Genomic DNA, 144,179 nt, shown 5'->3' with positions numbered 1-144,179 from the left:
TTACAGCTTTGTGAATAGATTCACAACCTTCTTGTTTGGGTTGCTGACTCAGGAAATTGACATTCTTCTGTTGTGCTTTTAAAAGTATTTGCTGTGACTTCATTTTTCTCCCCTCTGACAGTTGAAGCAGAAAGGTGGATTAACTTTCTTGATTCCAATTATCTTTCCTGTAGTCTATTGCTGATACGTGCCTGTGTCAGGTAAGTTATGTGAAGAAGAAGAAAATGTTGTCTGGCAAATGTGACAGTGTTTGAAGGAAGGTGTGAAAAGTATTTCTTGTCACTGGTAACTCTCCAAGAACTTTTCTAAAAAGGTAAGTAGAATTCTTTTGAAATATTTTAACTGGATGGCTTTATTTTTTTCTGCCAAATTTACTGAAAGATTCCCATGCAAATGCCAACTTTTGTTTTTAGAAAAGATGTCAATTGAAGAAGAAGGGTGTTTGACTTGACTTCTTTCTACCTTTGAGAGTTTTTATGGAAGGTGTTCTGCATAGCTTGATAAGTCTTCTCTTTTGTGTATTTGTGGTTTCAATTTTTCAGAGAGTAACTCTTGTCTTGGGAATCTAAGGTCCTCACTGCTGAAGGAGGACAGGAAGTAAAGCAATGCTATGAAAATGTCTCATAAACATTGGAGCTTATATTCCCAGGTGTACCCAGCCTTTTAATTAAACACAACTGCTTGGGTTTCTTGGCTAGCTTATGAAGTTAAGTTTTGTTTTCTTCAATTTTATTTTTGTTTAATAATCATTCAGAATTATTTGTATGTGTTCCACTCTTCCATTGCCCTACTAAATTATCTATATGTTTTAATTAACATTAAGCAAGTTAAGATACATTAAAAATTATATCTTTTTAAAATTACTGTTTGAAAATTTCAAAGATGCATTAGCCGATGATGGCTATCCTTGTTTTTGAGGAATGGCACACACCATGAACTTTGAGGATGGGAGAAGGAACTGCTTCAAGAGGTGGGATTAAAAAGGAAATTTGAATACTCTTTGTATAAACTAGACAGAAAGTGGCAGCTAGAAGTTAGGTTTGAGTTCTCTGACTTGAAAATTACATCACCCTGTCTTTGGATGGTGTTGCAGTATATCAGGAAAAGAAAACTACCTTAAAAAGTTCTCTTGTTGGATGTTGGACTCTCTTAATTTCTCCACAAGGGAAATGAAAGTCATTATCTCATGAGTCTCATAGGGATCACAACTATCCCAGGAAGATGGAAGACTGCTTGTTAACAACTGCAGTCAAAAATAAAAATTTTAAGCAGTATACTGGTTATTTTTTACCTCTTTACTTGGCAGAAGAATTCTTGTAAATTTAAATAATGCTTGATGCCAAGTATCCGTGTGCTGATGGCCAGCATTTCAGTGTAAATGCCACAATCTCAGTGAGAGTTCCTGCCTTCCCTTCCTCTTGGTGTTTATTTGGTCTATAACAATTAAATAGAGATGAATCAGCTCCTTTGGTTCTCAATTTCCTCCAACTTAGTAATTGAGCATTGCCAGAATAAGAGAGCAACTCTAATCATTCTCAAGATGTCTTCCCATTCGCCACCCAATCTCCTCCGCCTAATGAGCAATCAACAGAACATTTAGTGGCCATGCTGAGGCTACATAGTAATTTTATTGCTCTAGGCTTAGTGAAAGAGAAAAAAAAATCATGTCAGATGAGTGAAAACAGGAAAAAGGGGCAGAACTTCCTTTAATTTTAGAAAAAGTAATGAGAGGACATCGTATGGATTAAAAGAAAAAGGAAGGAACACTTGCAGAAAGAGTTGCAACAGGAAGGCTTTTCTACCTATAGTTGTCATGGGCATTGCCCTGGAGTACACACTTCTATGTCTCTCACACTTTGGCATTCTTAAGTAACCAAGCTTGATCTGCAAGATGAACTAAGAGAAAGTCAGAGAGGCACAGATACAGATGTTCAGGGAGATGAATGACACCTCAAACTTGTAAATCCATGGCTTCTTCTGAGGGTCAAGTCCTTGGCTAACAGGACTTGACAATTCCTCAGTTTTCCTTTCAGAAAATCCAAATGTCCCGAAATGTGACTCGAACCAGATTGGAAACAGGTAAAGGAGGAAGGAAAATGGAAGTATGGCCCTCATTGGAAATATTTTTTTTTTTAATGTGCATTATGGAGCAGAAGATACAGTGCCTCAATGCATTGAGTCTCCACAGAAATTTTGATAAGAATTGTGTGATGGTTCGGAAGGATAGGCTACAGGCTGCAGATATGTCTCTGCAGTTAACAGCATTTGCAACACAACACCTGGGAAACATTTTGGACACAAGCACCAATGTCATGAGGCCCACAAGCACCTATAACTCCTGCTCAAAAGGATCTGATGCTGCCTTCTTCTGACCTCAACAGGTACCTCCTCACGCATGTGCACACGTGCTCACACAGGCACATAAGCATATGTTTTATGTAAAAAAAAAAAAAAGATTTTGAAAAAGGCAAATGAATCTCAGACTTTATGGGATCTAAGTAAATGACTCAGCTTTTATAGAACCCAGTACAATCATCAAATAGAAGTTCTTGCTGCTTCTGAAATTGCCCTTGTAATGTTTGTATTTCCTTAGTAAAAGTGAGAGTCATAGAGCTGGAAAGATGGCTCAGTGGTTTTGAGAGACATGCTTCCCTTATGAAGGTTCTAGTTTCTTCTTTTATTAATGGATATTTTATTTATTTACATTTCAAATGTTAGCCCCTTTCCTGATTCCCCTCCCCCCAAAAGCCCCTATGTGTGCCCCCACCCTCCTACCCACTCCCACCTTCCTGCCTTGGCATTCACCTACACTGAGCACTAAGCCTTCACAGGACCAAGGATCCCTCCTCCAACTGATGTCCAACAAGGCCATCCTCTGCCACATATACAACCAGAGTCATGGGTCCCTCCATGTGTACTCTTTGGTTGGTGGAGCTCTGAGGGTCTGGCCAGTTGACATGTTGCTCCCAGTTTCTATTTCCAGCATCCAAATGGTAACTCACAGCTATCTGTAATTCCAGTTCCAGATCTAATAACCTTTTTTTAAAAACCTCTGAGGCACTAAGCACATATGGTATAACATAGGCAAAGCATGTATACTCATAAAATGAAAAATTAAAATTTTAAAAAGTGAAACTCAGAGGGCTTTTATTCTTTATTCATCATTTCCTCTGTATTTATTAATACACAGGATGATGTATACAGATGTATAGATGATGTGTGCCAGTCCATTATATCCATTAATTTTATGTAAATCTTTTTTATTTTATTTTTATTTTTATTTTTTTGAGATAGGGCTTCTGTGTGTAGCCTTGGCTGTTCTGGAATTCACTCTGTAGACCTTTGCTGGCCTTGAACTCAGGGATCTGAATTATATTTAATAAGGAGAAAATAGTTTTCAAGATTTCTTGTTGCATTATTTCTAGGCTTTATCAAAGTACAGATTATAATAAAATACATTTGGCACCAACATATAAATTCTGTACTCATATACTATACAATCTACTAAAAAAATGAAAAATGGGGACTGGAGTGATAGGAGGTCATCTTTCTGTGCCTGAGGACCTGTTCTCTACAACGTGAATATGAGGTAGAGGTATCACGAGGACCTTGAGATGTCACCGTATCTGCTTTTGGTCCTATGTAATCTGTGGCTTCAGAAAAGGATAAATATCCCTTGGATCAGAGAGGGACAACTTGCTTGCTTGAGTAGCCTTTCAGGTGACTGAATCATATTCAAGGGGCTCTCGAGCCTCCTCCTCACCCAGGAAAAGCAATCCAGGTAAATGTGCATAGAGTTCCTCCGAAATCCATTCTGAAGTGTGTACTTTTTATCTCTCAAAAAGCCTTCATAAATATAAATGATTTAAAAGCACACTTCAAAGCCACATCAAGGACCATACTTGCTAGCAATAGCTCATTTACAACCCGAAGAAAACTGTCTGAAATAAAACCTAGGAGTGTAGTTTTTAAGATACCTTAGCAGTTGAAAAGTGATAGGATTGATGCTAAAATGTTCTGGCATTAGTGATATTTACCACAGTAGTCCAACATGAAAGCATAGGGGTCACCTCCTGGTCTCCCTTTACTGTGTTGCTCTCCAAACGTGTAAATATGATTGACTGTGTGGAATCCTGGTAGTCTCGTCATAAATCCCGAGTGATGAATGACTTGCAGATAGTCCTGAGCATCCACCAGTGGCCTCTAATACTACTGAAGAAAATTTTTATTATGAATACAAATCATCTCTAAAGCTCACAATACATCATGCTGAGTAATATCACAATAAGAGTGAGAAAAAATTCAACCTCTAAATAGGCACATGCTTTTATGTACTCTGACAAGAATTTTTATTTTCTTTCTAATCTCTCCATCAATCTCATAATAAATATTATTGTGGAAAATGAAAAATATATCTGAAGCACTTACTTGAAAACTTGATTTTCTTTAAAACAATAAAACCATGTATAACCTCTGTTATCTTGTTAGATTAATTAGATATTAGTGATAAAATTCTTATTTAGATCTAGAATAATGATAATCTTCCACCTGGTCTGATTTGAAAAGAACTCCTTATGAGTACTCTCATTTGAACTTTATAACAATTTCTAGTAATAAATATTTATACATGGGAAGAAGAACCATGACATTAGAATTGTGTTTCATTAGTTCAAATGTTATGAATGATTAAAATCACAGAACTTTTATTGTTTAGGAATCATACATTAGCCTTACAACTATTCATCTACATAAAATTTGGGCCACTGTTCTGATGAAAAGTACTGTATGAAAATGGACCTTAAACTTAAAAGCTCTTGGTGTTCTTTGCTTCATGACTTCCTCAATCAAGAATATTGGGTGTCCCTGGTTAGATGAGTCTCCCTGGGGTCTTTTATGCCATTGGATCCAGATTTTGAGAAAATTTGTACTTGACTGAAGGGCCGGATGGCCTGGCTGCATGGCAGCATCACATGGTTGCAGTGGAGAGGCACTGCAGTCTCAGAGCTCAGCTAGGCTCTACTCTGGAGTCCTTCCTCCATTATTGTTGTAGACAATAATCTCTACTCAAAGCAACCTGGAGGCTGCAGCACATTTTCCTCACTATGTGCCCCAATGTACTGGGTTCCCAAATGAAATAAACACACACACATACACACACACATGCATACATAAATACACATACACACACACACACACATACACACATACAGAGAGAGAGAGAGAGAGAGAGAAAGTCTATATTTTAACATGGCTTAAACAGCTCAATGGGGTTGGGCTACTTCCAAACCTCCAGGTCTGATGTATTTTCCAATAAACCCAACTCATCACTTACTGAAACCTATATTCCATCTTTATTGCCTCACACCCAGACCTGCAGCCCTCCTGGGCCACAGTTTCTGACTCTGACATGACTGCTAATGCTCTCTTCTGCACCTCTCAGGCCTAGTCTTTTACCAACATGGCAGCTCTATCTTCTTCCTTCTCCCTCGATCCCTTTCCTGGAAATCCTTAAGTCCCACCTCTGTCTAACTGCCCAGCCTTGGCCACTGGAAATGTATTTACCAAATGAAACCAACTGGGAGCAGAGACCCTCAGCTTCTTACATGTGGACTCTCTATGCACTTTGGGGGATCCAATTAACATAATACGAGCATTAGACCAAATTCCTTTTCACCCATTCAAATGGCCTTTTCTCTCAGAGATACAATAAACATAGTTACAACAGTTAGGTGAACTATATATAAGGTATGATATACACTAATAACATCCAGTTCATCATTTTTGTCTATAAGGTATGATATACACTAATAACATCCAGTTATCAATTTTTGTGCATTACTCTAACATCAATCCTAACTTAATGAGTTTACAACTCTATACTTGAATTATGTTTTGATTTTAACTTGTATTACCATCTGAATACCATCCTTTCAAATATATATCATCTTCTTTAATGCTAAACAGCTCAGGTTTGATTATGAGACTATAACTATCAGAAATTTTATAATTGATAAATATTACCTGAATATATAGGAAGCACAAAAACATAGCTTCTAAAATGTAAAGAATTTGTAGCCCCAGCTGAATTCCTGGAGAGTCCTCTATTTCTCAAAACTTTGGAGCATCTGTCTTTAGTCTTCTGGCCCAGAACCATCTGACAGACTTTAAGTGATGCAGGAATTATGAAGGACTAGCTTACTCTGTCTTGGCTCTCCTAGATCATGTGTCCTGCTTTTATCCTTCCCTTTCCTTCCTTCCTTCCTTCCTTCCTTCCTTCCTTCCTTCCTTCCTTCCTTCCTTCCTTCCTTCCTTCCTTCCTTCCTCCCTCCCTCCCTTTCTCCCTCCTTCCCTTCCTCCTTCCCTCACTTCTCTCTCTCTCTCTCTCTCTCTCTCTCTCTCTCTCTCTCTCTCTCTCTCTCTCTCTCTCTCTCTCTCTTTCTCTTTTTGTCTGATAATGATTAGGGGAATTCTTGTCCAGTGGCTACTTTGTCATACTTGAAGCAACTCTAATTGGAGGTTATGATGTTCAATATCTTCTTTCAACTATGAAGGATGTACTGTCAGGAGTACTGTCCTAGTACTCCTAGTACTGTCCTAGATCTATCAAACGATCTATTAATAATGAAATAATTTTAAATGTCACATTTTGTGGATTTTTGATTTCTTTGTTTAAATAAGATTGCTTCAAAGAATGTCTCAGAAAGGCACAACCTGGAATGGTCTAGTTTGTAGAATTGCATGTTGTTTCACGCTTTATACTCAGATAAGTCACCCCCAAGCTCATTGTGATGTTGCAATTGTCAAATAGGTGTGCCTCTTCATTTTTAAGCATACTGCATATGAAGGACACTTGTCCTCTTTTATTTCATTTCAACCTAATATAACATTTATTGATATTGAACCCAAGTTGAGTTTTTGTAACAAAAGTCAAAAGAATGCTAAACCATTTGATTCTGCTAGAGGCAAGATAAATTCTATGTAATTCCATCAAGTAACCAGGAGATAAGAAGTGCAATTAATTTTCTTCTCTGTTCAAACAAAATAATTTTGACTAAAGAAATGACATCCTAGTATCAGCTGTGTTCACACTACATAACAATAGAGGAAAAGAATGATTCTAAACAGAGGTGAAAATATGATCCCATTGTTTGCTGAAGAGAATCACCCTGATACTTTCTGTAAGAGGAACCTGATTCTTCCTGTATAAGTCACAAAAATAATAGGATAAACTTCTGAAAAGCCTACGAATTTTGTCTTTCTGGCACTTCAGTAGCTCTTTCTCAAAGTGAGAAGAGAAAGCATGATGCACTGGAATTTAAAATGTCTTTAAATGTACTACAGAGTCAAGTACAGTATTAGCTGCCCTATATGTCCTATGTTCTATAAGCAGAAAGGCATGTGTATACAGTATGGTATTTCATATATTAACCATCTCTTTATTCTATTTCCTCAATTCCACTTGCTCTGTGTGTGTGTGTGTGTGTTTGTGTCTGTCTGTCTCTCTTTCTGTCCGACTGTCTGTCTGTCTGTCTCTGTGTGGCTGTATGTACTTGAATTCAAAGGTGCACAGAGACCAGAAGAGATCACTGAATCTCTTGGAGCTAGAATTACAGGTTGTTATAAGATACCTGACATGAGAACTGGGAACCAATTTTGGGTTTTCTAGAAGGCAATAGATGCCCTTAACCAGTGAACATTCTTTCTGGTCCCTTAATTATCTCTGGCTACTTAGACACAATAGATGTGAAAGCCTAAATGCAATTAAATTTAAGATATACAACTTGGTTCTTTATGATGGCATTTTCTGTATAAAAGTTGGAGGGTTTCCTACGTTAGGTTCTTTTGATCCTCACATCAACTCTATGAAGTGGACATACTCAGTATTTGTACCTTGTATTTTATGATAATGCAATGATGTTCAAAAAGGCTGCATGGCATCACTACAAAGTGAGCAGAGAGGTTAGAATCAGGGCCTTAATCACACAATGATCACACATCATGTTCAAACCAAGGAAAGACCAATAAAACAATACAAACAAGAATTAGGTTTGGTTGTTTGGCAGGAGTAGGTTTGATCTCTTAAAAATCCAGGTGATTTGAAGAATCAAAGGTGTTCTTTAACAAGAGCACAGAGATTGAGGGAGCACATAAACTGACCAGAGGATGCTTTTACTGCCTCAGAAGCACTTATAATATAACTAACATACCACAGCCAGAGCTCTCTTTACACTGTGCCCTGCTTTTCTGTGAATCTATTTAATTAACAAATGTTCTCTTCCTGTTCATGCTATTTGCTACACCAAGGTTTTGAGAAAGAAATCAGTTGATCCTCAAGTATGGTTGTGATTGTGTGAGAAGTCCACAAGTGAAAGAGAACATGTAAAGAAAGGGATGTGACAGGCATAGCCCTTGGGAGGGATTTTTTGTTTGTTTGTTTTTATAATGTTGTTAACGTAGCATATTTTCAGTTTTTATTGAATATTTTATGTATTTACATTTTAAATGTTATCCCCTTCTCCAGTTTCCCCTCTGGAACTTCCCGATCCCATTCCCCCTCCTCCTGCTTCTATGAGGGTGCTCCCCCTCCTGCCCACCCACTCCCACCTCACCGCACTGGCATTCCCCTACAATGGAGAATCAAGCCTTCACAGGACCAAGGGCCTCTCCTCCTATTGATGCCAGACAATGCCGTCCTCTGCTACATATATGGCTGGAGGCATGGGTCCTTCCATGTATTCTCTTTGGTTAGAGAAAGGACTGAAGAAGCTGAAGGGGTTTGCATAACTTCAGTTTTAAAATAAACTTGAATTCTCTTAATTAATTAATTAATTAATTAAACAAATTAATTTTGAATAACATGAAGATATATTTGCCATGGGGGCAATGATGTTAGACTAACTTATGCTCCCCCTTAGATGACTACTTTTCAGTTTTACTATACTTCATTGTGGGTGTCACTATGTACCCATTTACAAGCAGGTGATGAGAAAACACACTTTGTATTGCTCTAAATTACATTTGCATTAAGTCAGAGCCCACAACTCTGATGTACTAAGGAATCCTATTTACTTAAAATAAAAGCCATGCTATGCTTCAAGACCCATTCTAACTGTTCAGTGGGAAATTTCACCTTAGTCTGTTGAGGGTCTAACATTTCAGAGCCCTTAAAGTTCCATGTGCTTTAAAAGAACCTTCCAGAGCTGAACATGAGGGAATAGTCACCACACTCACTAGTTTACCTATATCCCTCAAAGGTATTTGGGTCCCAGATCTACTTTCTTTCCTGGTATTTAACTCTGTCCCTTCTGTGCCACTCAGAGCTTCTAGCAGTGTGGACGGCTCCATCAGTAAAGTCCTGTCTCTGTCAGTCCTTGCGTAACCTATCCTTCTAGGGCATCATGTTCTCAGACACTGGGCAGACACTTGTCTCTCTTCCTTTTGCTGTGGCATTTATCTTGCAAGATGCCCAGGATTTGAAAACAACGTTCAGGAGGAGTGGTTTAGGACGGATTTTGCTTGTTCTCTCACCTACACAAAGGGTTGCAAAGGCTTGGCTATCTGGCCAAGATTTAAATCCACTATAAAGGAACAAAAAGACGTAAAATCTGTATCAACAAGTAATGTGGCAAGAATGTGCTTCATGCCTCAGCTCTCCCAAAACTCACGTATGAAACCCCCACAAAAAGAATGCTAAATACTCTCTGGGTTCATTTCTAACTGATTTTAGATGGAAATTATCTATGAAGCAATCTACTTGCATTCACTTGGGTAGATAAATATTCTAATCAGATTAATGGTTTCCATCATTCTTGAAAGTATTTCAGGAAAATAAATAAGTGGATCACAGATAAACCTTGCACATACAGAAACAAAGATAGAGAGGGTACTATACAGTTAATACTGTCAACTTGAAAGAGTCTAGAATCAGTTAGGAAGTAAATATACAGGAATATCTACAAGGGATTTTCAAGGTTGGGTTAACTGAGGAAGAAACTCCATCCCAAGTATTAGCAACATTGTTCCACCTGCTGGACTAATATGGAAAGGCCAGCTAAACATGTGCATACTTCTCTTTCTGCTTTGTAAGTATGGAAGCAATATGACCTGCTTCCTTAAGCTTCTATAGCCCTGTCATCCTCACCATGATAGACTGTATTTTTTAACTATGAGCCAAACTAGGCTGTTCCTTCCTTAACTTGCTTTTAGTAAGCATATTATTGCTGTAGTGAGAAAAGTTATGAATGCATGTACAGACAGATGGACTAGTAGTGGACAAATGGGAAGGCTACAAATAGCAACCAATTAAAAGGCCTTGTACCTTTTCTTCTTCTGATACACAGCCTCTCCTGTTTAGACTGTCATGTTCTAGATTTGTGTTTCTCCACAGTTTTCCTATAACAGGGTTCCTGGAGTATTTCTGTGTGTCCTGGATCTTCTAATCTGTGACTAGACCTAACTCCAGTCCCGTGGTTTCATATTCATGATCCATTATCCACTGAGCCTTCATTGTACTGCTGAGGGTCTTGCTGACCTTACGTTATAATGTCTATCTACTCAGCAGGCTTATTTCCAGTCTTCTGCATATATTCCCAGAGAAACTTCTTCTATGTATATTGGCTTCTGTGCCACTGCAGACCTTATACTACTTTCAGGTCTCACTAATATCCTTAGTGTTGTATGAAAATGGTCAGGTGACTCTAGCACTTCCCAATGCCTTCTTTTTATGAATCCCTATAATATCTCTGGTAATATGTTTTTGATAATTTTCTTTGCTTTAGTGAAGTTTCATTAAAAGAGTCTATATTGAAATTTTTCATAACCCCTCCAAGGTTGTATTTAGACAAAGTGAAAAAATGTTTACTACAGATAGGTAATGCATTTCAATACACCTTCAAAACCACTCTAGATGCTGTCCATCAAGTTATTCAAACAGATCACAGGAGTGGCCTGAGAGCAGAGGGAAAATAAACTAAAACTGCACATCTCCTTCTTTGTGCTTCGCTCCATGTCCGCAGGCAGCACTTTGTAGATAAAGGTCTGGTGTCCTAGACATCTTCAACGACCTCTTCTCTTCTCTTGTCCTCATTCTCATCAGCCGGGAGTGTTCATGGAAGGCACCTTTATCGTAATGAAGGTTACTATAGTCTATTGTTCTAAAGGTAAGTTTTATATATGTTATGATAAATTATCTCAAACTAAGAAGCATATGCCCAATTTCTGATTCTAAATATTTGTACATTTATTTCATAATGACATGGCCTGCTTTTTTAGAACCTGTGACAGAGAGAATACAATATTAACCCTAGGTTTCAGGTAGAAGATAATAAAGGCTCCAGATGGAGAGGAAGAAAGACATTTTTAATATACCTGAACTTGCAGCTAGTGAATTCACATTAATAACAAAAGAGTTATTAATATAGCTCTATATACAAAGGAGCTATATATAATGGGACGAATGGCAGACTTACAAATGTTTGGACCTGTAATAACAGAACTATGAATGTCATGATTTCTATGCTTGGTACAACTGTAGCACAGCACTATGAGGGAGATATATAGAAGTGTCCATTTCACTTAAGAACAATTTTCACCATGGGAAAAAATCTAAAACCTTCAAAGCTCTTAGAGGTAGCAAGAGCTAAGAATTGGGTCCTAGCCCACATTTGTCTGCATTTCTTTCTTTATAGCCTACTTTTCTGACCAGCAACACTCACTGTCTTTCATCTACATTTTACAAGAGTTCTGCTGTTTCCAGTTTCATCTTTAGCTTTCACATCATCCTTTCAGAAGGTCTGAGATAATTTTCCCAAGCATAGCTTTCTGTTCTGAAACAATTGTGAGATCTCCATTGCCTGCAGTTCCTATACAGCATGGCAGATGGGAAGCATTTCAAAGGGAGGACAAGTACAAGAAAGGATCATTAAGAGTGTAGCATGAGACTCACTGAAATAGGACTCTGGAAAAGGGCAGGCTATGAAGAGATATGACAGAGCCAGTAATGATGGAAGGAAAGGAAATGAGTGAGGAAAATGGTATGGGCTTGAAAGGGTGATTCATGGGAAAATTTTATGGTCTAAAAGGAGCAACAGTTTAATGGGGTGGATATAAAACTAGAGAACCCCACTCTCTGAACTGATGAGTATAAAAACTATAAATTACTTCAGGCTGGACATGGATGTACTTGTAGATAATAGTCTTATATAATACTATGTGGGATAGTTCTCTACTATTTGAAAGATACCATAATTCTTTTGAGAGTAATATGTTGAGCACAGTTATTCTTTCTTTTGTGAAAGTAGACTCAGAGAGGGGGTCATAGACAATCAATCATAAGATGATTAAGAATCTCACTCCAAGAGAAATGATGACACTTATTCTATGAATCTCCCACTTATTAGCTTGCCCAATACACATATTCTTTCTAAGCCCAAAGTTGATGTCTCTAAAATGGGAGATGTGATAACTCACATCTGGGATGTGATATTGAGAAAGATATGTTTTTATACAGCTGTATTGAGACATGGTACTTGAAAAAATGTTACAAATACATGAGCCTTCCCCATTATTTTGAAATAAGGAAGCCATGCAAGGGAGCAGAAGCTGGGTAAGGGAAGTTAATAAAAACATCAGGGCAATATAAACCCCCTCTTGTTAAGTCCTGGAGATTTGAGGATTTGCACCTGGAACAACTGACAGTAGAAAAATTAAGAAAAAGAGGGCACACACATTCACTAATATTAAAGCATGTAGAGTTATACAAAGTGAAACCTCAAGAAAGGGTCAAATTCATTGTATCTTAAATATTCTTTTCACACAAGTGATTGTGGAGTCAAGGCTCTTTAAGAGAAATGTAAATGAGTTATAGACGCTGTGCATGGGTTTAAGAAAAGATGATAAAAACAACAACAACAACAAAAAAACCCAAAACACAAACAAACAGATGATCGTAGTCTGAGACAGAGTTCAACTGATCTCTGAGCCTGGTGTTCACCATGCTTTTTCTATTTGCAAATTAATTTTCTGGATAATTCTCTCTCTCTCTCTCTCTCTCTCTCTCTCTCTCTCTCTCTCTCTCTCTCTCTCTCTCTTTCTCTCTCCATCTCCCTCTCTCTCTCCCTCTCCTTCTCTCTCTAAGAGAGAAAAATATACTGAATTATCTAGAATATATATATATATATGTGTATACACACATATATATGTATATATGTATATATATTTCAAAGATATATAAAATTCAAGTATATATAAAAACCTTAAATGGCCCTTCACAACATGGGGAGAAAATATCACATACTGATAATTGAAAAAAAAAATGTGTTTGAATTACTAATAACTAAGAGCAGCAATGAAAAACAAGAACATAGTGATATTTTAAATACACAAACCCAGATACTATCAAGTCAGCTAAGTCTGACCTTTCACTCCATGTCCAAAAGCGTCTTGAGAGTTAATTCGGCTCACTTTAAAGGGAAGCCCTCAGTGCTTCATGGTCAATAAGGCTACAAAGCTGTTCCCTGTGGCAACTTGAAAGACAGCTATGGATGGAAGACCAGTAAAGCTTGAGACATTTATTTCCAGGCATTTCTTTTGCCTGCCTGAAACTCCTCCTCATGTCATCAATCTCTTGATATACTCTTAGAAAATCATTATCCTCCTCTTCTCACCTGGAGGAAGTCTCTTCTCTTTCAAACCCGAAGCAGCAGTCACTCTTTGATGTTATATCAGTCTTGACAGTAGCTCGAAAAGACAATGGATATGAAAGAAGACTAATACCCCTGACTCCTACCTTAAGTTCCACCGTTCTACTGATGTTTTTGGTATAGTTTTATCACTGAAACTAGTTTTATCAAACAAGTTAGTGACTAATGCATTGTGACACATAATAGGATACATGGCTTTTCCACATCTGCTCTCCTAGTGTTATTAGTCATCTGATATTCTTAATGTCTTATTTTAGAGAATAAATGAATGCTCACATGTGAAAATGTTATCATAAGAAATAGGTTATCCTTAAAGGTGTTTAATGATTTTTCACAGGCTAAGAAATCATAAACAGAAGCTTTATTTTTATAATAGTGTTAACCTCTGTTTATGACCTAGTTTTTACTGGCAACTTGTTATTTACATAGAACAGTGATATAACGTGAAGCAAGAAGTTTAACTTTGTCCAGATGATGCTATGGTATCCCACTTTGTAAATCCAGAGCTTAGCAAAGTGTTGTGTATTTAGATGAAATTTAATAAACTGCAAACTCTCATCTCTTTTTTATGCTCATTAGCAAATAAATATTTTTTTCTTCCTGTATAACATGTTTTTGTACTAATCAATAATAATTGTAAAGACTAAATAGAATGTATCCTCAATAAACCAAATGGCTTCGAGGAAAAATGCTAAGTTCAAGAAACATTTTTAAATGCAGCCATTGTTACAAGTAAGAGACAATTATGTAATTCAGTATTTACAATCTCTTGATTGTTTTTCTTTCTTTTTACATACCCCTTTTCCTTTCCTTCATTCCTTCCTTCTTTCTTTGTATGGGGGCAGGACAGTGCTTGAAACAGAGTCTGAAGGAGCCTTAAACTCATTATGTACAGAACACCTTTAATTTTCTGGCCTGTCTGCCTCACCTTCCAAATGCTGATATTATAAGTACCTCAGTTATGTGCCACCATGTCTACCTTTTATTGGAAAGATTTGTTTTTGTTTTTTTAATTTTCAGTATCATATTTGTATTTGCGCTATTACAACCTCTCTCTTACATGTACATAGTAAGCACTTAATTTACAGCTACAAAATGTGCAAATGTATTTTATTCTACCTACTAATTTATTTATAATTTCAAGTAGTAATCATATACATTTTTTAACCATTGTTGTACCTTTTTTAAGCTTTTTTTTTTTTAGTCCAGTTGTTATCCCCTTCCTCATCTGTCCTCCCACAGTTCCTCATACCATTCCTCCATGCTCCCCTGTCTCCAAGAGGATATCCCCACCTTCCACCCCACTCCACCCCAGTTTGGCCTTCCAATGCCCTGGGGCCTCAAGACTCTTGAGGTTTAGGCATCTTCATCCACTGATGTCAAACCAGGCAGTCTTGTGCTGTATATGTGACAGGTCTGAGACCAGCTAGTGGATGCTGCCTTGTTGGTGGCTCAGTGTCTGAGAGATCTCAGGGATAGTTAAGACTGCTGCTCTTCTTTCTCACCTTCTTCCAGCCTTTCCCTAATTCAGTCATAGGGGTCCCCAACATCAGATCTACCCAAAGAGCCAGCTATACCACTCTTGGGCATATAAGCAAAAGATGGCCCACCATATCACAGGGGCATGTGCTCTACTATGTACATAGAGGCCTTATCTGTGATAGCCAGAAATTGGAAACAACCCAAATGTTCCATGACAGAAGAATCGATACAGAGAATGTATTCCATTTGCACAATAGAATACTATTCAGCTATTAAAAATTAGGACATCATACAGGCAAAAATGGATAGAACTAGAAAATATCATCCTGAGAGAGGTAACTCAGACCCAAAAGGACATGTATGGTATGTACTCACTAATAAGTGGATATTAGCCAAAATAAAAGTACAGAATACCTAAGATACAATCTACAGAACTCAAGAATGTTAACAAGCAGAAGGGACCAAGTGAGGATGCTTCCTATTTGGGAGGAAAACAAAAGTAATCTTGATAGACAAAGAGAGGCGGGATCTGGGTGGGAGATGGGAGGGGGACAGGAAAAGGGGAACACGATCAGGTATGGGGTGGGAAATAGGAGAGAAGCCCTGAGGGCCAGAAAAATGAGTGGAAATATGCAACCTTGGGAGGAGGGAGGTGGGGTTCCCTCTAGAAAAATACCAAAGACCTGGGATGTGAGAGACTCGCAGGACTCAAAGGGAGGGACCTTAAATGAAATGCCCCACAGTGGGGAGAAGGAACTTGTAGAGTCTACCTCCAGTAAAAGACAGGGCATCAAATGGATGGATGGGGTTGTCAGCTCACAGTCAAAAACTCTGACCCAGAATTGTTCCTGTCTAAAAGAACTGCAGGGAGAAAAATGGAGAAGAACCTGAAAAAAAAAAAAAAAAAAAAAAAAAGAGTGGTGCGGTGACCAACCTAACTTAGGATCCATCCTAAGGGAAGGCTCCAAGGCCTGATACTATTATTGATGCTATGGTGTGCTTACAGACAGATGCAGATACTTACAAGGACTGAAGATTTTTATTTGTATTGGTTTTTTTTTCATAGAAAACAACGAAATTCTCTTTCTGAGCTCCCCAATTAAATTGCACCATTTAGCTGAAGTTTATTGACCTTTAACTTCTGTTCCGTCTTCACTTAAAGGAGGAAAATATTCCAATGGCTGAAAGAATCACAGGTAAGTGTTCTTCCCATATCCAAGAACCTCAGAAACATTAGAAGGACAAAACAAAAAGAGAGGAGGACAGAAGCCTAGAAACAGACCCAACATAGAGAGACCTTACCAATGCCTATCCACTTTTCTAATAATGCTAGAAATGCCAATAGAGCTTTTCACAAAACACTGATGCCTAGGGTGGACGCTGGTGGTCCACATCTGTAATCCCAGTTGTCAGGACAGTAAGGACAGAGGATAGGAAGTTGGAGGCCAGCCATCCCTATACAAGAAAATAGTGTTTTAAATGATAACTGCCATCAGTAGAAGTCTTACTTGCATCTTACTTTCAATGGGTCTGATTTAATTGATTTGGCTTTAGTTATCATTTACAAATGATCTCAATATGGTTTGATTATAATACAGGGTTAGGTATCCCCAGTGCCAGGCTAACAATTCAAGTGTGATTTTTGGGGCTTTGGGTGGGGTTGGGGAGTGGAAAGACACTGGAAAGAGTGTCATATTGTTCATGAATTCAAAATTCAGTACACAATTAAAGTGAGGTTCATTTGATTCTTCCCTGTGTTGATATTTGCAATAATGGTGGGAAAAAAGAAAAAAACCAACTAAATTGTAGTGCCTTAACAAAAATCACGACTGTGGCACCAAATGGGACTTGCCAGCATGTACTTTTCATAAGAACATAAATTGATGATAGAACAAAAAGAAAGTGTGCTTCTCTCGAAAAGTCAGTGTGTAAAGTGATGAACAGGATTCATTTTAAATATCAACTCTTGACTGTCTATCTTATTAATATCCTATGGAAAAAAACTGGAATTATCCACAAAGTACATCTGCTGTCTCCTAAAGTATAATGTCTTGAGGAAAAACATTTGTGGTGATTGCAAGCTAAAATTAGCCTGTGTTTTCACAAAGCAACAATCTAATTTCAAACAGTACAAACTGCTGTTATATAGATTTGTGTGTTTGGCAGATATTTTATTGAAAATGATTGAAGTAAACCTGATACTTCGAGGAAGTTGCCATCTGTATTCTAAATAGTATGATTTGAATTTTCATGTGATAATTAAATTTCTTGAAAACTTAACATCCGTAACTGTGAGATTTACCAGTTTCCTGACTCAAAGGCTTTTGTTATAAGATCATTATTTATAATGATAAATATAATTTTTATAATGTACCAAGCAATTGTCACTTTTTCTTTATTTGTGTTGCTTGTGTGTAGGGTCTCTCTCTCTCTCTGTCTCTGACTCTCTGTCTCTCTCTGTTTCACTCTGTCTCTCTCTGTTTCACTCTGTCTCTCTCTGTTTCACTCTGTCTCTCTCTGTCTCTCTGTCTCTCTCTCTCTCTCTCTCTCTCTCTCTCTCTCTCTCTGTGTGTGTGTGTGTGTGTGTGTATGTGTGTATGTGTAGCCTACAGAACAATCTCAGGTAATAACCTCGAGAATACATACCATTCACCCATTTGAGACTGGGCCCCTCACTGATCTAAAGCTTATCAGTTAGGTTAGAATTACTAGCCAGTGAGCACCAAATATTCTTCTATCTCTGCCTTTCCAGCTCTGAGGTTACAGGCAAGTACCACCACTTCGTACATGAATGGGGATTGAACTCCGACCCTCACATTTACAGGGTAAAGGCAAAAAGAACTGAGAATAAATATTGATTTTCTGCACAGTGGAGAGAGCTATAATGTCCCAGACCTGAATCTACAGTGGTCTAACTAGATGTTTGAGACTCCTCTGTTGAAAGAAGATGCAAAAATGCCAGCTGTTTTAAATTATTCTGATTTTGAAGTTGAGTCAGATTTTGTCCTTGACTGACTACCTCTGAAAACATAAAACGGCTGTTTAAAAGAGTTTTGGAGAATGCTAAATGGTGAGGTGGAGATGGGAAAATTAAACCTTGCTTTGTTCTATGTAGTGTTTACCTTCCCCCAAATTCTTCTCAGTAGTTTAGCTGATTATTGTCGGTGAAGTATCTGAGAGGGTGACTGAGAGTCTCTGATAAATGGCTTGACTTCTGTTTATCCTTATGACCTTGGATACATCTCAAAATATGGATTTCCATAACTGACCACTAAAACAGAAGGTTAAACTTGACAAGTTTCCAATGCGTAGTCAGAATTCAGAAGAACAATAAAGTGGTACCTTCTGAGAAGTGACGATGTCTTAGAGGTCCCTGTGTGATCACTGTCATTTAAAGGAAGCTGAAGAGAGCTCAATGCCATTCCTCTTCCTTAGGACAGACTAACACATGCTGCCTTGTATGCTGAGTTCCGGCTCTTAGCAGATACTAAACCTACTGGCTGACTCGACCTCTAACTTCACAACATGCAGAACTATAATCAGTGTGTGTGTTTCCGATTTTCATAAATTACTCTAAGACATGTTTTGTCAGAGAAGCAGAAATATCCTGAGATACTGTCTTTATTAGCCTTAATTCTCAATTTGGCAAGGCTTTGATTCATCTGAGGGGGAAAAATACCTAAGTTGGGGAACTGCATAGATCAGGTCGATCTGTGAGCATGTCTGTGAGGGACCATCAACATTATTAACTGATGTAGGAGGGCTATACCCACTGTGGGTTGTACCATTCCTAAGGCAGGTGGTCTTAACACACAAAAGAGCTTACAAATATGAGCTAAAGAGGTAGCCAGAGAGTGAACCCGCAAGCAGAACGCCCCCAGTGTATCTTCTTTGAATTCCTGCTCCAACATCCTTTAGAGATGTACTGGATGTAACCTGGACGCTCAAGCATGCCCAGTCTTCCAGTATGTTGCTTCTTCTCATATTTTTTTGCCACAGATGCTGACCATGAGTCTCTACAGTGGAGCTTGAAACCTTGGAATAAGGAGTTTCTCCTCAGGGTGTCTAAAGTTCAAGAAAAAGAGGAGATTTGAATATAAAGGATAAATAGTATTGAAAAGATTTTTTGTTTTAGGTGCATTTATCCCTTTACGTGTATGTGCACACACTAGTCATGGTATATACATATACATGTGGAAATAAGGGGACAATTTGTGAGAATCAGCTCTCTTCTTCTACCATGTGGTTCTCAGGGTTCAAACTCCAATCTATGGGCTCGGTGGCAAGTCCAAGCCACTGAGCCATCTCGCCAGTCTGGAGAAGAAGTTTCCAATCTTTTGGGATACAATCTGTTTCTGAAAGAGTTAGGACTGTTATTTTAGTCTGTGATCCTTAAGTAGGTTTGATATAATACATTTACAAGCGCTGACTGTGGCATGCTGCTCTTGCTTAGCCACGCTTCCTATGAAGTGCTACTTGAAAATCAAATTGCCACATTGCATTTACATCACATCTTATGCCTGGAGTATTGTCCTTTGAAATAGATTGGTCAGGGTACGCTATTCACAGAAGAGCAATAAGCTACCAGCTTGATATTGCCACTGAATCTTTGCTCTCGTGGAGAGAATGCCAAAGTAAGTTATCACATCGTACACTTGAAAAATAAAGAGCCCCTTTAGACCAAGCCGAGTATGTAAAGGGGAAAAGAGAAAAAGTGTCTTTCTGTAACCAAGCACGTCTTCATTCAACGACAGTGTTTTCCAATGCCGGGCACTGTTATAAGGTTGTGTGTCAGTCAGCCTCTCCCTCAGCCTCCCCCTAACTACACACTTTAACTTCACTTTTACTTTAACTTCACTTCAAACCCCTTTGTCCATCACATTTCTCCATCATGGCCATATGTGCAGTCACAGGTCAGTGAATGTATATAGATTTTCACTAACAGCTCTATGGGGAAGGTACATATTCATCAGGGGTGAATATAAAAGGCCAGTTTTTAAACAATTTATTTATGATACTGCATTCTTAATATAAGATTAATTCTAAACAATGCTTGGGAGAAAAAAAGTTTGAAGCATCCTTTAAATACATGCATCCCTAATGTCATGTTGGAAATATATCAGGATCATCTAGGTCCTGTAATCATTACTTACTTTTCAAAGAAAGGTCAGGCTGCAGCCCAGTATAAACCTAGAAGCCACTAAAACCTTAACTTGAATATGACATGATGTTTACCTAATTAATATTTTAATACTACATATATGGTGATAATATATAATGTGGTGATGCAATATTCTGAAAGTATCTCTTACATTATAAGAGACCAGAACTATATGATCTTCACAGTTTTTGTTGTAATAATGAATACACTATTTCACCAGAGGCAAAGTCAATTCTCTTTGAAATGCATATTCAATATATTTAATAATGATGTCAATAAAGTACTCTTAGTATGTTTTGGTCTTTTGTAAGTTTGTTGTTGAGCAGTAACTTGTTTGTTTTTCAGGAGATTATGTTTACATCGCATTATAATATCCTCATTCTGTTATGAATACATTTCTCAGGGTACCACCACTGTGTACAGCATCTGGACCTTACACCCAAAGTCTATATAATGATACATTCGCATGACAGATCACAGCTGTAATATAACAGATTGTAACCTGTAACTCCAATTCTAGGGTATCTGACACCCACACACATTCAGGTAAGCAAAATACTCACGCATGTGAAATACAGTAAATATTTTTTAAGTTGAATAATAGAAAAAATGTAAATAAAATATAGATTTTAGAGTTTATCGAAAGATATTTGACATGACCATGAAAAGAAAAATCCCTGAGGAAGAAGGGGGAGAGTAGGGAGGGGTGAGGAATGTAAGCAAAATGAGAGAGGAGAATCCATCAAAACAAAGGCTAGAGGAAGATGTCAAAAGGAAACTTGCTACTTTGTATTTCCTAGAAAATAAAAATTAAACGTGAGGCTGAAGGGATGGGTCAGTAGTTAAGAGTACTTGCTGCTCTTTTGGAGGAGCTGTGTTAGTGTTTTCCACACCCAGTGGTTTACAATTACAACGCTGGTTCCAGGAGCTCTGATGTCCTCTTCTGGCTTGTGCAGGCTCCGCATGAATGTGATTCACAGGCATTCAGACAATACCTACTTATAAAACAAAAATCTCTTTTAAAAATTTAAATATTTTAGAAGCTGATGGACTAAAGAAATAGTTTGTCATTGCTATAGGACATTAAGAACCCACTTGATGGCCAATTATAAAAGTTGAGGTTTGATACCTACTGCACGATTCTGAGTTCTTCCCTGATCGATTTAGATTCACAGCAGATTGATTTAATCACTTTGTGATGGGGTTAAGAAAGAATGACGAATGAGAAAGATCAGCATGAGAAGCTAACAATGAGCAGATTAGCAGGAGAGGAAAAAATAGTAAGTTAGGTTAGTTTTAGGCCTCGGATGATTAGAAATCTTGTCCATGTTGAGGAATCAGATCGAGGAATCTGGATAGTGAGAAAATCAGAATTTTCTTACCATGCCGCTCGCCCTTAGCTTTTCTTAAGATCTACACTGTCTCTTTTCCTGTCCCTGTGATAAAGTACCTGCCATAAACAGCTGAAGCGGAGGATTGTAGTTTCATTCATGATTGCAGAGGTTGGTTTCTGTCATCATCCCTGACTCCAGTAGCCTTTGACCTGTTCCCAGGCAGAATACTGTGAAGCCTGGAGCATGTAGTAGATTTTACTATCTCATAATAGACATGGAGTAAAGAAAGACGAGCTGAGGAGTGACCAGAAACAAGCCCAAAGCTTTGGCCCAGTGACCTACATACCTACTTAGTCCCCTCCTCTCCTTTTAAAGTTTCTACCATCTCTTAAAATAGCATGACCAACAAAAGACCAAAGGTAGAGTGTCTGAACCTGTAAAAGACATTTCCCATTCAAGTCATACCGAGTAGAAGAGTAGCTATCCAGTGTGTCCATTAATCCCTTCCTTTCCTTGAATATTCACTGTGATGAAAAAGTTTTGCTTTAATTCTAGATGTGTAAAGTGATTGGACACATTTAAAACTTAAATTCATCTGGAGGTTATTTCAGTATGTAGAACAGGTGCTGCACTTTCTTATGCAAATGAGTAAGTTCTCCTCAAGTTTCGTCCTTGCAATTCGAAGATGCCCTGTATGTTATGAGTCTTGCATTCACTTAGGTAGGTTATTAAAAGGTTTCACTCTCCAGAAATTTTAATGATTTTTTTGTATTAATGGACATTTTGTAGTATGTTTATTGAGAAAGAACTGACACATTTATAATCTGAAGATTCTCTTTGCAAAAAGGAAGAAGCCCATGCCTTGTAGCCACATTGATTTTAATTTTTGGCTCGTAGTTATATTCACAAGTGCTTAGGGGTAATATTGGCCAGCCGAACAGTGGATGTAGTATATACCTCTATTCTCTTTTCTCAGCATATAATATGTTTGTACTAGTGAGGGTTCTTTAGAGGAACTGAACTAATAGACTGACGATGAATTACAAATCATATTTATTAGACTGGCTTACAGAACACAGGCTGGGTAGTTCAAAAAATACTTTTCTCTTTTTTTAATTAGGTATTTTCTTCATTTACATTTCCAATGCTATTCCAAAAGTCCCCCATGCCCTCCCCCGCACTCTCCCTCCCCCACTCGAATTTCTTGGCCCTGGCGTTCCCCTGTACTTAGGCATATAAAGTTTGCAAGACCAATGGGCCTCTCTTTCCACTGATGGCCAACGAGGCCATCTTCTGATATATATGCAGCTAGAGACCAGAGCTCTAGGGGTACTGATTAGTTCATCATGTTGTTCCACCTATAGGGTTGCAGACCCCTTTAGTTGCTTGGGTACTTCCTCTAGTTCCTCCATTGGGGGCCTTGTGATCCATACAATAGCTGACTGGGAGCATCCACTTCTGTGTTTGCTAGGCCCAAGAATAGCCTCATAATAGACAGCTATATCAGGGTCCTTTCAGCAAAATCTTGCTAGTGTATGCAATGGTGTCAGCGTTTGGAGGCTGATTATGGGATGGATCCTCAGGTATGGCAGTCTCTAGATGGTTCATCCTTTCGTCTCAGCTCCAAACTTTGTCTCTGTAACTCCCTCCATGGGTGTTTTGTTCCCAATTCTAAGAAGGGGCAAAGTGTCCACACTTTGGACTTCGTTCTTCTTGAGTTTAATGTGTTTTACAAATTGTATCTTATATCTTGGGTATTCTAAGTTTCTGGGATAATATCCACTTATCATTGAGTACATATCATGTGAGTTATTTTGTGATTGGGTTACCTCACTCAGGATGATGCCCTCCACGTCCATCCATTTGCCTAGGAATTTCATAAATTCATTCTTTTTAATATCTGAGTAGTACTCCATTGTGTAAATGTACCACATTTTCTGTATCCATTCCTCTGTTGAGGGGCATCTGGGTTCTTTCTATCTTCTGGCTATTATAAATAAGGCTGCTATGAACATAGTGGAGCATGTGTCCTTTTTACCGGTTGGAACATCTTCTAGATATATGCCGAGGAGAGGTATTGCAGGATCCTCCGGTCCAACTCAATTCTTCAACGAATTAGAAAGAGCAATCTGCAATTTCGTGTGGAATAACAAAAAACCTAGGATAACAAAAACTCTTCTCAAGGATAAAAGAACCTCTGTTGGAATCACCATGCCTGACCTAAAGCTGTACTAGAGCAATTGTGATAAAAACTGCATGGTACTGGTATAGCAAGCAGACAAGTAGACCAATGGAATAGAATTGAAGACCCAGAAATGAACCCACACACCTATGGTCATTTGATCTTTGACAAGGGAGCTAAAACCATCCAGTGGAAAAATGACAGCATTTTCAACAAATAGTGCTGGCATAACTGGCGATTTTCATGTAGAAGAATGCGAATCGATCCATTCCTATCTCCTTGTAGTAAGGTCAAATCTAAGTGGATCAAGGAGCTCCACATAAAACCAGAGACAGTGAAACTTATAGAGGAGAAAGTGGGGGAAAGCCTCGAAGGTATGGGCACAGGGGAAAAATTCCTGAATAGAACAGCAATGGTTTGTGCTGTAAGATCGAGAATCAACAAATGGGACCTCATAAAATTGCAAAGCTCTGTAAGGCAAAAGACAATAGGACAAGAAGGCCACCAACAGACTGGGAAAGGATCTTTACCTATCCTAAATCAGATAGGGGACTAATATCAAATATATATAAAGAACTCAAGAGGGTGGACTCCAGAAAATCAAATAACCTCAATAAAAAATGGGGTCAGAACTGAACAAAGAATTCTCACCTGAGGAATACCGAATGGCAGAGAAACACCTGAAAAAATGTTCAGCATCCTTAATCATCAGGGAAATGCAAATCAAAACAATCCTGAAATTCTACCTCACACCAGTCAGAATGGCTAAGATCAAAAATTCAGGTGACAGCAGATGCTGGCGAGGATGTGGGGAAAGAAGAACAAAAAATACTTTTCTGCATGCTGGAGAGGCTGCAAAAGCAGAAGCTCCTTGGCAAATGAGGCTGGAAGTCTCAGCAGTCCAGGACGGGTGCTCCATGCCAGGAAGATTTCCTGGAGAGCTGCTGGTCCTCAGTCCACATGGAGATGCTAAAGAGGCAAGGCTCCCAATCAGTACAGGACAGCAACTGGCTAGACACAGTTCCCAGGAAGGAGTGGTGGTAAGCCTCACTGCTTTTCCTTGGACTTTTGTATCTAGGTTTCCATTGAAATGTTCTGCGGAGGGGGGTCTCCCATATCAGTTAACGCTTCCTCTCATACCCGAACAAAACTTTCCAGATGTGTGTCTCTAACTCGATTCCACATCCCTTCAGGGTTAGTTAACCATCACCACATCCTCTAGATCTCCCAGAGCAATAGTTTAAGCAGCCTATAGTCAACTCAGAACTCAACTGTTAATTTTTGTTTCCTAGTGATAAAGAGCCTTCCTTTCCTCCCTCCTGTCTAGGTACTGGGAATTTTGTCTAAGGCCTAGTGCTCGTTATGAGATCTTCTGCTATGGATGTAAATCCTCAGCCCCCACAGCATCTGACTCAACTGGATGCGAGCATAAGTAGCACGGAGAAGCCAACACAATACAGTGAAGAGCGCTTGGGCTGGGAGTCTCCCTGCTTCATAATTTCACATAATTTCAAGGAATGCAAAAACAAGATCCTTCTGCAGCCAGCTGCATTCCACACATTCATAAGTTACAAGTTTAATTACACTGAGCAGTGTACACAGACTAGATATGCTCAGCTAAAATATTTTCTTTCACATATAACTAACTGGTCTATTGCGGTCCCCCAAAGACTCTCATTCATGTGTACATGCAGTTATAAGTTCATCTTTTTTATTTATATATTGACTCAATGAAAATATAAGTAAAGATCTTGTTTATAAAAGAAACAAAAATTCATGCTACAAGAGTACACATGGAGGGACCCAGTACTCTAGCTATATCTGTAGCAAAGGATGGCCTTGTCTGGCATCAATGGGAGGGGAGCCCCTTGGACCTGTGGAGGCTCAGTGACCCAGAGTAAGGGAATGCTAGGGCACAGAGGCAGGAGTGGGTGGGCAGGTGGGGGAGCATCCTCATAGAGGCAGGGGGTTTATGGAGGGGAAACTGTGAAGAGGGATACAATTTGAAATGTAAATAAATAAGATAACCAATAAAAATTTGAAAAACTTTGTGCTGCAGAATGCCATATTTAAAATTATATACCTAGACAATACGTGGGGTATGAAAGACTAAAAACAAAAGAAACTTTATGTCAGTAGTATAATTCAAGTTGATAAAATTGTTCTCTATGGGGGTAAATGTTTATAGAGATTTTGATATTTCTACAGATATCTACTCAATCTCAATTTAACAATCAATTAAAATGGAGGCAGTTAACCATATTTCTGAATGTTAGCATAAAGATTTATATAAAAGCCTAGAAGGATTCATGTACTTATAGATTCTAGATTTAGACATTAGTATGAATTCATGTTTATTTTAATATTGATAGATAGACATTTATAAATAGTTGGGTGTACATTAGTGTTTTCATTTATATTTTCTTCCTCTCTCTGTTGAGAGAGATAAGGTTCACTAATTACCCATAAATGCTAAGGCTGAAGATCTGAATTTTTAAGACCACAGTCCAGTAGACAAAGCCAGAATTCTTGGGAGAAACAAAAATTCTAGGACTAAACAGGAAACAAAAAGTACAAGCTTGGAGCATCTTATAGTAAAACACCATCAAATACACACACACAAACACACACACACACACACACACACACACACACGGGAGGGGGAACACAGGCAGGCTGACAAGTGGCAAAAAGGAGGATAAGTGACCAATTGAAAATGTTCTAGTAACTGGGCATAGTGACACACAACTTTAATCTTAGCACTCAGGAGGCAGAGGCAGACAGATCTCGGTGGGTTTGAGGCCACCCTGACTTACATAGCAAGTTTCAGGCCAGTTCTAGGACTACATAGTAAGATCTATCCAAAAATTTATGTAAATGATGTTCCCAGCAGCCAAAACTGGAATAGTCTGAGCAAAAACAAGCCATGTGGTAATGAGATGTCTCAGTGGGTAAAGACACTTGCCACCAAGCTTGAGGTAGCCAGCTAGATCAAGGAGTCCTCTGACCTGCAAGCATGTCTCCCCCGCCCCCGTATGTGTGTGTGTATCTGTGTGTCTATGTGTCTGTCTGCCTCTCTCTCTCTCTCTCTCTCTCTCTCTCTCTCTCTCTCTCTCTCTCTCTCTCTCTTTCTCTCTCTCTAATGCCTGGTGCCCAGGGAGGTCAGAAGAGGGTGTCAGGTCCTCTCTAACTGGAGTTACAAACATTTGTCAGCTGTCCTTGTGGATGCAAACTCAAGTCGTCTGGAAGAATAGCTAGTATTCTTAACTACTGAGCCCTCTGCAACTGCAATAAATAATTGAATTTTAAACACAGAAAATACATAAAAATATACAACATTTGGGGTCAAGCAATATAAAGAGTTGTCGTTTGCCCTGTACCCAATCTTCCCTACTAGTAATAACTTCCACACTTGTATGGCATATGTGTTACCATTCATGAACCAATATCAACACACTACTATTGAATGCAGATTTCATCAAAAAGTTTCTCAGAGCTTTTTTTGTTTTTCTTTCCTTAGATGTCTTAAGTGGTCCAGTGTGCCTTCTGCTCACCAACACACTCTTAGTTGTCATACCTCCTGAGGTGCCTCTGCGATGTGATAACAGATTCTTTCATTTCTTAAGAAGTTCTATAACCATCATACTTCTGAGACTCACTGGTCAGTGCTTTTGATGAATGTCCCTCAGCTGAGATCTCAGTAATGTTTTAGGAGAAAGGAATTCTGTATGTTGGGGAAAGAGGGTCACAACAGTTGCCTGCCTGAAGTCATATAATCCACTGCCAGTGTTGACCATGACTGCCTGACAGAAAGTATGTGCTTGCTTTTTTCAATGTAAAGTCAACACCCCCTTGCAATCCATAAACAAGTTATTATGGGCGGACTAAACCTGAATCACTGCTTATAGGGAGGGATATTTACATGAGATGAATTTGCCTTTTTCAATTTCAAGTACTCTGGTTTTATTTAATCTACAGATACCCATTTTCCTTAAGTATTTCCCATGAAATATTTCTCTTTTTCAGGAATATCTGCAACATTTTGTAGTTCTAACAAATAAAAAGGTACTTAATTTCCATTGTGTTTCTATGAAATTCATTCAATAGTATCATTCGGTTACTTAAACTGCAAGGTTAATATTCTCAAGTTCCAACTGCTTGACTATTTATCAGAAGACAGCAAGTGCAATAATTTCCAGTTTTATAATTAATGAGAAGATCTGGAAAAGTAATTCTAGCTGGTACAGCAAGTGTGGGCAATGCGTTCTTAAATTTCCATCTCAGTCCTTAAATATAATTCCTGTTCTTATGAACATACTTTAATTAGAAACGTTAGATACAGTATGCTGATTAAAGGCTGAGTCATATACATTTAAATAGTTGGGTGAGCCACCAGTAATAAAGTGATTCTCAGGCTGGACCGTATGTGTACAAGTATGTATACAAGCACAAGTTTATTTCTGCATTTTTTAAAGAAAGATTTATTTATTTTACATATGAGTACTCTGTCGTTTTCTTCAGACACACCAGAGAAGGATATTGGATCCCCTTACAGATGGTTGTGAGCCACCATGTGGTTGCTGGGAATTGAACTCAGGACTCCTGGGAAGCAGTCAGTGCTCTTAACCACTGAGCCACCTCTCCAGCACCTCTGCATTCGTTTTTGTTGTATAATTTCTTAAATATTTTTTAGATTCGATGTTTTGGTTCTTTCACAAGTGAAAACTAGCACGACTTTGAACATCCAGTTGGAATCCGGATTATCATCATTTAAAAATTATAATGCTAGCAAACCTATGCTAAGTAGCCCCTTTCCATCCTTTGGTTTACATTTGCTTTGTCCTTGAGCTTTATATCATCAGTTCCTTGTGCATCCTCTGTAGGCAGTCGTCTACTTTCCAGTCATATTAGAGACCAATGTGGTTTGTTTATTTTTCCCTTCTTCTTTTTATTTATTTATTGTTAAATTTTCTGTTATTTCCAAGGTCCCAAACAACTACTCTTGACTTGAGTTTGGCATTTCCTTCTCTCCCTTTTCTTCTGCAACCCCCTCTCAGCCGTTTCTAACAAATGCTCTTACCTAAATCTTACTGCACCTAGATTCTTGTCTATATCATAATCATTTCAATGTCGATATCAATTGCTACTTCCCTCTCATTTATGCCTTTCTTAAATCTTTAATTTTAGAGTTTCTTAAAACCATGAATTCCGCCCCCTTTGTGTTGTCTTTCCGGTTTTCAAAGCTTTATCATTATATTTCTGGGTTTTCTGTGGTGATTGATGGCTGCATCACTGCCCCTACCCCACACTACCTTCTAACTCTTTGTCCGCAACTCTCTGAGTTCACTCTTTATGCTCTTTAAGCCTTCTCACTCCGTTACCTTGAAATCATCTCATCTTGAAAATCAATCACAATAAAGTCCTTAATTTTCAATGTGTTTATTTTGTGAAATTTATCATCATGAATATCACCCAATAGATACCAACTGAATTGTAGATCATGGAGAACATGTAGAGAAACGTGTTTGAGGCTAAATGGAAAAGGACAGGCTGTACCGAGGTCCTTACCCTTAGGTTTACTGGCTTATTAATGTTTCTGACTACTCTGTGCTATATCAAAGGAATGAATTTGAAACTCTGTGAGATTTTTTAAAAACAACAAAATCCACACATTTTTTATTCTTGATCACACTGATTTTATTTACTGTATGTTTGTTTTATTTTGTAATTTTTTTCTATCACTATGGGTACCAGTGAGCAAACTCTCTGCTTCTTTGTTTTTCCTTTCTTTGTGTGCAAGGGCATACAGTGAGTGCGTAAGTACATGCCTGCATCTGTGTGCTGACCAGAGGTGAGTCTGGCCCTCTTCCTCTACCACTGTCCATCTTGGTTTCCAGGACATGTTCTCTTGTTGATTCTTATTCACCTAGGCTGTCTGACTAGCAAGCTCAAAAATACTCCTGTCCCTGCCCCTAGCCCTAGGAATACAGGTGTGTGCCCTACACTTAGGAACTTTTACTTGGGTTCTGTGGATACAAACTCAAATCCTCATTCCTACAAAACAAACACTTACACCAGCTGAGCCATCTCCCCAGTCACCCTTTTTTTCTTTCTTTTTTTAATCTTCTGAAGTCTAATAAATTCGAGAATAGTGGTGTCTTTAAAACAGACTGCAAAATCTAAGCTTTGTATCAGCTATTCATCTTTAGGTTCACTGGCACTCTTTGAAAAATAAGTCAAAAAAGTGCAAAAGACCTATATGTGATCTCATCGGGTGCTTATTATGTTTGTGTTATAGTCTTCTGTTTATATTACACTGTTTGATCCACGGTGTCAAACACAGATGTTATTGAATCAATTACTGAAGTCTCTTAAGGTATAAGAAAATTTCATTCAATCTCTGAGGTATAAGCACCAAGGCCATTCACTTAGATGAATAAAACTTGAAGCCTTTTAGGAATGATTAAACAATACATCAGAAAAGCTATTTTTGAAATTAAAAAAAAAAGTTGCAATCTATTCCTTGTAGAATAGTTTACTTTGTATATCAATAGATTATATTTCCTATAGGTACATAATTAAAATGGAGATGTGTTTAGTATATATTTACCTTTGTAAAATGCACTTGCCTTGTAGTTTTCATCTTGGAAGCAATTAGATGTAGTTCTAGCAACAGAGCAAATGATGAACCTGTCTTTGGAAATGGGAAAGATAGGAACTCTGGGTGATGAGGACTCTAATGCTTTTGCATAATTTCAGAGCATGCAGTGGTGTGATGCTGGCACGCTGATTATCTCCAGAGTGCTTCAATTAGGTGGAGTCGTCACACACTTGAGTCTTTGGGGAAAACAAAACCAAATAAGTATTTTAGATGATGCTAGCTGGAGTACGCTGGAGCAGACAGACATAAGATAGTTGGTTGCAATAATTACCAAGAAGAAACCTTTCACTGTTTATCCAGAGTCTCTGTGAAATGACACAAACACATGCCCTCAACCCTTCTCACTTTTCTGCTGACCAGAAACAATAAATGTAATGAGTCCAAACCCCCCCCCACACACACACACACAACTTTAGTGTTTCTCTGCATCTCTCTCTCTGCAACTTTGGAGCTGGGTTCAGGAAGGGTAGAGGGAGAGGGATGTAGAGCTACCAACTGACTCCAATTCACTTGGGAAAAATCTGCTCAGAAACTAAGTTGTGTTTGCTTTTAATGTGTGATATTGAGCAGCCAATTTTTGTCATTATTTTTTACTGTGTTTCTGCCTACCCTGCTTTTTCTGATACATTGCAGACATTGACATAAGCTTACATTCCAGGCCTCTGATGAAAAATTTACGAAAAGCTTCTTAGTCTTTGTTAGAGTTCCACATGAATCACTTTCTACCACCAATCTTGAGATGAGGAACAGACAGTAGGAAAGGAAAAGAGTGGATATAATTTGCTCTTCCTATAAAACTCACTAGCTACTTGCCAGGTCTCATTAGCATATCGGAGGGAAGAAATGTCACCCCAGAAGGTTGAGATAAAGTCACCCTCCCAAAATAAAGTCAGAAAAATTCAAATGTAATGGGTGAGATTAGCTATCTGTAGAAACGCCTTTCCCTAAGGAATAGCCAAAAGGATTATGTGGAGAAATTTAGGAAGACCCCCGAGGAATCTGACAATAGCAGAAGCTTGATTGTGTCCATATATTTCCAGCAACAATCTAATCACAGTAAATGGATGAAGCTGTAACACAATCAGGCAGTAACTTAATCAGTTATAGTGAATAGATTAAGTGCTCTGATCACAATCAATTGCAATGTAACCCAACAGAAGAAAGAATGTGCTATCAGAAGAGGGTGACTACAAGGAAGTGGGGACACCAAAAAGCCAGCCTTTGTCTGTGACTGCAGCTCCCTCCAGTGTAAGGTGTATGGCCACCACCCTGTTTAAACAGGCAGGTAGAACCAAGGACTCTTTCCATAGTAATTTGGATTTCCATGGCTTATCAACAAAGCAGCAGGTCCTTAGCAGCATCAAGTCCAAAGGAATGCATTTCCAGAATTACAGAAACAGCCAAAGTATAGTTAGTAAAAGTAATTAGTGAATAGGAAACATATTCATTCAACAACCATTCATGCAATGGCTTCAGTAATACGTTAGCCACTGGCCTAGGAGCCAGAGACTCAGTATTGAATAAGAAATCTATATAAGTTCTTGAAGAATGTTCTTTCTGAAAAGGAAGATAGATGCTAATCCTTTTATGTTATGTTATGTTATTACCATGGTGATTATTTCTAGGAAAAATATATGAGAACTGAAATAAAAATCACAGGAACCCTAAGCCGATCGGAGACTTAAGAGGAAGTTCATTTTAGTTGACCTACTTACACTTGTTAAAACAAAGAGACTGAGAACAGGAATAAATATAAGTCGAACTAAAATTAGGCTAATACTGTGAATAAAGTAAGTGACAATAAGTTCCTCAAAATGATCTGTGACAAACACAATAATTTGCATAGAGACTATTTAGAAATGCAGTGGCTAATGTCCCCTTAAGAATAGCACAGAGAGAGGTTTATGTGTTAGTCCACATTCCATACACGAACTATTTAGGGAAGAACTGGTTCTGATGCTTTCCAGATAACAGATTTGAAGATTTTACACCTTTGGAGTTGACCAGGGACCAAAATTATCTATGGGTGTTTCTCAAACAAAATGAGGATGCTGGAAATATGTTACAGTTCCAACCCCATTGTAATGCACTAGCCAATCAGCTACAGCAGATGACACCAATTTGAGCATGCAAGATAGTAAGGCATAAAGGTACAAAGATTACAAAGTGATGCTGAAATAGAGCATTCTCCTATAATTTCCTATCCAAGGCAGAGAGAAGTGTTATTGAAAAGTTTTAGAGCAACCAGGCACATACTCTCAGTGGGTCTCAAGGGCACTCAGGCAGAAACTGCATTGCCCAAGAATGTTAGAAGTTGGCATGCCAGGACATTAAATATGGAGTGCTAAAACACCAAACAGTGTAAGATACAAGGAAAGTACAGGCATATGTTAGCTCCCTAGTCACAGATCATAACAGCAAAGAGCAGGGTCTAATGAAACAGCCAAGAGGTCCATTGCGAAAGCATACGTACCTCCTGGCAAAAATCCCCCCCCCAAAAAAACAGCTCCAGTGTTGCAATGAGCTTCCACTAATTGACAATATCCAAGATTATACAATACCACGTTTTTATTCTCTACATATATTTCTTATATCTATTAAATTGTTTTGAGTATTATGGTAAATGTAATGGGGTGAATAATTTATGTCTTGTATGTAGTTTTCACATGCAAAATCTGGTGAGACATCAATTCAACAGAAACTGTGTAAAAGCAAATGGTAAAAACGACAGGAATGAGAAGAGAGGAGGAAAAAAGAAAAGTTTAATGCCCTGTGTACAAATAGAAAGATTTTTCCCCATACCCGTAGCTTCTCTAATCTTCCCTCCTCAGCTTCACTTCAGTGAAACATTTCCCTTTTTATTACTTCTCTGGTTCTGTGAATTGTTCAATCAGCATTCAAGACAGGGTGCTTCATACACTGAGATGAGTGCTATTCCATTCTGTTTTCTTCGAAAACTCTCTGGGAAGGATTTAATCATGAGGTCTTCATGGGAGTTACTATTCATAGCGAGAGAATATCTCATTCTAAACAATGGTGCTTATGAACATTTGACCCCAGAGTGGGAAGGAAGAGGAAAAATTTGTTTTAACTTCCATCGATAAGAAACACAATATATAGAACAAACCATGCTGAAGAGTTAGACACAAAAGGCTGACAGTCAAAGGTAATCCAAATTGAGACTGTGAACCACACATTAATTCTGCAAATAATTATTTTAATAAAATCTACTGAGAATACAATATACCTACCTGGGGAGAGGTATTAGAGCTATTCTCATCCAATTTCCTAGTTTAGAACTAAGGGCTCTGGAGTGGGAGAAGTCCAGTGTCAGACAGAGTTATATATGGCAGCTATTACTAATTTTACTGATACTTGATAACAGAGCTGGAGTCAGACATTGGATCACCTGATTGGAATCACTCACTGTTACTACTCAATCAAAAATTCCTATGTCAGCCTAAGTATTAGAGCAATAATTCATCTAATTATTTCACTATTTCTGGAAGTGTTACATAGGTACTCTCCTACGATGTATTAAGCGGCTGTCCAGAGTACGTGCAAGGATTTTGCTGTAGAAGAGTGGTGGTCACCTTGCACAGGGTCCTAAGCTTCTGCAAGGATTAGCTAGGAGCTCAGTGAAGTAAATATTCCTTGTCCTTAATGATAGAGTCTCTAGTGTTTTCTAAATGCTGATTTTGTTGGTCCATACTGTTAGCACTCCTAATATAATATAGCATGACTCTAGAAAACAAATAAAAGTTATTGTAAGCCCAAACAGTTCTTCTGGTACATTGCGAGAGATCAATTGATTTGCAAAGAATGAAACATACACAAATTTATGACCTTCAGGGCTTGCTGCCTTATGCTTCAGTTATCTTTTAGAAATTCTTTCCCTTTCCTATAGTCTCCTTCTAAATTCTGCTTGCAGCTGGCAAACTCCCCAAATGCCCAATATTATCACTTGTCCAAGGGTGCCCAGCATCCTCCAGGTTGCAATGAATTTCTTTTTGCATTTGATCTTTGTAGTGGCTATTCCTAGTTGACAACTTGACTATATCTGGAATAAACTACAATCCAGAATTGGAAGGTTCACCAGTGATCCTAATCTGGAGGCTGGGAGATACAAGTTTCTGACCTGGATATGGTATGGAGATCTTGAGGCATAGTGGCTATGAATTCCAGAAGATTAAGAAATTGAGATTTCCGAGTTCAAGGTCATCTGGGATTAAAGGCGTGGTGGAACACACCTTTAATCTAGGCTACACCTTTTGCTGGAGACCTATATAAGGACATTGGAAGAAGGAAGTCTCTCTCTCTCTCTCCTTTGCTTGCTTGCCATGTGGGACTGAGCAACTGCTAGATCCTAAGGCTTCCATTCACAGCTGCTACTGACCATTGTTGGGAGTTGAACTGCAGACTGTAAGCCATCAATAAATTCCTTTACTATATAGAGACTACCCATAATTTCTGTGACTCTAGAGAACCCTGACTAATATAATCTTCTTCAGCTGTATCTCAACACTACAGTTCTGGCCATTCTGAACTATGATGGCTGCTTTGCATGCTCATTCGCTTCAAAAACATTAGACTTTATGGTCTTATACTTAAGCTGCCTTAGTACCTAGCACATCCCCAGTTACATTAAAATGTATTCACTTGATTTCATAAAAAATTAAGATAATTGGCCTAGGCCAATGTGGTACATGCCTTTGATTACAGCATTTGATTTGCAGAAGTAGACTGATCTCTGCGTTTGAGGCCAACCTGGTCTGAAGAATGAGTTCCAGAATAGTCAGGGCTACAAACAAAAACCTGTCTCAAAAAAACTAAAATAGATGATAGGTAGGTAGGTAGGTAGATAGATAGATAGATAGATAGATAGATAGATAAATAAATAGATGGATGGATGATAGGAAAGATGAAGATACCTGAAGAGAAAACAAACACAAAGTACTTTTAATAGAAATAATTATCTATTAGCAGAATTTAAGACTCAATTTTATCTACCTAGTTTACATATTATGATATAGATTTATTATCCAATCATATCTATCATGTGTCTATTATATAGATATATAATCATCTATCCATCTCATTTTAATAAAACTATATGAAAATGAAAATTAATATTATATGAAGAAAATGAAAACACAAATTAAATAAAAATTCTTTATTGAAAAATTTTCATGCAAGATTTGTTAACTTACCTTCAAAACTGCAACACCTCATAAAAGAAATTACATTCCTTTATGAGAGTTATTTCATAAGATCATAAAATGGAAAGAAAGTTTGTTAGAAACCAAGGTCCCTTCTAACCATATCCACCATAGCCATACGACTAATGTGGAATCTTTGATGATATCACAGTGTACTCATTTCAGTTTTAAGAGTGATAACTTGGTTGAGCCAGGTGGCACCATCCCAGCTATCCAACCTATTAAGAAAGGAAAGCAATAGGATCATAAATTGAAGGTCAATATGGACAACTAAATGATATATTTGTCTCAAAATAAAATATAGAGGGAGGTTAGCTAAGTGACATAGTATTTGCCAAGCATGCATGAGGTCTTGTCTAAGTTCAATCTAAAATAATAGAAGAAATACATTTGTGTCTTTCAGTTCTGTTTTTCTGAATAACTACAATACTTTCTTTTTCTATATATATGTATTTCAACTGTTTCAATATAGTTGTATTGCTTTTCTTAGAATATTTTTATAAGTGAAAATAAGGTAGAAAAGAGAAATTTTAAGTAAAAATATGTTATATATACACACACATACACACATACATAAAAATATGTTATATATACACATACATACACACAACCTTGGTGCATTAATAAGGTCATTAAGGGAGATTGCCAGGGAATGTACAAACCAGTATGAATTTACAATAAAAAGTATGACTGAAACACACATATCACAGAAAAGAAACATTACTATTTCATCCCTGCTCATTGTTCTGGTTTTAATTTTCAATTTCATGATGTTTTTTTAGTCATAGATAATGCATTTATTTCAATAATTTCAATTGAAAATCTATAGTTACAGATCATCTCAAGGAAGTCTTAAATGGCAATGTGAAATCAAACACTGGACTCTGTCCACAATATTGTCTCCTAATGACACTCCCACCAAGTTCAAGACACGGCTAATAACTCTCCTTCCCACTTGAAGTCTCCATGTCTGATAAAAAATGGAATAGTTGAGTTCATGCAGCTGTTCACAAGCTAATTATCTGCAATCATTTCTGATTACTTAATAGGCCATGGTAGGATGTGTGTTTGCTGCTATGTTGAGTTTACACATTAGGCTTTAATGTGCTGATATGGTTAATTGTTGTGCTCACTGCTGCCTGCTAATAGACCATTCCTGAAAATGAGACCATATCTCAATGGAATTTGCTTGTTTATTTTAAATAAGTAATAACTACAAACTCGGGCCCTGGATCCAGTCTTTACCATTTTAAGAATGAACTTTCTAAATGCTGTATCATTTCTAAAGCATTTGAATTATTCGTTTGCAAAACCAAGTTATTAAACTAACCTGAGTCAATAACCTACTCAAATCCATAGATTTAACACATTTCTTACCCTGATCAGCTTTCTAAACTTTTTCTGCCATTGATAGCAAAATACATTCTTTTAAATGACACCAAACAAGCTAACTAAGATAACATAATGGTGAGAAAATTAAAGGGACATAAAAACTGACAAGCATTTATTAATATGCAGTCAACATGCCTGTGTTACCATTTGGCAGCAATACAGACCTGTTAATATGGAAAGTAGACATGGAGTTGTTGTCATGAGACTATTGATTTGCTTTGCAGTGTTGCCTTTTGTGATAGCATTTAGTGTGAAAGGTTTGCACATGGTGGAAATATTTAGAAGGCAGGTTTTGTGGTTGTTGACTTTACATATCTGATCTCTGTTATTAACATGGCCATAAGGCAGACGTATAGATGTTTTAGGGGTTTCCCTTCATCCTTACTAGCTCTAAGCTCCATTCTGTGTCCTGTTATCATCTTTCATTGCTACATCTATTTTAAGGATTGTGTATGTTCTTCTCCAGTGTCCTTTTATTAGCTAAGCCAGTTGATGTCAATAAACAGATATTTTGATCCAAATACCCTTACTTTGGTCTCTGAAACTTCTAAGAAAAACCAACTCTTCCATTTTCTGCCATTCCTAGGCCAGGGCCTGCTCTGTCTTCTGTAGCATTGGACTCACACCATTTACCAGATTTCAGTGAACAGGCTTCTGGTATTTAATTTATGCCATCACTGACTGAGAGATGATGTATTCTAATCCTACAAACTTACTCTTTCAGAAACGTTATATACTGTATTTCTTGAGTTTTAAGGCCATAGCAGGAAAGAAATGGAAAAACAATAGGGTTAGAATAATTTTGATAGTGAGACAGACTCATTATTATGATACATAGTTTCTCTTAAATACTCTGAGTGCATGGTGAGTATGGTGAGAGTACATAGTGTGTTTCTGAGTACTGGTGCATGTGGAGATCAGACTGGGCCATTGATTTTTGCCATTGACTTATTGAGGTTGGATCTCTCTTATTTCATTTGTTTACTATGTACTTCATGGTAGGCTCTATGTGAGGTTTCTGTCTTTGCTTCACATCTTGCTCTGAGCTTTGTCCAGGGTTTCTAGTGCTCTGACCCAAGTTGGTGAAGTTGTGTGGCTGGCATTTTTACTAGATGAGCCATCTGCCTGGATTTCTATTAAGAATACTAAATATGATAAAGATAGATATGCAGATTTTCATGATTCAGCATGATTCAATGTATTTCCTTTCTGTTCCTGTCCATCATTCATTTCTTCTCTGGTTCAATTAAATCCTTTAACATTCTTGCTATTGCTACTTTTCCTCTGAAAAATTAGTTGAGAATAGTTTGGGCTGATAGTAGCAGTGGTACTACTAATAAAGAAGATAATAAAATTTAACCAGGACACTAAACTTTCAGAGTCTATGTGGAATCCCTTTCATTGATATTTGCATTATGTTCTCACAACTGTCCTGTAAAAATCCTACCATTATGACCATCTAGTTGATGAAACAACTAAGATTCAGCACACAGAGCCCAAACTTTGTAAAACACTGAGCTCAAGGTCCAGTGATCATGGTCAAAATGAGATGTAAGCTGCATATAACATACACAATTCTGCTCTGTGAAGTCTGTTCTCATAGAACTTCATTTACTCCCCTGGAAAGTAATGCCTTGGACTGTGGTTAGGACAAGTTAGTTTCCTGCCTCAGCTGTACAGGGACAATATGGAAACAGACTCCATGAGACCACGAGACCTTCTGTATATTAAGTATGTCATCTGATAGTGTTGAGAAATACCCTCTATGGTTTCTGTCATCTCAGTGTTTCTGCTTTTCTCCCTTGGTTTTCCTTCAGGTGCGCTGTGAAGATCCAGCTAAGCAGAAGGACTTGTTGACAGGCTTTCTTGTCCACATAACCCTCTTGTGCCTGGAACACAGCTCCTTGTGCCAACTGCCTCGGGTGGCCTTCCACAGAGGCTAATCTTTACCATGCTGAAGTCCCACCTGTTCTCTTTCCTGAAGCTCTTTTGATGGACAAATGAGATGTGATCTTTCCCTCCTACAACCATTAATGCTATGTTTATTGAGCAATACTATCCCTCATCATACCCACTTTATTTATATATTTATGGGGTCTTTATCTACAAGTTCTGTACTGCTGAATTTTTTACACGCAAAAAAAAAAATGCTCAACAGCAATTACATGAATTTGAAACCAAGTTTTTAAAAGATACTTGTCTTGTTTTTAGACAAAGTGAAGGAGGTCAAAATCGTGGTAATGTAAGAAACTGTAGTGTTTGTTCAGCTCTATTAAAATGGTATAGATGTAAGCTAACATTGTTTCATCTCTTTTGTTTTCTTTACAGCAAATGTAGACCTTTTAATCCAATTAATTCTGATTAACTCATAAGTAGACTTCTAACATAAAAATGTCAAAAAGAGTTTCTTTCATTTATCTTATTACAAAAGCTTAATAGTCTTTCTTTAGGTATTGAGAAATTTCTTTCTTTTACAACAAACCAGTAAATCTCGTTCTCAATGACATTTAAATATATTCATGTTTGAAGAATAGCAACAAGGTCTAAAATGTTTAATAGCTGGAAAATATATTAAAGCTAATCTACTTCTAAATTCAATGGATGCCTATTATTTTTTACTGTAAGGAAAAATATTCAGTTCAATTTTATAAAGAGATAGTAAGAATTTTGTGTCTGACCTGAAGTCTCCTGAAAAAAAAAAAATGCAGCAGCCACCTAGAATATTCCACAAACTGATTAGAAGTTCCTGATTGTGGGAAACAGGAATGTTTTATCTTGTGTTTTCTTTAGCACCCTTAATACCCATTTATCATCAAACTCTGCTTCTAATCTAACATCCCGTTTATTTGCAAGCCTTTTGGCTACATTAATATGTTAGCTAACCAACTAGCTTCCAGAATCCTGAAAGCTAAAAGTTATCAGAAGGGACCTGAGAACTACAGTAGAGATTTTCACACATTGTTGTAGCCATCTATGTATGGGTAGCCTTCGCCAATGTGTCTAGAAGATACATTGATTTATGACTGTTGTTTGTTATATAAGTTTATAATCACACTGATAGCAGAATATGTCATTTGAAATAACTCGGGCTGTTCTGGGGCCATGGTCACTTGTATGTGGCTTAGAATAAACTATCTTTATACTTTTTGAAGCTGGGCCTGTGTTTTATAGTAATGTGTACAATTTTTAAAGTAATGTAATGCCAAGAAATGTGAAGGGTTAAAGGACAATCCACCATAAAGGACACTTGCTCAACTATATTCAGAGGAGCTTTATTAGTAATAACCAGAAACTAGAAAAAAGCCTAGATATCCCTAAACTGAAGAATGGATAAAGAAAAGATGGTACGTTTACACAATGAAGTATTATTCAGCTGTTAAAAACAATGACATCATGAAATTTGCTAGCAAAGGGATGGAACTAGAAAAGATCATCCTGAGAAAATTCAGACCCAGAAAGACAACTCACAAGTTGATTTTAGCCATAAGGTAAAAGACAACCATGCTACAATCCACAGACTAACAGAAGCTAGGTAACAAGGCTCAAGAAGGGACACATGAATCTCACTGTGAAGGGGAAATAGAATAGACATGGCCAGTGAATGGGAGGTAGGGTCTGGATGGGAACAGGAGGGATCGGGTGCAGAAAGGACAAAAGGGGAGAATACTAGGATAGACAGCTTGAATATTGGAACCATAGAGCATCTCTGGGAGGAACTAGAAACCTAGTGCAATGGAAACTCCCAGGAATCTATGAGGGTGACCCAAGCTAAGAATCTTGACAAGGAGGGATATGGAGCTTGAACCATCCTTCTGTAACCAAGCAGAACTTCAAGTAGAGTGATGGGGACAACAACCCAGTCACCAAACCTTTGACCTACAATTTGTCCTCCCTACAAGATATGTTGTGGTGAAGATGTTGCAGAAATTGTAGGAGTAGCCAACCAGTGACTTGTCCAACTTGAGACCTATGCCATGATAGAGACCCCATTACTGAAACTGCTTGGAGGACCAGAAACCAAAGGCTTTATAGCCCAGACTTAGGATAGAACCAAACACAAACGGTAAAAGAGAAAATGTCAGTGGTTATTAATGATATTCTGCTATATTCATACATATGTTAGAGTTGTGTAGGTTGGTCTTATTATGGGACTCCTAAAAGTGGGTACAGGGGCTGTTTCTGTGTGGCCTGCATTTGAGACCCTTCCCTCCTATTGGGTTGCTTCATTAGCATTAACAGGAGATGTGGTGCCTAGTTTGATATGCCATGGCTCGTTGATATCCATAGGAGGCCTGATCTTCTCTTAAGAGAAATGGAGGAGTGGGAAGAGGCTAAGAGGAAGGACTGGGAGGAGAAGGGGGGAAATCATGGTCAGAATGTAAATTTAATTAATCAATTAGTTAGTAATAAAAAGAAATGTGAAAGCTTTAACTCTCATTATAGTCCTACAGCATTATAGCTAAAAGAATGAGAAGTCTGCTATGTCACTATCCCCCAAAAGATAGGCAGTGCCACAAAGATAGATAGAAAAAAGATTTATGTTTTGTAACATGTATTAGAACACTTGCGTTTTGATTTTCCATCCCAATTTGGCTAATATTGCTAAGATACTCAATGACATCTTACTGGGTCAAAATCAGCTAGGATTCTCAATCTCATGTGCCCATCTATACATATCCTTATAAAATTCTGTTTTAGAAGAATTCTGCCAGATGAGTCAGAACTGGATCATGCTCCATATTTACATAGGATCTCCATCATCTCCCAAGTCCCAAGTGTTGTTTGACTATCCTGCCATGTTCTCAGTAAGAATCCTGTGAGATGTGGCTGAGCTGGCCCCGCCCCTGTCAAACCTAACTAATGGGGGTGGGTGGGATTTGGAATGGGGGGTTCTCCTCAGTTGATGGCTTCTGTCTAGCTTCAGGGAGAGAAAATGGGGTGGCCACTAGGAATTTGACCAAGCTCCAGTGAGTATCTGGACAATACAAAATGGACTTTTATTTTTTGTGGCAGAATTGGTGGGGATTAAAGGGCATAGAAGAGGACAGGACTGAGAGGTAAGCATGATTAATTTCTATATGAGAGTCCCCAATAATCAATAAATATGATAATAATAATACCATGGAGTTCTCTTTCTCCCATAAGTTTCTTCTTAGTAATTCTTTATCTATTGGGCCCCACATGTCTCTGAAGCTTTAATTCACAGTTGCCGCTGAGGTCACAGTCTCCATTGTCACTGCCATTGTTGTTTTTGTTGTTGAGACAAACTCTCATCATGCAGCTTGACTGACCTGGATGTGGTGTGTAGATAAGGCTGGCCTCAGATTAATAGAGACCCATCTGCCTCTGCTGGAGTTAAATGCATGTACCGCCATGCCTTGTTTCTTTTGGTTATTTTGAAGGTCTTGAGTAAGCTGTTGCCCAAGCATGCCTTAGCAAGGGTTACTGAATACTTTTAATATTTATAGTTATAAATTATAAAAAGAAGTATAGAAACATATACAAAAATAGCATTTTTCCAAAGAAAATAGAAATTAAAGTAATAAAGTTTTTTAAAAAACTATGAAAAAATAATGCATGTTACAATAAATTTTATAAAAGAAACCCCACCATATCCCATCCTTATCTTCAGAGGAGCACACCTTAAATCATATCAGAAAGTGGTTGGTTAGTCTCATAACCCTCGTGCCAATATTGCATGTGGGGTAAATCTTACTTGACAAGTCACAGAAGTAGGTAAGACCATTGATGACACTTCTTCCCCACTGCAAAAGCTTGCATAGAACCTCCCATCACTGTGCAAACTAGTTAGTCAGGAGGGAATATTCTGATCAGTTCCAACTGATTTCTCAAAGTCCCACCACCACTATCTAGTTGTGGTAGGCAACCAAGAGCAGTGCCAATAACCTGGAATGTTTTGGGGCCTCTGGGACCTCCTTGAGCAATACATCAAAAGAGAGGCAACCTGTGCCTTGTAAAGAAATTTACATTTAAAAGGCAATGTCCCTTGAGAGTAGCTCTGTACATAGACTGTATGTATGTTGTATGTATGTATGTATGTATGTATGTATGTATGTATGTATGTATGTATGTATAACTAGCTTGCAAAGTGTTGGGCTCCCATAGGGCCTTTTCATACAGCCTTAGTTTTTTTAATCCAACCATTCCTCCATCCCCATAAACCTTTGCCACTGAACACCAATCAGCTTTTGTTTCATCTCTTTCAGCAGAATAAGCCTACGTTTAGTTTGTGACCCAAAGGACTGGACAGTGATGACGCAGTGATTTAGGTAAGATTTAAAAACAGAGCAGGGTTTAGTCCCTGGGAGCTCAGAGAGTTCTGGTTGGTTGATATTGTTGTTCCTCCTATGGTGTTGCAAACCCCTTCAGCTCCTTCAGACTTTTCTCTAACTCCTCCGTTGGGGACCCCATGCTCAGCCCAATGGTTGGCTGGGAGCATCTGCATCTGTATTTGTCAGGCTCTAGCAGAGCCTCTCAGGAGACAGCTATATCAGGCTCCTGTCAACAAGTACTTCTGGCATCCACAACAGTGTCTGGGTTTGGTAACTGTATATAGGATGGATCCCCAGGTGGGGCAGTCTCTGGATGGCCTTTCCTTCAGGCTTTGCTTCACACTTTGTCTCTGCGTTTCCTCCTGGAGGTGTTTTGATCCCCCTTCTAAGGACCAAAGATCTTTTCTCGTCTTGAGCTTCACGTAGTCTATGAATTTTATCTTGGGTATTCTGAGCTTTTGGGCTAATATCCACTTATCAGTGAGTACATATCATGTGTGTTCTTTTGTGACAGGGTTACCTCACTCAGGAGGATATCTTCTACTTCCATCCATTTACATAAGAATTTTCTGAAGTCATTGTTTTTAATAGCTGAGTAGTACTCCATTGTGTAAATAAACCACATTTTTGTATCCATTCCTCCCAGGCACTAAACCATCAACCAAAGAGTACACAGGAGGAACCCATGGCTCCAGTTGCATATGTAGCAGAGGATGGCCTTGTCAGACATCAATAAGAGGAGAGGCCATTGGTCCTTTGAAGGCTCAATGCCCCAGTGTAGGGGAATGCCAGGCTGGTGAAGCTGGAGTGGGTAGGTGGGTGGGGAACACCGTCATAGAAGCAGGGGGAGGAGGGACAGGGAGTTTTTGGAGGAGAAACCATGAAAGCGGATAACACTTGAAATGTAAATAAAGAAAATATCTAATAAAAAAGAAAGAGCTGGGGCAAGTGGTCCCTCCTCCTTAAATATATCCTTCCTGAAACTTCCCTCACCCTCTGGTGACTGGCAGACATAACTGAATGAAATGGGAGTTCGTACAGCCATCTTATAATTCTCTTCTACCCTCAAGGAAATGGCTCAAAGATATGGGAGATCACCTTCAGTGTTTTTTTTTTTTTTTTTTTTCTTCCAAAGAATTCCTTAAAAGTCCATCTTCCGTATAACACCATGGGGAACTGTGAATTTATCCAGGAATTGGGTTATCTATGAGGAGCTTAGAAAGAGTGAAGTTACTGTTAAAATGGAAAATCTTTCTTGATGGGGGAGTTTTGTTAACATTCAAAATTAAGATAGGAAGAATGCTATATTTTAAACATTCAGCCTTGCTATAGAGTAGGTTTTGTCTATCCATTTGAACCTTTTGTATCCTCATTAAAATCCTCTTCATATAGTGCCTATACATTTCCTAGTAGATCTACGTTTGTTATGCTAAAGTAATTGTGGTTATATTTCCATTACCCTTCCTCACTTTGGCGGCTCACTGTAGAACCAGGAAATGATGGAAGTCTTTGGCAGTGGTCTTTTTTATCCTCTGCTGCACGGCACTTGCTTTTCTCTCCATTACTAGCACATACTCTCTACTTAATGTCAAGTCAGCTGAGAATATCAGTTGTCCAGTTCAGTTCCTGGTTTGTCACATAGATTTGTTGCCTCATTGAGCTCTCGGGGTAATGATCATTGATCTTAGGTTGTTCCTAACTTTGCCTTTTCAGTACAGAGTTAACACATAAAGGACTATGAATAGGAAGTGTTGTCGGCCATCATTTCATGTGCTATTAACTTCTATAGTTCTGCATGGACAATTTAATGGGAGAATAGAAAAGGCTTTGCTGCCCGTTTAGAAAATACATTGACCCTTCCCTGAAAGGATTTTTCTACAAACATGTAAAAATACCTTAAGATTGATAGGTTTCTCACCTCGTCTTCAAGAAACACAGTTATTTGGTCTAACTTTAGATAAGAAAAAGAGAAGTGCTAAAACAAAACTAGAGAAATGAAATGATACCCTAGGAATGAGGATCTATGGTAGAATGCATGAGCAAGGTTCTCAGTTTCATTACCAACATCACTCCCACACACACACTCACACTTACACAAACACACATACACACAGACACATACACACACCATTAATGATAACACTTCAGCTTATCATTAGATATTAGTGATATATTAAGATTTGGAAAATAACTGACTTATTTAAGTTAGCAACAGACATTAGAAAGATTAGAAAAACATCAAAATGTCTCTTTATGCATGTGACTTCTATCCTAGGTATTATGTTAGTTTAAATCCCCCAAATTTTCTATAAAAACACTGAGGGTTTCAGTTTAGCTCTAGCATCTAACAAGAACTTAATATTTGCTAAACAGAATACTGTATTATCTTTTATAAAGGAGCTCTTATATCTTAAATTGAGTTTAAGAAAATGAGGAATACGTTTAATGAGATGCTGTACACAGTGGTGGTACCCTGAGAAATGTATTCATAGCAGAATGAGAATCTTATAATGTGATGTAAACATAATCTCCTGGAAATCAAACAAGTGACTGCTCACCAACAAACTTACAAAAGACCAAAAACATTCTAAGAGTACTTTATTGACATCATTATTAAATATATTGAATATGCATTTCAAAGAGAATGGACTATGCCCTGGTGAAATAGTGTGTTCATTATTACAACAAAAACCATGAAGATCACATAGTTAAATGAAAAAAAATATGTCTCAAATACTACAGGCTCTTAATGTGTATGTACAACAGGTGTTCTATAAGTTTTCTATTAAACAAAGGGGACTGAATGTTATGAGTTTGATGAGTTTATGAGACGGACATTCTTTAAAAAGAGAAAAATATTAGCATCCTGGAATAATTTCCATTCCTGGTCCATTTTTGGCCCACTGGAAAAAATTACACTGCTTTTCTTTCTCCAAAGGACATACAAAAAAATTCTTCCCATTATTAGGTCCAATCTTCAGCACAGTTTTCATAATGGAGCGCTTGCCATGTCTGCAGAACGGGAAGGACAGGTCTGCCCACTGAGAGAGGAAGAAGAAAGGCTATAAAGAGGACAGTGCTGAGCAGAGGAGACTAGTCGCAGTTGATATGACAGTCACCTCTCACACTAGTAATTTGGCATTGCACAACAGATGGAAACTATTAGTTGCCACAGTTTAAAAAAGTGAAAAAAAACATTTTATTTACATTCATTTATTGTTGAAATCACGCAATAAAGTGACCAAATTTCAAACCACTTTATCTAAAGACATATAAAGTCCCACCTTTCATCCAGAGTAAATGAAAACTATCAAATCTTGATATTAAGCTACCACCAGGATCTCAGCTATATGTCTGTTTTAATTAAAATATTACCAAATATTTGTTATAACTGCAATACTAAAGGCAAAGGAAGATCCCAGCAGATCCTTGCACAGACTACATTAGGAAAGAGCTACTCTACTCTTAGTGTTAGGTCGCACGAGAGGAATGAAGGCGGCTGAGACAGTATTAGTAATATAACATTACTAAGACTATTTTTCTATTATATTTGAATTGGTTCTTAAGAAAATCTGTGAATCTAGTATGAAGTACATGCATCAAGTGTAGGAACTCAAGTTGTCTAATTTCACCTGGGAGGGTCCTTTAAAAGGTTTGTACATGGGCAGAAAAACATTTTCTTACTCAGTAAGACAAACCAGCAATTTTGGGGTTCAGCACTGAAACAGATTGATATTTTCCTTTTTCTCTTAGATGCTATAAGACATGTAAGTGGGGGGAAATGTGTGTCCTTAAACACTGGAATAACACTCAGCATGGTGAGAATGATATATTCGAAGAAAGCAGACAGATGGACTGACTGAAGGACCTAAGCTCCTGCCTCCTATACCAGATATAAAGGATCACCTGTGACTAGATTGTCTGTCACAGGCTGTCCTTCCCATCCCTCTGTCCCCACCAGGTTACACTCACAGTAACATTCACTAAGGTTATAGTAAATCCCAGGAGATTACCAGCCCAAGTGTTGATTGTTCTCATGTACTCAATGCATAAGTCATGAAACTTAAGGAACTCTTATTTAGTATTTCTTAGTCCTTAATTCCTTTCTCTTCCCCATTTTTTCTTTTTCTTCCTTCCTTTGCTATAGGCTTTCACCATCAGTGCTGCTCTGGAATCCATTATACTAGTCTGGCCTCAAACTCAAGAAGCTCTTCCTCCAACTTGCCAAGTACTTAGAATGAGATGTGAATCACTACATCTAGCCTCAACACTTCCTGTCTAGCATTATGAACCAAGAGCAATATGGTTATACTTGTGATTACAAACATGAAACTTTCGTTGCTAATCCAACAGCTATTCTGTCATTAGTATTATTGGCCGCACTTGTTCACATTGTTAAGTTATTTAACACCCATGCTTTACACCAACTGCTAATATGGCCCTTTAAGATGGAAAGATAAAGCCAGGTATCGTGGTGTGTAACTGGAATCCTGTAACTTGGGAGGATCCTGCCTCAAATAATAAATAAATAAATAAATAAATTAATTAATTAATTAAATAAATAAATAAAAAAAATAAATGAATCTGCAATCAGTGAGATCTGTTGCATTGCAATAAACAAAACTCACTTTAAAACCACAGTAAGCATGGGAAATTTTACACATACTTCAAAAAATCCACACTGTGCTCCTCTCGGCAGAGAACAGGCATAAAACTGCCTCCCCTTGTTTTCTCCATCCTTCCTCACAACTCGGAGAACACAGCGGCGGTGGTGCATCTTGCACAGAGGGCTGCCATCACTTTCAGAATGATGGCCACGTGTCCTATTGGTTTGGAGTTCACTGTAATGACAGGCGATACAATAATGGCAGCATAGCAGCACTAAGATGGGCTCTTACCACTCTGCCCATCCAATTAGTGCTACCCGTAAAGAAAGCAGTTTGAGGTTATTATATTCCTTTTTTTTTCTTTTTGGTTTTTATTTATTTATTTACTTTACAACCTGATCGCAGTCCCCCTCCCCCATTCCCCCCTAGAGTTCCTCCCCACCATTTCCCTCTCTGCTTCTTCTCTGAGAAGGAAGAGGTCTCCCCTAGCCTCCTTATCACACTTCACCACCCACCCCCCTCCCCACACATTAAATCACTGGGGACACCATCTCCTACTGAGGTCTGACAAAGAGGATCAGGGGAATGAGATCCACAGGCAGACAGCAGAGTCAGGGACAGCCTCCACTCCAGTTGTTGGGATATCTGCATGAAGACCACATTGCATATTTCCTACCTATGTGCGGAGTGAGGAGGGGGGCTGGTTATTATACTCTTAATTTTTTGATCCCTCTGGTAATTCTAACTGATTCCTGAACTCACTATGTGTCAAAAGCATAAACTTTAAAGGTCTGAATAAAAACAGCTGGATTTGTAAGTGGCGTGTTGGGTTTCCTTACATTTTTCATTTCGGTTATTCAGTTCTTCCCTTACCATATATTACAGCATGTTCCCTTTTATTTCCCCTAAAATATTGTCACATCTACCTGGACCCCATCTCCTGAAGCAAACAGGGTCACAATCATCTCTAATTGTTTTCTTGTCTGAAGGAACTCCCATCGGTGTTCTGAGGAGCCCATCTGGTGACTATCTACTTGCATGCAAAACAATTTTCTATGTCTTTCTTTGATCAAAGTTACTATTTTAGTCACAATAACATTTTAGTAAGAAAAAGGCTGCTGCTGGGTAGAGAAGAAATGTGCATTTGGTATTAGCAGGTGAGTTTCATCTTTGTACAATTACAACCCAGAGACTTTGAAGGGCATCCCTGCACACAGTGAACGGAGCCCAGGAGGGAGTCCTGTCCTTCAGCTGGATATGTAGTTTTGTCTTTGGGAAACAATAAGGGAGTTTCATTATAATTTTTCATTTTCTACACCTTGTATGTTTTAAGAAATACATGTATACTGACCAACTGGTTCAGAATAAAAGTGTTCACAGCCATGAAAGAAAAGGATAAGAATTTATTTCAGCTGTAGATGTTGTACTTAGCATGTGCAAAGTGGCTTTTATTCCCCAGCACCAAAACAAAATAATTGTAACAACAAGCAAGTCCAGATGTCACCATTTTTAACTCTCTCAATAGTTAAAAAAAAAAAAAGTCCAATTTGCATGTTGGGGGAAATTTCTAAAAGTAACAACTGTAACAATTTTCTTAAATACCTCAAAGTCAGATACATTTTCCTTCTCTCCTGGCTTCTGAGACTAAATTTTGCAACATTTATTTCAATAATGATGCATCGGGCAGTATATCTGATTGAAAATTTCAGAGGACATGATCATTCACTTCTGATGAAACTGATTTATGCTTTATAAAATATATGATTAAATACAGTACTTTAAAAATAACTTTGCAATAGACCTTAAGCGCAGTTTGGGGACCTGCCATTTGTAACACATGAGCAGCTAGTACCATTGCTATGGACAGTATTTTCATTAAATATTTCGCCTGTGACTATTTTGGTTGTTGCTGTCTTCAGAATGGCCTGTAGTTGACATTAATGTCTAAGAGTGATGGGTCACACCAAACCAGCAACAGGAAAGCTGGAAGGCAATGGCTGGGCATTTGTGATCCACACCCTAAGTTAACATTTCTTCTAGGCTCTACCCAACAGTTACCTAGTGACAACCAGGTATAAGACTGACTTGCTATAAAAGGACTGTCCTCCCACTCCCCACTCTATCTGTCTTGGTCTCTCTCTCTCCTACCAATTGGACCCTGGTTACCACGTGAAAATTTGGTAATCCAACTTATGCCAGCACGTTCTGTTATTATCTGTCTATCCTTGGGATATTGCCAAGTGGTAGAAAATAATAACCTTGATCTTCACCCATGGGTGCTGTCATTCTTTGCTAGTACCGCCAGGCTCCCAGTACCTGGGATGTCTTCCTGACTTGAAGGCTTCCAAATTCACACACTATCAACAATCACATCTGGCCCCAAAGCCCACTCGACAATAACTCTAAATGGTCGCTTAATGGCCCTTTTTGATCCCACTATTTTAAGGAGATCCTGAAAATGGACGGCTTCCTATGTTCAGGTTTTCCCTACCTTTGCTCCAAACCTTCTTTTGAATCCTCCTGTTCTCTAACACAGTTCCTATCCGTGATCCAGCTAACAGCCCTCTGACCACTGGTTCTCTCTCCCCACTCCTGCTGCTCTAGAAGCACTCTCCAGACTTTGTTTCAGACTTAGCTCGCTTTGCCCAGTCTTAAACTTCTACTTCCTGAGAATTTTTTTTATATCTGATTTCTTTCCATTCTGGTCCACACCAGGTCCAAGCCAGCTGTGGCAGGTAAAGGGCTAGGCTGTTACTGAATCCCTGTCCACAATCAGAACCAAGCAGCCCTGTGCCTCGCACCAGTCCCAGACCTGCCAAAGCTGCTCAGACCTGCTTAGACCTGCACAAAGGCAGAGACTGCCTATAGCGGCAGGGAGAGATCTCATCACATGCCCTGGCAGTCAGACAAAATGTGTCTATTTGTCTCTCTGAATTTCTAACTCTTTGTCTCTTTGCTAACATGTAGCCACACTACTATAAATGCAGCTCCATTCTGACGTATAACAAACATATGGCTTTCCACCTCCTTTGCTAAAGGTGGGGGGAAGAGAGGCAGAGCTATAGTTTCAGCACCATCTTACTTATGGGCAGTTACATGGCTTCAGAGCCATTTTAGATGAGGGCAGTCACCATTTTTGTAATGGGAAGTCCCCACTTCACTGCCATCTTGCTTGAGGACAACCTAACTTAAAAACAGGTCTCCAAAGTCACCTTTTAATTAAGATAACGTTTTCCTATGGTTTCTATCCTGTCTCGGTAAGTTGTAATCTTAATATTAGTTTAAAGGTTGACAACATTAAAAAGTTTAAGATCACTGCCTTGTTTTTGTTATCATTAAGTTATAATCTTTTTGCTTGCTAGATAGAGTCTAGAACAAATAATTAAAAACAGACTCAAACTGAACACTAGCTCTCAATCTTGTTAGAGATCTGCTAAGTACATTGTTAAATGTTTAAGCTTACTCTGACAGAGACTCCCAAATCCTAAGAGTAACCCCAAGGTCTCCAAGAAGATCTGAGCACAGCTACAAAGGACTCTTTCTGGATTGTGGTACTATAACCACTGAGAAAGACAGTTCCATTGCCTTGCCCACTGCCAGGGCTTGGCCTAAACTGTGGACAAACAGAGGTCACCCAGAGACTTAAATGTCTCATATTGCCTAAGACAAAGTGAGGCATTTCTCCTATGATTCTCCTTCACACTAAAAAAAAAAAAAGCCTCTCATCTTCTGGGCCTGATAAAACTACCTCTGCCCAAGTTTAGATGAAGACCACAGGGAACTGGGAAATTATTTAGATAGTGGGTAGACTAAAGGTGTTCCTCATGCTAAATCTATATGATTAACTATCATATTCACAATGTCAAGATTTTGAGTTTCCATATATATATGGAAACACCATATATATTTGAGTAAACACCATATGTATGTATGTATACACACACACATACATATGGTGTTTACTCAAAATCTATATCCAGGACAGCTCCAGAGAAGCAACCTACAGATGATCTAGTCTATTCTCAGACACTTCTACGGGGCCTGTGCCTTCTTGCCCCTAGATAATCTCATAGACCCTGGGCAGCAAGGAAACAGACAACTCTCCTAAGAGTTAACCAATATCCCCATCCCCATTTTCTTAGGTGTCCCAAAATAGTTTGGGACAAAAACTATTGCCCCAAAGTCAGCAAGAATTAGGAAAAGATCAAAATGACCCTGTTCCTGCTCCATCATCACCTCTTTCTAGTTTCTCATTTCTTAATTAAAACAAATGGAGGAATGTTAGCATTTCTTCTAGGCTCCTCACAACAGTGACCTAGCAACAGCCAGGTATGAGACTGGCTTGCTATAAAAGGACTGTTTTCTCTCTCTCTCTCTCTCTCTCTCTCTCTCTCTCTCTCTCCCACCCCCACCCCCATGTTCCTGGCCAACCTCTTACCTTCTTTCTCTCTCCTTTCCTTCTGTCCTTCTCTGTCCATTTTCTTTCTCTGCCTCCATTCCTTCTCACTCCCCTTCCCATGCCCTAGTTTAAACTAGTCTAGTTTAAAATGAAGTTTATTTACTTCATTTTAAACTAGACTAGTACCTCAGGAATTGTGGGGCAATGCCTCAGCATGGGCCCACTGAGGCACCACTTCCCACTGTATCATGCTACCACATTACAAAACATAGCTCCACCCCTTGCACCAATGACCTTCAGAGGTGATTCAAAACTACAACTTTAAGAGCAGTATCTGTGTAGCTGCAGAAGTCAACAGAGTGCAAAATAGAAGTGATGTCATAAACAGTATTGAATAAAATTTAAGGAAGAAAGAAAATAAAGTTAAGTGTATTAGAAGAAATAAACAGAAAGTTGCTTATTAAAATGGACACACATAAATACAGTTTTATATATAATTTTGATGGTCCTGGTAGTCCAGGCCTATATTCCAGCTTCTCTGGAGAATGAGACAAGAGGTTTATTTGTTCAAGGGCAGCCTGGCCAGCTTAGCAAGAGCATGCCTTAATTCCATAAATAAGGGCTAGGGATGAAGCTTAGAAATTGCATATCCCCACTATGAGAGGAGCCCTAGATACAACACTACAAACAGAAGAACAAGAAAACAACCACCAAAACAATTTTATATGATTTTTTAAAGTGCTGCCTTGGATAGCGTTTAGTTCAACATTTCCTAATTTATTTATCTGACTTAAATTTTAGTTGAAAACTTCAGAGACCTGAGGAGATATTTACGATTTTTACTACTGATGCTTTTCTGAGGTACAAAGGTAAGGGACAAGACTCAAGAGGAGAGGCTCTCGTACTTTGCTACTTCTTCATTTTGTGTTCCATTCTGTGGAAGCTGAAGACAAAGCTGGTTGCACATTGTCCTATCCTTGGTACCCAGAACGTGCTCTACTAACTAGAAACATTCACATCACCCAGGGGCTGGCTCCTCAGACACTGATCTACCCACTTCTTCTCCAAATCCCTTTAGAATCCTCATCTGCTTGCTAACAAGATTCCCAAGTGATGCATATACACATTAAGTTGGGAAGGGCTGAGTTACTGTAACCAAGCTACTAGTGCCGCCTTCGATCATATGGACTCTAAATATGCACCTCAATTTTATGGTAGAAAACATTATCCAGGTTAATTGAATGTTCTGCTTAATAGAGGATATCTTGGTTCCTCTTTGTTTCAATCATTATTTAAAAACTTACTAAAATGTAGCAGAGCATTTTCTGTGCAAATTTAGCTCAGAGAACAGATGAACTTATTTTGGTGATTAGGTTCATCATTTGCATATTGATTTATAAACAGCAGAGTAATATAGTAAACCAGGATTTGGCAAAACTATTTCAGACAACACATATTTTAAGCTTTGTGTCTCTGTGGCAACTACTCAATTCTGTTGTTTTTAATACAAAAATAGCTAAACAAATGGAAATGAAACATTACACAACAGGTGTCAGGCTGGATCCGGCCTTCCTGGCTGTGGTTTGCTGGAGTAGACCTCATTAGAATCAAAAACAATGCTTTGAGGCATAACGCATTCTTAATAAATGATAAAAGATAAAAATCACTGTCTGGCATGTGCAAAACACATGGATTCCATTCTTAGTACCTTAAAAAGCAATAGATTAACAATAAAGAAATCAGTAGGTAAAAACTATTCTTGTGATAGAAAACTATTTTATTATCCATAATTAACTAATTTATAAGTTATTGATTGTACTAGATCAATACATACTGAATGATTTAGTAAAATTAAACTGCTGCTTGGAAATAATTTTTAAATTAATCGGTCCAACTGACTGTAGATCTGACAATCCAATATTATCTCTAAGTTTAAAGTAAACAAAAACTAAATACGTGAAGCACTGAGAACTGTAAGCTTATATTTTTCAAAACCTACTTTACTAAGGGTTCTTTCTTTCTTTCTTTCTTTCTTTCTTTCTTTCTTTCTTTCTTTCTTTCTTTATTTATTTTTACTAAGGGTTCTTAAACACTCAAACCTCCATTATAGCCCACCTGCTCAAGGTAGGGAGGAAGAGAGCTAATAGGACAAGGGAGAAGTGGGCCTGTTCAGAAATAGTTTTTTGGAGGCTGATTTCAATCTTCATTGTCAGCAGTCCAGTCCACTAGAAAAACATCAAATATGAATCAGCAGCAGCAGCTGGATCCAGAAGAAACCTCAAGGCTCTCCTGACCAGCACCAGTCTGCTTAAGCAAAAACAAGCAGTCAGAACACCATCAGAAGTTCTTTGGTTTGTTTCTCTCTAGGAAGTCATGGCAATCAGAGATCAAAGAAAGCAAGTCGAACCATTTCAAGAACATCCTCAATGAAAGCTAGCACCAGCAACACCCACTGAAGACCAGCAAGGTAAACCAATGCGAGGGCATCATCCACTATGTGATGGTTTATACTTTTTTTCAAACATCATGTGTCCTCTCACGCATTGGCTCCAGCAAAACATCACACACCCTTTCACCAGGCAGCTTTCAGAAAAGCACCACGTGTTTACTCTCAGCAAACATCCTCTCATAAGACAGTTCCCAGGAAAACATCACACAACACAACTGCATCTCTAAGGAAACCAGAAATTTCCACTTCAGAAAACTCCCAGAGGTAAAGCAGAATAAGAGGTGAAGCAGAACAAGTGTAAGGCACTACACACAGACCTGCCATTGGCTGATGGGAGCTGACACGGGGAATGGGAAGGATTTTAAAGATGTAAGAACTCTTCCATGCAACCCTTTGTATGGTATTTCAGCTAGAACTCATGCTTTCTTTAAAAATGGACCACCATGTTTTTTTTCCATGTTTACAGTAATTGGATCAAAGATTTTTAACTGGTTTTAGAAGCTATTGTTAAATGCTTAAAAACTGGTCCAATTATCTAATTGATCATCTGGTAATTGGATAACATTCAAGTATATTTAGAGACCAATCCAAAAATAAGCCTTATCAGCATAGCATGCAATAGCATGACAAAGAGATCACTAATTAAGGGAACAAAAGTCAAATTAATTGCCCTATGCTTATTAAAGAAAATAAAGTGGCTATAAATTCTGAGTGGACCACCTGTTTTCACAGTGTTTAGTGGTGAGTCTCTGCTACACATCTTATCCACAAGATGAACACTCTAGTTGCCAGAGAAGGAGAACAATGAAATAAATGACAGTAATTTGCAATTTATTCCTTATAAAGTAGCTGGGTGCAGAAGGGCTTCTGGGTGAATTCATTTCACCACTTGACATTTATTCTGCTAGTTCATCTTGATAGATTATGGGGTTTCATCCTTCTATTCAACACACACACACACACACACACACACACACACACACACACACACATACACACACATACACACACATACAGAGGCTGTAGCATTTCTAAGCTGCACACTGTGATTAATCCTATGGCTCTACTGCTAATGGCTTGTGAAGAAATGATTCAAATTTAAGGTTACATTAATGTTTCTGTACTTCTTAATTAATTAGTTAAATTGTCTGCTTTTTTGCTTGTGTTTTTGTTTTGCTTAGCATGAAAGAGGAAAAAAATAGGCGGGGATATTTCATCTGGGTACAATAAAGAGTACAATATTTTAAAGCAATCACTGCCACATCCTTCCAGTTACACCGCTGAAGAAAGAAACTGATTAAAAGTGATTTTTCTTCGACAGACAGCCTCCCAATTCAGACTGTAGTTCTTCTTGATTTTATCATGAAGCATTAATTAGAGTGAAAAGATGAATTATCTAGTCAGGTAAGAGTTCAGGCCCCCACAGCTTAATTCAAATATATCATAAGCAGCAGTTCTATCAGTCATGTTAAATGATTATGAATAAAATATTTTGAAAAGAATCAGCTAGGGGGTCAATCATCAGGATGAATGTATGACAGAAGATTTAGAGGTCAGATAAGATGTTTGAGATAAAGGCATATACTGGGCAAAAACTGTCTGAGAAATGTTATGAAACAAGCTTTAAGGATTCCCAGTGTTTAGATTAGAAATTTACACCAGGTAAATTACACCTCATCACATAGTCCAGAGAAGGAAGCTCTCTATCAACAAAGGAACAGAGAAGGAGCATCTATTAATCCAAATTCCCCTGAGAGGGCTTCAGGTTCCATGGCAACTGTCTCCCATTGGTAATAAAAGTCATTATTTGCTTTGTTTACTCTTCATTTAAAATGCTACAAAGTGGGCAATGGGATGGCTCAGTGGATGAAGGTGCTTGCTGCCAAGTTTGATGGCAACAACAACAACAGCAACAGCAACAACAGCAACAGCAACAAACCCCCCCCCCCCCAACAATAACAAAACATCCCACAAGGCCAAAAACAGCTACTTTCTTTAACAGAAAAGCAACAACGGGCCTTCTGTTTTTCTTTTTAAAAGTAGAAGGCACATCCTAAACTTTTATTGATATGGTTCCCCTCAGAACTTTGCTTTCTTAAGAAAGAAATGCAGATGGCCTCAGCAGCTGACAGTGCTAACTCACAAGGCTTTGGCTTTTTTGTGGTGAAAAAGCAGCAGGGATGGAAGCCAGAGCTCAAACTCTGGTCTTGACTCAAGCTGGTGGCATGCAGGCTAAGAATTTCCCACAATTATTGACAAGCTAGAAATCCCAAGCGGGCACATGACATGCAGGAGAGAACTGGGACCCTCCAGTGTCCTGTGCTGGTAGACTGATGCTAGAAAGGCTGGATGAAGGGAACACATCTTCAACTGATGACTGTTTATGGGCTATGACTACCTTGGAAATCAAGGGATATCTTTATATAAGGTATCAACAGATAACTGCTGTTACTGTAGACGTTTTAAACAGTTTCCTATATATCTTCAGATATTTTCCAAATATGACATATTGAACATATGGTTACAACATTAGGAAAAGAAGAGGAAGAAGAAAAAAAAACTCTTTTAGGAGATGAAGGAAAATCCATTCCATTTCTTTTCTGTTCAAACATTAATTAGCTAGAGAAAGAAAAGCCAGCAATGGTTTATAATAATTTTTCAGTGCTAATGTTTTTAAAGTAATTTAGCTCCCTTAGCAACAGACCAATTTTCTGTTTTCTTAGAAGCTACTGAAATAATTGCCTTACAGATCGTAAAAATACTAAATTGGATGGTAGTGATGAATGCCTCTAATACTAGAAGGCAGAGGCAGGCACGTCTCTGGGAGTTTGAGGCCAGTCTGGTGAACAGTGTTAGAGCCAGGGCAGCCAGGACTATATAGAGTAACCATGTCTCGAAAAACCAAACAAAAAACAACGCAAATACCGTAAAGACCAAAGTTAGAAACAACTTACCTGTTAGAAAGTCCAGAGTTGTAACTTTTAAGTTCTGTTGCAGAAGAGTGAGCTGGTTTGAATTTTTTATGTGCTGAACTAAATAATTTAGACTGGGCACAAGCTGTAGGCGATATGTTTACCTTATTGGATGGCTGAGCTATAGAGTTCATTCCTTCTTTGGAGGGGTGCTGGGAATCACTAAAACATATGTCTGTAGGAAGAAACATGTGAGATTCCCCATCTATTGTGTGGTTTGCTCTTTTCTTTCTGGCCAAAGCACTGGATTTATTGCTTAAATCAGTCAACACAAGGGTCGTATTTCCAAACGCAGCTTTCCTGTTGATCTTTATTTCAGTATGTGTGTTCTCAAAGTTATTACAAGGGTACTTCACTAAGTTGTTGAAGGCAATGGAATTTTCTCCATTCTTGAGCACTGAATCTGAAAAAAAAGATAAGTAATTTTACATATTCTTAAAAATATAGTATGCTGACTACTTGAAATAGATTTGATTTAAAATTTTAGTTCATTATAGTACACGAATATGTACAAGTACACTGTGAAGCTCAACAGGAAATATTATAGTGAGTTATCTTCAACTTAGGAAATAAAATATCAACAACCTATAGAAACCAAAAGATTGTGTTAACAAAGATTTATATTTGCTTTTTAAGAATTACTCAATTAGCAGTTCTGATAAGGTTAGGTGAAGCATTAAAAAATGATATTCCATAAAGTCTCAGCTAGAGACTAATGCATGGAAAGGAATATTTCTATGAACAAAACCAAATGTGAAGTTTACTTAAGAATTTTAGACACTTGATTTTGATGAGAATCGAAGTTTCACAAAAAAAATTATGATATCCGGCACCCACAGAGGCAGACAGCTTCTGGGACAGGCTGGAGCCACAGAGCCGCTGAGGCAGCACCCTTTTGGGGCCGCAGACATCCGGCACCCTTCCAGCCGAAGGACAGTGACCTGCCCTGCAGGGAGCGCCATCTTGGCTCCGGGACTCCGCCGAACTTAGTCTGTACAGGTTAGAGTGAGGATCACAGAGGCAGACAGCTTCTGGGACAGGTGGGAGCCACAGAGCCGCTGAGGCAGCACCCTTTTGGGGCCGCAGGCATCCGGCACCCTCCCAGCTGGAAGACAGTGGTCTGCCCTGCACAGGAGCCCTCTGCCTCAGGAGCAGGGAGCACATCTTGGATCCAGGACTCCACTGAACTTAGGAAGTTAGTCTGCACAGCTGAGAGTGTACACCACAGAAGCCTACAGCTTCTGTGACCTGCCAAAGCAACACAGCATCTGGGAAAGGTCCTGTTTTCCGCCTTCTTCTTCGGCCAGGAGGAGGTCCAAACGCCAGATATCTGTACACCTTCCCTTTAAGAGGAAAGCTTGTCAGCAGGGAGTGCTCTAACCACTGAAACTCAGAGGAGAGAGCCTGTCTCCCAGGTCTGCTGACAGACGATACTCAGAATCACCAGAAGAACAACCTCTGAACAGAGACAACTATAACAACTCCAGAGATTACCAGATGGCGAGAGGTAAACGTAAGAATCTTACTAACAAAAACCAAGACCACTCACCATCATCAGGACCCAGCACTCCCACTTCGCCCAGTCCAGGGCACCCCAACACACCTGAAAAGCTAGACCTGGATTTAAAAGCATATCTCATGATGATGGTAGAGGACATCAAGAAGGACTTTAAAGAACTACAGGAGAACATGGCTAAAGAGTTACAAGTCCTTAAAGAAAAACAGGAAAACACAACCAAACTGGTAGAAGTCCTTAAAGAGAAACAGGAAAACACATCCAATCAGATGATGGAAATGAACAAAACCATACTAGACCTAAAAAGGGAAGTAGACACAATAAAGAAAACCCAAAATGAGGCAACACTGGAGATAGAAACCCTAGGAAAGAAATCTGGAACCATAGATGCAAGCATCAGCAACAGAATACAAGAGATGGAAGAGAGAATCTCAGGTGCAGAAGATTCCATACAGAACATCCGCACAACAATCAAGGAAAATGGAAAATGCAAAAAGATCCTAACTCAAAACATCCAGGAAATACAGGACACAATGAGAAGACCAAACCTACGGATAATAGGAGTGGATGAGAATGAAGATTTTCAACTCAAAGGACCAGCAAACATCTTCAACAAAATTATAGAAGAAAACTTCCCAAATCTAAAGAAAGAGATGCCCATGAACATACAAGAAGCCTACAGAACTCCAAATAGGCTGGACCAGAAAAGAAATACCTCCCGACACATAATAATCAGAACAACAAATGCATTAAATAAAGATAGAATATTAAAGCAGTAAGAGAAAAAGGCCAAGTAACATATAAAGGCAAGCCTATCAGAATTACACCAGATTTTTCACCAGAGACTATGAAAGCCAGAAGATCCTGGACAGATGTTATACAGACACTAAAAGATCACAAATTCCAGCCCAGGCTACTATACCCAGCCAAACTCTCAATTAACATAGATGGAGAAACCAAAGTATTCCACGACAAAACCAAATTCACACATTATCTCTCCACGAATCCAGCCCTTCAAAGGATAATAACAGAAAAAAACCAATACAAGGACGGGAACCATGCCCTAGAAACAACAAGAAGGTAATCCCTCAACAAACCTAAAAGAAGACAGCCACAAGAACAGAATGCCAACTTTAACAACAGAAATAACAGGAAACAACAATTACTTTTCCTTAATATCTCTTAATATCAATGGTCTCAACTCCCCGATAAAAAGACATAGACTAACAAACTGGCTACACAAACAAGTACCAACATTTTGCAGCTTGCAGGAAACTCATCTCAGAGAAAAAGATAGACACTACCTCAGAATGAAAGGCTGGAAAACAATTTTCCAAGCAAATGGTATGAAGAAACAAACTGGAGTAGCCATTCTAATATCTGATAAGATTGACTTCCAACCCAAAGTCATCAAAAAAGACAGGGAGGGGCACTTCATACTCATCAAAGGTAAAATCCTCCAAGAGGAACTATCAATCCTGAATATCTATGCTCCAAATACAAAGGCAGCCTCATTCATTAAAGAAACTTTAGTAAATCTCAAAGCACACATTGCACCTCATACAATAATAGTGGGAGACTTCAACACACCACTTTCACCAATGGACAGATCATGGAAACAGAAACTAAACAGGGACACAGTGAAACTAACCGAAGTTATGGATCAAATGGATCTGGCAGATATCTACAGAACATTTTACCCTAAAACAAAAGGATACACCTTCTTCTCAGCACCTCATGGTACCTTCTCCAAAATTGACCACGTAATTGGGCACAAAACAGGACTCAACAGATACAAAAATATTGAAATTGTCCCATGCATCCTATCAGATCACCCCATGGACTAAGGCTGATCTTCAATAACAAATTAAATAATAGAAAGCCAACATTCACGTGGAAACTGAACAACACTCTTCTCAATGATACCTTGGTCAAGGAAGGAATAAAGAAAGAAATCAAGGACTTTTTAGAGTTCAATGAAAATGAAGCCACAACATACCCAAACTTATGGGACGCAATGAAAGCATTTCTAAGAGGAAAACTCATAGCTCTGAGTGCCTCCAAAAAGAAACTAGAAAGAGCACACATTAGCAGCTTGACAACACACCTAAAAGCACTAGAACAAAAGGAAGCAAATTCACCCAAGAGGAGTAGACGGCAGGAAATAATCAAACTCAGGGGCGAAATCAATCAAGTGGAAACAAAAAGAACTATTCAAAGAATCAACCAATCAAGGAGCTGGTTCTTTGAGAAAATCAACAAGATAGATAAACCCTTAGCCAGACTCAGTAGAGGGCACAGGGAAAGCATTCTAATTAACAAAATCAGAAATGAAAAAGGAGACATAACAACAGATCCTGAAGACATCCAAAACACCATCAGATCCTTCTACCCAAGGCTATACTCAACAAAACTGGAGAACCTGGATGAAATGGAGAAGTTCCTAGACAGATACCAGGTACCAAAGTTGAACCAAGATCAGGTTAATGATCTAAACAGCCCTATATCCCCCAAAGAAATAGAAGCAGTCATTAATAGTCTCCCAACCAAAAAGAGCCCAGGACCAGATGGGTTTAGTGCAGAGTTCTATCAGACCTTCAAAGAAGATCTAATCCCAGTTCTTCACAAACTATTCCACAAAATAGAAACAGAAGGTACTCTACCCAACTCATTCTATGAAGCCACAATTACTCTGATACCTAAACCACAAAAAGACCCAACAAAGATAGAAAACTTCAGACCAATATCCCTTATGAATATTGATGCAAAAATCCTCAATAAAGTTCTTGCTAACCGAATCCAAGAACACATCAAAACAATCATCCATCCTGACCAAGTAGGTTTCATCCCAGGGATGCAGGGATGGTTTAATATACGGAAATCCATCAACGTAATCCAGTATATAAACAAACTCAAAGACAAAAACCACATGGTCATCTCTTTAGATGCAGAAAAAGCATTTGACAAAATCCAACACCCATTCATGATAAAAGTCTTGGAAAGATCAGGAATTCAAGGCCCATACCTAAACATGATAAAAGCAATCTACAGCAAACCAGTAGCCAACATCAAAGTAAATGGTGAGAAGCTTGAAGCAATCCCTCTAAAATCAGGGACTAGACAAGGCTGTCCACTTGAAGATATGGGCACAGGGGAAAAATTCTTGAATAGAACAGCAATGGCTTGTGCTGTAAGATCGAGAATTGACAAGTAGGACCTCATGAAACTGCAAAGCTTCTGCAAGGCAAAAGACACCATCAATAAGACAAAAAAACCACCAACAGATTGGGAAAGGATCTTTACCTATCCTAAATCAGATAAGGGTCTAATATCCAATATATATAAGGAACTCAAGAAGGTGGACTCCAGAAAGTCAAATAACCCCATTAAAAAATGGGGCTCAGAATTGAACAAAGAATTCTCACCTGAAGAATACCAAATGGCAGAGAAGCACCTGAAAAAATGTTCAACATCCTTAATCATCAGGGAAATGCAAATCAAAACAACCCTGAGATTCCACCTCACACCAGTCAGAATGGCTAAGATCAAAAATTCAGGTGACAGCAGATGCTGGAGGGGATGTGGAGAAAGAGGAACACTCCTCCATTGTTGGTGGGATTGCAAGCTTGTACAACCACTCTGGAAATCAGTCTGGTGGTTCCTCAGAAAATTGGACATAGTACTACTGGAGGATCCAGCAATACCTCTTCTGGGCATATATCCAGAAGATGTCCCAACCGGTAAGAAGGACACATGCTCCACTATGTTCATAGCAGCCCTATTTATAATAGCCAGAAGCTGGAAAGAACCCAGATGTCCCTCAACAGAGGAATGGATACAGAAATTATGGTACATTTACACAATGGAGTACTACTCAGCTATTAAAAAGAATGAATTTATGAAATTCCTAGCCAAATGGATGGACCTGGAGGGCATCATCTTGAGTGAGGTAACACAATCACAAAGGAACTCACACAATATGTATTCACTGATAAGTGGATATTAGCCCAAAACTTAGGATACCCAAGATATAAGATACAATTTGCTAAACACATGAAACTCAAGAAGAATGAAGACCAAAATGTGGACACTGTGCTCCTTCTTAGAATTGGGAACAAAACACCCATGGAAGGAGTTACAGAGACAAAGTTTGGAGCTGTGATGAAAGGATGGACCACCTAGAGACTGCCGTATCCAGGGATCCATCCCATAATCAGCTTCTAAACGCTGACACCATTGCATACACTAGCAAGATTTTGCTGAAAGGACCCAAAGATAGCTGTCTCTTGTGAGACTATGCAGGGGCCTAGCAAACACAGGAGTGGATGCTCACAGTCAGCTATTGGATGTATCACAGGGCTCCCAATGGAGAAGCTAGAGAAAGTACCCAAGGAGCTAAAGGGATCTGCAACCCTATAGTTGGAACAACATGATGAACTAACCAGTACCCCGGAGCTCTTGTCTCTAGCTGCATATGTATCGAAAGATGGCCTAGTCGGCCATCACTGGAAAGAGAGGCCCATTGGACTTGCAAACTTTATATGCCCCAATATAGGGGAATGCCAGGGCCAAAAGAATGGGAATGGGAGGGTAGGGAAGTGGGGGGCGGTATGGGGGACTTTTGGGATAGCATTGGAAATGTAATTGAGGAAAATATGTAATAAAAAAAATGGGAACTTATGCCCAATATTCTGTATTTTTGTTCAGCTCATTGTTTAATTGCGGATGCAGCAGGCCTTGTTCACTGCAGTGTGAAACAAGTGCCTTGGCTTAGATCAGTTTTCCCTCATGGAATCCTCCTTCTGAGCTCAAAGTCTAACTGAGACTTTTGGCTCAAAGGCCAAACAGATTGAAATAATGTCTACTAAAAGGAATAAAAGATTGGAAATGCTATTGGTTCAAGGAGGAGGAAGTGGTGTTATATCATCAAAGTGACACAAATGTAGGAGCAATCAAAAAATAACAGATCAACATAATCTGACATTATATTAGTCAACGCAATGAAGTCATCACAAGTACATAATTCATATTATTCATTTGGACTCTTTTGGAGTTCTTGTTTTTGTTTTATTTGTCTTAGAGAAAGTCTCAGAATGATCATCCGGAATTTTGAAAATATATACGCACTTCCATGAAACCATTTTACTGACTTAAATTGCAATAGAACTATGTAGTTAATGTTGCTTCCTTTTAGTAGAGAAAACAAAAATTCTCTGAGTAGCACAAAAAAATGTTGCTTCCTTGATGATTGGCACATAGTAGGTACTCAATAAATATTTGATGAAATATATTGAATAGAGAGCAGAGTTTCAGGCTTTTAAGCATTAGCATAAAAGCAGAAAGAAGTGCTATGCTGACTCAGACTAATATTCGATCTAGCTCACTCTGAATTCTGGTGGTGGCATACAAGGACATTTCACAGAAAAATATAATAATGGTCTTGCATGATGTTAACCTCTGAAATCTATCCCTAGCTTGCACCTTTTCTAGACTGACCTTTCTTTTTCTGTACAGAGAGTATTCTTCATTCATTGCATATGAATTAATACTCACCACAGATTATTCTTTAAAGCTAAGAAAAGCTATTTTAAAAAAAAATACTCAAAATTGTTCATAGCAAGATGGATCTGTGTGTGAGTGTGTGTTATGTGGTTTGTGTGTGTCTCTGTGTGTATGTGGTGTGTGTATGTGTGTATGTCTGTGTGTGTATGTGAGTGTGTCTGTGTGTATGTGGGGTGTGTGTGTGTGTGTGTGTGTGCTTGTGTGTGTGCTGGATATTGAGTTTAGGACTTTTTCCATATTTCAGGCAACAAACACTCTACAACTTAGCTACACTCAAGCTTCCTCAAATATTTTCTATTGAGTATATTTCTAGATATTTTATTACTAATGACTTTGTAAAAGTAGCACAGCATATATAGAAAGCAGCATGTCAAATAAATAGGTAAGGTCATTTCGGGGATTTGTTTTGTAGCCTCAATTCTTTGATGTAATTTTATGAGTCAGTAAATTCATTTTGGTATTATTTCAAAAAAAAAATTATGCTAGAGTTTTGTAATCAGCACCACAGTATGTTTTATATTACAGGTAAGACATATATCTTCATATTCATAAATAAAAACAATAAGGGTTGAGACACACAAAGGTATTTCCGAATGCTGCAATAGATGTAGAGAGCTAAGGCTGTTTTTCCAGCAGCTTCTCTCTTGGGTGATGCTGAAGGAGACACAGTCCCTCCTGCGAGTTAGCAAAGCTGCAGAATGGGTGCTGCCTGCCTCCCCGGCCCAGGGAACACAACACAATACAGCCGCTAACACAATGCAGGGGTCCTTAAGTCAAGAATGAACTTTCTCATCCCTAATTGGGGAAAGAAATAACACTTTGGGCACACAATGGGCGCCACATCAGTGAGATGGCTCTTAATCACAGGTTTCCTCTGAGGTTTTACATTCTCTGAACGCACAAGATTGTGAGCTCTAAAGAGTTATTTTGAAGGATTTCAATGAAATCAGTACAATTGTCTGGGTAAAGATTTTAATAACAAGGGGTAGGAAGGAGAAAGAAGAGAAAAAATTCAGCAGTTTTCAATTCCACCTGCAAAGATATTCTTACAGAATTCCTCCCTTTCAATTTATGAAACACTTGGACTGAATAACAAACCGGATAGATGCTGAAATCTGCATAAAACAAAGCTTTATTGAATAATTCATTAGAAACAGTAGAGAACAGATGTGATCATCTCTGTTTGAGATACAAAGGCACACACTGTGTCAGGACAAGAATGTTTTCTCCTCCCTGTTCTTTCTTTCTTTCTTTCTTTCTTTCTTTCTTTCTTTCTTTCTTTCTTTCTTTCTTTCTTTCTTTCTTTCTTCCTTTCCTTCTTCCTTAATACTTTCAATAGACTACCAGCCTAGTTTACATGAAAAGTCTGGCAATTTCTCTCAACCAGAGAATGACAGCATTTTAGTTGGTTACAGAATATCAAGGTGGAACAAAACATATACCTGACTCTACAGTAAATCCTCTTACAAATTCTATGAACTCAAAATAAAATGTCACTCTTACCCAGAGGCCTTGTTGTCAAGCAAGCATCACAGGCCTTAGCCGAGGGTCTGTTTATGAGAGTACAAACCGCACAGGACCACTGCTCTTCAGACTTCCGAGCCACTGAGTCCGTAAAGCAATCCTCTCCCCTAGGAGTCCAGCTGATTTCAGCGTTTCTTGTTGGCAGCTTACTGTAAAATAATCTAAATCCATCATTTATATTCTTAATACTCTATTTTTACAAGTTCTGGACATTTTAGGAACTATTCTAGAAATGTTGATACCCCAATTTCATGTGTTATTGTTTAAAAGTTATTATTGACACATATGATGACTATATCACACATCCTATTTGTTGCTGCCAAACTCAGAAATGAACGTTTTACTGTGTTTTTTTTTTAAAGTACATGCTTAAACACACACACACACACATACACACACACACACAAAACCAAGAGCAACAGCATTAGCTATAACCAGCAGGAAGTATTTTGTAAATATTTTAAATAGTATTTTCCAAAGCAAAGCTGAAATATTGATTTTTCCATTTAATCAGAAAAAGAGAAGGTGATGCTTGAGACAAAGCACTGAGACTAAAACGAAGAAGATGGGACACACTGAGAGAAAAGGTCGGAGTACATGGGGAATAGAAGGAGGAAAGGGAAAGGAGCATGGGCTAACTATACTATAACTGCAAAAAAAAAAAAAAAAAAAAAAAGAATGATGCGGGGAAAAGAAAAGAAAATGAGAAAAACTTTTCCTAACTCAATGTTCCCAGAAAAGAAAATGCTAGAAATTCTAGCTTTTTCAATTGTATTTGCTAAGCAAAATACTGATAATCCATAATGATGAAAAAAGATATCTATGTGTAATTCTCATAAGCCCTCTTTTTATCACTATTAGACATGTAGTTATTAGGGTAAGAAACAATAAACCTGATTGTTAGTGATGAATTAAATCATTATTCTCCACCTAGAAGCCACTGGCCATTACTGACTGATGAGAAAGTGTGTTCTAGCACTCTAATGCTTTAGTGTCTCGGGTCACGTGCAGTTAAACAGCGCCATGGTGGTGCCCCAGATTCCAAAGTGTTAACACGGAGCGAGAGCTCTTGCAGGAAGCCTACACAGCTTATTTATTTTCAGAGCATAGGTTCTCTGACTCTCAAAGATGGCCTTGCTTTCTGTAAGACCTTGCACCTTGTATGCAAACACATGGCCCTTACATCCAGGTTTGTTTAGTAAAATAATGAATAGCACAAGGAAATCTGAAAATAAGATACATCTCATTATGATTCTCTGATCTTTACCTTGACTTTTAACATGGTATCTCATATCTGTATAGAACTCTAAACCTTAAGAATTTGTTCATTTGACCTAACTCCTGGCCACCACAACCTGCTCTGAAAGGCAGCAGGCTGTACTGATTCAGCTGAACACAACTTAAATGACCTTCAGATTCTCCACGTGCATGGGAGTCTTTTTATTGCCATCTTCTACTATCCTGAACATAAGAGGATGTAAATTATTTCCTCTGTAGGCCTCTGGATGTCTTTTGATGTTGTTGTTCCATTTCTTAATCACACCAGTAATTAATTCTCCCCAGTCTTGGCAAGAATTCACATTCAACATGCTGTAGTAGACTGTAGAATCACCTCGCAAAGACGCCAGGTCACAATATGAGAGACCTGAAAGTGTTGCTTTATAAAGTTTTTGCAGGTGAGATTGTGTATGTTGACCTGGGGAGAACTGTCCTCATAAGGGGAAAAGAAGGCAGACTTGATATGCCTAAAAAAGGAGAAGGTGCTGTTAAAAGGGGCAGAAACTGCAGTGACATAACCACATGTCAAAGAATGCTGGCAGCCACCAGAGGTCCAAAGAAGCAAGGGATGGATCACACCCTAGGACCTTCAGAAGGAAGACAGACATGTGAGCACGTTGTGTTGGTTTGAAGATATTACTCAAGCTTCCAGCATCCCAACTTGAGTAAATATCTTTCTTCTGCTTTATCCTAAAGGGTGGTATAAGCCATATTGCCATAAAACCCAGATGACAATAATACAGAATGTCTAAAATAGGGGAAGTAGTGTTAGTTTTAAAACTTTAGAAATTATATCTGCATTTTTTCCACGTATGAATGGTTCCCCAACACCTTAAAGCCAGCAGATAAAACAGAACTCGGGTGGGTTAGAGGAGAGCGGTTATAAGCTCCACAACACTTCTAGTACAGCAGGGCTCACAGTTAAACCGAAATCTCTTTCAGAACTCTGTGAGTCTTTAAAGTCTCATTTCTAAAACCACTTGGAATTTTGTTTCTATAATTAAATGCCATTTACTTGACTATTTGGAAGAAAATGGAAAACTTTAATCTCCAATGCTGCAAAAATAATATAGATGCTGGAAAACACAGAGCATTAATCACGTATTTAATAGGCAAATAGACGGAAGATCTTCAGTGTGCTTGGTACTGTGTTATGTGCACAGAGTCAAATAAAGTAGTTAGAAAAGTAGTCTTGTTATGAAAAATAAAACCAGAAACCCTTAAAACAAAAAATAGTTAATTGTCTAATATTTCCTATTGTGTGACAATAATAGCTGATGGGAGGGGGGATATAAAACTATTTAAAGTTGTGAGCCAGAGTAAGAGTTTCACAGAAACAGAACGCAGGGAGAAAAGTGAGTGGATGTGGACACATTTATGAAAACGCAAGTCATGCCTCTATGTTTCTCCACAGATACAATGACCTACCCTCCTCCTCTGGTCTTGCACAGCTCAGCAAGGCCTACGTCCTTCCTCTTCACAATCACACCATTTTGTTTCCTCCTACTCAAAAGCAATAGGTCACCTCTAGTCTGCTTCATCTATTCTCAGTGAGCTGAGCATTTTAGGCTTCACCTACAACTAGCATGCTGGTAACTCTCGGCCATTACCCACCTTGTCAAGTAGCTCACAAGATGTCCTTCCTGAACAGTCTCCTACCACATCACGCAAAAATCTTCCCCATTCTATCTCACCTTTCCCAAAGTTGGTATTTCTAACATTTGGTTTTTGGGTTTTTGCAGCATCCTACAAATTAGATCTGTGACAATTCCTATCAACTTTAAAAGCTAATGATTCTGCTTCTAGTTCTAATGCTTGACTCTTGAGCTGATACCAATATTCACTCATTCATCTGCACTGGTTCTTAAAGGTGATTTCAGTTTCAGTGTTCTGTGCTATGTGCGACCACTAGCCTGGTAGTCCTTCAGATACATGCTCTGCTTATTAGCTGCTAAGAGAGAGAGTCTCAATCAGACATCTTACCATACTTGAACATGTTGAGGGTTTTCTTTCTGACAGTGAGGACAGAAATATGTCATCCTGCTGTTCTCCCCGAAGCGACACACAGTAATTTTGCTGTGGCACTGACCACAGTTAGGACGCTTGTAAACCTTATAGTGTTTAGAAATGGCAGATCCTGCTTTACAGCACTGAAAAGAAAAAAATAAATAAATAAAATTATGATGTTATGCTCAAAACTGTTGTTATAAGAGACAAAGGCATATTCAGGATATCAAGCCCTCTCTGAAAATGTCAAGAATTTGCACATTTTTCCATATAACTTTCCATATAATATAGTAGAAAGTATTGACAAAATTCAGTAATGTCTATCAAATAAGGTTTGTATGAAATAATAGAGTCATTATGTTTTAACTTATTAGTATTCCAAACTGTTCCCTGCTGTATCCTCTTATCTAAATGATATATAAAAGTTCTATATTTTAAAATGTCTTTTATGCTTTTAAGGCTTTCTTAATTAAACATAATTACATGGTTGCAAGAAAAGGGCTAGATTAGCTTCAAATCTGATTGCTTTTAGACCGAGGAAGCTGCTCTCTCAGATTCAACGGCCAAAAAACTTATTTTTAGGGGATAAAATTTAACGAGAGCATTTTCTTTGTTGGCCTGATAAAGGGTCTTTTTTTTTTTTAACTCTAGAGATTTGCTAGAAAGAAAATAAAAACTCAAATACATCCTAACAAAGAAATGTTCTATTTGGTATCAGCTTCATTTTAAGAGACACTTTCATTTTTCTGCTATAGTTTTGTTCTATATACATACTTTTTAAAGCACTGACAAAGACAGTATTTTTGGTTTCCACCAACAGTGTGAAAATTTAAAAGCTCAGAAATAGGACTATATGTGGACTGAAATTACACAAACAATATATATTAATGTAAGCAAGGTAGTGAAATGCCCAATTTGATGTAGGCAGAATGCACTGTTTTCTATAGTCATTTTTCTCTGGATGGACAAATGGGCACAGGTCATTATAAAATGGCCATTATTACTGAATGCAGTTATATCCTGTAAAAGGATCATTAAAACTTTAGGTCAATTAGTGAAAACAATTTTAATACCTTCATTTCTGAGCATAGTAAAAATTTTGAATATAGAAAACAGATTGTGGTGGGAAAATAAGATTAATTATCATCCATCGATTAAAAGATGAAGCACTTTTACGGAGGTCTATAAGACCATTATACTGTTTGCTAACTAACATGTTAATGAGAACTTGTGCCATCCTCAGAACAGCTTTTGTTGGACATATAGAAACATAACTTCATATTACAGATTAAAAAAAAAAACTACTATGTAAAAAGCCTAAAGTTCACATAACTAATGGCAAAATATAAATGAACCCATCTACTTAAACTGTATTAAGTCTGTCTAAATGCTTTGTTTTATATATCCAAATACAACAAGAATCAAAGCAAAATACCAACACAACTGTTATTCAACTTGGTGTAACTATAGAAAAATACATTCAGAGTGAGGCAAGTTGACTCCAAATTTTAAGACACTAATTGTGCCTGCCATTCAGGTGTCAGTCTTGCCCCGTGAATCTCTGCACTCTGACCACTAGAGGGCTACACACAGCTTCAGCACCCTGGTAAAGGCACACAAGGAAACCACTGGTATTGCACAAGGTTGTAAATATTTGCTCTTACCCTGTAGAAGAGAATGCTGAAATCCCGAGTCATCTTCACAACGTGACGGGCCTGTTTGTCTGATAGTTGACACACCTTAGTGGGAAAGCATAGTTTCCTAATTTATTCACGACTATAACCTCACCTGCTAGTTCTCTTAAAGAGAACTAACAAGAGATTTAAAACTCCTGAACACTCTTTTGCTTTCCACTCTCTAGCTTTGATGTTGGGCATCAAAACTAGGGCCTCATACATGCTAAGCAAGCCATCGCCCATACCTTGGATCAGTTTTAGAAAAGATACTCCATTTTAAGAAGCTCATTTTAGTTGTTCAAAGTGTTAAAAAGCAGAACCTATCTGTCTTAGTCAGGGTTTCTATTCCTGCACAAACATCATGACCAAGAAGCAAGTTGGGGAGGAAAGGGTTTATTCAGCTTACACTTTCACATTGCTGTTCATCACCAAAGGAAGTCAGGACTGGAACTCAAGCAGGTCTGGAAGCAGGAGCTGATGCAGAGGCCATGGAGGGATGTTTCTTACTGGCTTGCTTCCCCTGGCTTGCTCAGCCTGCTCCCTTATAGAACCCAAGACTACCAGCCCAGAGATGGCACCACCCACAAGGGGCTCTTCCCCCTTGATCACTAGTTGAGAAAATGCCCCACAGCTGGATCCAATGGAGGCACTTCCCCAACTGAAGCTCCTTCCTCTGTGATAACTCCAGCCTGTGTCAAGTTTACACACAAAACCAGCCAGTACACTATCTTAAAATTGTCATTAACTGATTTCTTCTACCACTTAACTACTAGTGATTTGGATTGTATCAAAACCAGGAAGAAACTATTCGAAAAAAACAAAGAGGTTTATGTGGACTTATGTAAAAATAATTTACTTAGTATACTTTATTTAGTAGAAATAGTTGGTATCATTAGAATTGAGTTAGCAGTATGAAATCTGGATAAGAGCCTTCAGTGCAGACTTCTTCTCTAGAAACAAATGTATGGATGCTGCCTTTCCAGTGTCTCCTGGCTTAGGACCTTCCTCAGTCCATCACTATTTTCTAACATTCCTCTCTCTACCAGTTCTCCCTCCTGGAAAAATAAGAGCACAAGTCTCTCCAGTTGGCATGCCAAAAACAAGACCAAGGCCACTCCTTGTCCTAGGATCCCATGCTAGAAGTCTAACATTTTTCTCTTCACCCAATCTAAACTATGTGAACAAGGAAGAACAGTGAGTTTTCTTTGGCTCTCTGCTCATTCACTCTTTGCCCCTGCTGCCTGAATTCCGTCCTTCTCATTCCCTGAAACATTTTGTTCTTTCCTATTGTTGACGCCTGTAAGTGGGAATGCATTCGTGTGGTGTAGACTCTACATTTAATATGCCACATAGAAAACACAAAAGGCAAACCTAACCCACTCCTTCACACATTCCACAATGACCTGTCTAAAGTTAGACACTGTGCTCAGACACTAGGAAATACCACTGAAGAGAACACTTGCCCTCAACGCAGGTGGTGCTGGAGCTGTAAAAGACACTTTTTGTTTGTTTTTTAAACAGAAAGTGTAATGAGTAAAATATATTTAAAAGCAAAACCAATACAAGGTATGGGGAAAATAAAACCAAAGTGAACTAAGGACAATTGAGGGCAGGAAGTTGGGACACTGCAGTTCTAACAGGGAGCCCGAGACAGCCTTAGTAAGAAGCTGACACTTGATAAGGAGTCTGTAGAGCAGTGGTTCTCGATCATCGTAATACTGTGACCCTTGACTACGAGTCCTCATGTTCTGTTGAGACCCCCACCATAACTTTATTTTCATTTATAGTTCATAACTGTAATTTTGCTAGTTATGAATCATAACATAAATATCTGTGTTTAACGATGGCCTTAGGTAACCCTGTGAGTCATTTGACCCCTAAAGGGTTCACAACACAGAGGTTGAAACCAATTTCTATAGAGACTATGTTGCTCCAGCACAGATTCCCATTCACCATGGATCCTTACAGTTCTTAAAAACAAGTTAGAAACAAATTTTAAATGATTCATACCTTAACAGCCGGATGAAGACCACTGTCAAAGAGTGCTTCATTTTTGATGATGTTGCCTACACCAGGTAACACCCTCTGATCCAGCAACACATCACACAGCATACGATCTCTCTGCTTTTTCACTTCACTCTCTGCTCTTGAGAAACTGAACTTTGGAGAACATACATCCAATTCTTCCATCATTCTGACTCTCTGTTGGCTTTCCACTGAGTTTCTATAGAAGGAAGTATATCAATCGTAAGTCTGCATTATAATTTTGGAACCACTAAATGGGTTTTGATCTAAGTGTAAACACTTATCTATATTATACAGTGTGAGCTTATTTGGGTGAACAATTACAATCCTAGTAACAGTGACATTTTATTGATTACACAGATTTTATTAAGCAACATGTGTGATGTTGTAACCAAACTATGGATCCAGGTTTTACTGTTTAGCAGCTAAAGTACTTAGTGCTCCTATCAGACTCTTGCTTTATTAATCTTTATGCTCATTGCTACAATTCCCACATCCATTAGTTCTTCTGTCAACTAGCCAAAAACAAACAAACAAACAAAACAAAAATCAAACAAAAAAAAATTCAATACCACTTGGAGAACAAGACACAAAAAACAAAAACAAAACCACCTCCACTCCTTTTCCTGGTATCTCATTTTTATTCATTTATTTATTTTTTTTTTTACCTGAGTTCTACTGAAGAGTCATAGAAACAGATTAAGTCGCTGGTGAGCTGCACTGCCAATGCTGGAGAAGCCCCACCTCTGTTCTCACCCTCCCGTGGGTTAATCAAGATGGAGCCTTTCATTCCGAAATGAATCCTGAAACAGAGCCAGCCCATTTTTGAGTAACAGAAGCAGATCATATGTCATCATTTTATTTTCTTTTTAAAAATCGCAAACAAACCAATTTTACTCATTTAAACAGTTACGTTTAAAGAGGAAAAAGCACTGGCTAGAGAAATAATACGTTTCCAACACTTAGCCCAGAAGACCTACCTGTTTTGTCTGAAGTTGGACAAAATATCTTTGTTCACAGAACTGTTTAGCCTCCTTCCATATTTATTTATTCAAAAGCATAAACCTAAAAATTATGGTTTGTTTATGGTTAGTTTATATAGTCTACAAAGCCACTGACATTCAGGTTCCTTATTTTAGCTACAGTGAACTGGAAGATTTTCCTATTGTAACCTAAGGTTTACAGGATAATATATGCATCTCTTGCCCACTGTTTGAGCTAAGTATTGAGACATTTTTTTTCACACACACACACACACACACACACACACACACGCACACGCACACGCACATGTACACACTCATGCATACACACACATACACGAAGACATGCAGACATGCATAAACATGAATGCATGCATACACAAGCACACAAACATACATGCATAGACACACATAGGCACGCAGAGAGAGACAGAGACAGAGACAGAGGCAGACAAATGGAAAGAGAATAAGTAAACAAAGCTTGTACAATTCTTTTCATTTTCAGCTACTTTTATACATATTGGGAAGAAGGTATTTATAAATAAATATTTACAGTTATTTACAGTTCAAAGCCACAATAGAGTGATGAAAAATTCATAAGCTTTCATATTTTGTAGAATTGATTAGCCTGTCCAGTTAAAAAGATGTGATTTTGCAAGACCCCTGATGACGATCAAAAATTATTCTCAAAATGAAATACTGTGTTCTGCCATTCCGGTCTGTTTCCTCGTGGCTTTGCTGAGTTAATATATATGGTTCGTCTGGCAGCAAACGTTCCTGCTGTGTGCTCCTACTTCCAAAGAACTGTGTCACAGTTCTACACAAGGTTAACAAGTCTAACTTTTAAATGCGGGTTTTAAACTCTGTGAGCCCCACTATCAATCATAAACGAATTTTACATGCCCTGTAGTTCTTGACGGGAAAAATGTGTGCCTGTAAGTACTTCATAATTTAGCTTATGGAGGTTCAGCCCCAGTGAAAGGTGTACAACTGTCATGCCCAGAAGCCATCATAGCTAAAATCTTTGCAGCTGTATGGCTCATAAAGTGGATTCTAAATCACTTTCTATAATGAAACCACATCCACATCAAAAACCTCAAAGGTCACGACCCAAGTAAAAGGAAGGAGTAGCCCCAGTAAGAACTACAAACAAAGCAAGCGCATCTTTGTCTTGGAAATACATTCAATTTAGGGGCAAAATGCATTAAAAAAAAAAACAACTACTTTATCTTATCTTGATTAGTATTTATAATATTGAATGGCTAATTGTGACTGAACTCCAAATAAGTGCCATGTGTATTATTATTACCTTTTAGAGTAAGAATATATCGGCATCATGAAACTCTTTAAGGCACAGAGGCATCTAGGGCGTTCTAACAATTGACCCTGATGTTTTAGGCTCTATATATCAGCTCATGAGCTTATATTACCTCCAGGAAACAGATTTCAAGAGAAAGACACAACAAAAACAAACAAACAAACAAACAAACAAAATGGCTGAGGAGAAAAGAGCTAATTTTTTGAGGAAAGTTTTAAATACCAAGTGTTGGGTAGTGCGACTGTTTGTAATCCCTGAAGTTCTGAGAGTGGGCTTAGGTACGCATGGAGGACAAACGCACGGAGGAATCGGGTATGAAAAGGGATGTTCAGGCCAGGAGACTGAAAAGTGCTGCCTTTACAATCACAGCAGAATCCTTGTGAATGGCTGCCTGCTTCGGGAAAACGCTTCTCTAACACGAAGCAGAAGTATTGGCAGGTGTGGCTGAGGGGAAAGGGGGATCAGGAGACCTCTGCCCAAGCAATATGTTTAGTTCTGACTTACAAAGTGTAAAAGCCTGAGACCGGATAGGAAAGCTTCCTCTTGCCACCAGGTGCTGACTAAAGCGCACCAGCTGTTGAGAGTGAGGCCAAACCAAAATTATCTTTCCTTGGAGATGAACCAGGGAGGCAAGACTGGCATAGAATCCTGCAATGCTTCAAAGAACCTGTTCTTTCAGGAAGAAGAGGAACATCAGGAACACAAAATATCCTACAGAAGCCATGGGGAAAGACTGTGACCCTGAAGCGTCGCAACTCTGTGGCCAACTCAAAGGCCTGTTCAGAAGGCATTAGAAATTTGCCTCTGTTGTTCTATCCGAAGTCATAGGTAACAAGAAACATTAGTCTCCTTCGAGAGGAGGAAGCGTGAAGACTCCCTCTGAGATGTGGGCTTGCGGTGGGAAGCGGACAATGGAGCAGAAAAAGGAGAAACTACCATCACCCATGCAGCGGCAGGAAGAGATGGAGTTCTCTTTTCTTAACGTTCAAAATTAATATTAATGCTTCAAATGTTTGCATAATGGTAGACAAGTTTGCAAGACATCTTAAAACACAGAACACAATGCTAGAATAAAGAATGATAGGGCCAGGTGTGGTAGTGCATGCTTTTAATCCTAGCACTCCGGAGATCTCTGTGAGTTCAAAGCCACAGTGAGTTCCAGACCACTCAGGGCTAAGATGTGATACTGGTCGCAAGAAAAGAAAAGAAAACATACAGCAACAGCTAGACCAAAGAATAAAACAACTCACCCACCCTCAAAAGAACAGGAAGAAGGGTGCACAAAAGTCACCCCACAGACAGGCAAGAGCAGCCAGAAAGCAAGTCTTGCAGATAGGGAGGGAAACGCAGAGATGTTTGCAAGCCCACTGCCCCCGCCCAACCTCAGCACTGCTGCCAGAGGCCCATGTGATGGGCCATGAAGTAGCCGACCATCCCTGGAAGTGACCGGAATCAGAATGTGTGCTGATCCTGCTGGCACGTGCAGATGTGCTGGTCTGCATGAAATATGCCAGTTACTCTGTATACTGCAGGCCGTGGTGATGTTCTATTTCATTATTGAGTTGAACCCCAAACTGTGGCATATTCTGGGGAAGGAATTCTGCCCTTTATCTCTGAGCTATATCTCAATCTTTTCTTATATTTTAGACAAGATCCCACTGAATTGTTCTGGCTTCTCCTGGGACTTTTGATTCCCCCTGGCTCAGCCTCTTGAGTTATTAGGATCACGTATATCCACCACCAGGCCCAGTTATGACAATGTTTCTATTTCTAAGTCATGTACGATAAGCCAGTCGAGGCGGTGCAATCAAAGCCTAGTGAGTAGGGGCATGGAGGCAGGAGGGTCAGACATTCAAGGCCATCCTATACTACAGCGCATCCTATACTTGAAGCCAGCCAGGGATTTTTTGATATCCTGTCTCTAAAAACCAAAAAAAAAAAAAAAAAAAAAAAACCAACCAAACAAAAAAAAAACCCACCCATAGATACATTGTTAATTAAATGTGCACTTTTATGTATTTATTAAATGATCCAAAATATAACTTAGATTTGAAAAAAAAAAAAAAACAGTGAAAATGTTTCTGTCAGGCTTGGGATGTGAAAGGCGGAGGGCTTCCCTACAACATGGAAGTCCCCAGTCCAACCCTGAGACTGAAATATTGCATCCTTCAGGGAAGCTCCTTAAGGTAAATAATTCAAAATAGATTCCTGAAGTCCCTGACACTGACCAGAAGCACTAGGCTCCTTCCTGCCAGACTGAACAATAAAAGCTGAGAATCTCTCTTGGAGAGGCAAAGCCAGGCTGAAGACAAGACTCTGAGACAAGACCAGCTGCCTGCAAGAAGCAGAGAGCAGCAGAGCTGCACTGGAAAAGGTTTCCACCAACTGAGGTACTTGGAAAGGACACTCTTCAACCTGCTGAGCTGTCTGCAGGCTGTGCAGTGAGCTCCAGGTACCCAGCTTTGGTGAGATGTCATCCAGGCTGGGGTGGACTTTGGTGATGCAGCTGTCTTTGAGGACAGTGAGGCTTGCCCCTCACACACCCTGGTTATCGGAGGACGAGAAGGCCTTCATAAATGTTTAGATCTTACCGAAGACTGAAAAGGCCCCATGTCCACCAGGGGACAGGGCATGGCTACTTCCAGCCCTCTCATAGACCGCAGCCATACACTGATCACTTTTTAGCATCAGCCTCTGACACCTGCCTAAACGTCTTAGCCTCCTTGGTTTTGGGGGTGGGGGGTCTCCTTGTGGTGCCAGCACAATGCCAACTCAAAATAGACTTCATTAATTCCCTGGAAAGCATTTGACTACACCTACACCAATTGGTAGTACTTGGCCACCACTGTGCTGAAGGGAACTGGGTAGACTGAGTCGTGGCGGCCACAGTGTGCCTGTAGTAACACACTCCACCCCTAAGGATGGGAGAATTGTCTACATGAACTCAACTGCCACATTTATTACCTTTAATCATTAACTGTGGCCCGTCATGGCTGGCCCAGCCCAGGCTCGGTGGCTCTTTTCTGTTTACTTCAATTCAGGAGCCCCTCTTCATTTACCACTATTAATTAACTCATGGCCAGAGCTCTCTGTTCAGTTCTTCCATACCTCTCCTGACTATTTTCCACAAAGAATTTTTTTAATTTTTTATTTTTGTTTCCCTTTTTTCTTTGATTTTTGTTTGGTTTCATTTCTGTAATCTTGCGACCAACCATTTACTCTTTTTGTTGTTTACAGAGCAAACGTGAAAGACTGACATAGACCTCAGGGTCATACACAGATCTCGTTTTAGCGCATGACAGGGCTTTGTAGACCTCAGATAGCAGCTTGAATTTTCCCGTGTCCCTTCTGTTTGGCAGGTTCTTGTTGGGGTGCGAGTGCACAGCCAGCCTACGATACACTTCATTAATTTCTTTGAAGGAAGCATTTGACCTCACAATGGTAATAGTTTGCCATTGTGGCGTAGGAGACTCCTGGATTGAGGCAGAAATGTGGAGCTCAGTGTTACTGACAGATAGAGGTCCCCCGTCCCGGGTCCCCCCCCCTCCCCAGTCTCCACTGGTGGAGCCTACAGTGATAACACAAAGGGCTCTTTCATAGTTACAGCCTATTTCACAGCCTGCAGCTACTGCTTAGCCCAGAGTAGCATCCCCCATGCTGATAGGAGTTAGGGACAGAGGAGAGCAGCATCACCCCCCCCCCCCAGGATCCCCTGGGGAGTCCCAGTGTGAGCTGGAAGGGCTGGGTTAGCAGCTGGCAGAAGCTTCTACTCTCACCACCAAGCAACCCCACCTCAGCCATTCTCGTTCAACCAATAATTGAGCTACCTACCCCCTTTTTACCATTAGCCTCAGTTTCCCCAGCTTTTTGAGCACAATATGAGGAGTCCGGGAAATGGAGTGGTAGGTTGTAGACATGCTTACTGGCTGCCAAGGACCATCCCACTGAATCTCAAGGCAGCCTTCAGTCCTCTAGGAAAGGACCTGGAATGGAGGGGCCTCCTCAGCCATAAGCACCAAAAGGATGGTTCCTTGTTTGATGGCCTCTCAGGGGACCCTGTACCTTCTCATGTTGTCCTTACAGGAGATCTTCAAGGAGCTGGAGTTCTGAAGTCATTAAAACAATGAGAAGCAACCACAGCCACACCCAACAAACAACTACTAGCAGATTCACTCAGTTCCACAACTCTACAGACTCTACAGAAAAGCTGTGACCATTGCTAAGTTTAAGTACTTATGTAAGGCTATTCCAGAAATGACAAGATGTATATATATATATATGAGATAAACAAATAAGAGAACATCAACTGAAACAGGTGATAGAAAACTAATTTTAATAAAAATATGATACTTAAAATGCTAATCATAGTAATTTTACACTGTATAATTGATATTGATGATTGATAATATTAAGAGATGTAGTACTAAGACTCATGAACAGATGAAAACTTTTTAACTGATATAACTAAAAATATGAGAGATATGCTCTTCAAGGAACAGATTAACAAATGCACTAGTAAATGAACTTAAACATAGACTGACAGAAATGAAATAAAGTGAGAGATATTGATTTAAACACGTTTTAAGAAAGAAAAATCTGTCTGCTGTTGTTTTCCATGGCTACTGTACTTTCTTCCAGCAAAGTCAAATATTACTGGCCGTTTATTCCATATGCGAGACAGACAGACAGAAAGACAGACCTCTCTTTACACTGTGCGTCTGCTGGGTGGATTCTCGTGGCTTTCTTTATTCGTTTCCTTTATTATCCTATTGATTTTTCAATACATACTTTTGGTGAGTTTAGAAATCTCAGTTGAGAGATTTATTGTCTTGGCAATTTAGCGGCTTCCCTGCTGTCTCTGTCTTGCAGAGTTTCTGATGAAAAGTCCAACATACTTTTCAACTTTGTTTCTACATGTTTCTACATTGTTTCTTTCAATGTAGTTGTTTCCAGGATTTGTCTTCATCTGTGCTTCTTAGCACAATGACTAGGTATGGGAGAGGGATATTTGTTTTCATTTAAGGTTCTTTGAACTTCTACCATATCAGGTTTGCTAAGGAAAATTCTCAGCCATTTAACTCTATAAAAAAATGTCTGTTTTTCTTTGGGTTGCAGTTACAAATATTTGCTCTAGACCATCTGACTTATCCCAAATCTTTATTTCAATCTGTATAACTCTTCTCTGACTTGGCTAATTTTTGTGTTGTTGTGATTAGAAACCCTGAAAAAACAATCCAAGAAAGAAGAAGGGTTTGTCTTAAATCAAAGTTCAAGGCAGTATACATATATATTCCTATCATGGATATATATCCCTACTGGTGTAGTATATATCCCTTTCAAGGCAGTATATATCCCTACCAAGGTACTAAACATTCATATATATATATATATATATATATATATATATATATATATATATGTATATATATATATATATATATATATATATCCCTATAGAGGCAGTCAGGGCTTGAAAAATCTCTCCACATTGCCTCTTCTATAAGGAAGGAGAAAGCCATTTGTATTCTGTTCAACTACATTCCCCCTTTTATGCAGCCCAGGACACAAGTTGCTCTTCTCTGGGCTGAGTTTTCATACTTCCATTAACTTCATCAAGATAATCAGAGGCTAATCTAATCTACTTAACATTCCCAGGGATGCTCAGATGCTTATCTTCTAGATGATTCCCGATCCTGTAAATTGATAGTCAATTGATAGTCCTATTGATTTTTATATATATTTTTATGTTATCTGTTTTGCCTTTTCCTTTCTTCGAAGGCCTCCAAACACAGTAAGCGAGTTAATAGTGTATCAATACAAATCTATATAAAAATCAGACAGGACAGAAAAATTAACAATTCATTGGAAGACAGTATTATCCTAATACCAGAATTAAACTGAAGTATATATGAATATAAAACTTTAGGCCAGCATTTCTCATGAAAACAAATAAAAACATCCTCAACATAAGAAATGTAGCAATATTCAGAAAAGATAAACTATCACAATGAAGTAGGGCGTTTGATAAGATTATGACAAGAATTGGCCCCTATAATTATAATTCACCATGTATGTGAAATGCAAAAAAAAATAAGAGAGAGAGAAAGAGAGAGAGAGAAAGAGAGAAGAAAAAAGAAAAAGAAAAAAGAAAAAAAAAAGAGTATCAGCCCTAAGTGTTCCCTAAAACATTCTTTTTTATTCCCATCTCAAGGAGGCAATGAAAGACCTGAACATACAGATAAGGGCTCTCTGGAGGGCCACAGTAAAATAGTGCCATCTAGAACAAATTCTATTACTTAGAAAAGACTTGTTTCTGAATTTGTGCTAAGTCAGCTAGTTTTTGGACCACTGGGTGTAGAAGCGCAAAGGAAGGTGAGCCAAAGTCCCTCTTCTCCTGGCATTAACTGAGGAGAGTAAGGGAGCATTATGGAAAGAGCAAGTACTTTTGGTCCAGCCGACAGCTGACTGCATTAGTGTTACTGCAGCACCACTGAAGGGGGATGCTGAATAGAGGACTAGGAATTCTGGGGAGGTCCCTCGAGTGACACATGTGCTTCTTGTCCATCAGGTCAGCAATGGGCATGTGCAGTGCTGAAGAGTAGCCATGCTCAACCTTCTACCTGTCCACTTCCTTGTTAGTAGCCTTCAATAAACCTGTTTTTCTTTTAGCTTCCAAGCCACCTTGCTTTGCTTGATCCTGTCTGCCAGCAAACTAGCCCCACTGCAAAAGTACAGCTATGTTGTAGATGTTGTATACCATACAAACAAGAAAGGGGGTACTTGGTGCAAGGAAAAAAATAAACATAAAACAAACAGCAAAGAGAGTAAGGGCACGTTATCTCACAGTCTACTCAATATCACACTGGATTCCTAGGTAATACACTCTAGAGAAAAAAAAAATATGTTTAGGAAGGAAGAAATGAAAGTGCCGAAGTTCACAGATGCTATACCTGTTTACATAGATTGTCTATCTCAAAACAACACGCCCTGTATATACACCAAAATATGCAAATAATACAGCTAGAATAATTGAGGTCATCAAAGTTGCAGGACACAAGGCTAAGACACAGTCATACACTTTACTAGAGATGAACTGAAAATTCAAATTTTAGAAAAACAACCCTTTACAATAATACAAATCAACTGTTCTGGATAACCTTCATTGCCAGCCTGACAGAGCCTAAAGTCATCTATGAGGAAGAGCCCCATTGAGGACTTGGCTGGGTCAGGTTGGTCTGTGAGCATGTCTTTGGGATGTGGTCTTGATGACTGATTTATGTAGCCTAAAAGGCTTTTAGGCTACATAAGAAAGCTGGCTAAGTACAAGGCAGTGAACAGTGTTTCTTCATGGCTTTTGTTTCAGTTCCTGATGGAATTACTGCCCAACTTCTCTCAATAATAAACCATGACCTGGAAAGGGAAACTAAAACAGACCTTTCCTTCCCTAAGGTGCTTTGGTCATAGTGCTTGTTAGAGCAACAGAGCCCAGCTAGAGCATCAACTTACCTAGAAATATAAAATATGCCTGAAGCTGGAAACTAAGAACACAGATAAAAGAAATAAAAAAGACGTGTGTTCTGTGTTAATAGGACAGGGCACAACATTGTTAACAACTACCACCTAATGATATACAGATTCATTGTAAGCTCTATCAAACACTCAAGTATCCTTAATCAGAATTTTGTAGCAGTCAGAAAGCTGAGCCTAAAATTTAGAAAACCATAAAAAATAAAAGAACACATATAATCTTGAAGCTTCCTACAATATACACATTCAAGCTTCCTACAATATACATATATAAATTTAAGACAGAGCTACCATATTATGGAGGAGACCATACCCAAATACTACGTCATGTGCTACCAAATAAACTTCCCTCGTGCCAGGAATTGACTACATCCTTTGAGTCATTGGGAAAACGCATCCCATAGATCCCTCCCTCAGACATTACAGGCTATGAGCAAACTTGAGAGTAAGAACCTATACTGGAGATATCACATACTTAGGGCACAGAATATGAAATCCCAGCTGGTACTCAACTGGAAGCTTCATCCCTATTGGCTAGAGTACTGGAAGCTGTTATGCACAATGAATCTTACCCAGCTATGATCCCTGTGAACTGCAAAAATGATCAGCCTGTAAGATACGTCCACTGGAGCAAGAGTGGCAGAAATGTTTCAGGAGAATATTTTTTTTTCTTTTATTTAAGACCTACTCTATGAGACAGAACCCATCCCTGACATTGTGAATGAAGACAAACACCTAAGACTAGAGACAAAATAGGTAATGGGCCCTAGAGGAAACCTACTACTACTATTTTGTTCAATGAACATAGCAATAAAATGTCTCTTGATGATATGCTGCAGTACCTATAGAGGAATGTGTCACTCAACCCTAATCAGAGCTTCCTTCTTATAGATGGTAACACAGAGGCCTACAACTAGACACAGAGAGTGAGAGATGTTAGAGTGCCCAGCCCTATAAGGGATGCCTTCATCCCATCCTTTACCTCAAGGCTCAGGGGTCTATGGGGAGGTGGAGGACAAAACAACTGTAAGAACCAGAGCTGGTAGATGACATCAAGGATGCAGTGTATTCTGCACACTGCAGGACAGATCCACATATGAATGGACAGAGGAGAAAGTCCTACCCTTAACAAAGCAGCTGTTCCCCACTGATGACTTCTGGGGAAGATCTCCAATGAGGGATGAATGGACGCACCAAGCAGACTTCAGGCAGACCCCACACTTAAGAATAGCTGGGCAATACAAATTCAACTCTATTTTTGGTTGTTTGGTTGGTTTGTTTGTTTGTAGAAAAAGAACATGAAATTTACTAGGTAGAGAGGGTGGGAGGGTCTAGAAGCACTTGGAGGAAGGAAAAGAATACAATCAAAATATATTGTAAGAAATTCTCAAAGGATAATAAAATAGAAAAATAAATAAAGCAGGATGACTCATCTACCATATCTGTACTTACTTTAAAACTACTTTAAGACACTGTATTATTGATGAAAATGGATACCTGGATCCATTAAAGAATATGGTGAGCTCAGAAATATACATATGAGGTAAACTTTTCTCAATAACATTGAAAAGAAATGTACGAGAGAAATGGTAATCAGCATAAGAGGTGTCAGGACAATCAGATATAAACAAGGGAGGAAATCCCATACAAACAGAAAGCACTAAAACTCTTGTGCGGCACTCTACTTAGACTTAACTCAGAGTGGATCAGTAGCCTAAACATACTAAGATAGTAAGCACACACCAATAAAATGTAACAAGTGTAGTAGGGAACATTTTAAAGTTTTTATAAAACTTTTGATCCAACGAAGAAAACAAAATAATTTAGAAGTCATTAGTATTAAAATAGTTGATCTTCAAAAGAAACAATAAAAAAAAAGAGTCAAGACACAGAACTAGGTTAGGAGTGTACTTTTTAAAATTAAAAGCATATTGTAATATGGGACTGCTGAGTTTGTGTTAGTAAATACAGATTCCATCAGCTGTCAGCTGTGACCTTGAATTGTTACACAGAAGAGTCATTAGGGCTGCAGGAAATTCAAAGTTAGCAAGCCAGTGAATTTTTTTTCCTACCCATATATTGAGATAGGTACTCTCTAGGGATGCCACTAGTTCACGTAGCTTGAAGATCTGATTGCCCTTGTTTAGAACTTCATGGAACACTTACTGACAGCCCTTCACTGAAAAATGACTCTCTCCTTATCAGTGTGGTGGGGGAACATTTGATAAAAAGCCTCCCTCTCATCCTACCAAAATAAATCTACACTTAACACCAAGAATCAATAGCATATCAATGTTTTCAACTATCATCCATGGATCCCACTGTGTACAACTCTCTCCAGTGCTAAGTGTTTTCAACCACATCAATCTACCGAGGTAATAATGTACCTGGCAATACATCATTACTGCATGAACCAGCGGACATATGCTGATGTTATCAATTCCAGACTAAAGAAAACCATGAAGTGACAATGTGGCCCAAGGACAGAAGAAGCTGCTGACAAGTAAAAGAACTCCTCAAAGGAGAAGCAATTACAGAAACCTGCAGTACTCCAAATATGCAGTCGATGAGATGCAATAAATAACAACCAGAGAGCCATGTCCCCTCTGTGAGTGTTTCTCACCTTCCCTCGGTTAGAAGTACAGGGTCCAGGAACAGCTCTTTCCTTTTCAGGTGATAACTGGTCACAGTCATAAAGGAACATCAAACAAGATTCCAGGAAGCAAATTCATATATACTGTTTGCAAAATGTGATGCTAACACTAAAACCACACAGTGATTTGACAGACATAGGAAACCACAGACCTATTTCATTTACTTGAAAAAGTTAAATAGGTAGTCATATAAGTCTAATGTTATCAAAGCAATCAAGTCCATATATGTGTGTGTGTATATATATATATATTTACACACACACACATATATGGAGAGAGAGTTTGTATTTGTCAATATAGTATCTACATATTCCCATAAGAACCCTAAGATAATGGATGACTTAGTGTATCTGTCGGAAGTTTGTGAATTCTTTAAGTTCCCAAATTCCATGCAGAGCTTCAGACAAAGAAAGAAGACAGAAAAATACAAAAATCTAGAGATGAACTAAAAGCAAACTAGAGTCTGACACAAATGCAAAATAACCTAGTTAACGAAAGTAGTTAACCTTTGCTGAAAATCAAAACAGACGTGACTCTGGGGGACCAGAGGAGGCCCGCTGGCCTACTCATGGTGTTCTTTAAGAGACATAAATAGACAGGCCTACAAGTCATAGGCACGGTACACGCATCACAGTGCATTCTTCTGTTGCTTATTTCTTTCCATAATAGAATCCCAAGTCTTTCATATTGGCGCGCTCTTAACTCTGGAACACTTTTTACATGATTAGATGTGAAACCTGGAAAACTGCTAGCAAACCCTTCCATCCACATCAACACATGGAGCAGCATGGCGCATTGGACAGCTTTATCTTACCGTAAAGCTCTGGGGCCAAAGTACATAAACAGCTCCTTCCCTAAGGTTTCCACGCCACTGTAAACATATCCATTAAACAGTCTCAGGAGTTTCCAACCAGAATCTTTAGCATTCATTGGAGCAGCCTAGTAGAAAATAGATACATATTTAACACACATACAAACTCACATATACAAACTCTAAACACAATTACAATGCAATTCTTAAATCCAGTTCTATGACTCCTCGACCAGGTTCATTCCCAAAAGAAAAATGACCTCTAACAAGTCAAATAATACAATCATCTATTTACATATATTCTGTCCAACTGCTCTGCAGTCACCGGAAAGGAGAATGGCCATTTTTTAATTGAAAAATAAAAGTCACTGTAAATAATTGAGATGAGCCTTTCCAAAACTATATTATGCATGTGTACACGCATGAAAGTACAGGAAAGCCATGAGAATTATAAAGCTAACAGCTATACTATAAAGCCTTCTACTTGTGAAACTATATAGAATCAAGTTCCTTGAAAGGGTATTCAGATTGGACTGCTAAAACTGATGGCTAAATTATGAAAAGAGAAACTTTAACACTACTGGTGAAGTTTTAGGCAAGTAAAGAATAGTTAAGTCCAAAACCCATAATAAAAGAAAGAGAGACAGCAAAACCAGCTTGCGGCACATGGACATTTGGGAAAGCTAATGAGGAATACCTCCTCTTCGAATGGTTTGTGGAAGATGAGAATTAGTCTGGCATCCAGAGTAGGGAGTCTAATTCAAGATCTGTCCCATAATGTTGATATTATGAACACAATGTTAACAAAAAGAAAAGGAAGTTCACTTTCTCCTCAGCCTTCCCAAACCAAACAATATAGTTAGAATCGCAACTCCCATAATCATAAATATAAAGTGAAACATAAATACAAAATACAGATTCTTTGTGGGGGAAGGTAAGGAAGGGGGTTTGCTTTAGATACTGATAATGTTTGTTTTCTTAAACTTGGCAGTGTGTATAGCGTTCCTTATATCATGCTTTATTGTTTAGAAATGATTCATAGGCATCATTTAATGAACTCAAAATACAATAAAAAATATTAAACACACACACACACACACACACACACACACATTGAGATAGGCTCCCAGCACCTAAAAACGAACTCATAACTAATCAACTCTAGAGGATCCTATACTTTTTTTCTGGTCTGTGTGAGCATATGACACATACAAGGTGCATATTCATAACATACACTCATATATAGAAAATAAAAATAAATGCATTTTTACAAATGATAAAACAGGCACAGATGATAACCACACATTTTAAAGACTTTTAATATTATTTGTAGTGTAGGTGGGGTGATGGTGGGGTGGGGTGGTGGTCAAGGCCAAAGAGATTATTGATCCTTTGGAGCTAGAATTATACACCTTTATACATTTATTAGGTACCTGGTGTGGGTACTGAAATCATACTCAGGTCCCTGTAAGCGCAGTAAAGTGTTCTTTATTGTGAGGGCTTCTCTCCAAGCCCTAATCTATAGATTTTGAATTTTTGAAATTGCATTTATGACCATCTATGAGTTTAGATACGTGCAGATTCACTATTGCATACAAATGCACTGAGGTCAGAAGAGGGCCTCTGGTATCCTTTCCCTCATTCTGTCTGCTTTTCCTTGAGTCAAGAGTCTTTCCCTGAACCCAAGGCTTGAGTTTGCTCAGCTAGGTTGGGAACCAACAAACCCCAAAGATGTTCCTGTCTTTGCCTCCTCATGGCTGGCCTGCAGGCACTGGAAGGGACTCTCAACTTGGTGGGTGCTGAGATCTCAGTTTCGGTCCTCCTCATTTTGCACCAAATGCTCTAAACAGCTCTAGCTCTGATTTCTGAGCCACAACTACACACAAACACACTCTCACACACACACACACACACATACACACATACACATTAGTATACCTTAACTTTTAATCTTGGATAATCTCTCATTCCCTTCTAATTTTCTTTTCTTTGTTCTCAAAGGGCTAATGGTTGTTCAGAAGATTTTGAATAGTAGGGAAAAACATCTCTTATCTTCAGTTTCAGGTCAAGGAATATTATCCCACAATATTCAAACTTTTATCTTAGGATTACATGTTATTCTAACTGCTTAGTTGTAATGTTTCTACTCTTTATTTTATGAAGTTGGCCTTTGTTTTGTTTGGTTTTTTTAAAGATTTATTTATTATTATATCTAAGTACACTGGAGCTGTCTTCAGATGCACCAGAAGAGGGCGTCAGATCTCATTACGGATGGTTGTGAGCCACCATGTGGTTGCTGGGATTTGAACTCATGACCTTCGGAAGAGAAGCCGGTGCTCTTAACCACTGAGCCATTTCTCCAGCCCCCTGTTTTGTTTTTTGTTTTGTTTTGTTTAAAGGAAAGAAACTCTAGTATTTCTATTTGAAAATAGTAAGCAGATGTGTAAGGAGCTAATTCTTCCACTATTCGAGGTTGCAGTAGACATGAATGGGGCAGAATTTTCTACTGCCTACAGTCCAAGGAACTTTAGAAGGATTTTAAGCCTGTCTTTTGTCTTTACCTATTCTTTTCCTTTTGGCCCTTCGTTTTGTTGTTGTTGTTGTTGTTGTTGTTGTTGTTTTGTTTGTTTGTTTTATGAGATAGGGTCTCATTATGTAGCGTTGGCTATCTGGAATATACTAGGAAGACCAGGCTGTTGTCAATTTCACAAAAATCCTGTCTCATCCTTCCAAGAGCTGGTTATTAAAGGTATGTGCCTCTACAACAGATTTCCTACCATTTATGGTAAGTACCGGGGAATTAGTTTCAGGCTCAGAATGACTGATAAGCACATACAAACAATATTAAAAGCAAAAACACTCAAATTCTTCATAAAGCACAGGAAGAACCTCAGAGATTCTTCATCGGGAATCACTGGTCCAGTTGTTACCATGTTCTTAGAACTTCTGCTTCTGAATTCTGTTCTGTTTCAGAAATGCTAAGGACCAGTCTCAGCTTGAAGAGGAGTTCCGAGAGAAGGGATATTTGAGAGCAGAGAAAAAAAGTGACTTGAAATCAAGTCGTGGATCCAAAATGTGGCGACCTATGGCCTGCTGAGATGGCTTTCCAGATTGTTCTTTGTATCTCTGTAGATAGCTAGCTCATTGCTCTGCAGTCTGCTAGAGACAGCTTTTTGGACTGTTCTCTCTCTCTCTCTCTCTCTCTCTCTCTCTCTCTCTCTCTCTCTCTCTCTCTCTCTCTCTCTCTCTGTGTGTGTGTGTGTGTGTGTGTGTGTGTGTTCTGTTCTGCTCTAGACACTTTTTTTCTTCCTATTCTAAAAAACACTCTGGTTTAGACAGTTCTCAATGTTAGTAAAAATTCAAAACGCTCTCTGCTTTTAGAAAAAGCTTTTCTAACCAAAGTTAGAAAAGCTGCTATTAAAAAAAATTGTTGGATTTTCTGAACAAGTCAGAAATTCTTTTAGAAAATTTCTAAAAGTCGTTCTTGAGTTTTCTAATCAAAATCAGAAAGCCAGAAAAATTCTAAAAGAGCTGTGTCCATTCTTGATAGCTGCTGGAAAACACTCTAAAAGACCTGTTTCAGCAATCTAATTACTTCTTGGGATTTCTGACCTCAGAAATCCTGTTAGGAAAAAAAATCTTGAAGCACAGGAGCACTTGAAGCACTTGAAGCTTGGTTCCCTCTCTAGAGATCTCCAGATAGCTCAGCTCCTGCTAGAGAAAAGTTCTAGAGAAGAACTGCTATCACTTTCTGTTAGCTCATCGCCTGTAGACCAAGAGCCCAGATTTTAATTATCAACTCAACTCAGTCATTTTTCATTCCAGGTTCCCTTTGATTATCCTATGGATGAGCATCTTGTGACCTCAGCTGCTTGATTCTTAGGAGACAGCAAGCCCTTTCTTCTTGTTTTGTTTTGTTTTTTGGGTTTTGATTTTGTTTTTGTTTTTCGAGACAGGGTTTCACTGTGTAGCCCAGGCTGGCCTTGAACTTAGAACTCCACCTGCCTCTGCCTCCCAAGTGCTGGGATTAAAGGCATATGCCACCACTGCCCAGCTCTTAAAAAAAAAAAAAAAATGCAAAAGAATTCAGAGATCTGCCTGCCTCGGTTAAACACAGACAATAAACTAGCTGGGGGGTCAAGGAGGAACCCCATCCTGGAATTACCATTCCAACCTTGTCTGGACCTAAATTTGCTCTATCCCAGGCTGACCTGGAACTCAGGAATCTGCCTGCATTTATATCTGCCTGTTTCTGTATCTTTCTGACAAGCTGGCTCATAGTATGACTGCCTCTGTTCTTTTTAGGTCTGTGAAACTCCTTATACAATTTATACTGCATCCTTAGGATTTTGCATAATTGAGAAATTACATATTTTCTAACTGATGTTTTTTGAGTTCTTTCCTACAGTCTTAAGGGCTGTACTGAAGGTCCCAGGGCTTACTATTTTGCTGAGACATAGACACATACTAGACTCCTGGACAGTGCTGTCTCTATTTTAATGGAGTCATTAACATTAACAAGGAGGACACTTCTCAGAGGAATGTGAAATATATACATTATTATGCAAATATGCCTTACACCCATAGCAGCCACTTGTGGAGGCCCATGCCCCTCTGTTGGCCCTGTCCCAGAGATGGGAGCCATTTCATTCCACCCCCACTAAAGCCACACCAGACTCTGCACAAAAAATGAACTCAAGGACTTATGAATGATTGATTTTCAAGTACTAGCAAGGCAAACTAGAGTACTAAGTGAAGGGAAAATATTCATTCACATCAGCTTTGTTTTTATAAATGACTATGTAAGTGTGCTAAACTGATAAACAAGAAGAGTCTTGCTTTTGTGTCCTGGAGTCTCTAAGCCACTTACATAGACTTCAAGCCAAGTATAGACTACAGTAGCAGATTTCAAGGTAGGTTCCTATAGCAACCAACTAGTAGGTACAAAGTTTTTTACACTAGCCAGGACCCTTTTAAGATGATGAAATACAGAGCAGACATAGACCTATTATGAGTAACTTTTATATAAGTATAGACTAGGCCATATTTTCAGGATCCCAGATTAAAAGTCTAACTTTAATTTTAATTTTTCACTTATAATTTTCACTTATAAATTAATGGGTCAGAACCTTGATTTTCCAGCATTGCAATGTCAATTACCTCTTATCCAGTCTTATAACTTCTTTATTAGTATCTGGTTTTAACCATAGATACCCTCTGAAATATTCTCTTAGAGCTTCCAGCAAAGTATCAGTGGTGAATAATACCCCATTTTAATACACACATATACGCGCACACACACACACATTTACACACATACACACACATATATACAAATATATACACATGAATGCACACATACTACCCATACTCATGTCTGTCAGATTCCCCCTGTACTAGATTCAAAGAAAAATAGCTACTTGTGCTTTGAGCTCATCTGGCCCAATGTTTTTACAAGCTAAATATCATACTTACCATCTAACCAATATCTGACCAATTACAAATCCTTTCATAAGCTATCACATTGCTGCTTTTTACCTTAGTGTACTACACCACATTGCCCATCTTCCCTTCCCTACATGGGAACACACATAATGGGATGGTTCCCACTACCCATCTACTCTCTGCCCAGACTTCGTTCCTTCTTTCCTTCACCTAGTTCTGACTTCACCAAGGTTTATAATGGCTCTTGGCAAAGGCTCAAATGCTGTCACAATGCCAAATAAAATAGTCACTGAGTCCTAATTGTCTCATGTGAAGTCTCCTCAAATTGCTAAATTAACAGCTTTGACAAGAACTTACATCATTTACATAAAAACTGTAGAAGCCAACGGCTGTGACAGTTCATGGTATTCTCTTTGCTCTGTCTACAACTGACATCCTCTGACAACCAAAGTGGTACATGACATCTAGAAAGACAACTCTTTCTATTATAAATCGCCGATTCATGGCTGTTTAATTGGAATAGTTCATTTCAGAAAAGTTTATTGACTTCCTTGTATATTTCAGGCTGTGTTCTAGAGGCTGGGCATATATCTGTTATGTAAAACAAATTAGATTACTCCACACTGTAGAGTTTATACTCTAGCAGGGGAAAAGGCAATGGAAGGAGTGGAGGAACAATTTTGGGGGCAGAGGGGGCAGCAGATGGCAGTTTTAAGGGGGGAGGTACCATCATCTCACTGGGGAATTGGCATTGGAACAAGTTTTAAAAGACATAAGGGAGTGATCCATGACTTTAGAAAATGCAGTGACAACGCAATGCCTTTCTTGTGTCACAGGCTGGGGTGGCCACAGCACAAGAACCAATGGTATGAGATGAGATAAGTAAGATTTGACATATAAAAGCAATCAGATTGTGTGGCCCGAGGACCAATTTAAGGAGTGGCTTTTTTCTCCGTAATGGAGTAGAACAATAATATGAGCTACATTAGTATTTTAAATGCACTCAGTGGCTACTAGATAGAAACTTGGCTGAAGGAGTTCAAGGTAAAAGCCTGAATATTACTTATGAGACATCTGCAAAGATCTAGCTGGGAAACACAAGGATCTGGACCAGTAAGATGTAGCAGTACTGAAAATGGACACATTTTAAAACAGATTTTGAAAGTCAGACAAGTATTTGCAGACAAACTAAAGGAGGAGCAGGAGAGAGTCGGAGATCCAAGATGATGAGTTTGGGACCTGAATAATAGGGAAGAAAAGTTACAGAGAAACCTGAGGGAAGCAGAGACGAAAGGAAAAGCAGGTTTGGTTTTAAGGCATATTAAAGTTGAGGTATCTCTTAGGAAAACATCAAGAAGATAAATATGGGATTCTGGGGTTTGGGAGATAACTGAGCTTGAAGATATAAATTTCGTTTAGTGTTCTGCAGAGAAACTGTCTAAACCAGTGATGTTAGATGAGATAGAAGGGACTCTGTACAGATAAACAGCACAGACATGAGGTCTAGGGGCCTCCAGAGTCCAGCAGTTGGGAGAAGGCAGAACCGGCTATGGCTTCTGATGTCAGGAAAAGAGTACCAGAAAGCAATACAGGAGCAAGTGGGCAGCTAGCAAGGCAAGAGCAAAACCCAGCAAGTGAGGCATCCCAGGAGCACCTCGCAAATGCATTTCAAGGAAGAAGACATGCCAAAGGCTGTCGACAAATCCAGTAAGACAGAGTCTGAGCTTCGACCCTGGACTCAGCCACGCAAGAGAAATCCAAGCAATATTTTTAGGGATGGAAGGATGGCAAAGGCCTGAATAGAGTAGGAGGACTGAGGGATCGTAGAGAACAGCACTGGCTGCAGAAGGCAGAGCAAATTCACAAAGCGTATAAAATACAGACATGGGGAACATGAGAGGAAAGGGAGACAGACACCTCTGTGCTTGTTTTGAGATGACTCATGTCTGCCTATGGCTGGCAAAGACTCTGTAATGGAAAGTGATCGCTGAGCAGCTGCAGCACAATTTTTTAAGAAAGCAAGTAAGAAGGTTCAAGGTCACACACAGTTTAATATCAGGATGGAGGGCTGAGGATACAGGTATAAATGGGAGTCAGTATAACGTCATACATTGCTGTTTATCGACTGATTGATAACATTCTCTGAGTAAACTAGGAAATAAGATCATCCACTGAGGGAAATGCGGGCCCCAGAGATGTGGATCCTCAACAATTACGTGCAGGATGTGAAAATGTTACTGCAACTCATCGTTCCCAGGTTGAAGCCAATGTCCTCATACAAACAGTGCCACCCCACTCCATCCTATTAGCTGAAATCTGCCAAACGGCATCTATAAAAAGACATGTCATGGAAATCTCACTGGATAGCACACAAGGCACTCCTCCTTATCCTAACTAAATCTCATTACTTAATAGTCCTAATGTCACTGAAAGAAAATGCTCTGATTTAACTAGGTAAAACTAGTTAACTAGCACTTATCTAGCAACTTGTGCTTACCCACATTTAACCCTCCCCATTTTTTTTGATCATGTAGATTCTGAAAACTTGGCTAGTCTCTGACAGAGGTTTTACAGCTTATGAGGGCAACTGTTCCACTGTCAGAACTCTTTAATTCAGCTCTTTAATGTGCCACTGTTTATTGTTTTAATTGAAGAACCAAAATATTTATTAGTAAAATACACATCTAATTTTGGTATCTTTTAATGCTAAACCACTATATGATATACATATTTCAAAAGGAACCTATAGAAAATAAAAGGGCAAATATGAGTTTTAACAGAAGTCTAAGCATTTTACCTCAATACCCAGGCCTCCAATACTACCCTGTTAGGGACAAATCCAACTGTCTGCATACTGATGATTTTTCTCAGATAACTTCTAACCATGTGCTAGGTATACAGAACGTACAAAGTGGACAATATGTATACTCTATAAAAAGCACCTAAAATACCACTCTTGGGGGGTTATTTCAACAAATTCTTGTGCCTTGTACTCCTAAACACACACACACATACACACACACCAGCACACATACACACACACACACACACACACAGTATAATAACAACTCACGGCAGTAAAGGTTGTCCTAGAGCTTCAATCAGTGCATCTATTTTTAACTATTAGAAATTGTAGAAAGATCTGAACATGAAAATTTTGTCCATTAAGTATTATAAAGCGAAGGCTTGCTGGATTGTCCTTCAAACCTTTATGAACACTGGACTACATACTTATTAACGACTCGGACCATATGCCCTTGCAAATCAATTCTGTTGTGCCTAGGAGGAGGAATCCAAAAATATAAAGGCCAATATGCTTAAAATGCATGAGACCATTATATATCTTCACACAGCTGTCAGTGTGAAGTGAAATATGTTGTTGTGGCTGAGAGAGCCTCAAAAAGCTTCAAAGAAAATCCTTAAAGGTATAATACATGTCTTGCTTGCTCTACTGGTATTTTATCCCATTCTCCATAGCCCAAAACAATATACATTATGACATCAAAGAAAAATTGAAAACAGTTATAAAATTAAAGGTTCTACCAGGTTAAAAAAAAATGTTTACAGCCCAATGAACGTCAAAAGTATAATGTAGGTGGTAGCAGAAGGGCAGGCCAAGGGATGACAGAGATGGGGAAATATTAATTTATGGAAAAGCGATGACCTGAATCTATCAAATGACTTCAGCACAGCAGAAAGTCACCCAGTCATCAATGCTGTGACCTTAGCTTGAATATGTTTTAAAGAATTGGCTTTTTTTTTTAACCTGATGAGGTATTTGGGAATTAAAGTAAAATGTTGATATGGTTTCTTCCTTATATACATAGTCTTTAAACCTCTCTTTCATATGTGTGTGTGTGTGTGTGTGTATGTGTGTGTGTATACACAGTCTGTAAACTTTTCTGGCTCTCACATTTCCCTTTTTGCCTCCCTGGGGATCTGAACAATCTTGAGGCTTTCTGCTGGCCACACTTAACAGAGGTTTTCTTAGCCACTGCCAGGCACTTATTACGCTGAATTATTATGTATCTGTGACTTGATTTCTCCCCTATCTATATAAATTCCCAGGGGACAGTGACTCTGTTTAGCTAATATCCCCAAGGGCTTTCCACAATGGCTGGGGATATTTGTAACATTTGTGGAATTGAATAGGCCCATTGTCCCTTTCCTCCTAAAACCAGGACTGGATTGAAAATATAGGACTTCTGTCTCCACCCCATGCCCTTTTTACAAGTACCATAACCAAAATTTCTTGCCAAGAAGAAGAAGAAGAAGAAGAAGAAGAAGAAGAAGAAGAAGAAGAAGAAGAAGAAGAAGAAGAAGAAAGGAAGAAAGAAAGAAAGAAAGAAAGAAAGAAAGAAAGAAAGAAAGAAAGAAAGAAAGAAAGGAAGGAAGGAAGAAAGAAATCTTTTATTTTCTAATTATGTGCAGTAGAAAACACAATTCTCACTAGTATCAAATGCTATATGGAAGCTAACATCTATGCCCACTCCCTCACCTTTCCCATAAAGGAGAGAATTTTATATTCCATAGCCATTTTCCCAATCAGATTGGCTCATGGTTAGCAACCAATCCCAAAGAACCCCATCCCACTGGGCCTTTAGTTTCTGACAAGTCCATTTGGTATTCAATGGCTTGTACAAATTGTATAATGACTTTTAAAAGGACTGAGGTATTCCATATTTGAAGGAAAATTATATGTAAAGATCGTTTTTTAGATTTGGGTTATCTGTTATACAGGTGCTTTCCTCAAGACACTGTCATTTTTAAGTAATCAACTATACATAACACTCAGGACAGGATAAAATGTCACTTATGCTTGCGTATGTATCACAAGCAGTTTTACGGCTTCTTCTGCACCATCTCGTTTTATGAGCTTCAGCATACAGACTGGGCAAGGCTTTTGCAATAAACCTAAGACATTTACAAGATATTCTCTTGTCCTGCTGTGGAATCTAAGGTTATCACCTCTTCCTATAAACTTCTACTGCCCAGACAAATTCAAAAATTAATTTCCAGAAGGCTATTATCTTTGCTATAACTATACGCAATTGTCCAATACGTACTTGACTTTCTCATGTTGACCCCTTATAATCCTGTTACTGTGTTATTTGAACATTTGAACCTTTTCTTTCTTTGTCTGAAATAGAGATGAAAATCTCCGTTGCCACAATTTTAAGTATGATTGAGTAGGGTTCACCTTCCCATTTTCAAGTGGCTTAATAATATGAAATCTTTAAAACAACATATATTTTCAGAGACAGCACATGATTTATCGCGCTGATTACCATTTATCGTGCCTATCCATGGGTGAACTGGGAAGATGAACTTTTCAGAGCAGAATAAGACTTTTTCCTAGACAAATGTTTTGACTCTCATTTAGTTGCATATTGTGGCCACAGAGAATGTCCTATTCACTTTCATCGTCTCAGTAATATATGTTTTTAAATTATAGGTCACTTGTCTATCAATCTAAATCCTCCAAACCCCTAATTTCAAAAATAGTTCCTAGGATCCATAATAATGTCTTTAGGACCATGCATGAAAATGTGTTCTATACCCTTGGGGACTTTTGTGAGGTCTAAATCCTCGGTGCCTCACCTGACGATAGAAAGGAGCAAACACACCTCATAAAAGAGGGCATTCTAACATACTCTAACAAAATTGGGTCTGCTGAGAAAGCTATGCTCCAGGAAAAAGAAAGGGGGTGGGGTGCAATCACAAGAATGTTTATTTTGCTAACTACTAAGCCAGGAGCTTTCAGGTCCTCTAACGTAATCTTGATCAAATCAAGTAAGATGTGAGTATAAGCATCTCCAGATGAGGACGGAGCAAAAGTAAAGATGAGCAGATGTTCTTTACAGCATCTGGAATAGTGTTGGATCAAAGTTACAACAGTCACAGACACTGATGACTCTCATCCGAAGGAAAAAAAAAAATAGAATTACTTCGTTACCCTTCATTTCCTGAGTCCAGTGGGTGCTAGTAATGACCTTGCATCTCCAGGAAAGTCATTATCAGTATCCACTTAAAAGGCAAAGTAGATGATGCATGCTCTATAAAACATATAGGAAACCCATTTAGATATTTAATTAACTCATTCATTCAAATAAAAGGCAAGAAAGATATCTATGTGAATTTTTATTTAAATTTTTATGAGGGGAAACTTTTAATGTGGGTCATCTGTACTTTGACATAGTAGATGTCTTCAAATGATACGTACAACTAAAGGTTCATATAGTCGTAATAAGAGATGCCAGTTAGACTCTTAAAAAAATTCTGAGCCATTTTACATTATCCAATGTCTGCTTTTCTCTATCCATTCAATTTATATTTAAACGCCTAGTTTGTTCCTGATACTCTAAAGGATAATATAGATGACTAAGTGTAGGTAACATATTACATACATGTATGAAGTCTTATAGAATCATCAGAATAATCAGTGCATGTTTCAAATTGGTCAATGCTTATAAATAGACTGTTTCATTTTTGTGGGAGGGGATTAAAAAACGTGTCCAGATTACACACTGATTTCACTAAAACATCATAACGACCCAACAATTACAATTGGTAGACTGACTCCTCAAAGCTCATTAGGCAGACATGTTCATCTGCATTCTGATATTGTTTCTTATCCTACGGTCCCACAAGCTCCAGCAGAGTTTGATGCAGTGTGCTTACACAGTTGTTTGGTTTTAAGCCGACAAGACAGTGGGCCACAACTTAGAAAAGTGTGTAGATGACTGGCAGATGCCAAGATGTTCTACAGAGAGCATTCTTCCAAGTCAGAGTCAGTTGTCACAGAAGGGAGGGGAGAATTAGTGGCTTTTCTATAGGCTCTAAACTAGAACAAAGAGAAATGCCATATGATAAACAGACTAAGTAGTTCACTCTAGCAGTAGCTCCCAAGGTAAGATATTTTATGTTGGTTTTTGGAATAATGATTATCTGAAGTTTGAATCTTTTATTTTAAGTGGCCACTTAATATTTCTTTAGCTCTCCTTTGTTATTTTTCATATTTATTACACTGTAAAGAATACGGTATGCAATTATTTTTAAATGCTGCTTTGAGAAAACTAATCATTTTAAAGCCAGTAGTAGAAACATTAAATGGCTTTAGTTCTTTGGCAAATATGCCTAAAAAACCAGGGATCATCTGTTACAATAATGATCTTGCCAGAAGTTTGTGACAATGGTCCATATTTTAATGAAATTTAATATGGATCCAACAGTGCTCTCAAAGGCAAAAGGCTGTTGATATTTATAAGGGTTATTATTATGCTTTTTAGATCAAAGGCCCAGAAAAAATCAAGCCACAACAGAGTATTTAGAATTCTACTGAAAGCCACATTATTAATGCCATATTGATTTTCAATCCAATGTCAATGGAAGCAGATCCTTCCTTCTAATCACACAGCTCTATTCCAATAATTAGTTCCTCTTTCTATTAAGGCATTATCCATAATAGCTTTAGATGCAGGGCTATTTATTTGTGGAATATAGCTTAGTGAGTATAGTGTTGCCAAGTGAATCTAATCATTGCTCAACCATTAATAAAGCACTTACATAAGGCTATCGAGATGCACTCTTTGGTGCCATCTGAACACAGAAATGAAGAGAATTATCAGAGCAGATAATTGACTGTAGTGAACAAAATTTAAATGGTGGAGGACACCGCCAAAACCCAAGGTCATACTTCTTTAGTTAATAAGGATCGCTATCACGTATAGGGCTTATGGTATACAAAGGAGTAACCACTCCATTACTCAATCTTTTATTACTGAGAGTAGCTATCAGATACACATAAAAGCCTGAAGGGAGATCAAACCTTGGCCCAACACCTTACTACAAGCGACAGTGCTCAATTGATTTAAACTCACCTTGAGCCCTACGCTCCTTTTCTGGTAGCATTAGGTTGATCTTTATTGTAGAATTATTCTTTCTCATGACTAACCGTACTTCACGTTTTGTCCACGAAATAATTAAAATAAGTTTAAAATGAATGATTAATACTATTTTCTCTAAATTCCAATAAGGTGACTCTGTAAAACATAATCTTGGTTTCTTGCAACAGGAATCTTATTTTTATAAATAGTAACTTTCTATGAATAAACTTTTAAAGATAAAACAGGTTTTATTTTACCAGCAACTAGCAAAGAGTTTATCACACAACATTATTGTTGAATGACATAAATCATGGCATCAATGAGGATGTTCAGATCTTACGCATTGCTCAGTGCAACAGCATTTATTTCTAAAATAGTGGCTGGCTGACTTCACCTGATTTCTACCACCAGCAGCTGAGCCTAAGCTCCTCACCTGGGTCACTGCAATACCTCCTTGAGATTTCTTCTCATGTTTTCTTCTTTGATATACAGGGGTCTAGCCAAACTGTAAATAAATCTTAACTACCATTCAAGGCTCCTCCTGATGCCCAAGATAAAGCCTGGAAGGCGACCCATTGGAGACGACGCAGCAGGCAAAGGCACTTGACACTAAGGCTGAAGATATGGGTTTGGTTGGGTCCCTGGAACCCACACAGAGTAGAAAAGAAAGTTGTCCTGACTTTCACATGTGCTGTAACACACACAACGACATTCAGTCACACAAACAATACGCACAAAAATAAAACCCAGCTCTGAAAAGTCCCAATTGTGGTATATGGAGTTCTTTATAATCTTCCCATCAGCTTTAATATCAGGCCATCTTCGGTTCTCCTTCTTTTACTTACACACTGGTTTATCTTTCAGGCCCTTGAACACCATTCTTCTGCATATATGGGCCACTTTCATCTCAGGAACTCTGAATCTCTTATGTCCTGTAATTTACACATCAGCTCTGTTACCACCATAGGGAGACTTCCCTGGTCTCTCTGTATGTCCTAAGAGAGAACCACACACTTCCTCTGAGAACTTATCACTTTGTTCTTCATTGTGTTGCCCTTTATTGAATGGCCATGTATTTTCCCAGCTACAACATAAAGACAAATGTATTTTCACCCTCCTGTACTTTGAGAGTATGCAAAATTTTGCTGAATGAGTGATCTTCGTCAAAACTAATACTTTGGAGAAACCATTAACATAGGTCTTTATAGTACTCTGAAATAATTTCGAGAAACATAATTTTTTTTAAAAGTACAGAGCACTTGTTGACACACCAAGTCAAAATAAATAGAAGTATAACTTAAAAGATCCTTTTTTTTTTCCTCCTTCAGCTTGAAAATACATCTTCCTTGTTTCTTTCAAGTTGGGAGCATATGCTAATTGCATAGCAGGCAACGTCTTTCCTAGACCAAGGCTATGAGGGAGCTTTGCTAATTTGGAGAAATTGAAGAACAGCACAATATTGCATGTATCCATGAAATACAATTAACCACACATCTAAAGGGCTTTAAAAGCCTGGTCGTTTAATCAGAATATTTTTAGTATAGTTCTAAGTTCTTACCAAATGACTATCCAGCCATCAGCAATGTATGCCTGAGTGGCAAGTTGTGCTACGATTTGCTTTCGAAAGAAATAAATTCACTTAAGGAAACCAGAACTAGCTTTTACTGCCCCTTCATTAGATGGCAATATTCAGCTGAGTGAGATTTTAGTGCTAAATTTTCCATGTGCAACGTTAGAATTATATACTACTGATCAACTGCAGAATTTGGGGCTGGAAAAGGGCTAGAATTCTATGCTACGAGTTCAGTCTTACAACGTGGAAAGAAAAACATACCAGACTTCGCACAAATCTGATGATAACGTCAGTGAATGTAGACGGTAAACAGCAGAAAGCATCTTTTGCTGACTGCTTGTTAACAGGGTTGGAACAAAATGCCTTCGGTGGATCTAGCACTGGCACTGTTAGCCAGATTCTAGAGCTAAGACTCACTTCTTAGGTTAAATAAATGTCGGGAAACACAGGCTCTAGGTCATGGGAACCGGAGTAGTAGGTCACTGGGGATCCCAGAACCTGGGTGGTGTTTTTACTCCACTTCCCGCTGCAGCTTCCAGGACTGACTTACCGAGGTAGCGACATCAGCCGGGGAGGCGGCAGGGGACGTGGCAGGGCCCAGGAGGCTCTGCAGAGCTGTCCCCCGCACGCCAGTCACCGCCTGCCCCGGTAGCACTCGTGCCCGGATCTTCTCTCCATTCAGTGTACACCCTGGCCCTTCCACCATCTCTGCAGCCCGCCCGGAACCCCTGCTAGTTGCAAGGCCTGACTGGAAAACAAGCAGGCAACTTCACTTTCCTGCTGACACACACTGGGCGGGAAGGAAGTTCAAATTTCCCGCGCGCCCCGCCCCGCCCAGCCTAGGCTCGCCCACCAGAAAACCCCGCCCATCTGCGGCCAGGCCACGCCCAGGTGGTGCGGACTCTGCTCTGGGATCCAGGCAGCTCACAGAATTCAGGGCTCTGCAGGTCTGACACTTGAGTCATCGGTATTTCCTGAGCCAGTGCACAGTGAAAGGAGTCACAGAATCCGACTCAGTGTAAAAACTCAGGAAACTGGGAGTTGAAGGCTAGAAACTACGTTCGAGCTACTCAGCCCATACTTTTTGAGCTGAAATCGATCAAATTAAAACAACGTCAAGTTTGCGGTTTCATAAAAGCCCAGCACTGTACTGAAGTAAAAGTGGAAAACTAAATGTGGAGATTTGTCTAGTTGGCTTTCCAGTGTAGGATGATGAATGGTTACATTTGTCTACATCAGACTCGGGACTGTCTGGACTCTCTATTCTGTTAACTAAAATTCATTTCTGATCTCTGTCCTTTGATGGAGAAAAGTCTGAAATAGCCTTTTCCCTTTCACCTTTGTATTGTTTATTGCTATCTAAAGAATGACATCATTTATTATTTAGAAATTTCTGTGAGTTAGAAGTTGGTAAAGTCCAGCTGGGTGGTTCTGGCTCCCCAGTTCTCTAAAAGTTACAAGGTAGGTTTGGTTGTAGCTAGAGGATCCTCTTTCGAGAGGTTCATTTACATGGGCTGATAGTAAAAGGTCTTATAGTTCTGGCCATAGACCTGCTTAGCTGTGCTCTAGATGTGATTGCAGATCACACCAGAGGAGGAACACAATTGCAATACAACTTATTACCTAGCAGCTGTTGTAACCTGTGAGTTACAATCCCTTTGGGGAAGTGGGGGGCGGTATGGGGGACTTTTGGGATAGCATTGGAAATGTAATTGAGGAAAATATGTAATAAAAAATACTAAAAATTTTAAAAAAAAGAAATTTAAAACCATTTGGATTTATTTCCCTAAATACCTTTCATGTTAGCTACATATATTTTAATGTATTTAATATTATTTGTTTGAAGGAAATTTTAATATTTTCAGAACCTATTTCTAAAATAACTGTTATTGAAATTAGATAATACATAAAATTATTTTTTAATATACCTGCCTTATTAAGGCAGCAAACTAGTAATGTTAGCTTATTCCATCTTCACAATAACCTTGTAACATAATCAGAATAGGTATCATTAATATTTTACACATTAGGAAATTGATTATGATGATTAATTTTGATTGTTCATTTCATTGGATTAAGAATTGCCTAAGAGATTAGGAACATTCATGTCTAAATATGTCTGTGAGGGTACTTCCTGATCCTGGGACACTGATATAATCAATAGCTTAACTCACTATTACATTAAAAATTTAATAGTAAGTGATGGAGCTATATAAAGTAGGGTCTGATTAGAGAGTAGTAGGTAGTAAGTCACAGAGAGTTTGTCTTCCAAGGCATGTCTTGCTCTGGTCAGCCCTTGGCTCCATACCACTTCTTGTGATATCATCTAACATGCCTCTTCTACACACTATTGCTACCATGATGTTCTTTCTGTTCAAGCACGAAGTCAAGCAACCATGGATTTGGACACTAAAGCAAAGAGAATGGAAGGCTTGAGTAACGGTTCAGTGCTTAAGAGCAATTGTTGCTCTTGCGGAAGACCCAGCTCTGATTCCCAGCACCCACATGGAAGCTCACAATCCATAACCCTAGTTCCAGCTATGATCCTCCTTTCTGACCTCCTTGGGCAGCAGACATTCACACCTTGTACATGCATAAATGCAGGTGAAACACTCATACACATATGATAAAATGAATAAATTTATTTAATAACTTTAAACTATGAGTCCAAACAAATTCACCATCTCCCAAGTATTTTGTCAGGTCTGTCCTGTCTACACAAAATGTAACTAATGCATACAGGGACAAATGCAGAAACAGAAATTGAATTTTCTAATTTTTTTAAACCAGAATTCTTTCACTTAAAGAATAGTCATTGGTCAAATAACAATATCTAACATATGAGGAAAGATAACTTGTTTTATGGCCTCAGGTCAGTATACATTAGCTGTACAGTACTGGCTTAAATCATTCTTAAATAGCATAAGAATTTGCTAAAATGAGATAGATGAAAGCCAAATACAAATAACAAATTTATTTGGAGTGTTTCATTACTCCCTCTATTCATTAAAAAAAAAATGCATGTTTGCTTGACCCTGGCTGTGGTGACACGTGGAAATAACCCAAGGACTAGAGGAAACAAGGTAGGAGGATTGTGAATTCAAGGCCAAAGACTAGTCTGAGCTACACAATAAGTTTGAAGCAGGTCTGGATTACATAGAAACACCTTATCTCAAAGAACAACATAAAAAACAACAACCAAATAAACAAACAACAACAATACCCAAACAAACAATCAAAAACTGGGCAAATAAATGTGTTTTCTCTGAGGAATGAAACTATACTCTAAGGTAAACAACTCCATAGTTGAATCCTTGCATGTAAATATATTATATTCTGGTTAGAGACAGTGACATTTTGAAAATGCAATGAAAGGAAGAAGAGATCCCATGTCAGTTTATGTACAAAAATGGATGTAGAAAAAGGATAAGAAAAGTTATTTTCATTTTCTCTGGGTAATAGACAATCAATGAGCATCCATTAAAGGGAAATACTCTAAAAGATCTGGGAATTCTGTGGCCTTAAGAAATGGGAGCCCGAGGCAAGTAGAAAGGTCAGCTAAGGGAATTCATAACAAGGCTAAAGTGAGAAATGATGTGCTGCGTTTGAGCCATAGTGATTAAAACAATAATGTCAAGCAGGGGAAAGATGGATATCATTGGAAAGATTACTAGCAAGTTTATTATAGAGAATATAGGATAAGATAAGGAACTTTCAGGATAACATTTGAAATGTTAATAAAGACAATATCTAATAATTTTTTTAAAAAAATTAAAAAGAAAGAAAGTTGTTACTCATTTTCTCGGGGTAATAGACAATCCATGAAGCTTTTGAGCCGGTCCAGTAGTCCTTAACTCACAAATTCTCAGAATTTTCTTAATCTGAAATACTGACTTACTAAATTTACAAAATTTAAATCCAGAACAACGCTCGGCTGTGAGGTGAACTGAACCTACAGTGTGGATATGGATATTCTTATTCTTTCTTAAGGATAGTTCTGAGTGACACATGATGCTGGATACATAGTGGTTTGAAGAATTTATAATACAAAATGTCAACATTTTCTCCTAATAATGACCTTAATACATATCTCCTAACATTATCAATATCCTTATTGATCCTAGAGCCAGGCAATAGTTCCACACCCACTTTCCATTCAACATACTTGTAATCCTCATAGTCTAAACTGTTAGTGTCATTTACAAGTGAAGGGAATGGGAATGGGAGGCACAAAGGCCACCTAACTCATTCGAGGTTATAGGTTGGGATGGATCAGGCAAGCTATAGTCAACCAGGTAGTTTCAGCAATATCAATTATACCATACTGGTTCAAAAACAAATGTTTTTATCAAAAACTCAATTTGTCTGTTGGTAAAAAAGAAAATCTTTAGTCAGCCTCTCATGGAAATTAAGGGCAACCTAAAAAATTCTGTCTTAGTGACTTTTCTATTGCCGTGAAGAAACACCACGAGGAATGTGCTATGGGTTTTGAGGTACAGCTGTGGTTCGGCAGACTCCACCTCTTCCCTTTCAGGATGTCCAAACACCATGGCACACCAGGCTGGGAGAGTGAACCAGAGTCTGGTAAAAGGCCTTCTCCAATGGTCTTCAATAAAACAGCTGTCTTAGATAATCGTAGATAAACTTAGCTCGTGTGCATAGCTTTATTCAGGGTAGGCTTGTACACATATACTTTATTTGGGGTGAATCAGGGGTATATATGGACCTTGGAAAGTGTGAAAGAGTTTTCAGAGTAAATGAAAATCATTGGCTAGAGTTTAAAGAACTAGGAATGACACATTTGGTTGGAGAGGAACTCCAGGAATGCTGGGTGCTTGCTAGACAGATTTTTTAGGTGGGGTTGGGGGAAGAGAAAGTTGGACTTCTAGATCTGTCAAGGACGATTTGATCTCCCACGGGTGGTGGGTGTCAGAGATCTGATTTCCCAGTCATGGATAGAGAGAACTCTTCTGGTAAAAAGAGTTTTCCATTTTGCACCAAGCTCAAAGGAGCTGTCCTGTCATGGTAGACTGTGACTTTAATTAGCATCTAATTGCTGGCTTTCTTACTGTTTCATAGGGTAAGTCAATGATCATCATGGAAAGCAGTATGGGAGCAGACAGCAGGGCATGGCAGTGAATAGCTTACATCCTCTCTCTAAGTTGGAGATAGAGAGAAGAGGCCAGGGCCTGGTGGGCTTGTGAAACCTGAAAATCCATCCCCAGTGACACACCTCCTCTAACAAGACCACAGCTCCTAATCTTTCCCAAAACAGTTCCATCAACTAGGGGCCAAGCATTTAAACATAGGAACCTATGGAGGGCATTCTCATCTAAACCATCACACCTTCCTTGTATGTTCTGACATATTTTAGACTATGAAACTTCTCAAGGTCTTTGAGGAAACTTCTAACCAGAATAACTGCAGTATAGCATGGGGGAAATGCCTTTTACATAATTCACTTGAATATATTTACAAGTGCATAACATCCATTCCTTCTCAAACCCTCTTAGTTTCATGCCTAAACCAAGAACATTGTCATCAGTGAGCATTATATGCAGGGATTTTCAGTGGTATTTGATGGAAAGACTCCAACTTCTAAACATTAAGAGAAACTTTTAACATTAGACTAACAGAAAAGCAGAAAAATGAATAGTAACAACAACAAAAAGAAAACATTTGGATACGTTCCTTGTTTGACACAAACTCCCAATATTGTGAAAAAGCAGATGAGTTGATTTTGGTATCCCAAAGAGACAAGAGGTGCTTAGATGGTGATTATCAACTTGCAAAGTCAACATCAAAATTGCTAATTCAACTTTGTCCCCCCAATACATAAAACTCTTTTGAAATGTCTAGTTTTTCCATCAAATTGTGTTGTCCTTGTCAGTGGTACTTTCAGTCTAGCTGGGGCTGCCAAAGTCTTCTAAGAAGGATTGTTTTCTATCTTTCCAAATCAAGTTTAAACACTTTAAATGAAAGTAGCTTTTTCTCAGAAGTGGTAACTTTGTTGTCATCATCTCTTCATCAACAGGGACAGAACTTGGGTGTTGTCAGAACAGAGCATTGATTTGTGATTGAGAAATAATTGTTATTGTCAAAAGCCACTGAGAGTTTAAAGATGGGTCATTAATATAACATAATCTAAGAAGATATGATCAACATACTTATGTCTACATTTAGACTTTTTATCTATGATCACACACACATACCCACCTGCACACACACACACACACACACACACACACACACACACGAGAGAGAGAGAGAGAGAGAGAGAGAGAGAGAGAGAGAGAGAGAATTATAGATAAAAAGTATATATGATATATTGAGTTGCTTTTTTTGTTTGTTTTTTCATGATAGGGTTTCCCAGCTGTCCTGGAGCTCACTCTGTAGACCAGGCTGGCCTCAAACTCAGAAATCCACCTGCCTCTGTCTCCCAAGTGCTGGGATTAAAGGTGTGCGCCACCACGCCCGGCTTTGAGTTGCTTTCTTTTATTTCATTAGATATATCTCTGCCCCTTTCCCAGTTCTATGGTACACATAGATACACAACACCATCATAGATAGACAATATATATGTGTGATCTATTCAGGTGCTTTTTTGTTTGTTTGTTTTATTAGCTTTATCTACCCCGGACCCAACTCCATGATATTTATCCATTTAGTTCATTTCATCTGAGAGCATGTAGGGACTCTGGTTATCTTCAGCAAGCTATCTGGAGCTTGTGGGTACAAGTGATGCTGTGACCTCAGCCTCCTCAGAAGTTTGAACTCCAGGCCTGCTCTAACATATCCAGCTTAATCTATGCTTTTTATTTATTTATTTATTTTTGTCTTACTGAAGCCTTAGAGTATGTCTTGATATCTTTTAAAGTGAGTTTCCACATTTAGTCTTTCTTCTTGAAATTGCTTAGCTTTCCATGACTATTTAAACTTTCAAGTTATATTTAGAATCACTTCAAGTTCCTACTGAATTCTGATGAGACTTTAATTATAAATACATTAAATTTCTAGATAAATTTGGAAAAAATTAATAGCTTTTCCACATTAATGTGTCTCCTTTTATTAAGTTTCATTTGATTAACTTCAAAAATTTATGTTTCTCTGTGAATACAGTGTGCTTTTTTTATTGGCTTAGTTCGTTCTTATTCTGTGGTTTCCACTGACATTTTGAGTAGCATATTATTTTCTATTAGAATTTTAGCAGTTTTTTAACTAGGCACTGAACTGCAAGGTGACATGCATACATGTAATTGAGGAAAATAAGAAAATATTAGCACTTCTATATGGACTTATCTTTTAAAATGCATTTGTTTTTAATTTATGTGTATGGGTGTTGCATATACTTCTGCGCCACGTGTGTGCAGTACCCACAGAGGCCGGAAGAGGGAATTGGACTCTCTAGAACTGGAGTTGCAGATAGCTGTTCGCACCATGGGGGCTGTTGTAGCGTGTAGTTCTGTCTACTGCTTTGTCTTCCTGATGTGTCTCTGGATCACACCACCCAGGAGCTACCTCGGATCGGTGAATAGAAAACACACAAACAAAACAGTTAATCTTGAAATGCCTTGGCTGACTCAATGGATGGGCACTCCTAACTCTTCCCTTGCAACCCTAGGCCCAGTTGGGGAAGTGGCCAGAGGTCACTCACCCAGAAAATCACAAGGCTGGTTGGCTTTATCTCCTCCACTACTTCGTCCCTCTTCTCTTCCCCAGTCTTCTGATTCTCTCCCTGCATCTTACCCCTGCAATGTATGTCCAACACCATGCTCACCCATTGGCTATTGGCATCTTTATCGATAGATCACAATGCACTGGGGGCAAGGACCTTTAGTGTCCATAAACAAAGATCGAAGCATCAAACCACCCTCTTCAGGCTGCTGGAATTGAACCCTGGTCCTTTGAAAGAAGTCAGTGCTCTTAACCACCAACTTTCCGTTCTCTGTCTAAACACTTATTTTTTATTCCTTAAGGGAATTGCCATCAGAAAGAGGGACTAGAGCGACACAACTCATTCAAGGTCATACACCCTAGTAGTTTAAAAACAAAAAACAAAACAAAACAAAAAACCCTTTAGGTCCTATTTCTTCAAACTACCATTATCATCCAATTGTATCAAATTTAGGATTAGGCCTTTAATATGCCCTTTGGTGGAGGCATATTAGTTCAAACTAGTGTAGTAGGGTTAAATAACTATAAATGAATATACAGTGGTGATTTAAATATATGTTAATGTAACTGGTATATAAATTCACATAGACAGTGAGTGGTGCTATGAGAACTTGAGCTTAAACATTTCTCTTCTTAGCCTCTATATTGTGAGGTTTACAAAGTACATAGCTGTAATTTATAAATAAGTAAATAAAATAGTTCCATTATATATATATATATATATATATATATATATATATATATATATATATATATATAAAATTTGTCAACTTTTAGAGAAACTATTATTTTAAGGCCAGTGTTGTAAGAAGTTCTATTCTCCTCCAATGACCATGATTTCACTAGGACTAAATAGTTAGCTATGTTTCCAATACCATGCATGATATCCCTCTTGTTGGTTTTTAAGTCCAACTAGAAAGCTGTTGATTACTGCCAAAGTATGTGTGTGACTACTACACCCACAAGGTTATCTCTTGTGCTATGCTGGTCACTGATGTGGTTCATAGATGTCAAAGCTGGGTAGGACTGTTGATTGCTGAGCCGCTTTATAAGTGAACATGGTATCTTCTGATCCCATGATATTTTTAAACTTTATCTTATGTCTAGTGATTTCATTTACCCTGCTTTTGCAATACACTGACTTGGTCATTCTCCTGGTTATTCTTTGAAGATCATTTTATTATCCATGGATGACATTACGTTTATCTTTTCCTTCCCAGTTACTGTCATTGGTAATAATTTCCTTGTCATGTTTTATTGGCTACTACTTCAGCACTATATTGAAGAGCAATATTGGTAAAGAGTATCTTTATCTTGTTGAGTTTAATTTTTTTTTCAATAGGGACAATCTCACTAACTCCTAAAGGACATATTTTCTGTACTATAGTAAAACAAAGTATGATTTTGCATCTTATAAAAACTGTGATTTCCTGAGCAATGGGATACTAGTTGCTATTCATAGTAAGCTCCTTCCATACATGTCTAAGTTTATATTAATAGGACAGCTTAGAATAGGGACTCATCAGATAGATTCTTATGGAGCTGGCCACTAATACGAGCAAATCATTAGAAGATGGGAGCATTTGACTCTACTCATGAGCCTTAGGGGAATGGAACTAAATGAGACTGAAGATTTGACTCACCAAAACCTTTGAGCAGATGTTTGGAGGACATCTTGCTTGATTCTAAGAAAGGCACAGAACCTGACTGTCTTCTTTTTGGGCCTTGTCCTAAATCACCTCATCAGCTGTTCCTAACTTGTCCCTTTTGTAGTAAGCCAAAATGTGTGAAGAGACTGTCTTGTTGAGTTCTGTGAGCCTTCCTAGCTAATATCAAATACCAGGTCATGGAAGTTCCACATGAGAACTGTCAAAATTAGAGGTAGTCAGGGACTTGCAGGATCAGTCCGGATGACAGTCTTTTAGGATGAAGCCTCTAAGCCGGGTTCACTGTACTAACTTATAGTTATGGTAAGAACTGAATTGAATTTTTGAGCATCCAGTTGGCATCCAGAGACTTAGACAATAAGTGAAAGGGGAAAAAGAAAAGAAAAATAAACAAACTAGCAAACAAACGAACAACATCAACAAAACCAAATGTCTTATGTCACACGATGTCAGAAACAGATCATAAGACAAAGGTGTCTCATTTACTTACATATTTTGTCACAGTTCTTCTGTTTTGAGTGAAAACTCTTATTAAAAGCATTTAATTTTACATCTATTGAAGTTATTTTTTCCTCAGCTAGCTCATATGAATTACATTGATTGTGTTTTGGTCAATAAATAATTTTTTAAAATAATCTTTACATATTCGCATTATACTAGTTTTAATGCATTAAGGTTTATTTGACTAATAATTTCTTTAGTATTTTCCCATCTGAATTTAAAAAACAGACTAAGACTACATTTTCCTTTCTTCTCTTTCTCTTTTTTTTATAGTGTTCTTATCTAAATTTAATTGCAAGGTACTAGGCTTATAAAATGACTTGTGTACTCTTGTCTCTTTTCTTTCTTTTCATCCTCCCCCCTTCTTTCCTTTTTCCTTCTTTCACCCCTTCCTTTTTCTATTCCTCCCTCTTTCTTCTTTTCTTTTTCCTTCCTTCTTCCCCTTTCTTTTTTTATTCCTTTCTCCTTCCCCCTCCTCCCTCCCCCCTCCCTTCTTCTCTCCCTCACTCTCTTTCTTCTCCTTTTCTTCCTTTTCTTTCCTTCTTCTTCCCTTTCTTCTTTTTTCTTCCTTTCTTTTTTTGTTCCTTCTTTTGTTCCTTTCTTTTTTCCTTCCTTTGCCTTTTGAAGAGCTATCACACAGTTAAAATTTTATACTTCTTAAAGTTTCACTTGTCAACCTTTCAAGGATTTTATTCCAGGTCAGGGTTAGGTATTAAATTAATAAAAGTCATTTTCAAGAGAAAGTTGACTTAATCATTTACGATTTTGTACAGTTCGTTGAAAGATGAGTTTTAATTGAGTTTTAAAATTTCACCAACCGAACTTAAAAATCCACAATGCTTGGCAAATTTGGAAAAGGTTGGGGACACTGGTGCTTTTGTGCAAATGCCTCCTTTGCAGTTCTCATAACTCTTGTCAACCATTTTCCAAACCATTCTTTCCCTCCACAATCCTCCCAGATTTCTAAGGCAAGCAATTAGAACAGCTGTGTCACTATAAGCTATGTTGGATGGAGTTGAGAATTGTAAGACAAAAAGGGTCAAGTCTCAGAAGGCAGGAATCACCATAGGAATTAGATTTCTGATGGGGACTCCTCTTGTTCCAGTCAGAAGATACAAGAGTAATTGCTCTTTGAAACCAGAATCCCATAGGAGATGAAGGAACAACTCGTATCTGTCCTGATTGAGTTAGACTATGAAGGGGAGAGGCAAATGAGGGGCTTCTCCCTGAGTAAAAGCTGAAAGACTTTGCTCCAGTATTTGAGGCAGAAATTTAAGTCACTTAAACCAAGGAACAGAGTATATGAAGTTTGAGAGGTTTTTTTTTTTTTTCAGACAGAACCATAACTACTTTTGAAGATTTATGATGTCCAGTAATGAATAGCTTGAAAACTATGAAGATACAAGCAAACTTAGTGCCTGTTTTTAGAGGCAGGAGGTCACTGGAGACTTGGAAGTGAAGGGTAGAATAGGAGATGATGCCTCACAGAAACTAAAGTTAAGTTGAAGACCTGGATCCTGGATGCTAGAAAGGAGAGAGAGAGAGAGAGAGAGAGAGAGAGAGAGAGAGAGACAGACAGAGAGAGAGAGAGAGAGAGAGAGAGAGAGAGAGAGAGAGAGAGAGAGACGCCAAGGGAGCACAGGTCTAAGAATGGATCTGGAGTTTTAAAAACAGAAGGCCTGAGCTGTGTCATTATGCCACATTATCCAGCCTGTGGACATTTCAAGCTCAGCTTGATCATATTGATGTGTGATTTGGAGCAAGATAACAATGAAATTGATAGCTGTGAAATGACAGCAACAGATGGCTCTTGCTAGCATGAAGCACTCAAAGAGGGTGAAGTTTAGGCAGAAATGCTCCATCCTGAGCTTGACAGACCATATAGAAACAGCTTATATCATTAACTAAAGGTCATATTCAAATGTAGTGAGCAGTTTAATAGCTAGGCATTCGATAGTTTTCTCAATCACATGTATAAACCTGAGGGATAACTTGTCAGCTATACATATAGCCTTCTCTACTTATGCAGTGGCAGCCATAGAAATCTTCAGAGGCAATTTTGTCCAATCTCTTGTTTATAATGTCTTAAAGTGAACTCAATTACTATAATGCAGTAAAATGGGCTGATAATCTTACTAGAACAGAGCAGTCATTTTCAGCACCCAAATAAAAGATCACTCACTACTCATGTACCAGACCTGCAATTTTAATAAACTGCCAAAGTCAACAGAACAAGTCAGTCATGTGATTTGTAGATCTCTTGACATCCATTACAAAGGAAGAAGTGGCTGGGCAGTGGTGGTACACACCTTTAATCCTAGCACTTGGGAGGCAGAGGCAGGCAGATTTCTGAGTTCGAGGCCAGCCTGGTATACAAATTGAGTTCCAAGGTTTCGAAACCCTGTCTCAAAAAACCTGAAAAAAAAAGTTTCATCTTATATAGGCTGAGCTGAGTTCACAGGCTCTTGTTCACATCTTCAACAAGGATTCTGTGACATTTCTAATCAAATTGTTATTGGCTTAGACACCAATTGAACAAGTGACCAACACACAGTAGGCTGTATTTTCCATTATTAACATCTTGGAATTGAAAGGTTTATCAGGATCAAACCCCTCTAGCAATTTAAAATTCCACTTTCCTTACTTATTTAACACTAACATTTGCTTCTTTTTTGCTTTTGTGTTCTAATAATTTCATTAGAAGCTACTAAGGGGTGTGTGCATGTGTGTGTGTGTGTGTGTGTGTGTATACACATTTGTGTGTTCACATATGCACCCAATTGTGCACAGGTAAGCATGTAAATATGCACGCAACTTAGGCTCCTTCTGGAACAAGCACACATTCTAATTTAGGTTGTTCGAACTGAGAAACACTGCGTCCACTTCCTGTGCTTTCAACAAGGGCATCCAGAGCCATAGCCTAGAATGCTGAGTGGATTTGTAGTCTACCGTAGTTGGGGAAGTTTTCCTTAGTAGGCATTTATCTGACAGCTTGATTATAAATAGATGATTAATGTCTCGGCAGATGCATGTTAGATTTTGCTTCCGAGTGGGTCCTGAGGTGAAAAGGATTAGGACTATATGCTGGGAATTCAAAGCTCCCTCTGAGAACAGGGTTAAGTATAACACCAACTCACAAAGACCAAGCAGTTACAGAAACACATTTGGGAGGATTCCAGATATGAAAATAATTTCATACAAATTTCACCTTGGAAATGCCTTTCAAATTCTGTAGGAAGTTGAATTGTTTTACAGAAGGGCGGTCAACAATCTTTCTCAATATAGGCCAGACTTAATGTTTCATTTTAGAAAAAAATATATAGTGATATTTCAAAGAGAGGGAGAGAGAGAAAAAAAACACCACTTGGAAGGATTTCTGATTACCAAGATGATGCATAATAGAGAAAAGTTCACACTGAGTTCTCAGCATGATTACACAGAAACTTTGAAAGTTTGTTCTTTATGGAAACTATTGTAGAGTTGAAAATGTGCAAGCATAGCTGTCAGGCAGAAGTATGGATCTGGCTTCTAAGGGACTCATAAATTTCCTTGGCCTTTCTCTTTTGGTATCAGATAGGATTATATTCACCTGAATGTATTAGAAACACAACAGTGATGGTCTTTTCTTATATGGTCATGGATAGGCAAGGGTGCTATAGTGGCTTTCTGTTGTAGCCATCATGGGCTGAAGTTGCTTTCTGCATTCTCTCCTTCATCCTCATGATTCCGGCAGAGTTGTGAAATACTCTTCTCTAGCAGTCTCCCTTTTCAGTTCCAAGAAATGTCAGGTGCCTGGGTCAGAAATGCAGAACTACAGAAGAATCCCCAGCTAATCTCCCTGACCAAAACAAGGCTTGTAGGTTACCATTGCTTTAAGAAATCCTGAGGTGTGGATGTTCATTTTCAGTTGCTTTGCTACTACAAATAAATGGGAACTCTTTAAATAAAGAAAACAAGAGAGTAGACATTGGGCAGATAGCTATATGACCTTCAAAAGGTTTTCCAGTGTCTATTCTGAATTTTTGGCATCTTCCAGTGACATTTGATTGGTAGGTATCTAGTAAGTTACACACTTGTATTCAAATTTTACTTGAGTAAACATAGACTGAAAAGTAGCTTTAATGCACAAAGTTCAAGTTCTCAGAAAATAATCATACCCTAAGAGCTTGTGCTGAATAGTTTATTCCTTCAAAGTCCCCGGAAACAACAACAAAAGCCCAGTTGCTCACACATACAGAAAGGCTAAAAATTAGTAACGTTGTATTAGTATTACTGGATAAGGAACCAAGACCACATCCTATGGTAGTCTTACTATGTCTTTGAGAGTTGCATTCTAAGTATACTGGTCCTGAAAATATCCAGAGCAAAACTAGTAGATATAATGGAAAAGAAGCAAATAATGCTATGGTGATTTAAACCTCTTTCATCAAGTGCATTCATACGGCACACTCCCCAAGATTAATCATCTGTCGTGAAATGTTCAATACATTTACTTTGCTTTATGTTGTAAATTGCTAACTGGTAGCAACAGAAATAAATTAGAAATCTATAACATCTAGAAATGCCTAAACATTAGAAAATTAAAGAGTTCCCTTCTAAGTATCTAGTGGGTCACTGGGAAAACAAACCAACAAATGAAGACAATTTGAAAAAGATTCTAATGAAATCATGTTTCCTAAAAATGGAGGCTAAGTCCAGACAAGTTGAGTACATAAGGTAAGGTTTAAGTTAATTCAAATGAGGCTTCTAGACTCCAAAGAGTATGGCCTGCTAGCAAACTGGGGATTCAGTATCCCTCCATAAGGATGATCTGAGTCTCACTCTGCCAGGACATAAAGCAAGTAAGTATCCCTCTAGTTCTCTCTGGTAGGTCCAAGCAGAATTTTATTTATTTATTTATTTTCCTTTAGAAAACAAGACGACCACTTGAGAGGCAGAGAACAGGTAAGATCTCCATGGGTATGAGGTGACCCTGGGCTGCATAATCAGTTTCAGGTTAGCTTGGGGCTAATAAACGAGACATTGAAAATGAACAAACAAACGAAGAAACATACATTTTCAAGGCCATCTCTATGGTTGTATAGCAGTAGGAGGATTTGGGGTTGAAGGTTTAATAATTAAAGATGTATTTTTGAAGTTCTCAGACATCTCCCGATCCGTTTTTTTGTGGGCAGTCTCTTTCTCCCTGAATTTTGACAAAGTAAAAACGACAACTCTGTGCCTGTCTGTCCAATCTCAAGCTTTCAAGTCTCTTGGTTTTTCGACTTAAACATCATACCGATAGCATTTTCTCTAGGTATACTGAATTATATTTATGTCCCAGCCACGGAGTGGCTTAAACAAAAATAGCGATTATGTTTTTTTTTTCCATAGAAATACCATTGATATGTTATGCAATGTGGAAGCATGATACACCAGGAGAGGGTGCCTTAGTGGGCCTATGCGGAGACACCTCCACTCCTGCCGAGGTTCCAGCCATATGAAGGGTCTGATATAAAATGAAGTTTATTTCAGGCATGAGAACAGCAGTGTGGGAAAGGAAGGGGACAGAAAGAAAGAAGAGAGAGAAAGAAGGGAAGAGGCCAAGGTGAGAAAGAGGTGAGAGAGAAGGAGGGCGGGAGGGAGGGAGAGAGAAAAAGGGAGACAGAGACAGACAGACAGACAGACAGACAGACAGACATCCTTTTATAGCAAGCCAGGCTAATACCTGGCTGTTGCTAGGTAACTGTTGGGTAGGGCCTAGAAGAAATACTAACACCCACTTGTAGAGAGTGATAGGAAGCAGTCCAGGACATGAAGTCATGAAAAACTCCTGTGCCCCTTCCCTGCAATCATACCATGTAGTCCTTGTGTTTGCTAGTTGGAATATCTCCTCCTACAAAGTCACATGCAGAAATTCAGTTGCCAGTGCATCATGATCTATGTATTGTTTTTAACAGATGAAACCTTTGGAAGTGATTGTGGTCTGGCTGGGACTATTATGCCTATAAATAAGATTCCAAAGAGCTTGCTTCCTCTGCTGTAAGAGGACCACACAGGAGATTTCATCTCTGAAAAAACAACTCTTAACGAAATATAATGTCTGATGGATCCTGAACCTTGAATTTTCAGCCTCCAGGTCCCTGTGCAATGAATTCCTCTTGCTTATACATTATCCAGAAGAAAGTATTTGTTACAGCAACCCAAAGAGTTGAAGATGATGCCCGTATTTACAGGATGGATGCTTCCTGTCTCGGTATTGTTAGCTTACTGGTGATTCCACTAGGCTCCTCCCAGGGATCTCACAACGGCCCGGTGTGGGCCACATATAAAAGGATTGTTTGCCACCCCAGTTCTCTCTGTGTGTTCTCACGTATTCCCAGCTGCTGGCTGTCTCTCTCTCTGTTTGCTTTTCTGTCCTTTTCTGTGTCCCATACTCTTCTCTGCCCTCATCCTCAGCTCCCATCTGTCGGCGTGTCTACATGTCCATTCGTCTGCCTCTACTCCTTCTCCAGGTTCTCACTCCACTCCCTTCTCCCAAATAAAGCTCCTTTATATCAGATTTGTTACACGGCATGGCGTGATTTCTCAGGAGGACACCTTGGCATGGCCCTAACAGGTATCTCCTCACCACATTATATTTCCTAACATTGGTGCTGAGACTCGGTAGGCTCTCCGAGAGCTTGTGCTTCTCTTGGGTCTAAGCCACACAGTAGGGTCCTATTTATGTTTCATGACAGGTATTCTATTCCCATACTGGGCAGGAAGAAAGAGAGAAATTGAGTCTTTTTGCCTTTTTCTGGGAAGGGAGGCTGGCCCCTGGCATGTCTGGTTATATGGTATTGACTAGACTGGGTAAGGGAATTGGAGAGGCTAGGCTGAATCCACGACAGACTTCAAACAGGCAGTTAAGGAAGGAGACTAGACCTCAAAACTGATCATGTCCAAGCAAACCCAGGAAGGTCAGTTAAAGACCCCAGGCTCCAGCCTTCATGCCCAGGTAATGGAATGTCCCAGCCACCTGGCCTAAAGCAAGGACAATGAGTCAGCATCAGTTCCCAGACTTCCTCAGCTACATCTTCAGTAACAGTTCCCAGACCTCCCCAGCAAGTTTGCAGCCCTACACCCCAGTAATGGAATGTCAGTAGAGATGGACCCAACAGATTAACATAGAGGTCACCTACCCCCCAAATTCCCTAATGTGCTTTAAATCAGGCCTGCAAGCTCACTTGGGTGTCTCTTTATCTTGGAAATGGGAAGAACCAAGCATGCTGGACTTCTGCAGAATAAAACACTCTTTGCTTTTACATACTATTTGAGTCCCACGTATCACTCTTCAACAAACCATGGACCTTTACAGGAGGACGTGAATATATTTATGGATTAGGCTAGGAACATGGATACTCACCCCACAATAAAATAGAAATTCAGTTAGCGGCAAGTGGTTTCTGCTGTAGGCTTACTGTGGAAAAAAGGCAGGAAAGAAAGGAAACGTCTTTCGACTCTTTTCACTTCATTCTTTAATATATCATGTCTTCTCCTTTCTTCTGGTCCATATTTGAAAATAGACTTTTTTCCTGGCTTTAACTTAGATAGCCAGTACAACTTCTTTCAAGCTATCTGATATGAACAACTTGCAGAAAACACCCCATCACTTTGGAGAATTTAGTATCCCTAAAATGGAGCTTTTAAGGGAAAAAAAAATGTAAATAAGGTTTTAGGGCAGCATTGAAAATGGCTGCATGACAAACTGTCAGAATTTTATCTGGGTCATAAAACAGGCTATTTCCTGTCTTCTCAAAGCCCTGTTCTCTTCAAATCACTGCCCTGTAACCCCTTGCTGAAGGCCGTCCTCAGCTAGTGTCAGGGAGGCAAGATCTTCCTCTTCCCAAGGGTATGGCTTTTCCTTAATGGCACTAGACACTGATTGCAGGGCCTGGTCCTGTTCATCATTGTCATAATCACCATGGATTATATTTTTGCGTGCCCACAGGGGGCATAGCACTGTATTCTGCATAATGTTTACTGTCCTATTTCTGTTCCCAATCATTAGATGTTTTGTTCCCACTGCGTTTATCTCTGATTGCAAGCAACACTGTCCGCTGCTGTCAGCCAACTCGAGTTAAAACATTTCATACTGTGGGCATTCCCTGAAGGAATCTGATGCTACCCCTTTTAACTTGAGTTTTTTCATCATTAATACATTTACCCCACTCATACTAAGTACTATTTTTTTCCATTGTGTAGTTCAATGGTGACATTGCTGAAGTAAAAGTTTGCCAGAACCTTCAGGATTTGAAAGAAAAAGCAGGCACCAATGATTATCTGTTCTGAGAATAGTACTAAATGTTTTCTATCTAACTTTTTGGCTATCCCTCTGAAGGAATAATCAGTACATACATCCTCTAGACAAAGCTGTGGAAGAGCAGATGAAAACAGGGAGGGAGCAAAGAAGGAAGAGGAGGAGGAAGAAGAAGGGGAGGAGGAGGAAGCGGGAGGAGTGAAAGAGAAAGTCACACAAGTAGTAAAATTTAAAACTGTAAAGAAATCTGGGTCCTAACTTAATTATGACTCAAATAATGTTAATTTCCCTATGAGATCACAAACTTAACTTGTGAATCTGAAGCATTCCAAATGGATTCATATCTTCTATAGACAATGGTCATTGTTCAAGAACGCTAAGATGCTTTCTTAGGTTAATATAGGTACTTAGAAAAATCAGAAACTTGTTTACTTCAAAGTACATTGTGCTCAATGTTCTTTTAGTGTAGCAAAAGTTTAACCATATTACCAATAATATAGTGAAAGTAAAATCATATTATCTTTATGGTTAATATGGTGAAATGTCTACATCTTTGTTTGGCTTGCTTACATTATAAGTGAATCCTCCCTCAGAACGAGAGTTTTGCTAATAGCTTTCTCTTGCTCTTAACACTTGTTTCAGTGGTAGGTAGTAATACATGGCTGTATTTAACACATGTTTTCTTTGTCTTACTCAAGTGCCTTCACGATTTTGTACTAATGCACTCCAGTTCACTCTTTGCCTGCATTGTGTCTAAGTACTATTCGCTGCTCTTTTTTTTTTTTTTTTGTGTGTGTGTGTGTGTGTGTGTGTGTGTGAATATGTTTTGGAGTCTAGCCTTTCTGACACATGCTTGTTAGAACTTGCTGCTTCTGCTTCTGTTCCTGCTCTGGTAAATGACAACTCACCCCAAACACTGTAATCATTATGGGGTATGTGTTGCTTCTATTTCATAGGAGATGTAATTTTCATTATTCCTTATAATTCCATGTATAATGATTTGAAAATATAACATTAAACAGGAAACAGGATATCATTTCTGTTTGTTGTCTTTCTTCACAGAATTTTATGTGAAGGACTTAGGTCCTTTTTCCTCTTACTGTTCTCAGGAATTATAAGTATTTATGCTAAAAACTAAAGCACAATCTGCTTCATTAATCTCAGCTATTTTTTTTTATTGCACATTCTCTAACCTTTAACCTACATTTCCCACCTGGTGACACGAGGTGCACTCTGTGTTTATAGATATTCATGGCTTTATTCATTAGCCATATACTTTCTTGACACCTAGGCATTGACTTTTGCAAGAGCGAGTGTTTGTTTCTGGCACATGTACTTTTCTATGATTATAAAGTTAATAGGAAAAATACCAACTGTATAGCATAATCTCTTAAAGGCTGAAACAAAACAAAAGCAGGTCTAAAAGTACTTTATAAATAAGTAGATCAGCAAGGAAAGTGGGCTTGCTTTGAAATAGAAACCCATGTTTTTAATAGCAACATTTGTTTGCAATATGTGTGTAAGGATGTAAATGGTGTGTATACATGTGTGTATGTGTATATATCTGTGTTATGTGTGTATGAGTGTATGTGTATTTGTGTGTATGTTTGTGTGTGGTGTATGTATATGTGTATGTGTATATGTATGTATATGTATATGTTTGAGTGGTGTATATGTATGTGTGTATATGTTTTTTTGTGTGTGTTTAAGTATGTGTGTATGTGGCATGTGTATGTGTGTGTATATTTGTGTGTATGTGTGTATGTACATGTATGTATGTGTGAGAGTTGGTGTATTACTGGGATTACTGGGACTTGAACTTCTGTCTTCATGTGTGCTAAGCCACAAACACCATCCTACCTTTCTATATTTTTAAATCTCATAATCATGCTACAGCTTTTCTCAAATTTCCAAAAAAACGAATATCAGAGATAGAGAGATGATTGAGTGTCTGTTTTTCTTGCAGAGAACCTGGGTTTGATTCCCAACACCCACATAATGACTGAAAACTATCTGGAACCCCAGTTATAGGGGATGGGATGCTCTCATTGGGTCTCTGTGGGTACCAAACATGCATATACTATACATACATATATACAGGTCAAAAATTTATATACATAAATAAATATACCCACCTCCCCAAAGAGAGACCACTGGAGCCAATAGCAACAGAGCACTGAGAAGATGCTGAACCAGATATTCAGTCCTGCCAACATTCTAATAAGTAAGATAAGGACCAGGCCATAAATGCTGTAACTGAATGTCATGGGCTGTGTTTCAGAGACTATAAGTTTATTTAGCTCATAGTGCTGTAGGCTGAGGGACTCAAAAGCAGATGGGTAGGGTTTCATGCTGCATCATACCATGGGGAAATATGGCAGAGGGCATCAGATGGCCACACAGAGCCAGCTGTCTTTATTGATCTCAGTCTCATCACAAAGCCACATTTACTGTAATCTATGAATGCACTAATGGATTTGCCTTGAAGTAGAAAACAGAAAGTGTAAAATAGCAACACTGAATTATTTTGAGTTATATATTTTGAGTTATTCAATGAGACCGAATACTAATTGGTAATATTTAACTTACATTTTGAGGATAGCACAACCCTTTCATTAGCACGTGAATGTTCCTTTATTTTTGATAGGAATAACTTTAAACCTATTTGGTGTTTGATTAATAAATTTGGCTGAACTGTTTCCTTGAATGTTTTTTGATACGGCTTATCAGTAATCTAATTTTACGCATGACTGAACTGCTGTGGCCAGCTTTATAAACCATATCCAGATTGCACTGCCAGCAAGAACAGTGTCTTAACTGTGTTTATGCAGTGGCTTAGACAGTAACTGAAACAGGATAGAACTGATTGGCGTGTGGTGAGAGGAATCAGTTCTGATATGAGTTTTTCTAAACAGGTTTATTTATATAATCTTACATGTAAGAGGGTTTGACTGCATGTATGTAAATGCACAACATGCATGCCTGGTGCTAAGTAAGTGAGAAGACTGCACATAAACCCCAGAACTGGGGTCACAGAGGGCCATAAGCCATCTTGTAGACACTCAGAACTACACCTGGGTCTTTTGTCTGCAAGAAAAGCAAGTGCTCTTAACCACTGAGCTATCTGACCAGGCCCTATTAGGGTGTTTTTGAGAGTGTAAGGTTCCCCCAAAATACAGCACAACCACTGTGGGAATGTTAAACACCCAAGTGGCAGACACGGGTGAGGCATGAGGAAAAGAATGAACTGAACAGTCAAGCAGAGGTAGGTGCTCATTTAGGAGCTGTAACTAGGAAATGAAAAGGATTCCTGCCTCCTGCCTCCTGCCTCCTGCCTCCTGCCTCCTGCCTCCTGCCTCCTGCCTCCTGCCTCCTGCCTCCTGCCTCCTGCCTCCTGCCTCCTGCCTCCTGCCTCCTGCCTCCTGCCTCCTGCCTCCTGCCTCCTGCCTCCTGCCTCCTGCCTCCTGCCTCCTGCCTCCTGCCTCCTGCCTCCTGCCTCCTGCCTCCTGCCTCCTGCCTCCTGCCTCCTGCCTCCTGCCTCCTGCCTCCTGCCTCCTGCCTCCTGCCTCCTGCATCCTGTAGGGACATCCTCAGAACTATTAAGCATTGGGATTGTGGCCCCACCTGCACTTTCTGTATCCTGTTTCCATCACATTTTCTATTGCTGGATGCAATTTTGCTTTATATGTGTAGTCATGTATACTGAGGAAAACTTCAAAATTGATATGTATATGCATTTTTCCACTAATGCAATGATGCTGAATTGCAGTTATTTGTTCACTGATAACAGAAACCCTGAAGTATATCTTTGCTGTGTACCTCAAACACATTAATACCTTTTTCTCCTTTTAATTGTATTTATTAATTTTTTTCATGCAGTGTGTTTTGATCACATTCCTTTCCTTCCTCCAACTCCCCTCACATCCTCCCCACCTCTATACCTACTCAACTTCATGTTCTCCTGTCTGTCTCCATCCCTCTGTGCCGCCCCCAGCTCTCAAAACTAACAGATGAAGATGAACAACAACAACAAAAAAATCCCTTTCTTTTGCTAATATGAGACTTTTGCTTCATAGGTTTCTCACATATGTCTACTTACAAAACAATGTTTTGATGTCTTCTTACAATTGTGTTCTTGTTTAATTTGTAGTCTGATTCAATAAATAGTCACTAAATAAAAAAACGACTACAAGCGATTTCATATTTGGTGTTCCTAACTTTTCTTCTCTTCAGACAAGAAAAGATCCAGACAAATTAATTAAAGAATCTTTAAGAAGCAATAGAGTTTATAAGAAATAACCTCGAGCCAAACTAGGTTTCCTGAGTTGAGAGCCTTTGTCTTTCCAATACTCCCATGCTCTGGCTGTTATTAAAATCTATGCCAGTGTTTAGACATGTCCGATGACAGCCTTTTCTTTATACTTATCTCTAGCACTAGTGTGATGTTTAGGACCTCCAAGGAGCCTTAAACTTAGCACAAAAACTGCAGAAGGCCCATTGAGAAACCTACCACATCAAAATGACCGGGCCTCTGTACAGTATCACCACCCCACTAAACAATCCCCGATACTGCACGAGAAGCGTGAGGAGATGCTGTTTCCTAAAGTTTTACAGAAGTTCCATGGAGTTAGCCCATTTCTGTGCTGCTGAGCAAGTGTGTTGGCTATAAATGAGTTTAAAAATGAATTTCTAAAGTCCAGCGACTAGTGATAGAAACTCTCTGAGACCTTTGTCTTCAGAATGAAGGCTCACTTATCACAAACAAACCATTTCCAAGAAAGGAACAATTTTGTTGACTGCATTTAAAGACAGAAAGACACAGTTCCCAAACGTGATTTCAGGTTTCTGAGGGACAGTTTTATTCTTTTGTGAAAATGCCTCGGTGATTATGTTTTCGTGGTTCTGTTTTGATTAGGAGAGCTTTCTGGTGTGCTTTTTCAGTGGGCATGCAAAAGAAAAGAACAGGAAACTGAAGCGCCCTCTGGTGGCCCTGGTCAACAGACTGGAGACACTTCTGGTGAACAAGCAGGGTGGTTAATGAACATTGAATTTTAAGACTCTGGTTCATAAAATTAAGCACTGACCTCAGTCAGACAGACTGATGAATTTTTTTGTTTGTTTTGGCCTGGAGAATATTTATTTTCCATACTGATTTTTAAAATTTCCTTGGAAAGTCCCGAAATGTCATTGATAAAATGATAGTCTCTAGTATTAAGAATGAGATTTAATCTCTTTATAAGAAGGAGCTTTGAATTCTATTATTTAGCATATGTGTGTCTTCTCTTAGAAAGCTACTGCTTCTGAAATTGTTAACTATGCCTCCCGAGCTCATGCTATTTGATGGGCTTGTTGAAGTATCTGTTCCTTTGAGATGGGGAATCTTGCTATGTTGCCTAGGTGGATTTTGAACTCTAAAGTACAAGAAAATCCTCTTTACTCGGTCTCCTGAGTAGCTTAACCTACAAGTAAATCTTGCTACGGAACCTGACTTTTAGGGAGATTTTTAGTTAGTTTAGTTCTTGATGAAGAATCTTCACAAATATTCGGAATCTGTTACTCAGAGCAGCAAGTGCCCTGGTATCTTAGGGCATTAGTACAGATGTTTCCTAAGCTGGCCCTGAGTCTACATAAAATTCTCCCATTTCATGGGGATGTGAAGACATTTAAAGCTCATGATGCTTTAAATGTTGTGTTTGGAGCATTTCCTGGACTAGCTACTGCATATTGCAGTCTGTTGGTGAGCAGAGACAAGCCACAAGAAATTCTTTGTTGGCCACATTGTTAGGATGGCAAATGTGCTCCTGAGTTCTGATGCTCCATACTTTAGATGTATTAAGTTAATTTTATAATATATATATTATAAAATTAACTTAATACATAAGCTTGTAGTCATTTTTGATATATATATATCAAAAAATGACTACAAGCGATTTCATATTTGGTGTTCCTAACTTTTCTTCTCTTCAGACAAGAAAAGATCCAGACAAATTAATTAAAGAATCTTTAAGAAGCAATAGAGTTTATAAGAAATAACCTCGAGCCAAACTAGGTTTCCTGAGTTGAGAGCCTTTGTCTTTCCAATACTCCCATGCTCTGGCTGTTATTAAAATCTATGCCAGTGTTTAGACATGTCCGATGACAGTCTTTTCTCAAATAAATATATATTTGAGACAAGGTGTCACTATGTAGCCCTGGCTTGCCTGGAACTCACTACGTGAAACAGACTGACCTCAGACTCAGAAAGACCCACCTTCCTCATTTCCTCGGTGCTGAGATTAAAGGTGAGTGCCACTATGGCTAGGTATTTTATCATATATTCAGCTTGCTTTGACTTTATTGGCAGATAATACCACAGAGAGGTGTGGTTAGTTTTTGTCAACATGAAATAAGTTAGACTCATCTGAGAAGAGGGAACATCAATTCAGGAAACGCCTCTAGAAGATGGGGTAAGCCGGCAAACCTGTAGGGCATTTTCTTAATTAATGATTGATGGGGGAGGGTCCAGACCATTGTGAGTGAGGCCACTTCTGGGCTGGTCCTGGGTTCTATAGGAAAGGAGGATGAGCAAGCCATAAGCAGCACCCTTCCATTGTTTCTGCATCAGCCTCTGCCTCTAGGTCCCTGCCCTGACCTACTTTGGGTCCCTACCCTGACCTGGGTTCCTGTACTGACTTACTTTGATAATGAATGTGGAAGTGTAAGCCAAATAAACCGTTTCCTCCTCAAGTTCCCAGGGTTTTTCTTGGCTCATTGTTCTAAGGGATAGTTCATCATGGCAGGGAAATCGAAGCAGCAGGGACTTGTGATGTCTGGCAAATTTGTGTCCACTCTCAAGGAGCAGACAGAAATGAATGCTGGTGTGTAGTTTAGCTTCTACTTTTATGGAGTCTTGGATCCAAACTCAGGGACTGGTTCGTCCTCCCATCTCAGTTAAAGAAATCCAAATATTCTCCTACAGTTGGGCCTTGAGGTTGGTCTTGTAGACAACTGCAGATTTTGTTGATAATCAGTACTATCACCAATTTATATACTAAAGCTTCAAAATTAAAAGATTTTAGAATGTTCACTGTATGAAAATGGAGACAGCTATGTTTAGAGTTAGCTTTTGATGGGTACCCCCCCTTTATTGTGAGTTTTTCTGAAGCCTCTACTCTGACATCCACTTGAATACTAACCAAGTCAAAGCAAAGACACCAAACCCTATTAAATCTCTTGTCCACTCACACTAAAGTTAGGTCTAACCTATAAACAGCTTTTGTATACCCTGTAAATGAACAATAATTTACATTTTAATGGTTGGAAAATTTAACTGAGAAAAATCTATGAGAAGATTACAAGTATTATTCATAACTTATGATATGGCTAAATATTTATAATATGGTCCTATTTATATTTAGGAAATATATAAATATTTAGGAAATATATAAATATGACTCTTCATAGAAAAATTTTCCAATCTATTTCTCTTTTGAAATATAAATTCTTTCATCTGATGTTATCTAGGTTGTTAATCCTGTGACTTGTCTACCCTTTCTCTCCTATCAAGAGAAATTCTTTTTTTCTTTTTCTTTTTTTTTTGGTTTTTCAAGACAGGGTTTTTCTGTGTAGCCCTGGCTGTCCTGGAACTCACTTTGTAGACCAGGCTGGCCTCGAACTCAGAAATCTGCCTGCCTTTGCCTCAAGTGATGGGATTAAAGGCCTGCACCACCACCTCCCAGCTAAGAAATTCTGACATGTTTAGTTGACACTGCAGTACCTAGTGGGGTGAAGCATGGTAGATCATGGCCAGTTTTGTCATTTGCTTGCTTCTTCTCTAGTGCTATAATGGGGAAAAGCATGAGACTCACTCTTAGAAGATGCAACAAAAGAGAAATAAGAGAAATGGGTAAGACACGTTGTATTGTTTTAAATACAAAGGGAAAGGAATTTGGACCTTTTTTGCCCCACTCCATTGCTTCCTGATTGGGACTTTTGTGTGTGGATATGGTCTGTGTCTTTGCAGTCATTTTATGAGTATATAAGAAGGGATAAGATCAGTGTGTGGCTGACCCAACATCGATCACTGTGGCACAATCAGACTGACCCCAGAACCACTCCGTGCCTTTAGCCTGCTTCTATGCAGTAAGGCAGCATCCTTTTCCGTTTGGTCCACTGTTAATTCTGTAGTCTGACATTTGCTGCCAAAACTTCAAATTGATCATTTCATTATTTTAAGTCTGCCCTAACAATGAGCCCAATTAAGATTCTGAAGTTTTGTTTGGAGAAAGGAGTTCTCTCAAACAACAGAAATTGTGAGTGAAATTGTAGTGTCATCCAGATGGGGATTAATGTGACCGAGCACAGCATAATCTTGGGAACAGCCAATTGAGTTTTATTTTGTATAAGAAAGGAAAGCAGGGTGGTTTTCAACAATGAAAAATTAATTTTCTCATCAAAGATGTGGACATGTTTATGCGTTTGGGTCTATATTTTGTACAAATGTGGATTTCATGCATTTAACTAGATGTTGTTCAGAATATGTTACACTAGGGAGATGATTTCTTTAGCCTCTCGGTAATGATATTTTTCATCTCAACTCTAAAGTGTATGCCCTTGAATTTCACTAGGAATCTTCACTTTTATCCCATGGTGTGTGTTTCAGAATGGAAAGAGGTGCTAAGTTATTGTGATATTGTTTTACCTACTTCTTTTAGTTACTGATAAACTATGTTTTCCTCTTCTCCTATTGGAAACATCCCAGCGGTCTTAATTTGAAACTAATCCTCCTTATGCAGCTGTTAGTATTAGCTTGGATATGTTAGCTATTAAAAGTCTGCCACAGGTGCACATTCATTTAGTTTGGTTGCGTGTTTTCTCCATGTCATTTATAAATGATTGCTTTTTATATCCATTTTATACTTGAAAATGAGAGCTTTGAAAGTTCAGAGGCAAGCCCAGGTCACTTTCCTTTGAGAATGCAGATTCTAGGTCTAAACTCAGGTTTCTTGACAATAAATCCTTCCCAGATGTAGGACGTTTGACTTTTTTTTTTGGTACTGTTATTAATAATGACTGTAGAGATAAGCAATTTTTCTAAATAGAATTTGTCAGAACTAGCCAGATAATCTGACTTATATCTGACATCTCATGGAAGTCTGTGAACCTGAAGAGCCAGTTACCCCAGCTGATGTTTGTTGTCTTCATCAAAGTCTCTGACCAATTTCAAAAGTGTCTGCATCAAGTTCTCTCCTTATAACACGTAGAAAAATATTTATCAAATATTATAAACTTCATAGAAGTCATTTGGGAGATATATGAATGCTGTGATTTTTCAGTGTGTAGACAAGTCCAAAGTCTATTGACATAGCAGGGCTGTCTTTCTTCACCTGTATTCTCTGCAGATGGCAGGATTCTGCACACCTGACTGTCATGCTTTGTTGGTGGTACACATATGCATAGCCTTCATTCCATTTTAATTAACCTCAAGGCTCTGGTTTACAAAGCAGAGTGGGCTCCCTAATTATTTTCATAAAACCAGTGATCTTGTAAGCTGTCGGAAGCCATGGCTAAGTCTCAAATAAGTGTATACAGTAGGATATTTAACGAAGTAGTATTTTTTTTAATGAGGACTTTCTTTTATATTCTTTAATTTTATTGAATGGCGTTGCAGTTAACTCTAGAAACTACTCAGGGGCTAATTTGTTTTTCTTTCTGTGCTGCTATTAATCTACCAATATGTTCCTTAGAGTACATTAAAGAAATCATGCCCCAAGGTAACGTTTTTCATCTCTGTAATGTATGTGAAAAGTTATTTTTGTTTTATCCTCTAAGGACAGCTAAGACTTGGAATTGAATTCAGTGTTACTCACATGCTGGCCTTGGCAAGAAGACCCAGGATTAGCCTCGGAATCAAAGCTTCATTATGGAGATAAAATAAAAGAGACTTTACCACTCTTTATGCAATTAAATGTAATCATTATTAAGAAAATTTTTCTGCATAGCTGTCAGGTTGACGAAAATCTTTCATTATCAGTAATCCCTTTATATCGTTAACATGATTCATGGCTGCAGTCTGAAAGTGACAGAATTTTAAACCTTTCGAAGTAAATAGTGCTTCTCGGGGTGGCTTTCGCCTCAAGACTTCAAGTTCCTTTTTCATAGAAGGGCTGATTCACGTGGCTGCAGTGCTGTGTCTTGGTCATTTGTCTATTCAATGGTTCATAAATAAAGGTTCAAATGGCCAGGCAAGGCATAAAATGTCCAATTTACTTTCAGAATTTTATACAACTGAAGTAATAGCTTCAAACCAAGATGTGGATTAAGGCATTCTCATATATTATACATACCGGAGTGGAGATTATGATTTATCTCAAATATTTCTATAGTGATTAGAGATGAGTGACAGGTTACTAACCTACTTGACAATACCTGACAATGTTTTCCAGTATTTATTGGATTTAAAATGTATTTTTAATCTGCTTTTGAGATCTGTCTAAATATCAGTTGACCCTGAATTCCAGATGGTGAGATGGACATATACTCTTTGGGAGTTTTTAACACTCTATGGATTGGAAGATTCTCAATTATTCCCTAAAGGTCTGGGGATGTTCTCTTTAGTCCCATGGAACATTTTTCTGTCTTGTTTGGAGACAATCAAGAAATAGTGGGCAATTCATAAGGTCCTTCCCTTGGGAAAGCTATTTTACTCATTAATGAAGGTATCTCACTTTCTCAGACAAGGTTTATGACTAAGAATTTGACAAGCTGTCTTGTCCTTCCCTGTGCTATACAAATCTGTCTTGCACACAGCACAAGGATCTTTGTTTATTCAGATCAAGTAGGACCCTACTTGCAGCCTAACAAGAGGCATTGCCATTAATTAGCAATTTGAAAAGATCCCAATGGGACACATCATTCTGATTATCTCAGTGTTCCAGCTGCAGGTCTTTGTGATGATCAACACCTTGTTTTTGTGGTGCAGGGTTGCCATTTAGCCTTTCCCACCCTGGGCTCCATTATCTTCACTAAACTCCTATGACTATACAGAGATGGCCTATTTTAGCTTCCTACCTGGTATAAAAGCAGCACCTTGCAAGATTCCATATGGACATTTTGTAAACACCACTTTATAAACATTTTAAAGTTTTTGGTTAGAAATAACTTAAAACTTATAGGACAGACACAAAAATAAAAATATAACATTGCAATGCCTTGATTCAGACTTTTTCTTAATATTCATAGACTTTTTCATTTTAGCTCACTGAGCATTTAATAATAAGTTGTATAACCGCCTGGTCTTGTACCACTAAATAACTATTTCTTAAGAAATTTATATGTCCTCTTCTGTTGAGTTAGCATCTCCTGTAAATTTAACATGAATTCATTCTGTATGTAATCTCTAGTCCACACCGTGTTTCATCATTTCATCCAGTGTTGCCCTTTACTGAGTTTGATTGTCCTCTGGCAAGTCTAACACTTAGTGGTCTCAATTGTTTGTTCACTTAAATTGCACTGTTATTATATTAATACTTATGCCAGTTATAATCCCTATCATTTAAGAAACAGAATAAGAATCAGAATAGATTGTTTCTTATTTTAAGTTTGTTCATTCATGACTGGGTATAGATGTTGTCCTTCCCAGAATATTACATAAGGGATGGTATGACTGAGTATTGTTCTGAAGGTATCAAATCAAAAGCCCCATGGTATCCATATTCATTTATTTTAAATTAATTATGTATATGGCTATGCATGGGTGTCTACATGTACAGATGGAAGCTCTGAAGCTCAAGAAATTGGCTAGACTGCTTGGCCAATGGCCTCCAGGGATTGTCTCTCTGTTCTTAATGCTGGGGTTATAGATCTATACTACCACACTCACCTTTTGCATAGGGTGTAGGGAACCAAACTCAGGCCCACAGGCTTGTTATTTACTGGCAAAGGACCAGAATGTTATATAACTTATTATCAACTGTTGGAACAACTCAAATGACAAAGCATATAAAATAACTTGTTAGGAAGTAATTCTGAAGACTGGATCGGTGGCTCAGTAGTTATGGAGTTGTTGGCCAATGAGCTCCTATAGGTCCACATATATTACAGTCTAATGCGAGTACTGTTGGTTATCTTCCAGAACTTGATGGTTAAGACCTCATTGCTGAAGGCACTGCATATTTGAGTTATAGAACATGGAGATCACAAACTGGTACTGATGTATAAACTTCATCCCTACAGGGTTATTTTCACAGTGATGGAAAGTGCGTGCATACTACTGGAGAAGAAAAGTAGCCATCAACCTTATCTAGCTGTGAACCCTACATGCTCACTGGTAGAACAGTGGCATAAAACATTGCAGGAGTAATCAACCACTTTCTGATTGGATTTAAGTCCCAGTTCACAAAGTGAGACTCATCACTGGCATCATTGTCTTAGGTAGATTGTAGGTCCTGGAAGAAAACCTACATTTATTATTCTGCTAAACAGTCATAGAATTAACATGTGTTCCAGTCACTCATCATTAGACTCACAGGTCAGTGGCTCTCTCAGCCCTCACTAGAGAAGCTTCTATTTGTAGTAAATGGCAATTAATATAGAGACCCACAGCTGATCAATGTGTAGATAATAAGAGAATATGCAATACTCTCCATAAATGGGCCATCTATGTCATATTCTTTGCCCCCAGGGCTCAGGAACAGTTGTGGAAGAGGAAGTGTATGAGAAGAGTATGAGAGCCAAAGATGATGGATGGCTATAAGAAAACAGTGTTTTCTAGACATAGGTGAGGCAAACTGAACAGTCATCTAAACACAACACGATCAACACACATATTAACTACAACAGTTGTGACATCATGCAAAAGACTAATGAAAGCTCAGGTCAGGCTAACTCCCAGAATGGGAAGACAGGATGGTATAAGGTTCCACCCCTAGCCTAAGAGCCAATGACAATTGTTAGCTGCATGGAGAAGACTGTTTTTTGTTTGTTTGTTTGTTTTTGAGAGTGTAAGTCCTGTGAAGTTTCCCACATTCCAGTGATAGGCTCTCATCCAAGAATGCATGATTTAAAAAGCTATATTGGATTATTGCTTATTTTTATGTCAGATACTTACCAACTGAGCCATTTCTGCAGTGCCTGTATTTGTTATTAGGAACCAGTCAGTGGTGTTTTTGGTATTAATTAGCTACTTGTTTTCTCTTATATTAAAATCTTATGATTTTTTATTTTAAAGACAAACCTTGATACCATGATGAGTTTATTGTTTTAATTTCTGGTAGTGAGCACCAGGACCTCAAAACTTTTGGATTTATAGCGACAAGGTTGGCTTTCAACAGAGTCCAGTCATATTGGATGAGAGTATCTTTGATTTCTCCCTTGAAACTTCATCCAAGTATTTATGTTAATAAGTCACCAAAGTGTTGGAGATGGACTGTTACATACCATAATTTGAGGCTCTAAGACTATCACATTTCACATGAACTTGGGTGTCCACTCCAGCAGATCAGTCTCTGCCCAGAAAGAGAATAGGCTCCGACACCTTGCAGTGAGGCTTGCATAACCAAGGCACTACCAAGAGATGACTTACTTGCTCACCTTCATTAGACCACATCTCAATTTTCATTGCAACCAAGTTGAGGCTGTCTTCTTGCATTTAAAGACGTCACTGAGGGCAGCACCTTGGAGGGTATAAGTGCAAATATAAACCCCAGGGCTAATACTTGTTTTTGTACATTTCAATTAATAAGCCATCTATAGAGGAACAGATCAAGATAATGCTGCTGGGTTCTTTCTCAGACGTATCATCTAAATATCAGCATCAGTTGGTGATTCCTAAGATCATGATGCTGTGATCTTTCTCAGACTTATTATCTGAATATCATCATCTGTTGATAGTTTCTCTCCAGATTAATCTGTATCACAGTGGCTGCCGTTTGATGGATTCCTTCCAACTTCTGCAGACGCTCCACTTCCTCTAGTCAACTTCGACATCTAAAACAGGCAGCCCCATAACCCTGTTTGTTAATTTTGTTTTTTATTATTTCATTTTATTATTTTATACATATATATGTAGGTGCTGGGGATTGAACTCTGGTCCTCTGAAAGAATTTTATGTGCTCTTAGCTGCTGAATCATCTGCCCATCCTCTCCTACCTTCATCAGTTGATTTCCAAATTGCCCATGAAATAGAGGAACGTCTTGTGTCAAAACAGTACAGGCATGAAGATTGACATAAAAGAAGCCAGCTGGTAGAAAGACTGAAAACGTCCCCCCCTCCCATCAGAGTTTCATGTAAGGAAGAGAGCAAGCAGAGGGCTTCTAGAGAAAGCAGATATGTAAATGACCTACAAAGGATCAAAAATCAGATAGTTAGGGGGCTTTTGAGCATCTGTCTTCTGATGTCTCTAGCTCCCTCACACCCTCAGGAATGGTATTTTGTCTCTCATAGTAAACTAACTTTAAATATATAGTTATCTACCTCAGAGGAAGTTATTGTACTGGGGCGTAAGAACCTGCAAATACTAGCAGATGGGCCCTGCTCTGCTTCGATAACACTCTGACTCCCTGTAGGAAGCCTACTTTTAGATTGAGCATAGAGAGGACATCAAATAAACCCTTTTCATTTTTGTCTGTCTGAAATTCAAGTTCTCTTTCCTGTTTTCCTATAACTAATACTAGGAGTCTAGCCTTCATTTCTTGCAGAATTCCACAATGCAGTCAGTTCACCAACCCAGCACCTGGAGTATATCATTTCTGGTGGATATACATACATTGATATATTTGGCCTGATACATACATTAATTTCCACTTTATCTTACTATATTAAAACCTATTGTTGCCCCAAAATTCCAGCCTTCTGTCAATATCTAGATTAGCCAAGTTGTGAATTTATTTGCTATGAAATATAACCCACGTTAGACCCTTAGAGCAACCTCGGATTTTTCACAGATAGAGAGCCCAGGAGATAGAGTAGTAATGCTGTCTTTTCTTTGGAAGGTAGCATTCTAAATAAATTAGTGTTTATTTTATACGGTGAAATGTTTACTTTGGGCTCAAGGGTTGTGAAATGCTCAGACTCATCTGAATTCCACCAAAACGTCTTCAGTCAGGTTTCCACTTTCTTCTGGGACATGTTGCATGACATGTGAGGCATGGCAAGGTTTGCATTCAATTTATGTTGTCATTTAACAAATCTAGGAACAGACTCTGTATCTGATATCTGGCTGTCAGTTTTGTGGCTGCGAGAGATCATAATAGGTGTTCTGTAATCGTCTACTCACACCTTGAGCTGAGAATTTAAAACTGCAAACTGGTCCTTTCCTGCCCTCCCCCTGCCGTTCTTCTTTCTTTTTAAACTTCTAGTATAATGAGAAATAGCCAGAGTTCTGTATTCTTCATTCCCTCCATAATGGTCTATCACAGGAGTCATTTCATCTGTCAAAACCTTTCCTTGGACAGGCAGTTTATTTCAAGTGACTGAAGGTGATAATATGAGTAACTGTGTGCTATGGGCTACGTGTTTTCCATTTTTTAATGGCATTGGGATCATCCTTGTTTTTAAAAAAGTGGGTTTTGCAATCATTCTCTAGTTCCCATCTGTGAAGATATTTTTGTTTTTGTTTTTGTTTTTTAACTACTGCTAGTCTTAATATAGGTCATAACTCAATGTAAAAATAAAGTTTAGTATAAATATTCTTGAAGAAAGAGATTAAATAAAAATAGAAAATATCCCTGGTATTAAGAGATAATGATTAGTTGAGCCGCTGGGGATGTGTTGAAGTTGGGGACTGACTCTTCCTCTCAGCCCCATGCTCCCAGAAATAAGACTCAGACTCAAAATATATTTGTATATACCTTGGCCATAAAGCTAGGCTCTTTGATGCCTAGAATTGTAACTTAAGATAACCAATTTATTTTAATTTACATTCTACTATGTAGCTGATTACCTGTGCTCAGGCACCATGCATCGGTCTCCTCACATCTTTCCAGGCTGACTCCCACCAGGCTCTATCCCAGAATTCTTTCTCCTCCTGGACATCTGATGTCCTATTTCCTACCTAAGCCTCCAGGAGTCATTCTCCCACCTTTGATGACAGTACCTTATGAAAATTAATGAAACGGTGAAGATGAAAGCTCACAGATGCAGCAATTAAACAACACATTTCTATGTGATCATTAGAAGAACCATCAGAGAAGAGACAAGAAAATAGTCTGGGTCTTATGCTGACCTTCTAAATTTCACCCAAGTACGATTAATATGAAGAATCTCAATTGCATCCTGTATCCCAAGCCTGAGAGGACAAAGCTGTCAGCAATACAGCTTGAGTAAGATAGTTGACAAGGTTTCCCATGGACCAACAGTAAGCAGTGCCACACAGACAGATTCAGGCACACTCTAACCCAATGTCTTTTAAATGATATCTGTAAGCAGTGAATATTTGACTCAATTTTCATATTGTGTTACTTAGAAATCCTATCCCAGACAACTCTTAAATACACAACGCTGACTACCTCAGAACGATTTATGACATTTAATCCCACTTTATTAATAGTCTTTTTTATTAGATATTTTCTATATTTACATTTCAAATGTTTTCCCCTTACCATGAAACTATACAGTATCTAGCTCATAACTAAAGTGATACTTGACATTCAGTCTTATATTTAATGGTGATACAATTTTGTTTTCTAATGAGCTCTTGTTATATGAAGTCGTGACTCAGTAATTACATATTACTCATTTATATATTTGCATTTTAGGCAGGAGGGGACAGGGAGTGGGGAGAAGTAAAGTGGTAAAGTATACAAAGTTCTGTGATTCATCCTCAGTTAAGAGAGAGGAGAGAAAGAGAGACACAGATAGACAAAGAGAAGAGAGAAAGAAGAGAGAGAGAAGAGAAGAGAAGAGAAGAGAAGAGAAGAGAAGAGAAGAGAAGAGAAGAGAAGAGAAGAGAAGAGAAAATGAGTTAATGACTGAGAATATGAAGGAGGTTGAGGTACACTCCGAAGAACCTAATCTTTAACAGTATGCTATTAAGCATCCTATCCACCTAAGCCAAGAAAATTTTATTTTCTTTGAAATTGGATCAAATATTATATATACCACATATATTAATGTGATATAGTATTTTGACTACTAATTAAAAGGATATCTAAATTGATATATTTTTAAATATTGAATCTCATCTAAGAAGAAATTAATGATAACCAGATGGAAACTGTAACTGTAGGTTAATTTGCTTTGAAATTTATGGGCATTCATCTTATTTTGGGCCCACTGTTGGACCATGAGACATGTTGTCAACAGTCTTGTGCAACAATTGCATTCCAATGTCAATCAAATTGAGAGTCAGCTGAAAGTTCAATGTGCATAAACAACCTGAGAAGTATCAGCCCCACACAGCCATGGGAGGAAGTTCCATTGTCTTCAATGTTGTCTGACCTAAATCTGAAAACACAGAAGCTAACATCCTTTGTGTTTTATGATATTTGCTCACCTCTTCTAATAATACTCATATATTCAATTGAAAAAAATTCAACAAAAGGGGGGAAAACATTATTTTTAAAGAACATTATTTTTTTAACATCTTTTAGGCATTTACATTAACTTTATTAATTATTGATGAATAATATTTCTCAAGCACAAGTAAAAGATGAGTCACCTGACAGTAAAAATTAGGGTATAAGATATTTAAAATGTCTTGGGAAGTGGATAAGAGGACATTTGTTTTAAATGACATTTAGATGCAGTGCCAGCTTAGGAATTAATGGCATTCTCTATGAAAATTCTATCTATACTTTTCATTTTTATTTTCATAAACTTTTTAGAGAAAATGGAGCAGGTCTCATTGGTGTTGGGAGAGGTCTTCTTAAATGCGGTGTGTTCCATCACTTGCCATGGTAGTGTGGAAAGGCACTTTATCATGATGTCAAGGATGCCCGTGTTGTCACAGGACTATAAAGTCACTGAAACGGCCTCCACAGTCCCCTGGCATAAGGATGGCTGCTTCTCCACTATTGTTTTTCTTTCAGAAGGGCCGTGTGAACCAGGCTGCTGACCTACAGCTTCATCACTGCCGTTCCCAACATGAACTTCATTGGCTTTCTCAGCATTTTTAATGTGTTAATTTCCCAAGTACATCTGATAGAAATCAATTTCTGGAATAAAGTCTTTCTTGGTGCAATCAGGACACATATAATAAACTTAAGAACACAATTAGCCTTTATTAAGTGCTTGCTGTGTGCCAAATTCTATAGCCAACAATTTGCAGGTATTGATTTACTTAGTTCTCAATGATTTCCTGAGTAAAAGGCTGTTATTATCCCCATTTTGCAGGTATGGAAACAAAAACAGAAAAAGGTTTAGTAACTTGAGCAAGTACACTCAGTAGGAAAAGACTGATTTGCTATTTAAACAACTATGCTAATGAGAGGGTATTGGATTAACATAAAAATGAAACAGAGGAAAGAACAAAAGCCACTATACCAGAAACAAAAAATGCTTTTATAACCATTGTCCTTTGTGCATGCACATTTTTTCATAAAATGTGCATTTTGAGTAATTCACATTACAACGGCATACACAGGGAATGCTTCCTTGATTTAGGTAGCTTCTACATGATTATACTTCTAGATGACCAATCACCTGTGAAGGTTCAGAATCCCTTAGCGATCTTTAAAAAATAAGTCTGGAATTTTTACAGATGGGATTTTCAATATACTGTCCGACATTTACTCAGAAAATCTCCAAAACTGGGAACAAGACAAATGTGCCCCATTTGATTCCCACTATTACTGAATGTGAATCCAAAGATATTGATTTGCTTTCTTCCATCTATATCCTTGACCGTTGGAACAATGTCTAGAAGATAGTGGATGTACGAAAAAATAAACAAATAATGGAATTCAATACCTCTCTTTTAACCATCATTAAGAAATGTACTATACTTGATTTGTTTTAAATGCTAAAGTATAGGTTATTGGAATGGCAAAGTAGAATGGAAAGTGATTTCAAACTTCCATCATTTAAATTACCTATCTCTCTTTTTTCTCACCATCATTCTTATGTCTGAATTCTTAAGAAAGATAAGATACAAGTCCACAAGGACTAAAACAATCCCTTCATTAGCATGTTTTCTATGCAGATATGGAAAACAATTTAATTCATGCATTCAGATAATGAATACTTTTAAAATACTTCTATAGTAGAAGTATTTTGATAAATATGTTCTTAAATAACTTTTTGTGTGTGTGTGTCAGCATCATAGAGTATACATATGTAAATCCACATGGCTTCACATCATCTCTTGATGCAATTAAAAGACATGGTAAGGGGATGGGGACATGGCTTAGTAGTCAAGAAAGCCTACTGTTTTTGCAGTGGATCCTGGCTTGGTTGCCCATATTAATGCTGGGCAGTTCATGAACTTCTGTAACGGTAGCTCCAAGGAATCAAATATATATATATATATATATATATATATATATATACACATACATATTAATATACTGACATTATAGCCATTGGAGTAACACAGCACAGGGCATTACTTATATGTTGTGATGATTCCATTGAACAGATGGGTGCACACACACACACATATATACACACACATACATTTATATATTCTTAACATATACATTAGATTCCATGGAGCTACAAGGAATCTTGTAAATATTCAGTAAGATTCTAATAGCATAATATAACATTGTGTCTTATAGCAAACATTTTCTAGGGGATATATTCTAGAAAACAAGAAAAATTAATATAGGCTACACTTTAGGAATTATTTCATTATCAAATATTGTATACTTGATAGAATTGTATGTTCAATATATATATACATATATATATTTAAAGATTAAGAACAAAGCACGTATACTTTATTTCTTAGATATATAGTAATATATATACATATATATTTAAGACAAAATATTGTAAAAATAGAGAGAAACATGATAAATCAGGTATGATGGTAGACATGATAGTACATTCCTGTATCCACAAGAACACTTTGGTCCAGGAGGGCAACCAAAGAAACCTAGGGAAATGTCTTGTCAAATAAAAGAAAGAGAGAGAGGGAGAAAAAGAGAGAGAAATTGAATATGGGATGTACAAAGATTCTAATAACATAACATAACATTGTGTGTTATAGCATACATTTTATAGGGAACATATTCTAGGATACAAGAAAAGTTAACATAGTATGTATATAATTTATGAAGTGTTTTATTATATATTATCAATATTGTATACTTGGTAGAACTGTATGTTCAATACTTATACAGGACTATCTATTCAGTGGGATCATCACAACATATAAGTAATGCCCTGTGCTGTGTTGCTCCCGTGGCTATACTGTCAGTAAGCAATAGGTATTTTTAACCTCTTATAACTTTATGGAACCATAGTCATATATGTAATCTGCTATTGACTGATACACCAATATGTGGCAGAACACTTTAGTAAACAAAATCCCACAAAGCTCCCACATATTAATTACTTTAAATCATTCATAAGTTATATATAATATATATTTCCTGTAAAAACACTTGTGATAGACATCTTTAAACGTTTTACATTAATAAAAGTAACTATTCCAAAGCTGTACTATATATAATATATGTATGACTATATCTGAGATACATATTTATGCCCAGTGAGCACTTACCATATTTAATATATGAGAGAGAACATAAAGTTAACAGTTGTCAAAGTTGGGAATTACAGTGATAATTAGCCATCATTTAGAAGCCAGTTTTATCTACTAAACTATGGCTCATAGTCTCACTACAATAGCAATGAAGGACACTTGTTCACACAAGTGCCTGCTAAAAGTTGCAAATGTTGCAAGTCTCATGGAAGCAACATAGAAGTTATGAGAGAGTGGGTTAGTTAGATGTCTGAGACAATGACCTTGAAGGTAATATCTTAAAGCAGATCAGAGGAGGGAAGACACTTCTGGAAACCAGAAATTATATGCAGGGGTTGAGACTGGCTGACATGTTAAGAGCTAGTATTTCATGGAGACCAACCTGTATCAGTAGGCCAGAGCAAAGGGATGTTAGACACTGGAAGCAGAGGCTAGAAAGGAGGGGCACAGGGTATTGACTCTGTACACTATACAAATTGGGTAGTTCACTCTTATCTTAGTGTAAGACTTTAGGAGGTATGTGATGTGGTCCTATGGTTTATGAACTCAAGTTTGAGTTTGTACTTTCATGGTAAGAATCATGATGCTAAACAGAATATTTCTAAAACAAAAACCACCATCACAACAACAACAGAAACCCATTTGTTTTTATTGGGTGTTTTCTTCACTTCTTTAGCTAGTTCATTTGTATCAGAAATAGCCCATGGAAGTTAGGAATACAGAACCCACATACATTAAATGCATATCTTAGCAAATAAGTGTGATACATATAAAAATTAAGTTTATGAAATCTTTACACTTTATACTGAATTTTGCATCTAAGGATTTGTTACTGAGACACTGTTAAGTTTCTAAAAGTGCAGTTTACAAAATGACTGCAAGTTACTTTTAGAGATTTCTAAAACTATTTGGTGTGTAACTATTGAATAATATTAACACGTTGAAGTGTTTAAGGTATATTTACTGTAACTTGCATAGCTACAGCAAAACACAAGCAGGTTTATTAGTACATAAATCTGTGGTAGGATTAATAACCCTATTTTTTTTTATTATTTCAACCATATTTTAAATGTTGTAAGCCAAGATGCAAAAAAAAAATTATTTTAATGAAATCAGAAAGGAAAAGATACTTAGATGATCTTGTATGATCAAACACTAAAAATAAAAGATTCTTCGATGCTAGAAAAACAACTTGGCTACCTTAAAGTGGGTGGCCGTTGTTCCTACCTCATTGATATAAACAAGTTGTCTTTTGGAATCAGAAGTAAAAAAAGCCGGTGGCCTGTAGCCCCAGTTAAAGAGCATGCATCTTTGCTGTAACAAAGAATTTTTTCGTTTTTTCAGGCCAGCTGGAGCTTGGCAGAGCCCAGCTCGAAACAGCGAGAGGCGGCTCACGGTCCAGCAGCGCTCCCAGGAGGGCGATGACAGAAATAGCAGGCTCACAGGCTGCTGCAGCAATGCGAGGAGAGGAGCCACTAACCCAGAGACTGTTCAGGAAAGAGTGGGTGAAGCAAGGCAGGCATGCAGGATTCAGGCCGGCCGGCCGGCTGGCCAGTAAGAGATGTATAATTTGGAGGCTTCTAGTGGCCCCAAATAGTTTTGACCGCTGAGAATGTCACATAAAACTAGAGAAGAAAGCAAAAGGAAGCAAGTGTGATTTATTTCTTCATAATAGGAAAAAATTTCAGATTTGAGTATCCAGGACACACACCTAAATATTTAGATTCCATGGTAACTGTTCTCTAATGCCAGTTTCATAAAGCCATGATACTGAATCTGCCACATGTCTGGTTTGTGATTGAGAACGAAAAGACATTGTGATGATGATTTTTTTCTCTGATAAATTCGGGGTACAGCCAAAATTATCCCAGGGGTGTCAATAAATTGTACAGATTGTTAATTCAGAGTCAAGGAAGCATCAGGACGATATTGCTTTAGCAACATCAGATAGTAGGTATGATCAGATTCTCAGCCATGGGGATGTAAAGAGGACTCCTGAATTCTTCCTTCTCTGAGGGTTTTGGTTTTCTGCCCTTCGAGGTTTTTAGGCCACTTAATTAGTGCACCATAGTAGCCACAGAGCATGTTTGACAGTGTTAGCTCAAAGCCAGTTGTTGAAGTGTGAGTTGATATTAGTCGAGTTGTGATTAATGCCAAATCTGATATAGTTTCAGAAGGTTGTCTTTTTTGACTTACAAGCCACATGAGCATTTGAATTCATAGCCCCGAAGATGAGTTATTTTCACATATTGTAAGTAGCTAGTAGCTCCGAAGACTAATGTTTTATGAAGCACATGCCTTAATGCCAAGTCAAAGGCTCTACTTTGATAAAGAGACCAGGTCTTTTCCCTTCATAGAGCTTGGAGGATAAAATTTTAATTTCACAGCAGTGGTTAGTTTTCAGCTAGCTTTAGAATAAGGAGAAAACTGGTCTAGGTTGTTTAAACGTTTGGATAGAAAGTTAAGTGTGTGCACATTGAGTCAGACAGCTGCAGAATAAAGGGATCTGATGGAGCTGTGGTGAATAAGAACAGCGATGTGGACCATTGTTAGACGACTGTCATCTTCCATTACACAGGACTCCAATGCAACCTCATGTCACAGGGAGCAGGTATTATTCACATTTGATCTCAGAGACCTGAGGCCAAGGTGCAATTGCCCAGGTCACTCAAGTAAGACAGACTATGTGTTTTGGTATATCTCACTCAGTTTAAAAAGTAGACACTGGAAGAGATTTAGAAAGAAATAGCTGAAAGTATTAAGACTTTGACACATAAAAATAGCTAATAGGGACTTCCAGAGATGGGAGTGATAAGCATTGTGTTAGAATACAGTAATTGTGGTCCTTGCCTCTCTTTGCTTTATTACTGTGAATCAGCAGCCTTTGTCTCCTCCCAATTTTTTACTGATTACACTTGAACCTGAAAGGTTACGTTGTTTCAGAGACAAACTTATATGCAGTCTTTAAAAAGTTGTTTGTGTGTGTGTGTATGTGTGTGTGGTTATAAGCTGTTTGTATTCTATTCAGACAATAGCAAGACATTCTTAGCAAGAGATTCTTAGCAGGAGGCAAATGGGTGGTCAGAACACATTCCTGCAGTCAGTGGGTACTCAGCTGAAGGATGCTTCGGACACGGGGGCAGGAAAGGCTTTGTCTCCTTTTGTTCACGATAAAACGCTGACACGGCTTTAATTATAGTTTTATAAACAGTGAAGTTGGACCATTGCTTCACCATATGGGACCGAGAATGATAAATATGCTAGATATTGGTTTTTAAAGAAAGGCAAATGTAAATGTAGAGTATACTCTTTGTACGAATCATATTTTTATGAGGCTGCTGAAGAGTAGCCGAGTGTTGAATCAAATCACGAATTCTCAAGGCCATCGTAATCAAAGTAGGAAAAGTATATATTTGCTCGGGGAAACATCTGTTAAGGAATTTCTCCGGAGTCTCATCAGGAGTTGGCAAGCTTTACAGCTTTAGCTATGCTTTCATTATTGGCTTGTCTGCAGACTAGTTTACATTAGGTGTCTTCCTAGCGTTAATTCACCAGTAGAGAAACAAGCCTTCCAATGGGCTGCCTTTGTTAATAATGCCCCCTATGAAATTCAAATAAGCAAATGACTTGCTAGCTCATATTTTATTCAGTTGTTTTCTTGGATTCTACGTGCTTACAGAGATTTCTGGAAAGGAGAGAAATAGTAAGAGGGGAAATGAGTGTGAACCTACCCATGACACCTTTGGAAATTCCAAGAGCTGTATGCTTGCTTATCTTTCAATGCTTGGTTCAC

General features: G+C 38.4%; 1 protein-coding gene and 1 non-coding gene across 2 annotated transcripts; both read right to left on the bottom strand.

Annotated features, from left to right (window-relative positions):
* Window positions 1–46,282: 46,282 nt before the first annotated feature.
* Neil3 (nei like DNA glycosylase 3) lies at window positions 46,283–102,342 on the bottom strand. Its single transcript, XM_021170939.2, has 10 exons — window positions 102,187–102,342; window positions 86,736–86,860; window positions 74,108–74,242; window positions 73,425–73,638; window positions 71,403–71,477; window positions 69,715–69,881; window positions 66,433–66,602; window positions 57,834–58,254; window positions 48,091–48,265; window positions 46,283–46,465 (listed from the first exon to the last, which is right to left on the bottom strand). The coding sequence occupies exons 1-10, from the start codon at window positions 102,340–102,342 to the stop codon at window positions 46,283–46,285; spliced, it is 1,821 nt and encodes a 606-aa protein (XP_021026598.1).
* Window positions 90,217–90,275, bottom strand: LOC115031781 (U7 small nuclear RNA). Its single transcript, XR_003837445.1, has one exon. It is a non-coding gene; the product is annotated as a U7 small nuclear RNA (small nuclear RNA).
* Window positions 102,343–144,179: the final 41,837 nt, after the last annotated feature.

This window comes from Mus caroli, unplaced genomic scaffold (assembly GCF_978045245.1).
Source record: "Mus caroli unplaced genomic scaffold, Mus_caroli_1 scaffold_10, whole genome shotgun sequence".
Classification (NCBI taxonomy): Eukaryota; Metazoa; Chordata; class Mammalia; order Rodentia; family Muridae; genus Mus; species Mus caroli.
This window is presented reverse-complemented; position numbering and strand designations above follow the sequence as displayed.

What these genes read in the sequence shown, in the direction of transcription:
- Neil3 (XM_021170939.2), bottom strand. Translation starts at nt 102,342, where the DNA reads ATGGTGGAAGGGCCAGGGTGTACACTGAATGGAGAGAAGATCCGGGCA. An exon ending in TTTGGCCCCAGAGCTTTACG is followed by an intron (nt 74,243 to 86,735) that starts GTAAGATAAAGC and finishes GCTCTGTTTCAG; the next exon opens with GATTCATTTCGGAATGAAAG. An exon ending in GTCTTCATCCGGCTGTTAAG is followed by an intron (nt 71,478 to 73,424) that starts GTATGAATCATT and finishes TTTCCCACTAAG; the next exon opens with GTGTGTCAACTATCAGACAA.